This window comes from Ambystoma mexicanum, chromosome 5p, assembly GCF_040938575.1.
Source record: "Ambystoma mexicanum isolate Mex_15411 chromosome 5p, UKY_AmexF1_1, whole genome shotgun sequence".
Taxonomy (NCBI): Eukaryota; Metazoa; Chordata; class Amphibia; order Caudata; family Ambystomatidae; genus Ambystoma; species Ambystoma mexicanum.
Genome location: NC_090930.1, coordinates 779,449,578 through 779,593,756, shown reverse-complemented (window position 1 = coordinate 779,593,756; position 144,179 = coordinate 779,449,578). Strand labels below are relative to the sequence as shown.

The 144,179-nt window shown below is 44.5% G+C and overlaps 1 protein-coding gene across 1 annotated transcript in view; it reads right to left on the bottom strand.

The window, feature by feature from the left end:
* STAC (SH3 and cysteine rich domain) overlaps positions 1 to 588 on the bottom strand; it is a 1,207,284-nt gene extending 1,206,696 nt beyond the window's left edge. Inside the window, exon 1 of the mRNA XM_069613195.1 lies at positions 35 to 588. Coding sequence (XP_069469296.1) covers positions 35 to 145 — 111 coding nt within the window. The 5' untranslated portion in view covers positions 146 to 588. The remainder of the gene's footprint in view (positions 1 to 34) is intronic.
* Between the last annotated feature and the right edge of the window lie 143,591 nt (positions 589 to 144,179).

The following is a 144,179-nucleotide window of genomic DNA, read 5'->3' as shown; positions in this document are numbered from 1 at the left end:
CTGCACAAAAGAGCCCCGAGGAAAAGTGACCTACCTTTGACTCCTGGCTCACGCTGGAGGAGGCTGGGGAAGGCGGCTGCTCCGTGCATCCCGTCTCGCTGTCCTGCTCCACGCTGTCTTCCATCACGCTGCTCGGAGGAATCATTGTTGATCAGTTAGTCAATATTCGTGCAGATGCTCAGAAAAAAAAGCAGCAAAAGATCCCACTTGTCTCCGACTGCTACCCTGTATCTGTATTTATCCACACAGCATGCACGAACATTCTCAGCCTAGCTATACAGAGAGGGACCCCGCCTTTACACTGCCTCCCAACACTCCACCACAGTCGCGTATGTGCACGGGTCCGCAGGTGCGTGGCTGGCGGAGGCTGTGGAGGTAAGGTCTGTCAGTGCGTCTGTGCGCCTCTCGCCCCTCCCTGGGTGGAAGCACGGGGCTGCACAGAGCGCTGGCTGGCTGGCTGTCATCCGCCGTGATGGAAAGGAGAGGGAGCTGAAGCAGAAAGCCAGACCCGCTTCCACCACACGAGACCCAGAGGAGGAGCCGTGCTGTAAATGCCTGGGATGGCTCGCGTGAGCGTGCCGTGCTGTCATCGGCCGGCAGTCAAGTGAAGTGCGCACTACCAATGAATGGGATGCCAACGACGCTTGCACCTTTAAATGAAGTTTCCAGGACCCGCAATGGCAGCATGGCTCCCTTCACACCGTTTATTCTACATACGCTCTTTTAGGTCAGTTATTGAGTTTGAGAGTTAAAAAAACAACAAACAGTCTGCTACCAGTTTATGCTCTAGTGTGCTGCACTGAAAAGAACGGTTTCAACCTGACAGCGACATGTAAACAGACCTGTGCTTGGAAATGTCCAACATAAACTGAACGGCAGCAGGTCTCTGCCTCCTGCTCATACCTTGCAAGGCACTGCTGTGTCTGTAACACGGAGGCTACCCAGTGCCCACCGAGTGCCAATGGATACCATCTTTGGTCAGATTAAAAGTGACTGGCAGTGGGCACGAACTCAGCATGGCAGCAGCCGCCGTTCGTGTGTAAAGGGACCGTGCCCTCTGGGCAAGCAGTATGGCGCCCTGTGAGGGGGAAATACAGAGTGAATGCAGGTGCAAGGGATTGCTGGCACAGTGGGCTTTTTCTCCGTGTCTCGTCTTGTCTAGTGAAAGCTTTCTGCGTCCCTAGTGAGGAAAGCAGTGGATGCGCGTGTTCACACGGTGTGACAAGTGCTCTGTTGGAGCGTATATCACAGACGCGGATTAAAATACCCGCTCCGCTACGCACGCCCTCACATTGACACATATTAATAATGGACAGTAGGTTAACAGTTTTGTTTCTGAGAGGTAAAGCTCCCACCTAATGGGTTATAGCTACTAATCCCCCGGCCCATGCCTAGTGATTGGCGAATAGCAACACAAACGAGATTAGGAGTGCGCATGCAGCATAGAAACCAAACGCAATGAAAGGGCGAGGAATGGACGAGCAACAGAAAGCACTGGAAGGATGAGGGGAGAGATCGGTGCAGTGAGAGGGTTTTGTCTGCGTCAAGCAGGGGGCAGAGTGGAGGCAGCTGGTGGGCAAGTGTGAAGACGTGAAGAGGAGGCAGAGAAAGCCTGCATGGTGTTGGATATGGCCTGGAGGAGTTGGCTCTCATAAAGTAGCAAGGTTTACTATTAGGACAAGCTTACCAATTAGGGGACTAAAAACATGGAACCAGGACACTATTTAAGCAGTATACATCCTGGGCTTGTTCAGGCTGGTCGCTGCTCAGGGCCCAACCACAAAGGCCTTAACACGACCTGACGTTACTGGCCAGTATGTGCGGGAGAGTGCTAGGAGTACCAGGAGGGAAGTCCTAGGGAGTGGCAGCAGGCAGCTGTTAAGTGCCTGGCAGAGATCACTTGGTAAGAGTGGTCAGCTGACAAAAAAACAATAAATGCAAGCCTGTGAGATAGCTCAGGCCAGTTGGAGCCCAACTGCAAGTGCTGGGAATGGGAGTAGGCTGAAGGCCATTGGGTGGGCGGGTGGGGCAGGGGAGACGGGTAGGAACCGGAAGGACACATAAGGGCCCTGGTCACCAATTTCAGCGACTATGGGATTTAGCAAGGCGGGAGAGGGGGAAGGAGGAGGTGAAAACCAAAGCCTTGAGGAGCCTCCAGAATTCGAGGAGAACCGGCTCAAGATGGAGAGGAAGGGGGAGGCTGTACAAGAGGAGGATGCCAGCCGAGGAAATAGATCGGCCACCAGCCGCTGTTTAGAGAAGCGCTTGACATGCAGAGAGTTGGTGCCAGAGGAGCGTAAATACCTTGAGGGAGAGTATTTGGTGAGAGCCATTTGTAGAACGCGTGGTTCCTAGCCCCAGATAGCCTTATGGATGATCCAGAGGGTTTGGAATTTGATCCTTGCAGCAACCAGGTGCCAGTGGAGAAATTTGAGGGCTAGAGAGATGCGGTCCCTGGGCTTGAGGCCAAGGATAAGTCTTGCAGCCCTGTTCTGGATAAACTGGAGGAGACGTAGAGAGGAAGAGGGTAGAGTAAGGAAGAGGCTGTTGCCGTAGTCCAGCTTAGAGAGTAACAGAGCTCTAGAGAAGTTGAGCTTCTGAGGAAAAGTAAGCAAAGGAAGGATTCTTTTGAGCCAGTGGAGTAGAAAGTGGGCCTTCTTGGCAAGGTCATGGATGTGAGGGAGGAAGGAAAGAGTGGAGTCGAAGATGACTCCAAGGTTTCTGGCTTCAGATGTAGGAGAAGGGCGAGGGCCCATAGAGGATGGCCAGAGTGAGGGGAAGAAAAAGGGAGCAGGAGTCCCAATGATATGATATTTTTTACGATATGATATTTCATTTGTATCTCGCTCATACTGGGCAAGATCTCAGTCTTGCTGGAGTTGAGGCAGAGATCGTTGGAGGCACACCAGGACTGGATGGCAGATAGGCAATCAAGAATGATGGAGCAAGTAAGGAGAGGATCAGTGGGTAGTTTGAAGAAGAGTTGTGTGTCATCTGTATAACACTGGAAGTAAGGGTAGAAAGTGGAATTTAGGTGTGCAAGTGGAGCAAGATAGATGTTAAAGATCCAGGGAGAAATGTTGGAGACCTGCGGGACACTGCAGGTGGGAGAGGAGAAAGAGCCCAGAATAATCTGAGGAAGGTCAGACAGCCCACTGCCTGCTCCGAGATACCGAGGGTATCATAGAGCCATTTTATGAGGATGGAGTGTTTGACCATATAAAATGCAGAGGAGACATCAAGTAGAATGAGAACAGCTGGAGAGTTAGAATCAAGAGATGCAAGCAGTTTATCATGGGTGTTCAGGAGAGCAGTTTCCGTGCCTCTCGATGCTCAGAATCCAGATGGATGGTCATGTAGGCAACCGACAAGCTCAGTGTGCTGGGTCAGTTTGGGGAAGACCAGCTTCTGCAAGAGTTTCCCAAGGAAGGGGGTGATAGAGTTGGAGCGGTATTTAGTTGGACATGATAGGTCAGCGGAAGGCTGTTTCGGGAGGGGGCGCACGAGAGAGTGCTTGAGGGAAGACGTGAAAGACGCAGTAGCAAAGGAGGGATTGCAGGAATCTGCAAGTGCATGGGCAACAGAGCCGATATTGTCCTTAAAACTTCTGGAAGAACAGGGGGTGACCAGTTTGGAGGAGACCTTCATTAAGTGGACAAGGCTAGTGACTTCATTGGATGTGATAGGAGAGAAGTAGGAGAAAAAGACAAGACAGAGGGGGGATGGGATGCCATGGTTGGCAGGGGGAAGGGAGGTGAGGGGGGAAAGAAAGAGAGGGTGCTTGCTCAGGATGTCCTGAGTTATTGCAGTGAAATGTGTGGTCAATGAATTGCAGAGGGCGTGAGAGGGAAGAGGTGAGGAGGAGACTGCTGAAGGGATGGCTAGTTCCTTGCAGATTTTAAAGAGTTAAGTCATGTTGTAAGGTGCACCAGAGACCTGAGCCTGGATGTGGGCCCTTTTCTTGGAACGAATGGAGAGTTGGTATTGTATTTGGAGAAGGCGACAGGCCAATTTGTGAGAGGGTGAGCCTGATATCCACCACGTTCATTCCGCAGCTCTGCATTTGCGGTTCACGGCTGCAAGTTCAGAATCCTACCAGATGTTACACTTGGAGGCATGTTTCAGGCAGATCTTCATGACTGAGGCAAGAATGTTGAGTGTTAGTGATGGCATGTGGAAGGTTACTGAGAGCAGAGTAAGAGGTTGAATCTGCAGTGGTGGTTGAGGGGGGTGAAGGTGGATATGAAGGTGGCAGCTGAGACACTTGTTTCATAGAAGGAGAGGAGGGAGTGGTATGACCAGGAGAATTGGGTGGTGAGTGGAGGGGGGGAGCAAAAGATCAGTGTGTATCAAGGCATCAAGAGTGTGTCCAGCCAAGTGGGAGAATAGAGAGGGAGAACGAGGTGTAGAGATCACAGAAGAGAGTGGATCCCATGATTGCAGAGCCAAGGTGGATGTTGAAGTCACACAGAAGAAGGAGTTTAGAGGAAGATGTGAGGAAATAGGAGGAAAATCAGCCCATTTGGAAAGGAGCAGCGTGATGGAGCAAAGTGGCCTGTAGATAGTGGCAATGGTCAGAGAGGAAGTGGGAGAGATGACTTGCTTGCAGACCAGGCTCTTGAAGGAGGATTATGGCTGCCTGGGTATGAAGGAAGTAGGGACCCACTCAGGGAAGATCAGGGCAACCCCACCACCATCAGGAAGAAGGGAGTCAAATACAGTGACTGAGCTGGCATTGAAAGACATCTCAGTAAAAGCAAGGACATCGAGGTCAATGTCTTTAAGAAGGAGGCAGATGTCAGCAGAGTGTTTGATAGCAGAGTGAACATTAAGTGTGGCTAAATGCAAGATGTCATTGCATTTGAAAGTTTTCTGAGGAGGGGTACAAGGGCGTGGTACACCGTTAAGAGGAGGAGGGGACAGAGAGAGAGAGAGGAAGAAGGTGTAGCAGGTGTGGGAAGGAAGCTGGTGAGGGGTGGCAAGTAACGGTTCAAGAGGAGGAGGCCGGGCTGAGGACCCTGGGCCATGATAGTGTCATTGCAATAGAAATTAATGATACACCTTGGTGATGAGAAGCTCACCAAGAGTACTTCCCATCTAGTGCCACCATTAATGGTTGAAGATGTGAGAGGAAAGAGAGTGTAGATAAGATGAGGAGTCCAGCGATCTAGAGAGGGGGCAGAAAAGAGGACATCAGTGACAATCTGTCTGGAAGTTGCACTGACATAAATGTCTGCAATGTATTGGCTGGCGTCAGTGGTCAGGATGTCTTTTTTAAACGTTTTCCTTCCAGACTTTGTGAGAGAGGGAGGATAGCTCATAGTATAGCAGTTAGAATAGATAGGGGCAATGGTGAGTGCCATAGGGGTGGCAGAGAGATAGGGATGGAAGACAGAGGAGAGACTGTACATCACAAACACAAACTCCCCAGGCAGCCTAATAGGCACGAAAGCGAGAAAACGGATGCAATAGAAATACTTGAGTACCAGAAATGGGGGTGCAGAGTTGCTAAAGACACACAAGGATTCAAATTACCAAAAAGCACAGGAATGCAATGCGTGGGGTTGCAGAGTTGTTAAAAAGACACCAGGATTTGAATGACCAAAAAGTACAGAAATGCAATGCAAAATGGGGGTGCAGAGTTCTTTAAAAACATACCAAGATTGGAATTACCAAAAAGCACAGACATGCAGTGCTGAGTTGGGGTGCAGAGTTGCTATTTGTACCCCAGGAAAAAGAGACGGAGGATAATGGCTTTGTTTTAAAGGTAATTCTTCTTTCATTGGCTAACATGCAGAGAATGACCTTAACAAAAACTTCAACGGTAGCAGCCACTGACATAGAAAAAAGTGTCTCTTTTATATGTCAATTTTTAGCATTGGCGAAGCGGGGACCATTGATGGATGAAATGCCCAGGTAAGTGGTGACCAAAGGTTTGACCGTGCCAGATAGATGGTTGTCAAGTGGGAAGCAGAGAATAAAAGGGAAATGGGGGGCGGCGTGGACAGAGCTGGTGGCAGTGTCGGAAACAATTATGACCGGGGACGAGATGCTGGTGGCCAGGCTGTTGTACAGGGTTTACTATACAGTAAAGCTTGTGTTTCTGGCCACCTGGTGGTTGTCACCTCAACCTGGGCTGCTAATATCCAATATCTACTGAACTGCAGTCCATATTTAAATGAAAAAAATATACTGGGCTCACAGTGACAGCTGGTCCGTTGGGTGACTCATTCAGCATTAATTGAAAGTGAAATATGGTTGTAACCAAGTATTGGGTGGGGACAGGAATAACCCCTCTGTTTCTTGTAGGTATCGATATGTCGCTAGTCACTGGACCGACGATAAGCCACATGAAAACCCGTCAGAAATAGTAAAACTAGTATGCCGAGGCATGCAAAAAGATCCAGGACAAAAGCACCTTGTTCGTGGTGATTGCAACATGAATTTTAATTTCAACTGTAGTGAGATAAATGCCCTCTAATTCCACGTATTTCGGCCCCTGACAGCCTTTTTCAAATTAGAGCTGGTGTAATCAAAACTGGTGCAAAATTAAATAAACAGCACAAATGTATTGCATCATACACATTCAAGGCAGAGATATAAAAGCAAAACAGTAAACACATTTTTCAATAACATGGTATAAGTACAACAATATGATTGTGTAATTGCCAGATCACAAAAGTTCATATTTAGTTTATAAAACCCAATAGTTTTTATATTACCAAGTGTACGTACAGCATCAGACAATGAATGGCAATCAGGACACAGTGAAAGCACAGTTTGGCACAAAATGTCCTCCATGCCATCTTATTTTGGGTAGATGTTACACGACCTCTTTCAAACAATTAAACAATAATGTTGACATGCTTTAAACTTACACCTTTCTGTGTCTTCATTACTGCTTCCAAAAAGGCAGGCACTATCTTTGTAAAGCATCTTCCATTTTGGTGTCAAAAGAAATTAAGAAATAAGAATCCTTGATCTGGAAATGTAATCCTACATTTCATGTTAGCCAGACTACCCACCCCAGCCAGCCACTTCACCCCACAACTTTAATACTCCAAAAAGTCTTCATCCAAAGTGGCACCGTGACTGTGCTGTTTAACATCTCATATCCTTGCTGAATCTGCCATTAATTATAGCGGACCGAAAAGAGCCTTTGTACGAGCACAGTGGTAAATTGCTTTTATAAACACTCCAAATATACACATTAGGTGTAATTTGAAATATGCGATCTTGACTATAGAAACATAATATCAGTCAATACTGTAATTATTGACCAGCTCTCAACCAGCCAGTGACGTGCCAGGAAAAATCATTTGGCTACCATGGATTATTTAGCAACTTTTTCATGAGTTACTTTTTTTTTTTTTTTTTTTTTTGTTTTATTGTTTGGTTGAAACAAATCAACCTTTCAAAAGAAGATGAAGAAGATACAGAAGATAAAAGATAAGAGCATCATAACACAATGATAGAAAATATTTAAATTTTTTTTTTTTTTTTTTTTTTTAAACAATCAGATAATGTAAAACAGGACAAAATATCTATTCAACATTAAAACAGAACTCTCGAATGGGTTACGCACACAGAACAATACTGAAACATGATGTCTGGCTGCCTCTAACAATCCAGTTGTTACTTTAAATCATAGATTGATTGATAAGGCATATTCAAACTCAAAGGCCAGCAGCTAGGCCTCAATGTAACTGGACAAGAGCTGCTTCATCCGTATTTTGTGAACTTAAATTTCTGGGTTTACCAACAAAAGACTTTCCAGGAATTTGATAACAGCAATTTGGATTGGCAAATACACAGAGTTCAGAATGGTTTGCCAACATTCCTCGTATTCAAGAAACCCTAGATACCGACAATGGCGTCCCAAAAGCCTGGATCTACAAGAGATTAGAGCAGGGCACTCAATGATAAGATGCTCCAATGTCTCTGGTTGAAGGCCGTTCTTACAGAAGCGGCAGACATTTTCATTCTCCGATATTATTTTGCGTCTATGAAGTATGGCTTTGGTGGGCCAGATGTTAAAACGTAAGCGCATGATTGCACCTCGAATGTTGGCCGCTGGTGATTTAACTAGATATAGAGGCAGTGTGCGCATCTTTTTTGGAGGAAACCGGAAAACATTGCCATCACAGTAGGTTCGGCAGGTTTCACCTGTCTTAATCCAATCAAACTCATACAGCTGTGTCTTTGCCTTATCAGGGTTATTAATTAAAGTGTCCAAGGAAACACTTGCATTGCTTAAAGCATAATATGCAGTAGTAGACCATGAGACAAAGAATTTTTGTTTTGTGTTAAACATGTGTTGTGAAAGTTCCGATAGTAAAGTATGATTTTTAGAAGCTATGATGCATTTTCTAAAAAGCGCACACAGACGCCAAATATGTAAAGCCTCTAATGAGATTAAACCCAACTCATATCTGATCCATGAAATTGGGACGCAAGCTGGTAAATTAAGAATCTTTTTCCAATACTGGCTTTCCCATTTGTAAAAGGCAATCTTAGACTGACAAGTGAGGGTTTCAAGGCCATACAATATTGATGGAACTGCTCTTTGATTCCAGTAGACGAGAGCTGGAACAATGGAGAATTTGCCATATCTGGACATGATCAGCCTAGCTTGAGATGTGGCCGTTGTCACCTTTTTTTGAACCCCATCTAAATGTGCAACGAAGGTTCCACGCAGCTCAAATATCATGCCCAAATAGGTATATTTGGGGACAATCAGTAGGTTTGTCTGACTAATGTTCCACACAAACGATTTGTTCTTCTTGGCTGGATGATACAACATTATCTGGGACTTGTTGGTATTAATCCTTAAATCATTCTGGATAATGTAGGCATCGAAGGCTGTCAACAATTTTTGTAAACCAATTTGGGTTTTTGATAACAAAACCATGTCATCAGCGTACATTAAACTTTGGACAAGGTGATTGTTAATCTTCGGAGAGTCAGAGTTGAGGTTTTGAAATGCAAAGGCTAAGTCATGAATGAAATAGTTGAAAATGGATGACGCAAGCAGACAGCCTTGTTTCAGCCCACGAGCCGTGGGGATGGGAGAAGACAAGGTTCCATCAAGGGTGAGTCGTACACTAATGCATGTGTTAGAGTGGAGAGCCAAGATGATTTCAAACAATGTGTGCGGACAACAGTCACGTTTTAATTTGGTGAAAAGGAGAGTACGAGAAATGGAATCAAATGCTGAATGGAGGTCAATAAAAGCCAGGAATAATGACTGTTTCGACTCTTGACAACATGCCTTAATAGAATTTAGTGTAAGAAGGTTGACCTGAGTACCCATCCCTGCAATGAAACCAGTCTGAAACGGATCTCTAAGGGAGTTCTGGAGTGTCCACTTGTTAAATTCTATTAATACAAGTTTAGTAAAAATTTTGCTCGGTGAGTCTAAAAGTGCAATTGGGCGATAGTTCTGGGGTATACACCTATCGCCTTTTTTAAAAATTGGAATAATAATAGAAGATTTCCAAGAGAGTGGTATGGTGCCTGAATACAGTATTTCTTGAAAAATACGATACAGTATGCGAGCCCAAGTGTCAGGGTTTGATTTTAGGATGGCATTGGAGATGCCATCTGGCCCAACGGCTCGAGAAGAACTAGCATTTTTAATGATTGAGACAATGTCATTGATTGTAAATGCAAGATTCCAGACGACCGCTCTAGCAGAGCCAAAGGTGGCGGGATCAAAATTGGCATCAGCATACAGATCTGTGAAATATTGAATCCATTGTAATTCATTTACTGCATTTAATTGTGCATCAGCATCTCTATTGCATGCATGATTTTGTAACAAATGCCACATTTGGGCCGAGTTTTTGTTGGCAAGTGACTGTAACATTGTTTCACTATCATGTTGGAACATCAGCGCTTTATGGCTCTTTAGCCAATTTTTGTGTTGTGTTTTTAAATTTGTAAGCGCTTTCCAGCGAGTGGGAGAAGGATAGTTTTGTATCTCGCGCTTTAGACGCCTAAACTCAGTCTTTCGCTCTTTAACTAACTGATCAAAGGTATGGGGGTGTTTAATCTGGTGTTGCCTAGGAATGGACATGGTATGCATAAACGGTGCAAGTATCTCAGTATATTGAACCCCTGCACTAGACAAATTCTTTTGAATTAGTTTTTCAAATGTGCAGAGTCGCTGATCTGTCCATTTCAGACTAGATCTGGCTGTATTAATGCCAAGTCCAAAACTGTTAGAAGACAATTTTGAATTGAAAATTTGCAATGAAAAGGTCAGGGATAATACCTTGTGATCGCTGCCAGGATATGCAGTGATCGATAGGTCCTGACAGAGTTTAAACAATGGTAAGTCCACAAAAATATAATCAATTGTGCTTGCACTGTTATTGCGAAACCAGGTCGATTGAGGAGGCAAATCACCTTTAAAAGCCCCATTAGTCATAACAAAATTGCGTTCATTCATCAGCTGAATCCAACGTGAGCTATCTTTTGAATGCGGATTGTCAGCAATGCAATTCATGTTGAGATCTCCCAGTATAATAGTGAAATTAGTAATGTTCGCCATGTTTATGATGTCCAACAGAGAAATGAGACCACGATAAAAATCATCGTCAGAACATGCAGCAGGATTTCTGTACACATTTAGCAAAGCAAACGAGGCAGAATCCAGATCAATTTTGACTAGTTGTAAGTGAACCCCAAAGGAGGCCCATGCAGTTACATGGAGTCCAACCTTTTGGAGAACAGCAACCAGCAAGCCTGAGGTGGGTCGGCCTTTGGTTCGGGTAGCAGGGAGGAGTGTAATTTCATATCCATCCCACACCGGGGGGACTAAGAGCCAGGTCTCCTGAAAAGTGAAAATATGATAGACAACTGGCATGGCTTTAATAGAGTCATGTAGATGATTATGCCCCCTAGTGTTCCAACACGCAAGATTCAGACAATTGCCATTCTGGCACAATGATGGTTAATTCTGAATGAAGGGTCGAGATTCTTGCGCTAAATTAGTGTCACATCTGGCAAGTTGTTGTTTTTTATAGATGCATGGTTTAGGGTTAGGGACCCTGGTTTGGGGCATATTGACATGCGGATCATGTGCCAATAAAAAGCCCATGTCAAATAAAGCCATTCTAGCTCGCCAGATAGTGTTAGCCACAATGGTCGACGGGATCCATAATCTGATGACAGAGTTGGAAGTAGCAGAGATGAATTCAATTTGTGCTATATCCAAGGTCGTCACATCCCTTAATTCCTCAATGTCACTAAAGATGTTCAAAACGCTCCTTCTATTCAAGTTATAGACAGGATAAGATCCCTCTCGACATTTTAAAATAAAAGTGCATGGCGAGAGAGTGGAGGACACCTGGGGAAGAGGAGAGCGGGATCTGCTTGATTCAAAGTGATGGGATTGGGGCAATCTAGATTGATGCGTTTGCTGAGAATGCAAGTCTTTAAACCCAGGCGCTTGAGACTCAAGGTTATACTGCTCAAGATTGGAGTAGTTGCACATATCAGAGGGTGTGCAAATTAACTGAGATGGTACTGTAGTGACAGGAGTGAGTTGTGGTTTGGGTAAAGCGGAAAACCTATCCTCAAGATATTTGTCAACAGCTTGTTTCAGCTCCATCATTGAACTCTGAATAGGTGCTGATGGTAAGGCCGAAAGCCGTCCAGCCGTTGGGGCAAAAGAAACGCTTTTTTTGGGTAGTAAGTCTATTGTAACTCGATCTGTACCCTGCTCAACCGTCTCAAGTGACTCAACCAATTCGTCCAAAGGGAGATGAGAGGGTATCAGAGCCGGGGTGTTAACAGACACGGCAGCTGAAGTCTCCTTTGTTTGGACGGATGATGAAACACCGGAGTGCAGTCGTGTAGGGGATGAGACTGCTGAAGGTTTTGTGGGGGAGGGAGGTAAAGGGGTTTGTTTTGTCCCTATTGCCAAAGACCCACCAATAGCTTTGAAAAAGGCATTCAGGGTGTTTTTGTTGCCTCTACGGGGCATCTGTTTCTTGTTTTTTTTTTTTACCAGGGCTTGCAGGTTTTTTGGGATTTGTGGGGTCCCGGGTCTGCCACTAACGACTGCAAGGGCTGCTGCAGCAGTCGTCATTTCCAAAGAAGGTCCCTCAGAGAAGGGCAAAGGGACGGGAGGAACAGTGACAGCAGGTTGAAGTAGCACCTCAGAGGCAGGTATTAGGGCCATATTCTGTAAAGCAGGCTGAGTAGAGGGCAGAATAGTGGGAGTCTTAGAACTAAGTGGGGGGTCAATGGCACAAATTATATTTTGAATATGAGGTAGGGGAGGCGGAGCGGTCACACTTTTCACTTGCAAAGCAGTGATCGCGGGCGGAGCTCCTAAGCTTGTGTACCTGTCAATGTTGGTGAAGCTACCGCAAGTAATGATTGAGGCCTCACAACTCGCCAAAGGCTCTTCTAAAGGGGCAGAAGGAGGAGTACTTAAATGTTCGTGACGGCGACTCCAGTGTAAGAGTTCCTCCAGTTGTGTTCCTTGAGTTTCGATTTTGGTATTCCAAATGTCAAACATTTTGTGCATTCCCAAAATAGAGGTATTGATAGCCTGAAGGGCTAATTCAACACCAATGTTTGCGCCTGCTGCTGACATTTTGCAAGCAGGCACAACTGCGCGAGGCGTGGGGAAAGCAAAAGAGGCAATTGCTGACTCTATTGGAGTAGAATAGGAGCAATGAGAGGAATGGTTAGGTAATATCACGTCACGGTGAGTTTTCGTAGAATGCAAAGATTCACGCTGGCTAGCATATAATGAAATGCTAGTACTATCTAAGATAATGGGGGATACTGGTGAGATGGGTGAAAAGGTTTGATTGGAGTGAGTGCTGAATTTTCTCCTCACATTTCGTGCTTTCAGTGAGGCAAGGATCGTTTTGTCGGAGATGCAGCGGGTACGAAGTGGACTCGTTGGAGCAACCGACAAACATGAGGGCACCCTACATGAGACCAGTTGGTGACTGATGGAAGGAGGGTTAGACCCCTCAGGCCCTTGTAATAAAGAAGGGGTAGCCCGGGAGGGAGGAAAGACAGGAGCTGCCGCAGAGCCCGTGTTGGAGTTAGCAGAAGCGGAAATGGGCACGACTACTGTTCTAGGAGATAAAATGAACGCCGGGATTTTTGTCTGAAACATCCCGGGGGGTGGGCAGCCAGGCTTAAGATGTAAGGCAGAGTCTGGCATGCTTGATTTGAGTGAATAGGGCACGAAGGACATTAGCTGTGAGGCAACTCACGCACTAACCTGAAAGCGTAGATATGGGGCCAAATGAAGGGAAACCACCGCTAAGAAACCAGGTCACAGTCACGGTGACGCAGTGAAGCGGTAAAGCGGAACTTAGCCGTGAACTTGCGCGCGCTGTGCGCGTGGGAACGTCTTTAATAGGAAATGGGGAGTTGAAGACACGCCTTTTCCTGGGCATGGCTAGCAGGAGATGTCAATCACCGTGGCTGGAGTAACCAGTAATGCGGTCCGCTTGAGCGCGAGGTGAAGCACTGTGACCAAAGCAAACAAAGAAACAAACATGTATCAAAGAGCTGCTAAAAGACTACAATAGACAAACATGTATCGGGTAGTTGCTGAAGTTGGAGAACTCCGTCTAGGGTTGAAGTCCAAGTGCAAGTGCAAACACCCAAGATCAAATCACCTGACTAGGCGAAGTCCAAATCAGTCCAAATCGATCCAAATGCAAATGCACAAAGTCCACACGAGCGGTAAAGCGGAACTTAGCCATGAACTTGCTCGTGCGCGCGCGCTGTGCGCGTGGGAACGTCTTTAATAGGAAATGGGGAGTTGAAGACACGCCTTTTCCTGGGCAGGGCTAGCAGGAGATGTCAATCACCGTGGCTGGAGTAACCAGTAATGCGGTCCGCTTGAGCGCGAGGTGAAGCACTGACTAGGCGAAGTCCAAATCAGTCCAAATCGATCCAAATGCAAATGCACAAAGTCCACACAAAGTCCACACGAGCGGTAAAGCGGAACTTAGCCGTGAACTTGCTCGTGCGCCATGAGTTACTGTATCCAATTGGCCACTGGAATTTCATATGTGATATGGGTTCCAGACAATTAGATTACGTTCCCTGTTAATATTATTATCGTCCCACTAGTGATGAGCAACGCCGCAGGGCCACACCAGGCGAGGCCATGTAACTGCTGCCCCATGGCAGCATGCCCAGGAGAGGGGGCAGCAGCCCTCCCCAGGGCCCATCTCCCCTCTCCTCCAGCACGCAGCAGACACGCAATCTCTGCACTAGAAAAGCACGGAAGGGTGAGGTGTGAAAGAACACCTCACCCTTTCACAATAACAAATGGGTGCTATGCACCCAGAGGAAGCAAGGACAGCCAGGCAGGGGAACTACAAAGATATGCCCCCACAGGGGCTCAGACAGTTGGCTGCAAGGCTGGCCTCACAGCCCCGACAGATGTACAACAAAGACCCAGGGGCTACCCTGGGTCCTATATAACGGGCTGCTTCCAGCCCAGAAGAGCACAAACAGTTTGTGGACCCTGCATGTGGACCCAAACACCTTAAGGAAGTTCTCTGTGTACTCAACGTCTTCCTGCTCTCTTTTTCTTTCCCACAAACCCCCCGACCCTAGAAAAAGGGGAGAACAACAACGGAAGGAACGACAAGTCACTGTACGGTGGCCACAACAAGTCTTGGGACAAGGAAGGCGGCACGAGCCTGCGGGGTAACCTCAGGACCCGGTGCCCAAAAATACTATATGATTATGATATGTGATTATTGTTTATGTTCCCTAACCATATCTGTAACAATAACGGCCTGTTATTGTATTGTAACAATAACTGTAACAGCCTTTTATTGCCAACACTTGACCAAAATGTTGTGGTGTAATAATTCATGACCAGGGTAATGGTCTGCAAGACATGACACACTCATCCCAACACAACAAATGTAAGTTTGCCTGCATATGGGCCCAGCCGTACTGTACAATTCTTAGAAGGTTACCTCGGGAATGCAGCAGCATTTCAGTGCACAGGATCATCGCAGTTTGGTTTCTCTTCTGAGCATTAGACCTATATTGCCATGAGACCTAACGATTGACCTGCAATTTTCACTTTTTAGGAAGAAAACGTGTCCTACGCATGCTACTCGGAGCACCTTGGCTGACACGTGAAATCACGTCTATTTCTGATGTTCCATTAATCATTTTCACTTGCTTTGTAGATGTTTCTAGAATATTGGTTTGCAACACATGGTTTAATTGCAGGATCACAGCTTCACATCTACATGGGCGCAGTTCAGTCTACCAATCTTTGCAAGTACTCTTGGTGACAGCACCATGTCCAGTGGTCAAAGTGTATGAAAAGAAGTATGGAACTATTTTCCTTGCTGGCTTGCCTCCGCTCCTCACAAACCCCATCGCCAGCCGATCCTCCCCATGCAATTCAAACCCCCAACAAACACACCTGCTGTTTAAGGGAATTTTCAGTGCAGTGCACTGAAGTGCAAGATTCAACTTCTTCCTACACTTTTATTTTAACACAAAAGCATTCCAGAACAGTATCTTTTTGAAATAAAGTGTCAGAACAGTACAGGAGCACCTCTCCCAAACACTCCTGCCCACTTCGACCACTGACCATGTCAAGACAAAATGCACCCTAAGAAACATATATAAAAAATTCTCACTCTCATCCCTGCACTCGCTCCCCCTCTTCTGCCTAGCACCACCTATCCTTTTCACCCTTCACTTTCACATAATCTCTGCCAACATACTACTCACCACCCACCTGTTCTCCTACGAACAACCCATGATCTCAAACTCTACTCCCCCTATCCTCTGGGGTCATATGAACCAGCGGGCCTGTAAGGGGCTAATTCCCCCATTTTCCTGAGCTTGAGGGCTGAATGGCAATTTACCCCTTTCCTAAGCATGGAATAAGAGTAAGGCATTGGTTGTGATGCAGGGAGGTGCATGACGGGTGTGACAAATCAACTTCCAGTGTAGCAGGTGGCCAGGGGTGAATATCGTTTTCTAAACCATCAATCAGCCCCACACCTCTAATACACCAGAAGGGATCTGAACAGATAAGAATAACAAGCAAATTATAAATCTACTTGTCCAATTTTGGTAACGTGGACCCAACAGCAGGCTTACATTCGAAAGGTTGTGGATCAGTGGTTAGTTGTAACACAGCGAAAATACATTATTACCCAATGATAAAAGGGACTGTCCAGTCAAGGTTGTATCAAAAATATCTACTTTATTTATGTCACAACAGACATTCTAGCATCACTACTAAATACAACCCACCCTGTAAAGGAATGCAGAGGACAGACAGTTATGAAGAAGGACAATGGATGCACTCTGGATACTGACAGGAGGGTAGTTGGTATGGTTAATAACCACAACAGTTTAAGGTTTATTGGCTTCAGCACAAAGGGAGCAATGGGTCTGAGTGTGTCACTAGAAGGACCAGGGAGACAGAACCATGATGTATCTTTGGCTGGAGATGTTCTCAGTGCTCGACAGGGTCGAGTCAACTTCAGGGTGCTTTGTGGGAATCCGCTAAGGGTATCAGGTGGCAAGATGGTTCAGTGAGATAAGCTAGATGAACGTTTGCAGGCTGGGTTACACGGTGACTCAGGGTCAGAAATTATTGTCTCAGGGCTGATCGGTGGTTCTGAAGCACTGGTCGAGACATCTAGGATGACTTTAAGCGACTGCGGCTTAAAAAGGGTCAGTGTTGCAGTCGCTTGCAGATCGAGGAACTCGACTGGCTATAAAATGTCCTTTAAGGCAGACAGCAGATGGCTGCAGATGCTAATTGAGGCACTTCTCCCAGCTTCTTCAATGGGCTCGTGTTGTCCTTTTAGGTCGACGGCCCACAGCTGTGGAGTGTGTTGCAGGCAGATGCCTTGTCTGATACCTTCTATCGAGGAAGCTTGCTGTGGAGCCTGTTAGGCAGAATCATATGCAGTACCCTTTGGGAACACCACACACAATTAAGACTACAAGTGCAAGTACAAATCCACCTTTTGTACAAGCCTGTACTACACAGTAAAGTGGTAGCGATGGCTGAGCAGCCAGATGTATCTCAAGAGTAAAGTGAGCAGTATCAAAAGTTATACAAAGGACAGCAATGGCTATGGTTCAGGCAAACACTGATTCAAGGTTTCCGAGTAAAAGAATATACATTCATTTACAGTTATTAAACAGTTCACTAATATAAAGCAGCAGAAAATCACAATCTTAATACACTACAGCACACCCAATCAATTCTGGACAAGTTAAGCTCAAAATGAAGAGTGAGAAAAATGGCACTGCAGCAATTTAAAGCAAGCAGCACCAACAAGTAAAAGGCAGGGCAATCTAGAAAAGGCTTACTACAACTAGGATTCAAATCAATAGGCCTGGGCCAATGTTAATGGTTCAGTGTCTTTGCAGAGGATCACACAGTTCAGAGTAGTTTGCGGTTAAGTCTTTGCCAAGAGTTCGAAACGAAGTTGGTCAGAAGAAACGTTATTTAAAAGAGTAGAGAAAGACAAGCCCTCGGATTAGCGAAAGATTTAAAACAATTTCACCACGGTCGGACGGAACGAACGACCGGATTTGAACAGTACCTTAGTAGAAGAAGAATGCTGTAGCTGAGGCAGAAGTTCCTGGCAGTTCCTGCAGGCTCACGGTTCCTGAACGGACTGTCTTACTGACAAGAAGGAGGAAGACTGGAGGGTCCTGCACTGCCCAGGGAAGAAACCAGCAGCAGAGCAAAGCGACAAATAAAAGGTGCGCTCCTTAAAACCCAAACAGGATCCGGTCCTCCTGGCTATCCAGTTCACTGCAGCGATGCACAGCAAATTCGACCAGGAGAGGGAGGCCTTGCTTGGTGTTTGGCAAACTGGTTGGTCCCACCAGCTCAAGGGGAGAAGATTCCTTGTAGATCTTCCCTGTCGTCGAAGTTTCAGGTGATTCGGACCCACAGCAGGGCTTCACCGGTAGGTTCAGTAGTTGCAGTAGTCCTCTTCCTTCAGCTTCTCTTCGGTTCTCTCAATCCAGTGGCGACTCTGCCTTCCAAGTCCCAGAGACCTGCTTTTAAGCAGTTTTCCCCCATTCACACAGCCTGGCTGTCAATCACGCAGCAGGGTGGCAGTCCTGGCAGGACAGCCACCTAGCCAATCAAACTGGATTGCGACTTAAGTCTTCAAGGAGACCCTGTGCAGCGGGCCTAAAACCCCTCCGTCACATCCTGTCCACCCAAACACTCAGGCGCCTGTGCAGAAGCCCAGCAAATGACGGTGAACAAAGGAACTTAGAGTACAACATGAGAAAGACCTTTACGAAAAGAAATGGCGAATAAACCCAACCAGATCCAAATAAAAATTAGAAGGGGTCCAGTGGATTAAAGTTCGAGGCTACCATCATAGACTCTAACAGTACCAAGGCTATTTTCATAGTCCGCGGTAGGAAAAAAATGGTAGATACCTCTGCCACCAGCCAAATCTTAGAGAAAGGGGAATGAAACAATGTTCCATGAGAAACAGACAAAAAGGAATAATTATAAACCCATTAATACTATATGGAAGATAGTCTGTAAATTTAAAAAGACTAGTAAAGTCAACGGCAACTTTACATGTTCTGGGAGACAGTAGTCAGTCCCAGAAAATGGAGTTTAAAGTGGGAAGTCTAAAAGACAACCTTGTGTCACTGCACTAAAGGTGCTTTGTGACACACAGTAAAAAGATGATGCCTATGGAGTAGGTGAGACTCCACAGTCTATGAACACAAAAATGTACAACACATAGCCAGAAACACATGTAAAAGTGGGAAAAAAGGCTCACACTCTTACCAGGTGAAAAAATAAATCCCATACATCCAGCAAAGCTGCTGAGGGACCCAGTAGGTAAGGGAAATTAGCCATTCTGGAGAATTCTCCCTAACAGAGCCTAACAGGGCACTCTGTGTGGTGGCTGGGTACCAGCTCTGTAGTGGCTGGCGCGTCCTCTGAGTTCTTCTACCTCAGAAACCTCCCTGGCTCCAAGATAGATGTGTTTTATCCTCCTACTCACTGTAACGCTCACCTGGTATCCACGGGGACGTCACTCAGCCTGTTCTGACCTCTTACGACCTTGAACCCTTCCCTGGAGTCTACTCGACTGGAGACTGGGCCTTGTTTTCTTGGAAAGTGTGCTCTCCGTCCTGCTTTCAGCGCAGGGGCGTGTTGATTGATGCAGTCTCGTTGCTGCTTAGTTACTTCACTGGCAAGAGTCCGACAGGTAAGTATAATGAGTCTTTTGAACAGTTCTCTAACTTTGTTCCTTTCCTTCCTTAGATGATGGCCGGCGTCCGGGGATGGCAACGTGCTGCTGAGATGAGTAGCGCTGATGGAGAGTGAGAGCACGATGTGCGATGCAACCCTTTCGTATTTGTATTGAACTGAGTTCTGTTTCTGTGTCTTTTAGGTGCCGTGACGTTTTCAGCGTGGATGCCGGTTATGAAGAAGAAATGCGGTGAGTAAGCGCGATATGCGGCGCCTCTGGATGATTCCACGCTAACCTGGAGTGTCTTTTCCCTCTTGCAGATGGATGAGAAATTCCGGAGACAGAGTTCCCCAGAGCGGCTGGGATTCAGGTAAGCGTTTGAAGCTCGTACAGTCTTTAAAAATAAGCAAAGATTTGCTGAATGCTTACTAATGCCTTTTTTCTGTTCTTTTCCCTTTTCCTTAGGAAGCGGCGTGCCGGGATGGGAATGACACCGCCGAAGATGCCCGCAGAACAGAAGAAGCAATGAATGATGGGCAGAAGCACCACAAGGTAAGGCTGTTCCTAACGGTGTTCTTGTTCTTGCAGGAGCTGAGCGCAGAAGAAAGATGCAGGCCTGCTGGAGACCGACCCGAACACGGTGAGTGTCACGCTGCAGGTGCAGAAAACACAAAGCATGTTTCTCAGCCTGGGCATGGCTTAAATAGTCTCTGGGTATCCCAGGTGTCTCTGGGCTGAACCACACCCAAAAGACTAGACTGCACATGCAGTTCTGGGAACCGTAATATGTGGAGGCATCCATCTTGTCCCCATCAATGCACTACAAGTCCAATCCCCAATATTATCCTATGGGAGTGAGTGAGTCTGGTGCCACAAGCGCCAAGTCTGACTCCAAGTGGGTCTTTGGAGGGATGGAGAGGCCCTTGAGGGCCATGTAGGTGATCGTGGCCTGGCTCCACCCTGACATCTTGGAGGGCTGGGGACATGAGGGGCAGGAATCTTGACACTCACTTACCTTTTAAAGATATTGTAATTGAACTTGAACATTGCTGCTGAAATTATTGCATGGCTACCCCTGTCTTCAGACCCAGAAGTCCCCATTTTATTTGCAAGTCTGCAGTTCTGTGTATTTTCTAACAAGGGAGGGATACTGGTGTTTTTATTAGTTGTATGTATTTTTAGTTTAATGAACGACTCACATTTGTTTAGAACCTTGGCAGAACAATCTTAGAATTACTGTACTGCTGTTGTTTGGATGCTTCTCTGCTGGTCACATTGCCATTTGAAGAGTATTGCCTCTTTAGGGTAAGGCCCAAAATCAATATTATAGAAGTAACTCACTAGAGCATAAATGTGCACAGGTTTATTACATATGACCGCAGTAGAAACTATCCACAGGTCGTTCAGCATTACATCATCGCACAGTGGTTTATATAGTAAGTAGTGAAGTGACATTTCAAAACATTGTTTCATAGTACATGTAAATATATATTCGCTGATTGGTCAACGTTGGTTGCTGTATTGGTGATTCTATACAATGCCTAACCCTATTGGCCTAGCTTTCCTATACCTCGCGAATCTTCTCACTACCTGATGCTAATGATCTCATGGTAGGATTATCTAGTTTCTCATGAATTTTTATGGTCAAATCAGCTGCAGAAACTGGCCATGAGTTTTATGGTGTGATAAATATCACAGATGACAGAGGTAATCTCCTGATGCATGGAAGAATGACAGAAGTAGTCTCACATTTTGATTTGGCTAGCAGGAAAACACAGGGTGAGTTTATGCCCAAGGCTAACATAATGGGGAACTGGGAGTTTCAATTGTATTTTCAGATATACTATGTGCGATAAAGAGGCGATTATTTAGATTAGAATGTTCGTATGGAACCAGTGACCTGGGGAATGCTTACTCAAAGAGACATTTTTACCCAGCCTTCTTTATATCACTTGAAATATAATGTGAACCATGTGCAATTAAAAGTGAGGGCTAGAAGGGCTTAGCCAGTTATTGTTAGTAATGAACTATGTTTGCATAATAATTATTAACTGAAAAATGATGTCATGACCGTCCTTGAAAGAAACCCAAGAAGAGATGTATTCTACATATGAGCTGAAGATGGCAGTTAAGATAAGGGCTGCCAATGAAAACATAGGAATTGGAGAAAGATGGGATTCCTTTAAAGAGGGTTTTGTTCTATCACATGTGGGGGTGGATTGTAATAAAGTATCTGGGAGTATTTTAACTGTTGTAAAATTGTATATAAGATGTTAACTGATGTGTTTTGTTAAGACTTGTGTTAGTTTGGTCCTACAGTACCATTTAACTGCTTCCTGTTAGACAGTTTTGATGTAGAGAAGGCCATGCTAGTGATAAAGAGAGTGAACACAGTGGTGCTGTAGTGAAAGCATTGTGCCCCTCTTATGCTCGAGTGGTTGGGATTTCTCCGAAATATTGGCCAGTGAGTGTTTTTGATAAGATGTTGTCTTTTGTTTAAGAGTGAGAAGTAGAATTGAAGTGGTAGCTGAGTAAGGTAATTGTGGTATAAACAAGTGCAGTGAGTGATTGTCAGAAACAACTAAGAAACTGCATAGGGGTAAAAAGGATATTCTTTGGGTGAAAATGTTTTGCCACAGGTTCAGCTTGACATTATTTCTGTGAAATTATTTTTGATAATATGAGGTAGAGTATGGAAACTCCATTGAATTATTTGTGCCAATTGTGGACCAGCTGTAAGGCACACATTCTAAAAAAACACAGAGAGTGGTTGTGGGAAAGCAGGGGGAAATGATCAATTCTTGGTCAGTCAAGGGAGCCTATGATATGAGGATATTGGAGAACTAGCATACATTTTTGATTACAAAGATCAATGGCTCGAAGTTAGAGAAGCGGTTCAACATCTTGAAATTATGGAGGATGCATGAAAAAGAAGGGAAGGGTCATAATGGTGAAATTTTGAAGGAAGGGACAGAAAAGGAGGGTGCAGGAATTCATTCTGCACCGCCTCATATGGGCGCTATCCTTTCTCACCCACAGAGGGGTATACAGACCCTGAGCTTGTGCCACCATTTACCCCAGCGGCTACTCCAGTGGTTGCGAGACAGACACAGGTAACGCCTCCATTAGTTACAATGAATAAGAATTGTGATTTTGAAGAAAGTGGAAGGGTCATTCATTCAATGGCTAGAGCTGCAGAGAGGTGGAAACTAGTTTAGTAGACAGATTAATGATGGAGGAGCGAGAAAGAGTGAGGCTGGCAGTCAGAGGAGCAGATGAAGTACTGAAAACAAGAGAGAAAGTAGAGGTTAGGCCCTTTCCTGATAGGATAGAGGATAGGCTACAAAGTGTGGTACAGACACAAGAACGGTAAAAAATGAAGGAAGTTAAAGGCAAGCAGAGGAAGAGGTAGTGCTGCTGTGGCAGCAAAAAGATGAAGAGCAGGAGGAAGTGAGAAAACAGTTAAGGGATGCACAAAAAGGAAGGTGGAGACATGGGCAGGTCCTTGTTAGATTGGATAACTCGGTTATCAAAGTGGTTTATGTGGATATGGAGACCAGGGATGTTGTCCAGGTACAAGGAGTGAGCAGGGAGTACTGGCGACGGCACCTTATGGTAGTTCGGATTATGCTTCTGTGCCTGTAGAATGGTCAGGGGATGTAGTAGCCGGAGTAGAATATGAAGAGGGATGGGAATCAGATGTCGAGCAGAGAGAGCAGGGTGCAGTCACCCTACTTACCAGTCCAGTAGCAGCGATAGAAAGCACGCCAAGGAGCCAAAGAACGTGCCAGGGTAATTGCATGACTGTAGCAAGTAGTCGGGGAGAGATGGAGGAAGCCCCACTAAAATGGGTGTAACTCAGTTTCTGTTGCTCCCAAAGGGTCTGTGAAAGGCATATTAGGTCCCATGGCCACCCATGGACAATAACAACTTGATAAAGATACTCCCTTTGCTCAATACTGGACTGGGGAAGTGTATTGATGCATTAGAAAAACACACTGACTGTGTCATGTTGGTTATAGGGGACATGAAGAGCTTATTCATGGCCCTCATGGGGGAGCGGTCAGATTAGCTTTAGAGGAGATTGGTGTATCTGAAAATTCAGTTGGATGCAAATGCCCATGATGGCGAGGCTTTTAATAATTGCAGGGTGCAGGTATGGGGCACCTTGCAGATTAAGAATCCCGATATGCCTGATATAAATTCGATTTTAGCTCAAACTTTAAAATGGGATTTTGATTGTGCCAAACACATCCAGTTAATTTGGGAAATGTGGAGGTCAGAAACAAAAGAGAAGCATGGGACAAGAATGTGGTAATTGTTTACCACATGCTAAAGAAGGGACTTTACAAAGAAGTCCAGCTCAATTCAGATAAAGTAGTAGGGATGGAGGCCAAGAGTTGGCCGGAAATTCAACCACATATTGTGCATTATTTTGCAAATGAATGCAAAGAAAAAGAGTGGGAGAGTGAAGAGCTGGCACAACAAGTATAGGCTAAGCTTGTTCAGAAGAAATTGGCAAAGATTTGTCTAGAAGGAGCAGTCATTTTGAATTCTATGTAGGGACATCAGGGGCAATCGGGACAACAGGGACCACAGTGAACCGGGTATTACACAGGGGTAGATGGATGGGTATGTTCCCGGTCCCAGGGCGATGAGAGGGTTTCCGAGGGGCAAGGGAGGATTTCCATAGGGAAGTGGGTCATTTGGTGGGTTTGGAGGAATGAGTCCCCAGTTTAATGGGCCAATGGGAAATAATTATGGAGGATTTTATGGGATTCAGTGTTTGTCATGTGCAAGGTTGGGACATGTGTCAGGAGATTGTCGTGGTGCGCCACAGTATTTCAACATTGGTGCACAGCAGATGCAATCCCTGACCCCCCATATGCGCCAGGCTCTGTGTAATCGAAGCAGGCATGGGATGAACAGAACCCAGTGACTGGGACTGCACAGACCTTTGGAATCCCACTGACCATGCCAGCACAAGCATCAGTACAGACATGGGACAAGAATCCCTTACTCTAAGGAATGGTTACTCACTATACAGGAGAAAGTGTTTTTGGAGAGAATCATTTTTCTCTCCCCAGTCCTAATATGTACCAGGAGTAGGATAGCCCACAAGGGTCTCTTATGTGTCCAGTCCTGTCCATTAAAAAACAACAACTAACAAGAGTAGCAGGGGTTATAACAGGCTTATCTCAGTTCTATGCTCTAACCTGTACAACACCAATATGTACTTTAACATAGAAGATCATAGACCTAGTGAATCTGTGTTGGAGAGCTCCAGTGTGCATACATCAATAAAGCTTTAATTTTATACCTATACATCATGAGGGATCTGGTGTCCTGATATAATATGTGTGTGAGGTGAAAGGATTCAATTCAACTCACTGGACACAAGGGCGAAACATGTTTGGGGATGCTTATGGTCTCGTGCAGAAGGGATGTGACCTAGCAGTTCGGGCTGGACTGTCTCTTTTGGGGTGGGGCCAAGCCTGATTTGCATATGGTCTTTCCCCTTCTGTAATGGCTTGGCAGGTAAAGAACGGTGGTCTGGAGTGTTGCCCAGAGCAACGCCAGTGGTTAAGATTAATTCTAAACCTTCCAGCCATCACCTCTTTGTTTTTGCTTTGTCACCCCGAGTGGGACGGGTATGCCCAGACGTGGGTCCCGTGCCTGCTGGGCCTAGAGACCCAAGCTACTCCTCACTGATGAGCCCCAACAAGGGCGAAACATGTTTGGGGATGCTTGCGGTCTCGTGCAGAAGGGATGTGACCTAGCAGTTCGGGCTGGACTGTCTCTTTTGGGGTGGGGCCAAGCCTGATTTGCATATGGTCTTTCCCCTTCTTTAATGGCTTGGCAGGTGAAGAACGGTGGTCTGGAGGGTTGCCCAGAGCAACGCCAGTGGTTAAGATTAATTCTAAACCTTCCAGCCATCACCTCTTTGTTTTTGCTTTTTTACAGTGAAATAATTAACATTTCTATTCATATATAGAAAAGATATAAAAATCATTTAATCTGTTCTAAAATTCATCAGCAGTGCCAATAACAATACATTTCCAGATTCAATCGGTGAACGAATAACCTATCTGGTTAGGCACCACATAGTCATCACATCCCAAAACAAATACACCAGACATACTTCATTCATACTCAATCAAACACTGTCACATCACAATTTGATACATTCAAATTTAACATTTATATCAAAATCATCAAACACATGGATAAAATACAATCACTCATCTTTGTCACTAAGAATAGCGAAATCTTAACAACTCAACAACCACCAGATGTATAATTCAATACTGTTGTTACGGTATACTCTAATCAACAATGGTGTTCAAAACAGCATTGGATTCACCAACCCGACATGTTTCTTTCTGTACTCGAATCACTGTGCAGAAATTCATCAGGGGCAAGTCAGTCCAGCATATTCAACGGGATATATATGACATTATAGACATGTAGACAACAACAGGAGCTCACCTGTAGATAAAACACAAAAACACACTCAATCAGTCTAAATGCAAAAGTGTACTGATTGATATATGCTACCACTGCTCTATTAATGGGCGGAGTGCAAAACAATTGGGTTAATCAAACCCCACTGTCGCCTTTATTACCAAAGGGGTTACTAATACCACATTGGTATAGTGACCAGGAGACCAACTAAATTGGTCCAATCCTCACATAACACCACCACCGTGAACACCACGTAATAAATCCGAACTTCCACAATCATAATAAATCTAACTTGCAAATGTGTCGTCACACACAAAAGTATCTGTGTTTCAAAAAGTGGAAAGGGAGGGAAAATACACTTCAACTAGGGTCGCCCGGATGTGACCATGCAGGAGCACCAATGAATATTGACCCCAAACTCTCAGTCGAATTGGGAGTGCACCCATACTGTACGGGTCTGTAGGTGTAGTGCTGTTATATTCACATAGCACAGTGAGTGACTAATAAACAAGCAATAGATGACACAGACAACTCAGTATACACCGTCCCCATCCAAGTGTACCCAAGTGAATGCACCAACAGTACAACCACTCACGGCTCATAAACGGTTCCAGTCCACCATCGCACGTCTCTCATCTAAATGGGACGATCGCCCACGGTCCACTTGTGAAAACAAAATCAAAATATCGAGGCTGAGTACCCCAAAAGGAAATACACCGAACACGGTTACAAAGGAACATACAAAGAACTTTGTTTTATACTGAACAGTTTTCCAAGAAAAGTAACAGATAGCTATCGGCCCTCAGTACAACACAATGAACTCCAGCGTGGTTCAGTGTGTTCAGTGAGAGACACTGTACATTAGAATTCGTCGCTCTTTTATACCATTTGTGAACATGATGTCCAACCCTACTTCGGGTTAATATTCCTCTAATACATTACTGATCTAGGGTTCATGCCGAGTTCGCATATCCACATGCAACTAGTTTATCTTTAATACATACGTCAACAAGCATACACGGCAACTGTGTATTCTGGGATTTCTCATACAGGTGTTCTCAAACATTAATACAATGTAGTTAAACAAGTGTTCTCAGTTCAGTGTTTGAATACATTGTTCTTAACATATGCTTGTGGATTAGTTTCATTGACGCAAGTAGTCCTTTACACACAGGTCAATGAAAGACAAGGTCTCAGTTCACGACCTCAACAAGTGGCCTGCAGGCAAGTTACATATTAATTATACACAGAGGTCAAGATGGCCATGTTGTATTTTGGAATGACATCGTCCACCATTTTAACTCAGAGGGTGACTTTACAGAGCGAACCTAAAATGGCGGATTGACCTAAAATGCAGGCTTATATTGATTTTAAGGTCAGGACCTTGCATCACGGATTTCTTCACAAGTGGCTTACAAGCAGCTTGGCGTAGGCCAATATACATATATTCATTGCAATAGGAGGTACAATATAATTTCCTGTTTGACAAACCCTCCTTTTGGCCTTTGTCAAGTGCTAAACTACTTCGGATCTCCTTGCAAATAACTCCATGCATCATCGTCCATGCACCCTGAATTGCTGTCAGAAATATCTATTATTCGTGGAAGTGGAGTTTGTGGATGATCATCGACTCCACAACCGTGAGCAACGTACTTGCCGACCCGGCCACAGAACGGCTATGCAGCCATCTGGCACCCATACATGGGTAGGACCAGCCCATTAAACCTTGAAGCTCACCAAATAACTCAATTGGCCTTGAAAAAGACTAAGGTTGAAACGCGCGTCGGCTGTGTAACATATCATCATGCTATGACTAGTATATTTACATACAAGGATGTCTTTCATTGCTGCTGATTACAACAAGGAATAAAAACCTTAAAATAACTCGTTTTTGACCAATCAACAACCTGGATCGTCTATATTTTGTGTGTAAACTGCCTACAAACAGGTACTGGACTATCAAATCCAACCAGCGCCTTTCCAGTCCATAAGTTTGTCACTCCCCACAAGAAATATCTATTACCATCAGATAATTCGCAAACATTTCCTTTAATACGTATCCCTAGGAGGTTTTATCCGGGGCATACACTTTATGTCCTATCGTACCTATCGCTAGTGCGCAACATTCCCATAGCATCAAACATATACTAGGTAGACACTGAATACAACAACAAAGGAACAACAGAATTCCCAAAAGTAAGACAGAAAGTACCTTCCAAACCCAAGATCGCAAGAAGTCCCAGACCCAAGCGCTAAAATCCCAGTTTCCCTCGGGAATATGCTCTTCTGAACTAAAGACGTGGATATTCTGTATTGCCTTAAAGATAGTTGGGGAGGAATCTGGCACGAAAACACAGCAAGCGGACCCCACTAATTTACACACTCCACCACGTTCGGCCAGAATGACATCTAATGCCATCTGGTTCTGAAGTGCTACTAGTCTTATCGCTTTCTGTTCTAATGTCATATTATAGAGTATGTCCGTGGTTTGGTTGATGGTTCTCTCCAGTACTCTCGCTAGTCTTCTGATATCTTCGGAATTCGCTATCTGCCCCCAAAATGGCACAACTGATTTTGCTATATCTCCCAAGACTTGTGCTGGAGTGTCACTGTTCTCGTCCCACCGTGGACGAGCCTTTAAAACCTCTATTGTACTAGCTATAAACACGCCAGGTAACAGGATCTCTAAATAACAGGTTCCCTGCCAACCCCTGGGCAACCATGGAAATGCTACATTACCGCAAACAAAGTAGACAGGTACGCCTACATACAAAGGTCTGTCTTCCCCCGTCAAATTTGCAACGTTGGCACAACCTCTAAAATCTCATTGACTGAGTATCATTCCTCTGTATGCAGAAAGAAACTGAATTGGGGCTATAGTTAACAGTATAAGAAGGAGGCATGGCATCCTTATTGCCTATCGGAGCCATCTTAAAGGAAATCAAAGATTGGAAAGGACGAGACAGTCTGTCGGAAGGCCTAATATAAGCAACATTGGGCTTACTCCTATTTGCGAAAAGCGAGCATCCCAGTGGAGTCAGAACACGTTTCTCAAAGCTATTCAAATTAGTGCCTCCAAAGTTCCCTGAGATGCTATCGTTCCAGCGGCCAAAGAACAGTGCTCTAAGAGAAGCATAACAAGCAGTTGTCAAAGGTAACAGATGAATATACCAACCTAGCCCCTTATCCCTGTGTTGCGGTAAATGTGAGCAGACCCAACAGTTGGATTTATTAAAAATGGCATGTGTGGCATTCATGATAAGTAGCAAAGTATTATTGTGGTACCTTTGTCTATGGTGGGAGTCCCTAGGATACAGAGTATGCAAATGTACGAAGGGAGTACGAACAGTAGGTACATTTTCAGTCGGTAAAAAGGATTCTAAAGGATGCGTTTCCTCGAGGTGCCATAAGCCTAAAACAGTGACTATTATAAAACCAAATATTATTATAAAAACACAGCAATACGTTTTCAGGGCCCAGGTGCATTGTCCATTATCCTGGTTGGTCACACAATCATTTACAAGTCCCATACGAGCGGTAGCAGTGGCAGGCATTGTAGTCTTCAAACGACAAACCCCCAATGTTCGTTGCTTGCGACCTACCGGCTGCGCGACTTCTTAGTCCTTCCACAACCGTAGCCAACAGAAACCCCTTTCTCAAATTTGGGGAAAAACAAGCCTCGATGATCCTTTCCTTCTCCGAATGCACAGCCGAACCGTGCCGTAAGTCTATCAGATGCACAGCAAAACCGTGCCGTAAGTCTATTTTCTTGGACGCAGATTGTACCTTGCTTTTCCCGGTACTGATTGATCCGGAAACAATGTGTCATCACTTCCCGTTGGAAGCAACGTATCAGAAACAAGTGAAGATGACGAATTTGAAACAGCAGTTTCCGGAAGCAAAACTTTTGGAGAGTGTGGAGACAAAATGGCAGGCTTCCCATGCCTCACGGGCTAAGAAAGATTCTCCAAAACACTCTCGGCGCTATTTGCTGCTTTGGGATTTTCGGTTGCAGCGTTAGCAAGGGGTTCTGTTTATTCTGTATTGTGTGGCACTGGGTGAGGAAGTTTCTTGACATGCGACGCGTGGATTCAATTCTTTCTTCCAGAAACCCGCACCGCCGTTTGTGTGACCAACAGGACCTGGAATGCACCCGCCAGCGAGGTGCAAGGCAGGAAGAGCGTTCAAATGCCTTGATGAGCACCCAGCTTGCAGGCCGTATGCTATGTCCCGGGCCCTCGTATCGCACAGGTAAAGCCTCTCGCAACTGGTGATAAATCAAATACAGGTTTTAGTCAACTGGCTGAAATAATCTGAAAGTAATACATTTTCAACATTTCTCAAAGATCTACATTTAGGAAGGTTCCAGATATTGGCAGGTCTCCCCATTACCACCTCAAATGAAGAGACCCCAGTCTTAGTTTGAGGGGTTGTACGCATGGCTAATAACACGATCGGTAAGGCATCCGGCCATTTTAATTTAGTGCCGGCACATGTCTTAGCGAGCTTGTTCTTGATGATACCATTGTGTCTTTCTACTAGTCCGGCACTTTGAGCGTGTCTGGCTGAATGGAACCGTTTGTCCATCTGTAATGCCGCACATATCTGCAGAATTACAGCAGCGACAAAATGTGGACCATTGTCCGACCAGATGACTCTTGGTAGCCCGAACCGCGGGAAGTATTATTTTAACATGGTTTTCGCAGTAGTCATGGCTGTAGCATCTTTGACAGGGAAAGCCTCAACCCATTTACTTAAAGCACAGATGACCACTAATACGTACTTCATATTATTACAGCGTTCCATTTCAATAAAATCAAAGTGGATGACTTCAAAGGGGACAGAGGGTGGCCCAAAACTTCCCCTTGGAGTTGCTGTCCCCTTTCCCACATTATGTTGTAGGCAAATCATGCAGTCCTGAACATAGCGCTGGGCAATTTTCGAAATGTTGTCATTTGCCCAAACTTTCTCTAACATTTTCGTGATCTTCTGGGCACATATATGCGTAGGACCATGGGCCATGATGACCATCATCATTACATAAGCGTCAGGGAATAGCCATTTCCCTTCAACTATGTCCACCCAACACCCTTCATCATTGAGTTTCCCCAAGCCTTCAGCCCACCTCTTGGATTTTTCTAACGTGGCATCAGCTTAGATATCCCATACAGACCCAACACCCTCGTCCATCGCATAAGCATTTACAGTCTCCCTTGAAACATACATCTCCGTAAAGACATCGGTAGCAGTTTGTCTAGCTATCTGATCAGAAAAAGCATTCCCTTTTCCTATGTCATATGTAATCTTTCGATGTGCTGCACATTTCATAATGGCTAACTGAATAGGGAGCGCATGTGAAGTTAAGAACCCCCTCTCTGACCAAAGTCTCCCAAAGTTGTGAACCACCCCAAAGGCATACTGACTATCAGTATATATGTTTACTGTAAGCCCTTTGGAAAGTTCACAATCTCAGGTCAATGCTATAATCTCTGCGGCCTGCGCAGAGTTATGCGTGATTCTCTTGGTTTCGACGACCGTGCTTAATATGGTGATTGCATAAGCCATCACAAAACAGCTATCCTTGCGGATTATTCTACCCCATTCTGATTTCTATTCTAGAAATCAATTCTACCCTTTGTCTCTTGTTCAGTAGTATACAGACAGTCATGTGACTCTTCATCGCCGCAAGTAGTACCTTGCGGGAAAGGTAGGAGTTCATCCAGATTAAGAACACAACACCTCTTAATTTGGATGTGAGGAGCAAACAAGATCAATTCATATCTCATCAACCGTGCGGAAGTGAGGTGTTGCGTTTGGGTTCAGTTCAGTAGAACATCTACAGAGTGAGGCACCATCAGGGTTAGATCATGGCCTAGGACCATTCCCTCACTCTGTTTTACAGACTCAGCAGCAGCAGTGACAGCTCGCAAACATCTTGGCAAAGCGCATGCTACAGGATCAAGGGCAGAAGAAAAGTAACCGCACGGCCTATTTTTCCCTCCATGTTCCTGCGTTAATACAGCCAAAGCACATCCATCACATTCATGCACAAACAACACAAAGGCCTTTTCATAGTTTGGTGTGCCCAAAACTGCTGCCGATCATAATGCAGTCTTGAGCAAATCAAACGATTGCTGGTGTTCCGCGTTCCATGGCAATGGCGAAGAAATGCCCTTCTTTGTTAAAGCCAATATCGGTTTGATCACTAATGAAAAATTTGGGATCCACAACCTACAGTAAGAAGCCATACCTATCAAGGCTCTAACTTCCTTCTGTATATTTGGGACAGACATGCCAGAAATGTGTTTTATTCTTTCAGGTGTCAATCTTCTTCCCTCCTTTGACAGGAGATAGCCTAAATAGGCGACTTCCAGGCAACAATATTGAACATTTTTAAGCGAAGCTTTGTGACCATGTTTAGCTAAATGTATAAGCAACAACACAGTGCCCTCCTTACAGGCGCTCTCAGAATCAGCAGCTAAAAGCAAGCTATCAACATACTGAAGCAATGTACCAGTAGAGGGCAATTCAAGGGTATCAAGCTGTTCTTTCAAAGCCCTACTGTAGATGCTAGGACTCTCTGTGTACCCTTGAGGTGCACGAGTAAATGTGAACGAGCGTCCCCCTAAGGTGAACGCGAACAAGTATCTACTATCCTTGTGTATAAGAATACTAAAGAAAGCATTCTTTAGATCCACCACACTGAAGTAAGTAGCTGTAGCTGTTATCATGGTCAATATTGTTGTCACATCAGGCACAATTGGAAATTGCGGAGCGACGACTTTATTAATGGCACATAAATCAATTATGAAACGGAATGGAATTGCATTATCGCCTTTCTTGTACACGGGTAAAATTGGACTATTGCACAAACTTCCTGAAATTTCTTCAATCACCCCGCGATGCACAAAATCAGAAACAATGCATTTCAAAGCTCTCTCGCCCTGAACTGAAATCTTATACTGGAGAATGCGTGGCAGCTCAATTCCATGTTTCAAAACTATTTTAACAGTCTCAATCTGTAAAACACCGACATGGTTGTCATCAACAGCCCATAAGCTCTGTGGTACATCAATGAATTCTGGCGGCAAAGGTCTAGTCAAGAATTGCGAGACAAAAAGTTGCTGTGGTGAAATCGTCAAGCGCACTCCATCAGAAGAACAATACATTACTGCATTTAATTCTTTTAACAGGTTCAACCCCCAGCAAATTCTCTCCACAGTTCGAAGTCAACAGAAATGGACAGTGGTCCATAAAGGGACCCAAAGAAATGGGTACCGGCGAAGAAACTGGACAAACAACTGGTGTGCCAGAAAACCCTACAGAAACATTGGTTGGCACTGACAGTGGAATGTTTGGAACCCGAGAATGATCAATGGAACACGTCTGTGCTCCAGCATCTATCAAAAACTGATGTTTCCTATTCCCCACCACATTTCAACGTAGGGACCTTTCTGATTGACGGGAATAGGTGTAGATTCCAAACCCTGCTTCGGGCAATCCTAACGAAACAGAATATCATCAAAAGGAAGCTCTTCAGATAGATATGCAGCAGAAGGATGATCAAATATGTTCCTAGAATCCACACTCGGAGTCTGATTATCCTGTGAAAAAGGTTGCTGAGGATCCTGTACAAACTGACCTCTACCAGGGCCCCCTACACCCGGGCGACCTCTGGATCGTCTATCCATATTCCCAAATGTGTTATTCGACCTCTGTCGAAGGACGGGCATTGTGCACGCCAATGACCCACTTGTCGACAATATTGCACACTGGTTAAAGTTCACAGGACCCAAGGGCACATTCCCTTGTGGAACATACTGACCTCTAATCCCCGATGGGGCCACTAACAATTTGCTGTAATAGTACTTTAGTCTTTAAATCACCTTTTCGCTTCTCGACTCATTACACGTTGTGCGGTAAAAATCGCAATTTACCGGCATTGCACAGGAACGGGAAGGAGCACCGCGGCCATCTTTAAAAACACAATCCATTGCCATCCTCTACCCCCTGGACCTGTTTTGAGTACTTTGCTATTGGAAAACCACAAGGACACCCTTGCCATGCCTAAGGCTATTAAAAAAACAACCAGCCGCCAGCGCAAGGAGAAGTTTACCACCGAGGAGCTAACAATGCTCACAGAGACCCTTGCAGCGAATGCCGACGTGGTATTTGCGAGCGACATGCGTCGGGAGACCCTTATCCGCAAGAAGGCAATCTGGGCAGAGGTTGCCCTGAAAGTGAGTGCAGTGGGCACCACCACCCGCACTGTCCGGGAGTGCAGAAAGCGGTGGGATGATCTCCGCCTCCGGGTCAGAAGCATCCTGTCTGCGAACCACAACATAGCCACAGCAGGTGGATCTGATTCACCGATAAAATTAAAGGAGTGGGAAGAGACCTGCGCCAACATGATTGGTGTAGAATCGATTGAGGGAGTCGGGACCATGGAGCATAGTGTGGCAACTACATCAGATGGTGGTGAGTGTACACATGAAAGTATGCACTGTGAATGTTCAGGTCCCCCCAAATGTGAGCCCAGAATCACCTCATGGATGCGCAAACATCCATACATGCATAAAACCCTGGCCATGTCAGTGTCAAACCCAAACACACACACATGCACACATCACCAGAGACAAGTGCCACACACAACCATGCATGGATGAGCCACTCAACTGACACATCACCTGCATCCCTACCAATGAAGTCCAAATGCTCACAACAGCATGATTGACGTATTCTGCATGAAGTACATAGAACCGTTACCAATGCCATCCCCCTCTTTGTCCCCGACAGGCTCACATACAGACAGTGAAGATCCTGGCACTGCAACTCAGGCACCCCCTGCCACGAACAAACCAAGGCTACAGGACACAGGGTACACACCCACGACATCAAGAGGCAAAGGGAGAAGAGTCCCCATGCAGAGTGCCAAATATCGGCGGAGCGCCACTGCTAACATACAATTGTCCACACCAGCAACAACTGCCCCACCTTCTGAAGTGAACCCGCCACCACAGATCCTAGCCACGGAAATCCCACCCTCTGCTGCAACAAGTTCCACAGGAGAGGCGGCAGCCACAGCACCGCTCTCAGATGTGGAGGACCCAATGGAGTTCCCCATGGAAATTCACACACCAACCCCCCCCAGGAAGCCCAGAGGCAACTCCACAGGAAACACTTGGGTCTAGTGTGCATGGCCAGTCTGGCGAGGACAACATGGGAGGGTTCAGTAGCCCACCGGTAGCTTCACCAGATGTCCTGGTAGCAGAGGAAGGCGCAGCAGCCACATTACCACAACGCCACAGTGCCCTTGACCTGGCCAGCATCAGGCAGCGCCAAAAGGACATAACTGTGCTGGTTGGGCAGCATGTGGACGAGGCTGCCCGTCTCAAGGGGAAGATAACGGAGACTGCCAGGCACTCAAGGGAGGCGATTGAGGCATGTACCAACAGCTTTGTGGGGAGATTGGCCAACTCAGGCAGGTCCTCACGCGGATAGCGGATGCGATGGACCTCCAGTTCCCACCACCACCACCCGGACAGACAGCCACATCATCATCCGCTACGTCGCGGCAGACAAGCCCCCTCCCCCACTCCACGCGCACCACCAGGCGCACGTCAAAACAGCCTCCTAATGCTAGTGGTGGCAATGGGGAATAGGGACTGCAGGGTGAACCTTCCACTCGTGCATCTGGACAACTACATTGTGCCAGACACATAAGGGACTGTTGTGGGGGGAGGGGGGAAGGGTTTTTCGGGACTGTTGTGGGGGGAGGAGGGGAGGGTGTTTCAGGACTGTTGTGGGGGTAGGGGGGACGGGTGTTTCGGGACTGTTGTGGGGGAAGGGGGAAGGGTGTTTTGGGACTGTTGTGGTGGGAGGGGGCAAGGGTGTTTCGGGGCTGTTGTGGGGGCGGGGGGGAAGGGTGGTGGGATGGTTGGGGACATGCACTTATACATCTTTAAATTCCTTAATACCTTAATACATTGGTGATTAATCAAAACACAGGCTTGGACTTGGTGACAGGGTCCATTGTGCGCTTCAACACAGACACCAGTGCATCTCTACCCATTTCCATCGTACAGAGTGAAACCATGTTACTCAGAAAATTTGGTTGATCAGATGCTGTCTCACATCACGTCCCTCTTGGTCATCCCCCTTGCATGACCTGCATCCCCGTTACCTCCGTCCTCATCACCATCATCATCCGCATCAGGTGGTTGCATTTGAACGTCAGGGGGCAGTGGCACATTCCGTCTGATACACATATTTTGCAGCATGACACATGCCATGGTGATCTTGGCCACCTTCTCATGGCCGTACAGGAGAGCGCCACCCGACCTGCTTATGCACCTAAACCGTGTCTTCAAAAGGCCAAATGTCTGCTCAATCATGACACGGGTATGTGCACAATTGTAGTCCTCTTCGTGCCGGTTCTGTGGGTTCCGTACAAGGGTAAGGAGCCACCTCTTCAGGGGATAGCCGGCATCGCCTGTATGGGGGGAAGAATTGGGACCTGTTACTGTTCAACTCTGGAGTGGCATGTACATGTCACACAAATCAACTATGCATACTGATTGTGATCCACGACTACCAGCATGCATGCAGACGATCTGTGTGACTGCAATGTGCAAAAGTGTACTTGGCCCTGCAAGTGGACATGCCCGAATCATGCCTCCAACAGCAATTGACATGTCCTGGGTGAGGCCAGGTCTTAGGTGTCCCTGAGTCCAGGCATATTTGGTACCGCACTGCTAGTGTACTGCCATTCCAAAATTGATGTTGCCATGCTGTGTAGCATCACTTCACTGGTGCTATGTGTGCTATGGGTGTGTGGTTCAAAATACACCACCAGAAACCATTGTCTGATGCATTATATTAACGCATATAAATAAAAACAGCGTTAATAAAACAATGACCTATCTTGTCACCCCTGTGCAAATGGATTCACAAGGGTGCACCAAGTTCAGTACGCTAGCTATTCCAATTAATCAATTAATTCATGCCACACACATGACTACCACTCAAATAAATGAGTTTCAACTCCTCCCTAGAGAGTGTCTGTTTGTCAGCAGAACTGTTGTTGGTAACAGGAATTTTGTTAAGCACGGTCCATTTTAGGTCGTTACAGCCATGGTCACGCATGATGAAATGGCCAACCATGGGTGCCGTGAGATTTCTGGTCCTAATGCAACTTCTGTGCTCATTGATACGGATCTTGATCTTCCGTTCCGTTTTGACAATATATATTTTGAGACAAGGGCACCATATTGCATATTTTACATTGCTCGAGTTGCAATTGGAAAACATCTTCTGTTCCCATGGCCTAGGTAACCCAATATCGACCTCAGTGGTCCGGCTGGTAAACTGGCAACACACGCAGGCACCGCAAGGTACATGTCCTCTGAGTTTCGGATTGCCCCACTGTTGAGTGATGATGATTTGAGCATCGTCTCTGTTATTAATATCGTTTCTGCTAACCAGTTCTTTAACATTGCAGTTCCTCATTGGCACAATGAGGAACTGCAACAGGTATTTTTGCTTGTGCTAACAGATGCCAATGTTTCTTCACTATCTTAACCACATGGTTAGATAGATGATTGAAAGTGCTGACAGAGACTAATGAATCAGTCCTGTCAGGAACGGGTTTCAGTCGATACTCCAACAGAGCTTCACGATGGTTGTTGGATGCCCTCTTTAAAGATCTCCTCACAATTGTATCCGGGTAACCCTGGTGAATCAGATTCTGGATCAATCTCGACGCTTCGTAGATAAACACACCTTTAGTGCTGCTATTACGTTTGAGCCTTAAAAATTGGCCAAATGGTAAATTATCTCTCAAAGCTTTCGGATGAAAGCTATCGTACTTCAGTAACGAGTTACGATCATTGGCCTTATGGAACGGTTTTAACGTCAATCGTCGCGTAGACTGATCAGAGATGATAGTAAGATCTAAAAAGTCTATCTGGTCCCTGTGATGATTCATTGTGAATTTAAGAAAAGGGTTAGCCCCGTTCAACCAATGGAAAAAGGCCAATAGGGTCACTTCATCTCCGTGCCATATTAATAACACATCATTGATGTATCTCCACCACACCGTGATATGTTGTTTGTAGATGTTATTGTCACTGTAGATACTCATCTGCTCGACAACATCTACATATAATTTAGCCAAGGATGGTGCCACAGCCGACCACATTGCAGTCCCATGGACCTGTTGGTAAAAATGTCCATCAAACTGGAAGTAATTATCATTAAGTGAGAGCATTGTGCACCACAAAATAAAAGAATTTGGTGTCATGCTGGAAACCCATTTGGTAAAAAGCAATTCCTCTATAACATCAAGCGTGGCAGTTTGGGGAATCTTTGTGTATAATGAAACGATATCCATGGTGACTAAGATATCTTCACACGGATTAAAAGGAAAATTCTCAATCAATTTGATTACTGCCATCGTATCTTGGATGTACAAGGGCATTTTACTTATAAAACCTTTAAGAAAGGAGTCTGCAAATGTTGCTAAGGGTTCCAATACAGAGTTAGTTCCAGACACTATCGGTCTCCCGGGGGGGGGGGGGTTGTCAGTGTTTTATGGACTTCTATGTTAAAGTAAATATCAGTCCTGTCCATTACCACCAATCCAGAAGAGGAACCCCGGATAGGTATGCAGGTAGGTGATCGAATATTCTCATTAATGGTCGACACAGGGGCTACAAAATCTTGCATTAAGGAGGTGAGTTCCCCTCGTCTGGACACCCAGGGATTTTCTGGGGCCATCTTGTCTGTTCCTTATACTGAAGATCTTCATGTTAAGGTAGGTTCTATGCTCCGTTGTTGTAGTTTACGACACCCCAGCACATCTTTTGGGAAGGGACATCCTGAGTATGCTACAGAAGTTGATTGCTTTTACAGATGAAGGTATTGTCTGCTCAACTTCAAGATTTTATCTGGTAAAGAAGCAGTGCATTTTCAGGCCTATTGTAGCGATAGCACGATTAGAGAGTTTCCTGTACATTCAGCGTTGTTTCTTTATGGGGTGATGGTTTTGTTGAGTTGGGTGCTGCGGATCAGAAATCAGACTTGGCGGCCACCGATTGAGTTTTTATTTTGGACTGATGTGCCGCAGAAGGTAACACCAAGCACCATTGTTACAATTCTTTCAGAGGCTGTTGTGATCAAGAAGAACAGGGTGGTTCTCTCAGGTACAGATGAGGAAGGCAGAGAGTGTATATCGATCTGACCTTATCACTAAGGAACGTGTCCGGTGAGCAATTGTTCAAAGACACAGGAGAGATGGTCTTTGAAATTGGGTTACCTTGCCAGATGGCGATATAGCAAAGGGGAAATACCACATACCATGCTTATCATAAAAAATATGTCGTTATTTTGGAAGGAGGATTTGGGAAAAGTGACAGACCATTTGTGGACCAGGAATCCTCATGATGTGGGGCAGCTAAAGAGTAAAACTGAAACCCGGTGCAATATTACAATTGGTTAAGCAGTACCCCATGTCTAGGGAGGCAGATACTGTGATTTACTAGACCATCATGAAATTGTTAAGTCAAGGCATAATACAACCTTCTGTGCCCCCATGCAATACGGCTATCTACCCTGTGAAGAAAGAAAAGGGGTCCAGTTGGAGGATGGTACACGATTTGCACCCACTCAATAATATTGTTGAGGTGGAATTTCTGGTTAAACCGAATCCTGCCATTATTCTCTGTATTATCCCTACTGAGTCGACCTACTTCATGGTAATCGATAAAAAAAATTAAAATTTCTCTGTTCCCTTCAGCCCCGATTCTCAGTACCTCACTGCATTTATGTATCGTTGTCAGAGATTCAAGCAGATGAGGTTTCCCCAATGGTAGTGTGAATCTCAAAGTATCTTTAACAGGGTAGTCAGATGGATTTGGGGAACTTAAATGTGTCCAGTACCGTAATTCAGTACACAGACAATCTATTAATCTGTAGCACTTCAGAGGAGCACTGTCGAGGAGACTCAATAATGCTCCTCACCCTGCTCACGGAGAAGGGATACACAGTGGACAAAGAAAAATTGCAGTAGAACCAGACAAAGGTAGGATATCTGGTGCAAGTAATATTGCCTGCAGGGAGAAAGGTAATGCCAAGGAGAGCCACTGCAGTTCAGAACATGCGTCAGCCAGTCACAGTGAAATAAATGTAACAGTTTTTGGAGCTCCGTAACTATTGTAGATCATGGATCTTTGATTATTCTAGTTATGTGAGGCCCTTACTCAAGGAAGCACAGAAGGTGAACTGTCCGATAGAGTGGTCTGAGGAAGGCGGGACTTGCTTTTTGGAACTCAAGGTTGTCATCAGCAATGCCATGGTCTCGATGATCCCCAATTACAAGAAGCCATTTTATCTGTTTTCCCATTCGAATCGGCAGGTGATGACAGCAGTCCTGACTAGCAAACATCACCAGGCCACAAACCTTTAGCATAGTATCCCAGAGTCATAGACTCAGTGATGCAGGGACTGTTCCCCTGTGAGCAAGCTTTAGCAGCAGCAGATTTGCAGTTCAAAATTCTTCCACCATTACTATAGGTTGCCCAGTGACACTGTACATAGAGCATGCAGTTTTTGCAATTTTGGAAAAGTCCAAATCGACTTTGACGACCCAAAGGATTTTGAGGCATGAGGTAATTTTATGAAATGTATAAGATGCCCTGGAGTGGCGTGAGGTACTTTTTGTTGAAGTGTCTTCAAGTATAAATCAGGACACTGGTGAAAGGCATACGGGTGCAACTGCCGTGGACCTTGTGAATGGGAATACCGGCTCAGACTGAGGAGATGGTTGCCTTCTCATTACTCTGCACAAGTGGCGGGACTAGTAGCACTTATAGAGGCACTAGAAATTAGTAAGGGGAAGACAGTCACTACTTATTCTGACTCCAAATATGTCACCTCCGCTACACTCTGGGTTATCAAGGTGGCAAAGCAAAGGGTTTTGGACGGTCTGATGGGTCCCCTGTTCAGCATGCTGTGCTGCTATGCTCACTAATTGAAGCATTACCTTTACCAGCTGTGATAGGTCTAGTTAAATCCCTACCCATACTAACCACACTAATCCAATAGCAGGAATGATGCCCCTGATAAAGTGGTGAAGGAAGCGCCATATTTACCTTTTACAGATTCCCAGAAAATGGAAACCGGGTCCCAACAGGTACAGTTACCGGCCCCATAGACTGCAGCCCCGGTGCTTCAGATTATAGAAATGCAAGATAAAGCCCCTAGGAAAGAACAAGGGCTCTGGAAGAAGAGAGAAGGTTTTCTCTCACCCACAGATTTGCTGTGGAGATAGGAGGTGATGGGGAAGGTAGTAATGCCTGTAGAGCTGCTTCTTTTGGCTCTAGAGCAATTACGCTACCTATTGCATACCCGTACAACCTGATGCTAAATCAGTAGCAAGATTTCTGGTGAGAGAGGTGTTTCTGTGTTTAGGAATTTGTGAGGTCCTAAAATCTGACAATGGAACCCACTTCTTTAATGCCTTGTTCACAGAGATTACTTCACTGTTTAAAAAAAGTGAGCTAGAACTTCACGATCTGAACAAGGAGTCTTCTGAGACTTGTATCAATGTGGTGTTTTTTAAATCCAACCAGTATTTCTGACTCATTTTTGCAGAGATTATCCCCCCAAGCTGTTCACAGGGTTTCTTTGGGGACTTTTTTTGTTTAAAAAAAAAATATTTTCTCCCCTATCCTTTTCACGTTGTTCGTTTTAAATCTTTGCATGTGGTGTTTGCCATTTTAAATCGTTTGAAGCGTTTTTCATTTTTGAAAACTTGAAATGGTTTTTAAAAACTAACGTGATATAAGTAGGGGTTTGCAATATTTTCACAGATTCAGGCTCTTTCTTTAGATGGATCGTTGGTACTAAGGCAAAAGATCTTTTTCGTTGTACCAATGGGTAGGGGGGTGAATAGATTTAGAAAGATGGCTCCATGACCGCAAAGAGCGGTCTTTCTAATCAAAATATCATGCTTGTCAAATCCCTGCCACACATGAGTGTGAACAGGGGCTGACAGGTGCTGTGAGCCCCAGCGGAGTCGTCGCAGGAGGCACAGGTGAGTTTTGAACTGTATGTGTGTGAGTGTATGTGGGTAGGATGCGTGTGTTGATGGGGTGGTGGGTGGGGAAATTGGGGTTTCGGGGTGGTTAACCACCCGATTAATGAGTTGATAAGCAGGTGGGGAAGGAGAGGGACAGTGTGTGATATTTCCACATTTTAAAGCCAATACAAAAAATCAGTCTTTTTTGTGTTCAAGCTTTGAAGTCCAGAAATAACACACAGAACTGGATTGTTTCCTAGTGCCCAAAGATGGTAGGAATCTCAAACGAAAAGCAGAAGGAGAGGTGGAAACAGACAAAAGAAATGCAAAAACATGGAAATATGATGTCTCTTATTTGGACTTTGGGTTCACATGGATCACAGTTGCTGGACAAGTTAAACTGCAGTGTGTGGTTTGTGGTGCTACATTAGCAAGCCTGAAGCCAACACAATTAAGGCAGCATTTGGAAACAAAACATGCCGATTTAGCAAAAAAGACCAGGGATTTGTTTGTACGGCAGCTGCAAGACACAGAAAAGCAAAAAGACACTATTAAAAATGTGGCGTCAGTACTAGCAAATGCTTTGGAAGCTTCTTACCACATTATCTGGGCAAAAACAAAAAGCCCTTTACAGATGCTGAGAAAGTCAATCTGCCAAAATTCTCACTGTTAACTGGGTAATGCTTATTGACGGTGCAGCAGAGAAATAAACAAGTATCCCTATGTATGACACCACAATTTTCCACCGTATCACTCACCTGTCCTCTGATATCAATACAGAATTGATATCACGCTTGAAACAGTCGATTTGCCCTACATCTTCTGACCTGTCCTCTGATATCAGTACAGAATTGATATTGTGCTTGAAACAGTCAGTTTGCCCCACGTCTTCCCATCTTGCAGAGGTGAGTTGTGTGCTGGCCCTGAGGCCTTTTAGTGAAGCGTGTGTTTGCTGAACTTCTTGTTAGCACCAGAGCTCCTTAGTGCTCCGTGCTTCTCTGCCCGGTCCTCTTCAGACTTCCTGATTCTACCTCCCACCTCCCAGCCCTCACACCTCCCATGATTGGCTGCATCCGATCCTGCAGCTGAGGCCTAGCCTCTGTCCCCCTGGCTGCTGTGCCACTTCCCATGTTGCACAGTTGAGTTGTGTTCTGGCCCGGAGGTCTTGTGGTGAAGCATGTGTTTTTCCCGAACTTCTTGTTAGCACCGGAGCTCCTCGGTGCTCCGTGCTTCTCTGCCCAGTCCTCTTCAGACTTGATTCTCCATGCCCGCCTCCCAGCCCTCCCACCTCCACTGGATTTGCTGCATCTGATCCTGCAGCTGAGGCTTAGCCTCTGTCCCCCTTGCTGCTGTGCCATTTCCCATCTTGAACAGGTGAGTTGTGAGATGGCCCGGAGGCCTTGTGGTGTAGCGTGTGTTTGCTGAACTCCTTGTGAGCACCGGAGGTCCTCGGTACTCTGTGATTCTCTGCCCGGTCCTCTTCAGACTTCCTGATTCTCCATCACGTCACCCTGCCCTCCCACCTCCCCTGATTGGCTGCATTTGATCCTGCAACTGAGGCCGAGCCTATGCCTCCCTCACTTCTGCGCCACTTCCCATCTTGCACAGGTGAGTTATGTGCTGGCCCATCTCCCCGTTTTGGCCACTACTATAGCACCTCCTAGGCTACCCTGCTTGGTGGAGGAGAACCCATTTAAGGCATTCACCCGGGACAGCCCCTTGCCTGTGCAGCCCTGCACGAAGCACCCCCCAAGCAAAGGACAGCAGCTTCCGAACAAGCAGCTCCAGATCATGTTTGCCCATGTTAGCCTGTGGTGCCGCAGCAGTCCACCTGCAGCCTCAGAGCAGGTAAGAGACATACACCTGATCTCCCGCGAAATGTAGATACCCAATGCAACCCATTATAAGAGCTCGCACTGAGTCCTCCTGCTGTCCAAACTCTAAACACATACCGCCTAAGTGATTGGCCCAGCAGCTGTATCCAGCATCTAATTGCCCAATACCCCTAGCATTGTTGCATACTGCTTACTAGAGCATCTACTGTTGTCCCGTGTTAGGCCTTCACCATCTATCTAGGTGTCCCAAATCAAAGCACTGGTATTGCATCTAAGGTTACATCATTTACTGTTGTCCCATGTTAGGCCTTTCTCACTCTATCTATGTGTCCCATAGCTAAGTGAAGCTAATACATATGGGGTTGTTGCAAACTCTATTACTACATCTACTGCATTTACAGTTGTCACGTGTTATGCCTTTCTCCCTATATCCAGGTGTCTCATATCTAAGTGCAGCTGATACATCTTGGGTTATTGAAAACTCTATTACTACATCTACTGTGTTTACTGTCATCCTGTGTTAGGCCTTTTGCCATCTATCCAGGTGTCCCAAATCATAGAGCTGATATTGCATCTAAGGTTCCTGCATTTACTGTTGTCCCCTGTTAGGCCTTCTCCCTCTATCCAGGTGTCCCAAATCATAGCGCTAATATTTACATCTAAGGTTACTGCATTTACTGTTTTCCCGTGTTAGGCCTTTCTCCCTTTATCCAGGTGTCTCATATCTAAGTGCAGCTAATACATCTTGGATTATTGCAAACTCTATTACTACATCTACTGCATTTACAGTTGTCCTGTGTTAGGCCTTTATCCCTCTATCCAGGGGTCCCATATCTAAGTGCAGCTAATACATCTTGGGTTGTTGCAAACTCTATTACTACATCTACTGCGTTTACTTTTTTCCTGTGTTAGGCCTTTCGTCCTCTAATCAGGTGTCCCAAATCATATTGCTGATATTGCATCTAAGGTTACTTCATTTACTGTTGTCCCATGTTAGGCCTTTCTCCCTCTATCCAGGTGTTGCATATCTAATTGCAGCTAATACATCTTAGGTTATTGCAAACTCTATTACTGCATATACTGTTGTCCCCTGTTGGACCTTTCTCCCTCAATCCAAGTGTCCCAAAACTAGGTGCTGCTATTACATCAAAGGTTACTACATTTACAATTGCCACCTATTAAATCCAGGACTTACCCTCTATCCAGGACTATCAAATCTGAGGTTCTGCCCTGTCCTCTGCTTCGTGATGGAGATACCTCTTCTACAAAGGCCTCTTCCTCACTCCTGTCCACTCTACACCACACACACCCACACACACCGTCCCCCATAATTCACCCCGCCCAGTGCAGAACCTCCGCTCTAGCACCTACCTTCATGAACGCCCCCTGTATCCCATATCAGGTCACCACCTACAATTACTGCCCCGTACAACTCTACACAGAAACCCCTGTCCGCCCCCACAACCATCAATCCACCTCTAACTCTAAGATCAGAGGAGCACTCTGGCATGCCAAATACCACTCTCCTCAAACCCTCACCCCGTACACTCCAACCCACCGGAACACATCTGTATCCTTCCTCCCCCCAAGCATGTATTGAGAGCAACAGCACACTCCCTGCAGTTATGCATCGCCCAATCTCAAAATCACAAGCCAGAGGAGCTCTCTGGCGTGCCAAACACCACTCGCCTCAAACCCTCACCCCGCACACCTCAAATCACCCGAACACATCCACTTCCTTCTTCCCTCTAGCATCTGTTGAGAACAACCCCTCACTCCTCGCCCTTATACCCTGCCCAATCTCAAACTCAGAAGCCAGAGGAGCTCTCAGGCATGCCAAACAACACAAGTCCCCCCCCACCACCACACCATCTTTGAGCCCACCATTGAGGAACTCCTCACCCTCTCAACTCTTCTCCCATACCACCCTCTGCCGCCCCTACTCGACCGCTGCCCACAGACCACCCCTTTATATTCCTTCCCTTCTCTGAAAGTACGTCTTCTCACCCTAGCAGTAGCTTCATCCTCCTCCCCCTCTGACCCTCCTACCCTCTCAAACACTCCAATGGCACCAGAACCCACCAAACGCAGAAAGAGAGACTGGTCCTCTACCTCGACACTTCATGTCTCACTACTTCTCCACTACTTCTCCATCAGTCCAACCTCCCAGCCTACCCCACCCCTACCTTCAGACCATCATCTCCCCCTCTCCCAGTATCCACCCCGATGCTCTTGACTTCTCACCCAGTACACCTAAACCCCCAGAGCCCTCCAGACTCAAACCAGAAACCCACCTAACCCTCCACATCTCAAGTGCTCAACTCACCACCCTCCCAATCGCCCCAAACCTCCCCAACTCCTCTCTCTCATGCCTACCACTGCCAGCCTACTGTCCCCACTCCCCATCGACGTAACCCATGTCACACATGACCCTCAAAGGGCACAGGCATCCAGTCCCCCCTACAACCCCTTCAGCCAATATCAACCACCCTGAATCATCCTACCACATCACCCACCTCTTTGGACACCCATGTCTACGAGCACTCCCTGCGACTAATGTCACGAAAACTACCTCCCCTCACAAAGCCACATGCATCCTCTTTAATGCCCACTACGTAGCAAGAAACAGACACAGCATCTTTGACCTCCAATCCTCTGACAAACCCGACCTCATTTTTATCAACGAAACCTGGTTCTACGATTTTGTGCCAGTCGTGCACAAGGCCTTCCCCCCTGGCTACTCGCTTATCGCCCACAATAGACTCTCCAGAGGTGGTGGAATCACAATCCTCTACAAACCCCATTTCTCTGTATCACTCGTTGAATCCCAGACATGTAACGCTTCCTGTGAATCCCTGCTACTAAAGCTTTCGCTACCATCGATTTTCACCCACAGCTTCCTACTCATCTGCAGACCCCCTGGATATGACAGACACTTTGCCAACAATCGCTGTGACTCAATAGCTACCATTCAGGTAAATCACCCAAATCTCACACTCCTGGGAGATTTCAATATCTGGTTTGATATCTGGTTTCATATGCCCAACAACCCCATTACCCATCCTCTGGTCGACAGTTTGTTTCACTCAACTTCTCCCAACATACCACTGGTCCAACTCACTCAGCTGGGCACACCCTTGATGTGATTTTCAGCTCCAATGACCTGGTCTCTAAATCCAGTCCCAAACCGCTTATCTGGACAGACCACTTTGCCATCCCTTTCTCCATCCACGCACCTGCCCTTCCTCCTACCGAACCCCCTGCCCCGACTTTTATCACAAATGCTGGAACAAAGTCAAGGTACACCCCGACCTAGCTGAAGCCCTGCTACTCCGTCCGCCTGCAACGCTGCCCTATGGTGGTCCCTTAACCATCAAAACCTTTGATTCCTGGCTTAAAGAAACACTAATTCCTCTCACACCTCCCAACCTCACGCAAAGGACCATCCCCCAAATGGTTCAGGCCTCACCTGACGACATTCAAAAAATAAAATAACTCTCTTGAACGCAAATGTTGAGCATCTAAAACCGATCTCAGCAGATCCATGTTCGCCGTCAATTGCAGTAATTACTAATTTGAGATTTGAAAGGACAAAAAAGCCTATTACAATAAACAAATTCTGAACTGTGTCAGCAGCAGCAGAGAACTCCACAAGATCATCTCTGAATTCATGAACCCTACCTGCACCTCTGCCCACACCACTCCCACACAATCACTCTGCGACTCCCTCGCGCTACACTTCGACAACACCGCACTTGACAGGATGGCAACCCTCAACACCAAATTGTCCTTGCTCACCCCGTACCCTACACAGACCCCTCCTGATCGCATTGCCCTGAAGCCCACTCTACCAACCTTTGACTCTTTCAAACCCATCTCCAGAGTCGAATTCCTAGACCTACTGTCACCCCTTGACCTCTGCCCGCCTCTGTTCTGAAAAGAATACTCTCTTCCAACTGTGCAGGAGAACATGCAAGAGCCATTTTAAATGACTCCCTCACCTCTGGCATCTTCCCTGAAGCCTTTAAAATTGCGCATGTCAAGCCACTTCTAAAAAAGGCATCCCTCGACCCCCTTGACCCTAAGAATTACAGACCGATCTCCAACACCAGGTTTCTCCCGAAACTCATTGACCGGACTGCATACTCCCCGCTCAACTGCTTTGTAGAATCCAACAAACTCCTCGACCCTGCCCAATCAGGCTTCAGACCTCAACATTGTATAGAAACCACTCTGTTCTCGATCTAGGATTATCTCAAGGTCACGGTAGACTCTGAGGGCTGTGCAGCACTGATTCTCGTCCATCTCTCTGCAGCCTTTGACACCGTTAACCATTTAATCCTCCTTGACCGCCTCCACTCCCTAGGAATCCGTGGCTCATCACTCAAATGGATTGCCTACTTCCTCAGTAACAGGAAACAAATTGCCTTCCTCTCCCCTTTTGTCTCAACTGCTCCCACTATGAACACTGGAGTACCCCAAGGCGCATGCCTCTCTGCTCTCCTTTTCAACCTCTATCTGGCCAGTCTACCAGGAATCATCCGTGCGCAACCTCTCCTGTTACAACTACACCGATAATACCCATATTATCCTAAAAATCACCAAGTCAAGCACCAACCCACTTCCCGACCTTGAAGCTTGTCTCCATGATATTGACAGATGGATGACAAGTAACCACCTCCTTTTGAACCCTGATAAAAACCGAAATCATGGTGTGCGACAATACTGCCCTTTTACCACAACCGCTCCCATGGCCCCCCTCCCTCAGCGCATCCCCCGACCCTCCAATATAGTTAAAAAACTAGGATGCACCATGGACACAGGCCTAACCCTCTCCTGTCAGATCAATAATGTTTCAAAATTCTGTCACTACCACCTCAAGCTTCTTAGATGCATTGTTCCCTACCTTTCCTACCCCAACTAACTTGCTGCCGTTATGTCTATTGTAATGTCGAGACTGGACTATGCCAACTCATTATACCTGGGAGCACCGGCATACCAACCCAAAGCCCAATACGCTGCCGCCAAACTCCTCTTCGCCCTGGGACAAAGTGACCACATCTCACCTGCTCTCTGCACACTCCACTGGCTCCCAGTCAAAACCCTATGCATCACCCACCGAGCAGTACACAAGACCGGCCCAGCGTACCTACAAGGGAAGATAAAACCCTACCTCCCATCTCACACCCTAAGGTCAAGCACTGCCCTCTTTCTAGTGATTCCAACCTCTAACTCTGTCAGGATCGGAGGATTGACCTTCTCAACGTTGGCCCCAACTCTGTGGAACTCAATCCCCCCACATATTCGACACACTGAAGACTTCATGGAACTTCCAAAAAGCTCTAAAAACCGGGCTCTTTCCATAAATGCTGATTAAGACCATCTAAGGCAGCTGAAACCTTGCAACATGCTGACAAATGTTCAACAGTCCTCGAGCAATGAAACCTCTAAATGCGAGTCAGTCACTAATAATTTTACTCTGAAGGCAGCAATTGCAAATGTGCACCCACAATCCAGAACAGTGAGGTCTTTCGATCAAATCCTGCACCCAGACACTCACCTCCCCTATCACCATGCTCACGCTCTACTATAGACCAACACACAATTAGAGCTCAGCTATACTGACGAAAATCAGCCTAGCTGCACACATAAGCGTCATGCACAGGCCTAACACAGCCAGAACCAAGTCTTGGTGGACAAGCTCCAGCCAGCACACATTCAACTGATATCAAATACCACTGCACCTAATGCTAGGATGCAGCTACCACCAGGCAATCGCATCAGCTGCGCACTTAATCTGTTCACTCAAGCACCCTATGACACCTTACTCTCTGTCCTGGACTTCTGTCCCCGAGGGTGTTCAACCTACCAGCGCTTTGAGGTCATAACAATGAAATATAGAGTGCTATATAAATGCCAAATAACATAACACACCCAAAGAGATCCTGGCAACTCTCCACTGGCACAGGAGCAGGCATAAAGGTTAAGTATGCACTAAGGATTCACCGTTCATTTCAGTGCAAAGGGGGTGCGAACGAAGATCTGGAATCTATATCATTTTGTTTAGGAACAGGAATTACAACACTTGTAGATGGTGTAAAGATTAAAGTCTGTATGGTTCTTATGTTCTTTGTGTCATCATTTCTGAGGATTACAACCAGTGTTCATACAGACAGTTTAAATTTGTCTGATTTTGTGGAAATTAAGGAGATAAAAGCAAGAGAAAAATGTAATGTTGATAAGGATCTTTTTGATAATGGGGTTGATGAACTAGATCCTCCAACAAATGCACATTGTTTCGCTGCAGATACCATATGGGATAGCTATATGAAGAAAGTGGGGAGAGAGATCTGTAGGATATTCCTACATCTGCTCTCTCATCTCCCGTGCTTCTGGCATCACTGGGATGTTTAACCCGAGTGAGGTAGAGGTGGCAGATATGCTATGCATAGTGCACATAGCCCTTTGCAGGGTCCGAGGACAGTTAAAAGGGCAGCAAATTACTGCATCTGTTGCACCAATCAATGAAGACTGTTCAGTTACCGAGCATAAAAAACAGAAAAAGATACAGTGTATTCAAAGAGCTAAATTGACTCTGGAAGAGGCATTTTTTTCTAAAAATCGATAGGAGCAAGTGGTGAAGAGTTGCAGAGCTGGAGGAATGAGGGCATTCTCTGACAAAGGGGCGGCACAAATAAATCAAGAGTATAGGGCGGTATGGATAAACTACCTGAAACATCTGACGTGGCTCAAGGAGCCAGAAAAACATGTTAAAGATAGAGAAACATACCCAATTTTCTCTGCATTTTAATGGCGACTTACTCTTCATGCTCAATGGGTGAATGAATCGGTAGGTTTCAATAGAGGCTGTTTAGCCTCTCAAGGATCTTACAGTAATTGCTCAATGCCAATAAGTGAGTAATCTTGGGCTGGCTTGAAGATTTGACTTCTGCATGAGTCACACAAGACAAATCACTTCCTGGTCCCATATGGGCATTTTAACATGCAGATATCAGCTTCGGTTAGTGAGACCTTCTAGTAGGCATTCTTTTCTCAGAGATAAAATAATATCAAAATGACAATACTGCCTGATACATTGAATCAAAATGCAAATGGTAATACGGGAGATTGGAGAGGAGAAAAAGGCCACTCACACATCATGCTCAGCTATTGCAAGATTGTGACATTGGCTAAACTGAGAGGATCATAGCAAGTACGGCATGCCCCCTGTTTTAACCTGTGAATACCTTGACTCAGTGATGAGACAATGTGTCTCTTCCTCTAACCTTCATGCTTCCCAGGTGAGCCACCAAGCGAGACACCAGCACCATGGAGAGGAGACAACAGCGGTACACCAACCACAGAAAATTGGGCTGGAGATGCCCATTGCAGCAGGAAAATGGGCACATGGACCCTTTGAGGAGGAGGACACTAATGGCCAGAAAGGTAAGGACAGGCCAGGCTGGCAAGCCGCACCATGGATGTGCGCAGCTGCTACATGCGTGCTCGCTGAACGGCAGCCTTTGCCTGCATCAGCTCATCAGAAGAGAACATTGAGGAGCCTTTTGGAAGTGCTCCTCAACGTTGGAATTCCTGTCCAGAGGAGAGAGGAGTCATGCTCTTCATCAATGGCAGCCAAGAATTTGAGATTAGAAAAAGTGTGAGGTTATGATAGAAAGCAGAGGTCGGAAATGTAGGGAGAAGGGTCCAGATGGCAAAGAATCTTGGAGGTAGTAAGTGTCCAGTTGAGAGTCATTCAAGGATTTCAGTGATGAAGGAGGGACACCGTTTATGGCTTATCCCTAAATGGTAACACAATAGCTACCTTGAAGTAAGCCAGGAAGATCCCAAGATAATGAGAGAATTTTAGGACAGAGAAAAGACCAGAGAAGGTGAGAGGTGCAAGATCCTTGATGGTTTACATGGCAAACCATCAATGGTGGTCCAGGATTGTTTTACTGACCTCTGGATGGGTTCCAGTTCAAAAGCAGAAATTGGGCAGAAGAAGCACACAGTTGGAGATAGCAGGGATAGCTGTGAGTGTCATGGATTGTAGCGATAATGAATAAAAAGTCCTGTTTTTCGTCATTAGTGAGTAGTGATGAGGAGAAGACACAAGGGCGCATAGTAGCTAGCATGTGGTGCTGTGTGTTGGAGAGTTTTGAAGTGTAGTAACAAGATTAAAAAATGAGGGCGATTTGACAAATTCGTGAGCCATTGTGAAAAAAACGAAGGCATCCTTGGAGGATCTGAAAAGAGAGAATCAGCCTTTGAACTGTATGCAAATGTGGCAGTTAATGTCATTCTGAAGAAGGCATATCTGAGGGGTGATCCATGATTCAGCACCGAGATAGCAAGAGTGAGAGTACAAGAAGTAACATGGTGTTCCAAAGTGTAAAAGTGGGCCAGTTTAAAATCAGAGGAGTCCTACTCAATAGAGGAGGTCTGAGGAGGTGCAAAAGAGAGAAGGGAGGACCTGAATGTGGGTGCCAGGGAGTCATGTTTGGGGATTGCAGATTAGCTCAATAAAATAGTTATTTTTGTTCCCTACAATGGCATAGCATTATCTTGATCACCAAAACCATATCCGATTGAGAAGGATTATTCACATACAGATTTGTGAAAGCCTTACACTCTCTACAAGTTTTCATCCCCAAACAGGCAAGCGAGAAAGAGTTACTCAAACCCTTAAGCAATTCCTACCATACTTACTCACTAATGTGTACTCTATTTGGGCAGAATGCATTGGTATTGTAGAATTCAACTATAATACGTCAGAACACATCTCACTAAAAATGTACATCATTTTGTGCCGCAGAGGTTTCCCTTCAAGTTATATCTCAATATCAGTAAACATGTATGCAAATAAGAAGTAAAATGATGTATTGGCCCATTGCGCAGGAAGAAAGATATTGAATTAAAACATGTTTTTGGTCTTTGAGACCAACAAATGTTGTAATTCTCATTTTATTGAATCATTCACAATCCAGAAAAATATATCTTCATTGTCAATTGAACTGATGCTTATATAATGAAGGTACAACCAGTATTTTGTGTGTCTGTAAGTAACCCAATGTGATTTAGGAGTGAACAAAAAACACCCTAAAGTCATAAAACAAGCAGCACCTAAATATTCCAAATATTTAGGTGCTGCTTCAAAATCTGGTAGAGCTCTAAATATGAGCTCTACCAGATTTTGATCTCAAAATCAATAAATGGACTGCTGATGAAATTGGTGGACTAGATGTGATATGGCCCAGAGGACAGGTGATAGGAGCCACCGGACCACATCAATTCTGCAAACTTTTCTTTAGATAATATGCTATATAATGCTTGAGAGTGGAAGTACTATCCAGCTGGGACCTTCACAAGTTCCCTGGCAAAAAACTGACTCTTTGACCTGACCTGTGGCACTATATGGTATGTCTTCTAAATTTGTAATTGGAATGATTGGGTAAATACATTTATATTCATACCAATGAATTGTTTCTGATCTATTCGAAATATGTAATTATATGTACATAATGTGCAACACCAATGTCATGTTGATCATTTGATATTGTTTTACCTTGTATGATGAGATCAACATGCAAAATCAATCTTTTGATGATTACTTGTTATGAATAGATTGTGTATAATGTGATTTATTACAGCCTTGATAACGACCAGGGTGTCGAAACACGTGTCAGCTGTCTACTAATTGAAGAATAAAACATTAATGTGCTAAATATTTTGACTATTGCAGTGATACTATCTTTATATCAGTGGACTCTTACAAAACACATTTTTTGGGGTGTACTGAGCATAAGTTGCCTTCCCATAACCTAATAATTTGTATACTTATTCCAAACTTTGTGGGAAGTTTGAGGGAACTAGATCACTCGCCGCCACCCACAATATGTTCTCCTTTTTTGGTAAACTAAACTGAACTGAATATATATAACACATGAGTGGTAATTAACGCACATCTAACAGATCGATCCCACAAATAACATAATTTATTCTGTGGTAGGTCATGACATCGTCCCATAGTTACACATTCACACAACAAACATAATTCATTACAAGTTCCAGCTCGCCTGGGATCTCTAACACAGGACGTGAGGCACATCGTTTGCAAGGACACATCACAATGTGAGGAGGAGGAGTAATATCTTAACCGTCCAGACTGGCAGGCATCCCTGTTTCACATGAATCTATACGACTACCAATTCAACACTCATGGTCTCTTGGCACATCCGGAAAAACGAATTGAAACCCATAAATCAACTGTTCACTCTGCCCTTAAGCCTCCCCTGCTCATGGTTTATTACTTGGTCACAATCAGATACTGGGACATCCCTGGACTATGAATAACAGGCTCCCAAGTACTTAAAAAAATTGCATCTCCTTTCCACAATAGTACCAAGTTGTAAACACCTAAGCCTGGCTGCAACTGACCATCTAATATTATTGCAGATGCCTACAGAGATTCCCCGTCCTTCAACCTTGCAACACCAGTTTTCCAGTCACACAGAGTTCATCTCACAAACCCACACTTTTAGCCTTGCAAATCCCTAGCTATGAGAGGATTTGCAGCCTACAGTTTTGTATGTCTACCATGTCCCCCCAACTGTTCCAAACACATTTTCCTAAGACCCCCATGCATGTATGTCTGTGCCTGTATGTTCAGGACTACCACGTCCTCTTCACTGTGATTTCCCCATTGCACATCTTCTTTCTCACATGCGCATACGAAGCTTCTTGCTGTCCAACTTTTAGGCGCTACATGGCATACCACATCTACATTGCGTTTATATTGCACCAGCGGTTTTGACATTTATCTTGTTGCGTGCATGCAAAACTTACATGTATCAACTGAAACACAAAGTAACACTAAAAGTAACACATATCCCTTTCCCATTAACTACACTAGATACATGTTAAACTACAACATCGCATCACCATCACAATTTTCCCATTCACCAATATGGTATGCCCAACATGAACCCCTCTTTCTGATTGGGACCTTTATATTCAATATTCAAACATTAACTACTAACACAAACTCTTGTTCTTTTAAACCACTTTCTCAGGGAAATAAAACCCTACAACCATTTCTCACATCAGTCCCAATATGGGCATACTCCTCCACTGAACAACCCCAACTCGTCCCCCACCATTTCCGCCATTCTACCCGCTGCTCCATACAGTGATCCCAGTTTGGTGGAGGACACAAGACAGCTTCAATCTGAGCACCCATGTGATATGAAATGGTGATGGGTCTAGCTTTGGACAGAGTCACAGTCATCATGGGAGCTGCTTTCGGGTACCTTGGCAGAACAGCATTGTAATAGCATTTAACAAGACGAAAAGATAAGAACAAAAACAGAAATCTCATGCAAGATGGTACCCATCAACAAAGAGGGTCAAACCAAGGGTCATTTGTGATTTCTGCTTCATTCTCATGACCACCCTAAGCTTAGAGTCCCACTTTCCTAATCATTAGGAGGCACAAATGTACAGCATGTGCTACTGATTTTCTAGCAGAGTCCACCCGCCATAGTTGTTAGGAGGTTGAGAATATACTGTCATGGCATCGCGAAGAAGGAAACAGACAACAGACTTAAAATTCAAACAAAAGATGTTTATTAACTCAAATGTCAGGATTGTTGAAAGCCTAACTTGCCCCATGTTATGGTGGGATCTCCCTACCTGAACCAAACTAAAGAAAGTCTGTGTCAAAGAGTTCAACTTAATAGGCTGTCTGTGTCCAAAGCCTATCCTTGCCCTCACAACTAAAACCAGTAAATGTGTAGGGATATCAAAGTTCAAAGAAACATTGTTCAACATAAAGTTCTGAGCTTCTTCCATTTCACAGTTTTTTCAGCTCCCCTTCCCCAAGTATATAAAAGTTTTCCACAAGCATATGACAATTCCTTCAACAAAATGTCTCAAAGTGTTACCTTCTCCAGTTTAAGGTAATATAGTTCCAAATCAATCCTTGGGCTTCCTTTCCCCAAGCTTTAAGTTGCACAACCCAAACAAAAATAATCTCGGGACTTTGGTCCCAAGAAAACAAGTGTAATACCTCAACTCTCAGGATTCCCTTCCCCAAGACTTCACTTGCTTCACTCCTTTAAAGTGTTGCAGTGACTTTGTTGGGCTTACTTTGTGGTGTCCTTTACTTTTCACCATTCAGGGTTCTCTGGTCTAGACGCAGTTGTCAGACCGCACAGTCCACCACATGTTACGCAACCAAGGTCCCTAGATTCCTTAGACCACATGCAGATTTCATGGTGCTGGCTCGTTTGAGTCATTTTTACTTGACTCTTTTAATTAGCTTTCGGGGCACTCTTTTATTCCTCTGCCACCATGTATCACACACCTCTTGTCAAGTTGAAGATTTGCTGGACTGGAAGGGATACGGCCCTCAGGACAGGACATGGGAGCCTAGCGAGCAAGTCCATGTGCCACACCTGGTAAGACGATTTCATCAGAAACATCAGACCAAACCAGTGCCAGACGGAGGAAAATCTTGAGAGGGGCCTTAGGGGGGAGTGCTGTCGCAATCCATGCCCCTGACCCCCTCAGGTATAACAGCCCCCTGGCAGCAGTGGGGCTAAAGCCCTTCACACTGGCCCAAAGGGCCTTAAAACTCCATCAGAAACATGAATGGAGTCAGTCCTGGTGCCTTTGGCGCCAGTCTCATTATCAGGAATAAAGCAATACCAGTTTTGGACATTAATCCAACATGGAGGCCTATTACACAGCTCAGTTCTTTAGAACCAAGCCATCTGGTCTAGTGTTTTGGGTGTGGCTGGGCCTGGAACTACTTGGCATGGAACTACTTTACCTGGGCTATTTAAACCACACCCAAAGAGCAGAACACGCTTCGCGTTATTCTGCACTCCTGCAGCGTAACGCTCACTGTGTCCAGCTCCTGCTCATCTGCCTATCCGGTGGCCCGATTCTGATGCCCTAGATCCAGATTCCATTAATAACCTTGGAGAACAAGAACAACATTAGCAAGCAAGAACACTTACCTGTAAAGTAACCGGTCTTGAATCCATCCTGCGCTTCGCTTATCTCGCCCATCTCCAGAGTTTGCCACAACTTGCAAATGTAAGGACAGCATTAATAACAATTCTTACCTGGGCAAGCAGTGAGTCCTGGCAGCACCCTGCGCTTCTCTTACCTCGCCCATCTCCAGGTTTCGCCGCAACCTGCAAGTGAGAAGGAACAAGGTCAGCATTAACAAAGCACTTACCTGGGCAAGCAGCGCTTGGATCGCTCATCACTCCGGAACATCACCGCAACCTGTACAAAGAAGAGAAGAGAACACAGGTTAGCAATTAACACCAATAAACAGTGCAGCGCTCCGCGCATCAATAACTCACCGTGGTCTTCGCCATCAGCGCGGCAACTTCGAGATCGCAACCATCCCTGTGAAAACAAAAAGAGACATTTGTTTTGTTTTGTTTTATTCATATTTATATAGCGCACAACAGCCCGAGGACATCGTGGCACTTGTTACAGTACAAAGCTTAGTTACTTAGTTACATGGTCATTAGCAAAATATATACAGGTTGCAATATAGTTACATAGTCATTAGCAATATATATAGAGGTTACAATATAGTTATATTACATTTGTGTTATATTACAATATACATGGCAGAAGTGGAGGAGGCAGTCCTCCACTTGCTAGTTGAGGAGAGTGGCCTTGAGGTTCTTGCGGAAAACAGAGATGAAAGTTTCAGCTCTAAGGGTGGCAGGGAGTGAGTTCTAAAGTTTTGGTGCAATATAGGAGAAGCCTAGACCTCCAGCTGTGGCTCTCTTTATGCGTGGTATGTGTAGCTGGTTGGTGTACTGAGCTCTGGTGAGGCGAGAGGATATGCTCCTTGATATTGCTTCAGATAGGTATGCTGGAGCGGTTTTGTTGATGCATCTGTGAGTGATGGTGACGATTTTCAGTGTAATACGGTCTTTCACCTGGAGCCACCATGCTTCACGTCTGGCGTGGGATATATGGTCTCTTCTAGGGATGCTCATAGAGGCTCTGAGGGCATTGTTTTGTGTGGTTTGCAGTTTGTGAATGTTCTTGGTGGAGGTGCCAGCTAGGAGAGCGTTGCAATAATCGAGTTTGGCTCCTCTAGTTGCTCTGGCTATGGCCAAGCGGTTGGGGGTGGGAAGGTAGGGTTTAATGGCATTGATGAGTTTGGTGCTGAACGCTGATGCAGAGGCTATGGCGCTGACTTGTTTGTTCATCGATAGATTTGCATCAATGTGAACAGCTAGAGTCTTGACAGAGGATGATACAGAGATGGTTGAGTTATTTATGTTGAAGTTGTTGTATTGGGGGCTTAGTTTCGATAGTGTGTTTGTCTGGCCCAGGATGAGAATTTCAGTCTTCTCCCCATTAAGACAGAGGCCATTGATTGCCATCCAAGCTTGGATAGTGGCATAGATGTTGTGAAGGGCCCTGGCGTCTTGGTGATAGAGTCCAGATAGGGGGATAAGTACTTGAGTATCATCTGCATAGTTTGTATATGCAACACCCATGGAGTCAAGTAAGTCGAAGAGGGGTTTTTTATGAAGAGGTTATAGAGGGTGGGGGTTGTACAAGATCTTTGGGGGACACGGCAGTTTATAGTGGTAGGATCTGCATTTGCTGTGTCGGAGTAGACCTTCATGGTTCTTCCTTCAAGGAAGGAAGTTATCCAGGATGCTGCTTGATTAGAGAAATGGGTGAGGTGGGTGGTGAGTGTTTGGTGATCTACCAGGTCGAAAGCAGCTAATAGATCAAGAAGGAGGAGCAGGGCAGGATTGCCATTGTCCATGATCTGTGGATTTGATTTTTTAGGTCTAATTAGGCGGATTCTGTTTCATGCCCGACACGGAAGCCAGGTTGTCTTTTGCCTAGTATAGAGTTAGCTTCTATGTATGATTGGATCTGGATGTGAGCTGCTTTGTCCAGGATTTTTAGGAGGAACAGGACTGTTGTTATCGGTCTGTAGTTGTTGGGTTGTGCTGGGTCAAGTGTGGCCTTTTTTAGAAGTGGCTGCACCCAGACTTCCTTGAGATTGTTTGGGACATTTCCTGTTTGGAAACATGGTTAATGAAGGCAGTAATCAGGGGTGCTAGGTCATTAGCGCATTCCTTGATGATTTTGGGAGGGCAAATGTCTGCTTTGCAGAGGGATGGTTTGAGGTTTTTGATGAGATTAAGGACCTCAGGTTCAGTGACGTCTCTGAAAGAGAATTGAGCGTGATTGAAATTACTAAACTTGTCTTGTGTGGGGCGGTTAGTTTCTTGGTTTGGGAAGGCTTTGCAGTGGTTTTGGATTTTATTCTGGAGGAATTTTATTTTGTTGAGCATGGCGGACTGAATGCTAGCACACCAGGCTTTGTCTTTGGTTATCTCGTTGGCGGTAGCCGGAGGAGTGACTAATTCATTAAAGATTGCGAATAGTTGTTTAGCTTGGGAATTGACCTTTGAAATCCTATCATTGAAGGAGTTGTATTTTGCTGCTAAAATGGCCTTTTTATATTGGAGGGCTATTTGTTTTAAGAGGCTCTTATTTAGGTCACTCGGATCCGTTTGCCAGTTTTTAAGCGACTGACGCTTTTGAGCTAGGAGAGTTTGGAGTTCTTCCAAGAACCAAGAGTTGCAGTGAAATAATTTTTTTTCCTTCTTGCTTTCAAGTGGGGCTATAGAGTTTATGGCATTGGTGAGAGTTTCATTGAAGATAGCTGATAGTATATTTGGGTCCTGAGAGAAACATGGTGCTAGGCAAGGGCTTTTAAGGTGGGGACGCAAGTTGTCTGCGTTGAGTTTTTTAGAACTTCTTATTGTGGCAGGTGGTGCGTGGGTGAGAGTCTTAGGTTTGGGTTGTTAGGGAACAGCATATTGGAGCAAGACGCTGATAAGACAGAGAAAACAGAGGGAACGAAAGAGACAGAATAAAGACGGAAAAGACATTATAACTCACCTGAAAGACAGTAAGCAGAGTCAGAGTCACAGCTGGTCTGGACCTGACATATGGGCACACGGACCAGTGAAGCAACTAGGTCCATGGAACGCCCGCACCAACCATGCGCCCCTGCACAGATACGCAGGACGGAGAGTTCAAAGCACAAAAACCTAAGGTGAGCAATAACCCCAAGGGAGGGGATTTGGATCAGAGGGAGGTGGGAGTCCACCCATCACAGAACAGTATCTTACCCTTCCTTTTTCCTGTTATAGGCGCTACCCAATGTCTGGCACATAACCAAGCAGAGAGGGGTCAGGGATAGCGCTTAGTTCTCCATCCAGTATCGTGTGGCTTCTCCGTGGATACCAGGCGAGCATAACACCAATACACTTCAATACAAAACTCTGCGTTTTTGAGACAGTTTGAGCTCCCCTGAAGTAGGAGCAAAATGGCAGTTCAGTTGCTTAGCAGTGAGCAAAAAGGACAAAAGTAAGTAGAATATATTACATATACTTTCTAGGCAATGCAAATAGTTTCAGTTAACCAGAAGAGTTCAATTCAAGTCAATAGGCCAGGCCAAAGTCAATGGGCTAGTGTTCTGGACAGGAAAGACCAGTTCTGGTATCAAACGGTAAAGTCTTTGCAAAAGTTCTCAGAAGTAGTTTAGGCGAAAAAGGATAATTTTTGGGGTCACAAGCTGATTAAGCCTGCAAGTTGAGAAAGTTTCACAAATGTTCACTGTGAGAGTGGCGTTCTCTCAATCGGCTTGGCAAAGTACCTTTATATGAAGAAACAAATGACGCTGAAGTTGTGGTTTCTGGCAGTTCCTGCAGATCTCGCTGTTCCTGAGCCTCAGTCATGTGGACAAGAGGGAGGAGGTCGGGGGACGCCTGCACTGCATGGGATCGTTGAAGAAAGCAAACAAAATTGAGTCACTACAGTTCCAGTAGCTGTAGATTCAAGAACACGAGCTGGTGTCCCTCTCCCTGGTTAATCCTTACCAGCCTTAAGAATGGTATCTAGGTGTCTTACGAGTTGATTGATCCCACCAACTCAAAGGAAGAAGCCGTCTTTGAAGTAGCTTCTCTGTCGAATGGAGTTTGGCAATTCGGACCTGCAGCAGGGCTTCACCGGGCAAACCAACGGTCCAGGAGTTGCAGCAGCCGTCCTTTACCAGCTCGTCTTCGGATGTTTCATTCCAGTGCTCGACTCTGCCTTTCAGTCCACGCGACCTGCCTTTTAAACAGTTTTCTCCCTTTCATTCCAGCCTAGCTGTCACTCACTCAGCAGAGTGGCTGTCCTTGCCGGACAGTAAGCCAGCCAGTCATGCCAGAGTGCATTTGGGTCTCCTAGGAGACTAAGCACAGGGAGTTCCGGTCATCTCCCTCACTTCCTGCCCACCCCAGGCACTCAGACGCCAAGTGCGGACTTCAGTCCTAAAGCCTGCTAAAGGCACACGAACAAAGGGACCAAACCTGGTTTGGCGCGCAGAGACAAACACTAGAAGGACCTTTCCAAAAAGAAATGGCGAAAAAAGAAGATCTGGACGCGTTTAAACAAAGGGGCTTAAGGCGCCATCTTGAAAAACATGGCTCCCATGATTTTTAGCTATCGGTGTTCGCAGTTGGGAAAAATCATGTTAGCTCGTTGTAAAACCAATGCTACCAGCCTTTTCAAAAGGAAAGGGTAGCATTTGACTGTTACATGAGTTTTTAGATACATAGGATACTATGTAACCCCTCCAGCACTCCATTGTAAGATGGTGTGCCTGTGCTGGCATGGCCGGTTGAAGCGCATAGGTCTGTGCAGCCTCAGGTACTGGGCTCTGTTCAACCCATAGGGGGTGGCAGGGAGTGAGTTCTAAAGTTTTGGTGCAATATAGGAGAAGCCTAGACCTCCAGCTGTGGCTCTCTTTATGCGTGGTATGTGTAGCTGGTTGGTGTACTGAGCTCTGGTGAGGCGAGAGGATATGCTCCTTGATATTGCTTCAGATAGGTATGCTGGAGCGGTTTTGTTGATGCATCTGTGAGTGATGGTGACGATTTTCAGTGTAATACGGTCTTTCACCTGGAGCCACCATGCTTCACGTCTGGCGTGGGATATATGGTCTCTTCTAGGGATGCTCATAGAGGCTCTGAGGGCATTGTTTTGTGTGGTTTGCAGTTTGTGAATGTTCTTGGTGGAGGTGCCAGCTAGGAGAGCGTTGCAATAATCGAGTTTGGCTCCTATAGTTGCTCTGGCTATGGCCAAGCGGTTGGGGGTGGGAAGGTAGGGTTTAATGGCATTGATGAGTTTGGTGCTGAACGCTGATGCAGAGGCTATGGCGCTGACTTGTTTGTTCATCGATAGATTTGCATCAATGTGAACAGCTAGAGTCTTGACAGAGGATGATACAGAGATGGTTGAGTTATTTATGTTGAAGTTGTTGTATTGGGGGCTTAGTTTCGATAGTGTGTTTGTCTGGCCCAGGATGAGAATTTCAGTCTTCTCCCCATTAAGACAGAGGCCATTGATTGCCATCCAAGCTTGGATAGTGGCATAGATGTTGTGAAGGGCCTGGCGTCTTGGTGATAGAGTCCAGATAGGGGGATAAGTACTTGAGTATCATCTGCATAGTTTGTATATGCAACACCCATGGAGTCAAGTAAGTCGAAGAGGGGTTTTTTATGAAGAGGTTATAGAGGGTGGGGGTTGTACAAGATCTTTAGGGGACACGGCAGTTTATAGTGGTAGGATCTGCATTTGCTGTGTCGTAGTAGACCTTCATGGTTCTTCCTTCAAGGAAGGAAGTGATCCAGGATGCTGCTTGATTAGAGAAATGGGCTGCATGGGTGAGGTGGGTGGTGAGTGTTTGGTGATCTACCAGGTCGAAAGCAGTTAATAGATCAAGAAGGAGGAGCAGGGCAGGTTTGCCATTGTCCATGATCTGTGGATTTGATTTTTTAGGTCTAATTAGGCGGATTCTGTTTCATGCCCGACACGGAAGCCAGGTTGTCTTTTGCCTAGTATAGAGTTAGCTTCTATGTATGATTGGATCTGGATGTGAGCTGCTTTGTCCAGGATTTTTAGGAGGAACAGGACTGTTGTTATCGGTCTGTAGTTGTTGGGTTGTGCTGGGTCAAGTGTGGCCTTTTTTAGAAGTGGCTGCACCCAGACTTCCTTGAGATTGTTTGGGACATTTCCTGTTTGGAAACATGGTTAATGAAGGCAGTAATCAGGGCTGCTAGGTCATTAGCGCATTCCTTGATGATTTTGGGAGGGCAAATGTCTGCTTTGCAGAGGGATGGTTTGAGGTTTTTGATGAGATTAAGGACCTCAGGTTCAGTGACGTCTCTGAAAGAGAATTGAGCGTGATTGAAATTACTAAGCTTGTCTTGTGTGGGGCGGTTAGTTTCTTGGTTTGGGAAGGCTTTGCAGTGGTTTTGGATTTTATTCTGGAGGAATTTTATTTTGTTGAGCATGGCGGACTGAATGCTAGCACACCAGGCTTTGTCTTTGGTTATCTCGTTGGCGGTAGCCGGAGGAGTGACTAATTCATTAAAGATTGCGAATAGTTGTTTAGCTTGGGAATTGACCTTTGAAATCCTATCATTGAAGGAGTTGTATTTTGCTGCTAAAATGGCCTTTTTATATTGGAGGGCTATTTGTTTTAAGAGGCTCTTATTCAGGTCACTCGGATCCGTTTGCCAGTTTTTAAGCGACTGACGCTTTTGAGCTAGGAGAGTTTGGAGTTCTTCCAAGAACCAAGAGTTGCAGTGAAATAATTTTTTTTCCTTCTTGCTTTCAAGTGGGGCTATAGAGTTTATGGCATTGGTGAGAGTTTCATTGAAGATAGCTGATAGTATATTTGGGTCCTGAGAGAAACATGGTGCTAGGCAAGGGCTTTTAAGGTGGGGACGCAAGTTGTCTGCGTTGAGTTTTTTAGAACTTCTTATTGTGGCAGGTGGTGCGTGGGTGAGAGTCTTAGGTTTGGGTTGTTAGGGAACAGCATATTGGAGCAAGACGCTGATAAGACAGAGAAAACAGAGGGAACGAAAGAGACAGAATAAAGACGGAAAAGACATTATAACTCACCTGAAAGACAGTAAGCAGAGTCAGAGTCACAGCTGGTCTGGACCCGACATATGGGCACACGGACCAGTGAAGCAACTAGGTCCATGGAACGCCCGCACCAACCATGCGCCCCTGCACAGATACGCAGGACGGAGAGTTCAAAGCACAAAAACCTAAGGTGAGCAATAACCCCAAGGGAGGGGATTTGGATCAGAGGGAGGTGGGAGTCCACCCATCACAGAACAGTATCTTAACCTTCCTTTTTCCTGTTATAGGCGCTACCCAATGTCTGGCACATAACCAAGCAGAGAGGGGTCAGGGATAGCGCTTAGTTCTCCATCCCGTATCGTGTGGCTTCTCCGTGGATACCAGGCGAGCATAACACCAATACACTTCAATACAAAACTCTGCGTTTTTGAGACAGTTTGAGCTCCCCTGAAGTAGGAGCAAAATGGCAGTTCAGTTGCTTAGCAGTGAGCAAAAAGGACAAAAGTAAGTAGAATATATTACATATACTTTCTAGGCAATGCAAATAGTTTCAGTTAACCAGAAGAGTTCAATTCAAGTCAATAGGCCAAGCCAAAGTCAATGGGCTAGTGTTCTGGACAGGAAAGACCAGTTCTGGTATCAAACGGTAAAGTCTTTGCAAAAGTTCTCAGAAGTAGTTTAGGCGAAAAAGGATAATTTTTGGGGTCACAAGCTGATTAAGCCTGCAAGTTGAGAAAGTTTCACAAATGTTCACTGTGAGAGTGGCGTTCTCTCAATCGGCTTGGCAAAGTACCTTTATATGAAGAAACAAATGACGCTGAAGTCGTGGTTTCTGGCAGTTCCTGCAGATCTCGCTGTTCCTGAGCCTCAGTCATGTGGACAAGAGGGAGGAGGTCGGGGGACGCCTGCACTGCATGGGATCGTTGAAGAAAGCAAACAAAATTGAGTCACTACAGTTCCAGTAGCTGTAGATTCAAGAACCCGAGCTGGTGTCCCTCTCCCTGGTTAATCCTTACCAGCCTTAAGAATGGTATCTAGGTGTCTTACGAGTTGATTGATCCCACCAACTCAAAGGAAGAAGCCGTCTTTGAAGTAGCTTCTCTGTCGAATGGAGTTTGGCAATTCGGACCTGCAGCAGGGCTTCACCGGGCAAACCAACGGTCCAGGAGTTGCAGCAGCCGTCCTTTACCAGCTCGTCTTCGGATGTTTCATTCCAGTGCTCGACTCTGCCTTTCAGTCCACTCGACCTGCCTTTTAAACAGTTTTCTCCCTTTCATTCCAGCCTAGCTGTCACTCACTCAGCAGAGTGGCTGTCCTTGCCGGACAGTAAGCCAGCCAGTCATGCCAGAGTGCATTTGGGTCTCCTAGGAGACTAAGCACAGGGAGTTCCGGTCATCTCCCTCACTTCCTGCCCACCCCAGGCACTCAGACGCCAAGTGCGGACTTCAGTCCTAAAGCCCGCTAAAGGCACACGAACAAAGGGACCAAACCTGGTTTGGCGCGCAGAGACAAACACTAGAAGGACCTTTCCAAAAAGAAATGGCGAAAAAAGAAGATCTGGACCCGTTTAAACAAAGGGGCTTAAGGCGCCATCTTGAAAAACATGGCTCCCATGATTTTTAGCTATCGGTGTTCGCAGTTGGGAAAAATCATGTTAGCTCGTTGTAAAACCAATGCTACCAGCCTTTTCAAAAGGAAAGGGTAGCATTTGACTGTTACATGAGTTTTTAGATACATAGGATACTATGTAACCCCTCCAGCACTCCATTGTAAGATGGTGTGTGCTGGGTCTATGAATTTGGAAAAGACTAGTAAAGTCAATTTCACTTTACATTCTCTGGGAAACAGTAGTTGATCACAGAGAAGGTATTTAAACCTTTGGGAAGTCTAAAAGACATCCGTGTGTCACTGCACTGAGGGTGCTGTGTAAAACACATGAAAAGATGATGCCTATGGAGTTATCTAAAACTCCACAATCAGAGAACACAAATGTAAAACACACATCAAAATACATGAAAGAGTGGGAAAAAAGGCTCACACGCTTTCCAGGTCAAAAAACCAAGTCCTTGAAATCCAGCAAAGTTGCTGGGGGTCTCTAAGGTCAAGGGAATTAGCCCATTTCTTGGAATTCTCCCTATCACTCATCCCCCCCCAGACTAAGGGACAGGAGGATTTAATCCACCCCTGGATGAATCTCCTTACTCCAGTCGGTCATACATTCTGGAGGGACCATCCGCATTTTGGTGATTACACCCTGACCTGTGTTCAATGGTAAAATCAAACCAGTGTAGGCTGACCGACCATCTTAACAATTTAGGATTCTCCCCCTTCATCTGCATTAACCATCTCAAGGGTTGGTGGTCTGTCTGAATCACAAAAGTAGATCCATACAAGTATGGTCTAAACTTCTTCAGTGACCACACAATAGCAAAACATTCTTTTTCAATGGTTGCCCACCTTGTTTCTGGTTCCGTCAGCTTTCGGCTGATGAAGCAGATGGGGTGCTCCCTACCTTTCTCATGAAGCTGACTCATAACTGCACCTATACCTGTATTGGAAGCATCTGTTTGCACAATGAAGGTTTGGCTGTAGTCAGGAGGTCTTTAGACTGGAGCTTGAAAAAGGGCTTTCTTAAGTCCTTCAAATGCCTTAATGCACGCCTCATTCCACCTGAACCTTTTAGGAAATGTGGGTGAGGAGACCATATTTAAGGGAGAAGCTATGGACCCATAGTGCTGGGGGTCTCCAAGGTGAAGGGAATTAGCACATTTCAGAGAATTCTCCCTAACATAGAACAGAGGATCCAAGGGTAGTATGAGTGGGAATATCCTCAGGTTTCTTAAAGTACCTATTCTGCCAAGCAAGGAGCCTCAGGGTCTTCTTCGATTACACTAAAAGCTGATTTGGAGGAATTTACAAACAACAAATAGCGGGTGACCTGGAGCCACTTCGCATTCCCGATGGCTTGAACACCCGGGGCTAAGAGAGAAGAGAAAAGCATCTCAGTCACTTGGTCTAGGAGTCTGCGTTAGTATGTTAAAGGTATATGTCTGCTGGGACAGGACTTCTGTCATCACTTGGCTGTTTGAATGCGAGAATAGATATCATGGGTTCTTGTAATTCGGTGTCACCAAGTCTAGAGCATTACTGATCACAGCCTTGAGTTACCGAAAGCAGGTCACCATCTCTTCAGACCATTCTATTGGACCATTCACCTTCTGCATTCCCTTAAGTCGCTGCAGTGAGGGAGGGCCTCATGTAACTAGAGTAGTCAAGGATCCATGCGCTACAATAGTTATAAAAACGGCTGCATTGGTTTCACAATCACTGGTTGAGGCATATTCTGAAATGTGTTGGCTCTCTCTGGAAGTACCTTCCTTCCTGCGGGTGATAGTACTTGCCCAAAATATACTGCCTCTGTCTTGCAGTATTGCACTTTTTCTTTGTCCACTTTGTACCCATTCTATGAAAGCGTGGTGAGGAGCTTTGTTGTATCTCCTTCGACACGCTCTTCTGAAATGCTACAGACTTGTAAGTCATCCACATAATGGATAACTGTACTGGACACATGTAAATTCCCCAAACCCATTTGAACCACCCTGTTAAAAACACTCAGAAATGCACAGTACCCCTGGAGCAACCTTGTGTGCTTAAATCTCTGATCATGCTACGTAAACGCTGTGAGGTACTGAGAAACAGGATGTAAGGGGACCAACAAAAATGCATTATTTAAATTGATCACTGTGAAGTGGATCGACCCAGTAGGGCTACTGCAGAGAATGGTAGCAGAATTTGGTACCACCGGAAACTCCACCTGAACAAGGTTATTTAGAGAGTGCAAATCCTGGACCATACTCCAACTGGACCCCTTTGCTTCCTTCACAGAGTAGATGGCCGTAATACATGGGGACACCGAATTCTGTATTATATGTTGCTTCATAAATGGCATAATGATCTCGTAAATCCTTTCATCAGCACCTCTAGACATTGGGTACTGCTTAACATGTGGTAGCATCGCACCAGGTTTAAATTTTATCCCTTCCAATGCAACACTCTTTAACAGTCCAACATTATGACGATTGCTGGTGCATACATGGTCTGGCACCTTTTCCAAATCCTCATTTTAATACAGTGATGCATTCTAATGATGAGCATGGTCTGTGGTATTGACCTTTGCTCTATCGCTATCTGGCAAAGCACCCCAATCTCAAAAACCATCTTCCCTGTTTCTTCAGTGTCTTCGAACAATTGCTTCTCGGAAATGCCCCTTATCGATAAGGCTGGATCGATGCACTGAACTGTGTGCAACTCTCTGCCTTCCTCAACAGTGCCTGAGAGTACCACTGTGTCCTTTTTGATAACTACTGCCCCTAAGAGAACCATGATAATGGTGCCTGGGGTTACCTCCTGTGACTCAGCAGGCAGAAACCAAACTTCAATTGGTATCCACCATGTCTGATCTCAGATTGCTGGTACCAAACTCAACAAAACCATTACTCCTTAAAGGAACAAAGCTCAATGCCCAGGTACCCCCCTTATCGTACTATCACTGCAGTATACATGCAAAAAATGCTGCTCCTCTTACCAGATACAAACCTGGAGTCGAGCATACTATACTTTTCTCAGTGAAAGCAATCAACATGTGGAGTCGACTAAGGAGATCTCTGCCCTAGAGAGTCTCTGGGGTATCTTTGCAATACAACAAGGGAGCAGATACATTGTGTGTGCCAACCTTAATATGTAGATCCTCAGTGTAAGGAATTCACAGGATAGCCCAGAGAACCCCTATGTGTCCATTGTTTAGCCTGACAAGGGAAATTCACCTTCCTTGATGCAAGATTTTGTAGCACCTGTAACGACCATAAATAATACAAAAATAATAATAATAAATGAAAATGTTGACACACCTACCTGTCCACCTATCAGGGGTAGCAGTAACATGGGCTGTCCTAATCCAGGTACATATTAGCACTGTGGAGAGGGAACAAATTCCCTCCAAAAAGACTTGCTCCAGTGTAGTGAGTGACTGTTCCATAGGGTAAAGGATTTTTCTCCCATGCCTGAACCAGTTCCTGTGCTGGCATGGCCGGTTGAAGCGCATAGGTCTGTGCAGCCTCAGGTACTGGGCTCTGTTCAACCCATACCTGCTGTGATTTCACAAAACCTGTGATTGCACTGGCTTCTTCCCACAAACCTTTAAGCCCTCTCTTGTGCACCCTCTCCTAAAAAAGTTGTTTGCTGATCATTCTTGCCTGGCTAACTATCACCCTATCTCTATCGTCCCTTTTTTGGGCAGACTCATGGAGAAGCTAGTCATCCCCCGACTGATCCTCCACACAGAAATGGCTGGCTGCCTCCATGACCACGTGTCCGGTTTCGGGGCATCCAGAAGCACAGAAACTTCTCTCCTAAACACCTGTGAAGACTTGCTCTCAAGCCTGAGATAAAACACTCCCTCTGTTCTGATCCTCCTCGATCTTTCTTCTGCCTTTGATACAGTGAACCACTCCATCCTCAGAAATCATCTCCATAATACCCTAAACATCATGGACAGGCCATTGGCGTGGCTGACCTCCTTTCTTTCAAACAGACCCTCACAAGCGCAAATGGGTCCTTTTCTCACCACCATCTCACTCTCTACCTGTGGCATCCCTCAGGGTTCAATCCTATCACCATGGCTCTTCAAAATCCACCTATCCCCTCATTCCCACTTGATCTCCACCTTCTCCACTCATTTCCAATGTTATACAAAAGACACGCAGCTCTCCTTTAAGCTACCATCCTCTACCTCCTCTCACTCCTCTCTCATACCTGACTGCCTAACTGCTATTCAGCCATGGTGCTCTGCCAATGATATCTGCCTTAATGCCAATAAGACAGAGATCCTTCTCATTGGGACGCCTGCTCCTTGTTTCGCCCCCAATCTCTGGCCACCCTCCTTGGGCTACCTCCCTTCACCCAGCTCTAAGGCAAACAACCTTGGCATCATCTTTGACTCCTCACTCTCTTTCTCTCCACACATCATGAACCTTGCAAAGAAGTCCAACATTCTTCCTGGGCATTCTACCTTTCCTCACCTTCCCCCCGAAGCTCAGAGTCTACAGAGCTCTGGTTCGCTCTAGGCTGTACTACTTCAACATCCTCTTCCTCAATCTGCCTCTTTGCTCCCTTCCCCCTTTCAACTAATCCAGAAGAATAGGGCTGCAAGCCCAGGGACCACATCTCTACAGCCCTATAATCTCTCCATTGGCTCCCGGTTTACCGCAAGGATCAAGTTCAAGACCTGTTGCATCATCCACAAGGCTGTCTGGGGCCTCAGACCTCTCTACAACCAGCTTTCCCTCCCTAAATATCTCCCTGATGGAGTTATTCTGTCCTCTGGCTGAAACTCTCTGCAAGTCAAATGTTTCTCCAAGCAGAAAGTGGGAGGCAGATCCCTTTCCTCGGGCTGGTTCCTCCCCCTGGAATGGCCTCCCTGCCCCCCTCAGACTTGAGCCGGATCTTCTTAAGTTCTGGAAACTTCTCAAGACTTTGGGGGTCATTCCGAGTAGGGCGGTAAGGGTTAGCGGTCGCCGGTAACGAGACCGGTGCCGTTAAACCCTTACCGCCCTATTCCGAGTTCCCTTTGCGGGTTGGTACTTAACGCCTGCTTTTTGCAGGCGTTAAAAAACCAACCCGCAAAGGGACCTAGGAGCTAATTACGACACCGTAATTTACTGTGCCGTAATTAGCGCCTTCCCCATTCCCATTGAGCCCTATGGGGCAAAAATGGGAATGGGGAAGGGCCCATGGTGAATGGGGAATTACCGACCCCGCCAACCTTGGAATGGGGCGGTAATTCCGCCATTCACCATGGCGGAGTCGGAAAAATAACGGCATCAACCAAGGCGCTAATAGCGCCTTGGTTAACGCCAGGGTCGGAATGAGGCCCTTTCCCTTTCTCCTCTTCCTTCCCTCTCCCCCTCCCATGATAACGTCCCTCTGCCACTGCGACTGAGGCCTGGTCCCTTCTGAGTCATACAGGGGCCAGACCAACTCCCTACCAGTCCCCCCAGTATCCCTTCCCAGCATGTGCCCTCGGGCACCATTCCCCAGGCTCGCCCAACCTGGTTCACACTGTCCATTGCACTCATCATCCTTTCCCTCTCTCTTTACCCTGGCACATGTCATATTGCCCTTCCCCCCAGTACTTGCTTACACCCTCCTTTTGGGCACCCCACTCCTGCACTTCTCTCTCTTCCCCCCACTGCTGCACTTATAAGCTTGTCTTGCACTTGCATGGTAGGATTGCTACAAGGCCAATATAACAGTTTGTGTTGTTCTGTTGTTTTCTTTTCCTATGTACACCCCCAACCCCCAATTTGCCTTGTGGTGCCTGGAAACACTTGTGTATAGTAGCCATACAAATGTCCAATAAATAGATAAATAAAAATAAGGGATGGTCAGGGGTTGCATTTGCTGGGATACTACGTTAAGATATCTATTCTGACAATCTCATGCCATATGTCCCATCCTTCCAAACTACCAACACTGGATGCCATACAACCCTCCATAGTTATTTCCCATTGGCCCATTAAACCGGGGCCAAATTCATCCATACTTGCCAAATGACCCACCTCCTCATGAAAAGCCTCTGCTCCCTCTAGCCCTCAGAAACCCTCTCATTTGCCTCTGCGTAGGAGCATACCTCTCCATCCAACCTTGAGTCATACCTAATTCAAAATATCCCTGGTGTCCCGAATGTTCCTGCTGCCCCTATGTGGAGCTATTAATCACTGCTCCTTCCAAATAAATATTTGCTAGGTTTTTGTGGACAAGCTTGGAATCTGCCTTTTGTGCCTTCTCTATGATCTCATTTTCCTTCTCTTGCCTCCATTTTACAAAAATATACAATATGTGCCTGAATTTCCGGTCTACCATTGGCTTCCGATCCTACTACTTTACTTTACCTAGGTCATGCTGGACTTCTTTCCCTTGTTCAGTATATGATTAAAAAAATTACCATATTCTTATCCCATGCCTCTCCCGTCTCCGCCCTCTACATCTCCCGAATTAACTGTTCATTGTCTTCATTGTCCTGGTCAAAATAGAATTGAAATCATGTGTATCGGTATACATGACCCTCAGGGCTCTCCATACCTGTGTTTGTATCCAATTGAACTACCTGGCTCACCCCCATAGCTCATGTCACAGTTCTCCCATAAGAGCCGTGATTATGCTTTTCATGTCTCCTATGGGCAACATTCTGCCTTTCTTCGCGAAGGACTGCACCCGTGCCAGTGAACGCGAATGCAACACAACGGCATGGCAGAGCAGTGATATACACATCATCAATATACGAAGTTCAAACCAGCTGGGCTGAACACTGTTAGATGGTGTACATCCGCCCGTAATCAAGAGTTTTTTCTGCATCCCTTGAAGTGTCAGGATTGGGTGCTACACTGCTGGATATTAATACCATCACAAGCTTTGGAGCCTGGAACATAAAGACAAGACAGACTTACCACTGGCCAAATAGACTCAACACCTGCTATTGTGATCAGAAATGACAACACTTGTATATGTCCTGATGAGAGCATGGGTAGTGAAAGCACATCTGACACCATGCTGGAAACTCAAATAGACATGATAACATCTCAAGTTCTATGTTTCTTTGGATCTCAATTGTTCTCTTTGGTTGAAAAAAATATTGTGTGGCAATTGGAAATATTAGAAACAAATTGCTAATATATGCCAAACAGATTGCAACTTTGATGCATTGATAGAAAACAAAAATTCATGTCGCATCAGAGGTCGAATTGACAACCTTTTGTTTTTTAGACTTTGTGAGGATTGCGTAGATGTTGCACAGGTATGAATGCTTATAGTGTGAGTATGTATGGAATGGATAGAAATGAGTGAGTATGTATGTTCGCAATATGGTACTAGATCAAATGCGATGAAATTATTTGAAATACAGAATGTTTGGTATGTTCTGTAATGGAGTTTTAATGACTGTTCTTTTTGTATATTGTCTCGATGTATGATGAAAGAAAGTATTAAGAATAAAACAGTACATAATTGCAAAAATCATTTTCTGAAATTCTCTTTTGAAAGAAGGTATTGCATTGAACACATTTTTTTTAAATAATTTGAACGCAACGAGTGTCTGTACATGTTTTTGTATAACTGTACTTTTTAGTGAACCCAATGGCCAACCTGACACTGGCAGCGTGTTTCTCTAATGCATATATCCACTTCCCCACCACAGCAGTGAGCAAAGGTAGTGTCTTTATAAAATTATTCCAGTCCATGAGTGACTATGTTACATAAAACACCTTCCCCTGACCCTTTTGAAGCAATGGAAAATGAGTCACACATGCCTTTACTGGGGCTTTCCGCATCTTTCCCCTACTGCTCACTATGGTCAAATTACTGCCACAGCATGTCCTAAGACCACATGGTGTGACCTTTGTCGCTGCTAATCTGCTCTCCCTGCTCAACATCTGATTCCCATTCACCCTCATCTCCTTCTCCTGTTACCACATCCCCTAGCGTTTCTATGGGCACAGAACATACTCACCACTACCATATGGTAGTTCCTGTTCTCCTTGCTCAAATCCTGTGCCAATAGTGACGCTGTCCTCCTCAAGGTCCACGTTGACCGCCTTGACAGATAACCTATCCAATCTAACAAGAACCTATCCATGCCTCCACCTTCCTTCTTTTATATCCTTTGCATGCCCATTCACTTCTTCCCTCTCTTCACTTTTCTGCTGTCATAATAGCACTACCTCTTCCTCCGCTAGCACCATCAACACTTCTTCCAATTTTTCCCACTCCTGCTTTTCCATCACCATTCACAGCCTATCCTTTATCCTAGCAGTAGAAGGAACAGTCTCCCATTTTAAGCTCATTCTCGGTCATTCATCTAGTCTTCTGGGTGTCGGTCTCACTCTCTCTCGCTCCTCCACCCTTAACCTCTGCTAACCTAGAACTTGTCCCTAACACTTGAAGGAGTCATTCTTCCACTTTCCTCAGTATCCCATCCTTTAGGAATCATATCTGATGGAGGCGTTACCTGTGTCTGTCTCACAACCAGTGGAGTGGCCACTGGAGAAAATGGGGGTTCGAACTCAGGGTCGTTATGCCCTTCTGAAGGCGATAAAGGATAGCACCCGTATTTGGGGCAGTGTGGAAGGAATTCTAGCACCCTCCTTTTTTTGGCCCTTCCTCTGAGATTTTAACATTATCTGCCTCATCACGAGTTGGGCGTTATTCCGGCATATTTTCTGTTAAGCGCTATTTGTGCTAAGGCCGCGATACTTGGCGGAAAGTATACCAGATCATGGCCCTCATTACAATACCGGCGCTAAACCATGGTGCTATTAGCACCATGGTTGGTGCCGGTGTTGTAACGGGTCCGCCATGGTTCAATGGGGAATTACCACCCCATTCCAAGGTTGGCGGGGCGGTAATTCCCCATTGAACCATGGCCCTTCCCCATTCCCATTTTCTTCCCATAGGGCTCAATGAGACTGGGCAAGGCGCTAAGTACGGTACAGCAAATTGCGGTACCGCACTTAGCACCAAGGTCCCTTTGCGGGTCCCTACTTTAACGGCTGGTGTAGACCAGCTGTTAAGGTCGGGTCCCGCAAAGGGACCTCATAATCAGGCGTTAAGGGTTTAATGGCAACAACACTTTTTACGGTGCCGTTAAACCCTTAACGCCAGGGTCGTAATGACCCCCCATGAGTCCATGTGCACGTGCACAGGGCCATGGGATTAACGCAAATAGCGCTTGCCAGAAAAAGTGTCCAGGAACCTGTAAATTCTGTGCGCATTGCGCTACCGCCGAGCCATGCCGCTATAAGCACGCGGTTATAGTGCGCACTATTAGCACGCGGGAAACGCGTCACTGCTAGAACAGGAAATAAAGCACCAGACATTTTGGAAATCGCAATCCGCTGAAAATCTCAGCCCCTGCAAGCCATCCACCCCTGTTAACCTTGGAAAATGTCTCAGGAATGCACCAAGGGCAAGTCAGCCCTAGATCGAGTGAGGAAACTGAAGTTTACAGACCAAGAGCTTGCCATACTGGTAGAGGAAGTACTGGGCCATCACAAAGAGCTGTATGGCCCACAGCAGTGCAAGACAAGTGCTCAGAGGCGAACACAGATCTGGAGGCAAGTCATCCAGAAGGTGTGTGTGGTGGGCCGTGTGCCCAGGGATGGGGAGGACTGCTGCAAGCGCGAGCATGAATTGCTGGTCCGTGTCCGTGGTCTACTCGCCCAGAACAGGAATTAGAGCATGGCGACTGGAGGAGGGCCAACACCACCACCACCAGAGCTCACCCCTTGGGAGGAGCAGATGACGACATTGATCGACATGGGCACCATTGAAGGAGTTGGAGGAGCGGAGGCTGGAATCAGTACCCAGGAGGCTGCAGGTTAGAACCCTCCCCCCCTGAAAATGCATGAATCTGTAAGGGCCACACCTCCAGACCCTGAGTGGATGAATGTCAATGTGTGTGAGGCACCGCAGCCACCCATTACTGGCCCCTCGTACCACCGTACCCTAGCGCCCCCTTGTACCATAAGTACATACAATGTATCAACCTAATGACCAGGGGAAAGACATCCATGGCCATGGCACAGCAATGTGATGTGTGAGTGTGCATGAAAGCCCCCCGTACAGCAATATGGGAGGTGTGCATCTCAACAGACAACTGAAGATGTCACACCAACATTTTCAAGCATAATGCAATGGCCAAGCATGATAGAAACTGTGTCCAAACCCACTGTAAGGCATGATATGCATGACACAAATCTAAGCTGCCCTCAACTCATACAATACCCATTGTACTCCACAGGCACACAGCGCTCATCACAGGCTGATGACGATGGGGAGGAAGTAACAACATCCAGCCAAACGTCCCGCCGCACTTCTACCAGCACCACCAACCTGCAAAGGAAACGGCAAGAAAAAAGAAGACGCAGGACCTGTCCAAGTTCACCCCAACATAGCCCAACTGGACAGGTGAACTGTCCACATGGCAGCAGGGCAACAGTGCCTCGAACACCGGAAGCCACCACGGGCACTCAGAATGTGGAGGGAGCCACCAGTGGGACTGACTCTTATGAGGTGCACACACACACAACAGCACGACACACTGCAGTGCTGTCATCAGACAGGCTCAGTGTCACACCCCAGGGAAGCCCACAGCCAGTGGATGCACACACTCCACATGTACGTGTGTGTCGTGCCCGCACACCTGAGCCAGATGTGGACACACCATTTTATGGCTCCCTTGAGGATAGGCATTCCAATTGCAGCAGCCCCATCAGAGGTGGCACCATGTCCCTCTACAGCCCCCCTGACACCCCATGCAGAGCTGTTACTCCGATCCACAACACACCTGAAAGACCCATTGTCACGGGAGCAGGAGTGATGGGGCGGCTGGATGTCATGGAGGCCCGAAAGCTGCAAATTGAGGCCATGACCACAGAGTACACCCGCCACATAAAGGCAATCATCCGTGCCATACGGTATGTAGCAAAGTCCATGGCACGTGACAATGCATGGACCCATAGAGTCGTGGAGGGCTGAACAGCGGCCATGACAGCTTTTGTTAAAAGCATACGGGAGCTATGCGAGGTCCAATCCGCACATGCTAAGCAGATGCGGGAGTCAAACAATCTGCTCCACCAGCAGTTGCAGGTCTCAGGAGCAATACCATCTGCCTCAACAACACCCACAGAGGGATCCCTGGAGGCTTCGCTGCTCCCTGCGAAAACTCCCCACCGTTCACCAGAGGGACCTGGCCGTGGGAAGCACACACGTCCATCATAAATCCACATGGCACAGTTGTGCCAAGCCCTGGGCACATGGACCCACTAGCACTATTTTGGGGTGTTCTGAGGGGATGGGGGCATTTTGTTATGGGGAGTTTACAGGGGGGTGGGGGGATTGGGTGATGTTAGGCAGAATCCCGTGCAGTTCCCTCAGGGAACACTACCCAGGATTAGGACTACAGGTGAGAGCAATACCCTTTGGTATCAGACTGCACCACAAAGATTTAGTTGGTAGCTGGGGCTAAGCAGTCAGACTTATCTCAAGAGGGAGATGAGCAGTATTCAGGGTTTACAAAATAGGTATCACAGTACTATGGAACAAAGAAACACTGACCAAAGCTTTGTATCAAAAAGAGAATATATATTTATTTTATACACATCTAGTTCAACACATGAATCACAGTTAATAAAGTAAGTTAAGTTTAGTCAAGGAAAAGTATATACAACTCCCTATTCAATTGTAGACAAGTTTGCGGTAGAGTGAAAACTGAGCAAAACGGCACAGTGAAAACCAACTACAAATGGCACTCTATCAATTTAACGAAAGGGAGGGAAATCACAAGTTAAACCGAAATCTCTTCAGACATCCCCCAGCAACACTTCCCTGAAGTTTTGTGAACAAGTAATGCACAGAAACACTTTAGCCGAAAGATAAGTGAATGAAAACCGAGCAAAATGGCACTCTACAAGTTAAAACAGTAGGAAGGAAGAGGGGTTTAGAAAATTCAGGTGCTTCAACACATTTCTCATTGAAAATCAATCTAGTGAGAGCAGAGCTATCAAATCAGCCCGAGTCAATAGGCCTGAGCCAGAGTCTGTGGTACAGGACCAAGAGCTTAGGAGCAAAAATTGTTCTTGTAGCTGCAGTCAAGTCTTTAGATGCGAGGCAAAAGACAATGTTAAGAGAGAGGGCGGCCAACCCAACAAGTAGATAAAGGATTTAAAACACTTTTAGGGCTACCACGGGGACAGGGAGGCCTGGCGGAACAATGTACCTTAAACATGAAGAAGTGGCTCCTGCGGTGGTTGTTGTTCCTGGTAGTTCCTACAAGTCGAGGGGTCCAGCAGAGGAAGAGAGGCTCTCGTCGTGGAGGAAGGTTCGAGACACTGCACTACCCAGGGATGAAACCAGCCGCGGTGCTGCAAAACAAAGTTTAAAAGGTACACTCCTTTTAATCACGGTCTGGGTCGATAGCTGCCTGGCTATCCAGTCTCCAAGTGCTGGGCACTGTCGATTCGACCAAGGCAGGCCCAGGGAAACGATGGGTGAACTGGTTGTTCCCACCAGCTCAAGGGAAGAAGGCTCTTTGATGAAGATCTCCTCTTGTCTTGTAGAAGAAAAGTGGTGAGACGATCCGGCAGGGCTTCACCAGTGGTGTAGATGCTGAAGATGTCTGTGGCTTCTCTCCCCTTTGGTTCCGTAGTTCCAGTGGGGACGTCTTGCTCTTCCAGTCCTCAGGACCCTGCTTTTAAGTAGAAAGAGACCCATTCATAAAGCCTAGCTATCACTCACACAGTGGAGTGGTCTTTTTGGCAGGAGACCCTCCAGCCTATCAGGTTAGAGTGCGACCTGAGTTGCTGCGGCAACTCTGTCCAGGAGTTCTACTCCCCTCCCAAACAACAGACCCACCCCAGACTCAAAGGCACCGAAAGGAGGGCTTCTTGGCAGAAGCACGCCAAAAGAGCGAACAAAGGATCCCAGACCTGGGTTAGGAGTTTAGAGTAAGACACAAGAAAGAATTTATATTAAAGTTCTGGCAAATAAAACCTACCGGAGTAAAGTTAATAATAAAATAAACAAGCGGTATGTTAGAGGCTGTCAGTAAAAGTGTTAGCCTCGAACAATTGGAAAATCCCATAGGAAAATATTTGCGGTTGAATATTTATGGTAGTAACCACTGCCACCAGCCAGAAACTTTAGAGAGCGGGACTTTAAGGTACCCCCTCGAAAAAATGAACCCAAGGGAAAAACTGTTAACCCTTTTCAGTACCTCCATAGTAAGATGGAGTTAAGTTCATAAGATTTTGACTAGTAAAGTCAATGGGGACTTTACATACTCTGGGAGACAGTAGTCAGTCCCAGGGTATGGAGTCTATGTTTGGGGGTCGCTACGACACCCCTGTGTCACTGCACTGAGGGCTCTTTGTAACGCATGTGAGTAAAGATGGTTCCCATGGGTGAGAGAAAATCCCATAGGCATTAAACACAAAAATAGCCTAGAACAAACCCTTCAAATCCAGCAAAGTTGCTGGGGGACTCTATAGGTAAGGGAAATTAGCCATAAAATGAGAATTCTCCCTAACACTTGCCCCCACCCCCCCAGACTAAGGGACAGGAGGATCTAATCCACTCCTTGATGAGTCTCATACCTCTAGTCGGTCATAAACATCCTAGAGAGACCATCAGCATTTTGGTGGTGACATTCTGACCTGTGCTCAATGGTAAAATCAAACCCTTGAAGGCAGTTTGACCATCTTAGTAGTTTTGGGTTTACCCCTTTAATTTGCATCAACCATCTCAAGTGTTGGTGGTCTGTCTGAATGGGCAAAGTAGATCCATACAAGTATGGTCTAAACTTCTTCAAAGCCCACACAATGGCAAAACATTCTCTCTCAATAGTTGCCCACCTTGTCTCAGGTTCCTTCAGTTTCCTACTGATGAAGCAAATGCGGTGCTCCCTACCTTTCTCATCCAGTTGAATGAGTACTGCGCCTATACCTAGATTGGAAGCATCTGTTTGTACAATGAAGGGTTTTTGGTAGTCAGGAGCTCTGAGAACTGGAGCTTGACAAAGGGCTTTCTTAAGGCTTTCAAAGGCCTGATTGCACTCCTCATTCCATTTGATCTTTTTAGGGATCTTAGGAGAGGAGATTACATTCAGTGGAGAAGCTATGGACCCATAGTTCTCAATGAAATTCCTGTAATACCCAGTGAGGCCTAGGAAGGCTCTCACCTGGGTTTGAGTAGAAGGGGTTGTCCAGCTTCAATCTTGCTGAGCAAAGGCCTTATTCCACCACCTCCTACCTCATGCCCAAGGTAGACCACTTTACTCTGACCAATTTGACATTTGCTTGCCTTTATGGTCAGATGGGCCTGCTCAAGAGCCTGCAAAACATATCCTAGGTGGTCAACATGTTCTTTCCAAGTAGGGCTGAACACTGCAATATCATCCAAGTATGCCATGCAGAAGTCCTCCATCCCATTCAGAACCTGATTAACCATCCTTTGGAATGAGGCAGGTGCATTCTTTAGTCCAAAAGGCATCACCTTAAATTGGTATAAGCCAACTGGGGTGGAGAATGCCGTTTTCTCCTTGGCATGGCCGGTCAGGGCTATTTGCCAATAGCCTGACGTGAGATCAAATGTGCTGAAGAACTTCGCTGAACCAAGTCTATCCACCAGCTCATCTGTCCTTGGCAAAGGATGGGCATCAGTCTTGGTGACTGCATTTAGAGCTCTATAGTCCACACAGAATCTCAACTCTTTGGATCCTGCCTTTGGTACTAACACAACTAGGCTAGACCATGGACTAGTAGAGGGCTCTATTACCCCGAGATCAAGCATCTTGTTGACCTCTCCTTTGATGTGGGTTCTTACATTTTATGACATCCTGTTGCCCCTGCTTTTGACAGGTAGACTATCACCAGTTTGGATATCATGTTGGCCCCAAGGGGTCAAACATGGTGTCAGAGAGAACAGAGGGGCAAATTGATTTAACAAAACTTAACACTCCTCCTGTTGCTCAGGTGCCAGATTAGAAGAGAGATTGACTCCTTCTATTTTCTCATCTAAAGGTTTGCCTCTGAGGAGGTCAGGTAGAGGTTCGCTCTCCTCCTTCTCTTGAGCTGAAGCTAGAAGCAAAGCTCCCAGTTCTGGTCTCGAGACATAAGCTTTTAGATGGTTGATGTGAAAGACTCTAGGAGCCTCCTTAGGATTGCCTAAATCCACCAGATAGTTCACCTCTCCAAGTTTTCCAACTACCTTGAAGGGTCCCATCCATTTGCCCTGCAAGGCCCTCTGCCTTGTGGGGACCATAACAAGAACTAGCTGGTCTTGTGCAAACTCAACCATGCCAATGCTTGACCAGAGCCTGACCTGCTTTCAAGTTATCACTTGCCTCAGCCATCCTGTGTGACATTCTCCTCCGGAGTCCTATCAAATAGTCAGAGACTCTGACTGGTGTGGGGGAAGGAGCACTCTCCAACCCCTCCTTGATGAGGGCCAATGGACCTCTAACCGGATGGCCATAGAGAAGTTCAAAGGGACTGTAACCCACTCCCTCCTGAGGGACTTCTCTATATGCAAAGAGAAGGCATGGCAGTAGAAGATCCCACTTTTTCTTAAGGGGGTCTTCTAAGGCACCTACCATGCTCTTCATGGTTCTGTTGAACCTTTCTACCAACCCATTTGACTGAGGGTGGTATGTTGTTGAGAACTTGTAGGTAACTCCACAGTTTTTCCACATGGCCTTCATGTAGTGGGACATAAAATTTGACCCCCTGTCGGATATTACCGCGTTAGGAAACCCAACCCTGGTAAAAATACCAATGAGGTCCTTAGCCACAGCCGGAGCTGTAACAATCCTCATAGGAATTGCTTCAGGGAACCTAGTAGCATGTCTACTACAACAAGTATAAACCTGTTGCCTGAAGAAGTTGGAGGATCAAGGGGACCAACAATGTTGATTCCTACCCTCTCAAATGGTACTCCCACCACAGGGAGAGGCACTAAGGGTGCCACGTTCTTGGAGCCACTTTTACCAGAAGTTTGGCAAGTGTGGCAACTCTTGCAATACTTTTCTACCTCAGCCCCCATTTTAGGCCAATAAAAGTAGAGAGAGAGCCTTTCCTTGGTCTTCTTGAAGCTCAAGTGACCAGCCAAAGGTATCTCATGGGCTAGTTGCAATAATTGGAGTCTGTTCGCTTGGGGCACTACAAGTGTCTTGTAGTCTCCAGGGGTTGACTCTGTCAGTTCACTATAGAAGAGGCCATCTTCCCAGTGTAACCTATACTTCCCAGGCTCTTGCCCTTTAAGCTGAGAAGCTGCCTGGTGGCGAAGACCTTCCAGAGTTGGACATTCTCTTTGTCCCTTACTGAAGTCTGCCCTTTGGGGTCCACCTTCTGCCAGTAAAGACTGCAGCTCAGGATGGTCCACAGGGCCAAGATCTCCAATGAGTTCCTGGCCTTCTACTAGATCTGAGTTCTCAGGCTTTAGTTCAACCATACAGGGTGGTACCTCACTCTCAGTCTCATCTGGAGGAGGAATCACAGGTGTGACTTTGGCTATTGTAAGAGATTTCCTGGTAGGCAGCACTGGAGTGTTTTCTGCTGTCTTCTTTCTTGAAGTCTTGGGTTTCCCCTTTGCTTCTGATTGCTTAGAAAGAGCAGTTAGTAACTCCAGTGGGGTAGGAGTGATTTCTTTTTCTATCATCTCCTCAGGAGATCCTCTTAAGGTCCTCTCTCTTGCAGGTCTGGTAAGCTCCGGTAATCTTTTACTAGGAGGTCTGGGAGTACTTGACACTTCTCCCAGGTCTTTCAGATCATTTTCCAACAGCACCCTTCCTGGTACTTCAGATTGTACACTTACAGGTATCCTGACAGTCATTTCATTGCATTGGATGAGAGCTGGTAATTGGGGAAGCATCTGCACAGGCCCTCCAGCTAACTTGGTGAGGCGTTTGGGCGCCTTAGCAACATCCTCCACCTTGAAAAAAGATTTGTCCACCACAGTTATGCTGGCCCTAGTGTCACTAATGGCAGGGGTCTCCTGACCATTGACTAGGACACTGTCTTTATAATACTCTTTAGTTTTAGGAGGGATAGAATTATATACATCTAAATTCTGTTGTTCCCACAACCCAAGAGATACTAAAGATACACTGGCTGAGACTCCAATGGGATCTTCAGCCAGTAGTTGAAAGTTTCCACTGACCATATGTACTTCCTCCTCTGGAGCGAAGGCTAAGGAGACAGTGTGGACCCCTGAAGGTTTACCCTTACATCTGGGATCCCCTTTCACATGATCAGTAGAGCCACACACATAACATTTCCCAAATGCCTTTATGAAAGGTGGCTTGTTCTGACCTCCTTCTTGTCTGGGACCAGAAGGTACAATAGCCTGATTTGGTTTCCCTTGTGGCTTACCCTTAGAATTTTGTTTGGGGCCCTCTTTGGAATTGGAATTATTTGAATTCTCTTTGTTGTCTTTCTTAGGCTGCTTTCCCTCACCCTTTTTCTGAGTTACCCCTGAATCCTTGTGAGTGGCCCTGTTAGCAACCCACAAGTCAGCAGCCTTAGCTAGTTTCTTAGAATCTAATTCTTTTGAATCAGCCACGTGTTGTCTGATATCAGGAGAGCAGGCATCATAAATAGACTCCATCATAACAAGATTTCTCATTCTTTCATAAGTGTTAACTCTGTAACCCTTAATCCATCCCTCTAAATTCTTCAAACATTCATTCACCCAAGTAGCCCAAGGAGTACTATCATGCTTTTTGAGTGTCCTAAACCTCTTAAGGTACTGGGAAGGATTCTTCCCAAATCTAGCTATTAAAGCTAGCTTTACACATTCATAGTCCATCCTATCCACCTCCCCCAACTCCATTACCACATCAGATGCAACAGGGGGGAGCCTAGAGAATAACGAGGGGATCAACTGATTCCCTGTGATATCCTGGAGCCCATGATTATGTTAAAACATAGCAAGCCAATCTAATACATCCAACTTAGGTTCATACATACCCACAATCTTTTTAGGCATCTGGGGTCTTTTTGGACGGGAAGATCTAGAAGATTCGGGGAGAGAAGCATTTTCCAAAGACAATTCCTTCATCTCAAGCTCATGGCTGAGCTCCATTTCTTTGAGCCTTAGTTCCCGATGCCTCTGTTCAGTTTGGGCACTAATTCGTTTGAATTCAAGTACAAGTCTCATTTTTTCTAGAGATATGAATTCAGGACTTAATGTGGGACCCGGTAAGTGTCCAGATGCTACAGGTTGAGGCCCTTGAGCAGGCAGAGGACCAGAGGGGCTGACATTGTTATCCTCCTCTTCCTCATCTGACTCAACAATAACATTTTCAACATTATCCTCATTACTGTTTGCCACATTTGATGGCGTAGTAGGACCTACAGCACCACTATCCAGACTTTGGTTCTCTAACAGTCTATCAATCATTTCTGTTTTCTTGCCTTTGACAGGAAGACCTTTCTGTCTGCACACATCTTTAAGATAATCAGCAGTTTTTGCAAGGAGGGTCTCCTGACTATAACTTTCCATGCTTGACTTTGTTAAAATAACTTTTTGTGATTGTTAACCTTGTGGTTAATTGAACCAAGGTACTAGTAGCACACTAAAATGTAAATTCAATACTTTTATCCTCACCGCTGTACACCAGTGTTAGGCAGAATCTCGTGCAGTTCCCTCAGGGAACACTACCCAGGATTAGGACTACAGGCGAGAGCAATAAATCCCCTTCGGTATCAGTCTGCACCACAACGATTTAGTTAGTAGTTGTGGCTTAGCAGTCAGACTTATCTCAAGGGGGATATGAGCAGTATTCAGGGTTTACACAATGGGTATCACAGTACTATGGAACAAAGAAACACTGACCAAAGCTTTGTATCAAAAAGAGAGTATATATTTATTTTATACACATCTAGTTCAACACATGAATCACAGTTAATAAAGTAAGTTAAGTTTAGTCAAGGAAAAGTATATACAACTCCCTATTCAATTGTAGAGAAGTTTTCGGTAGAGTGAAAACTGAGCAAAACGGCACAGTGAAAACCAACTACAAATGGAACTCTCTCAGTTTAACGAAAGGGAGGGAAAGCACAAGTTAAACCGAAATATCTTCAGACATCCCCCAGCAACACTTCCCTGAGGTTTTGTTAACAGGTAATGCACAGTAACACGTTAGCCGAAAGATAAGTGAATGAAAACCGAGCAAAATGGCACTCCACAAGTTAAAACAGTAGGAAGGAAGAGGGATTTACAAGATTCAGGTGCATCAACACATTTCTTATTGAAAATCAATCTAGTGAGAGCAGATCTAACAAATCAGCCAGAGTCAATAGGCCTGAGCCAGAGTCAGTGGTACAGGACCAAGAGTTTAGGAGCAAAAAATGTTCTTGTAGCTGCAGTCAAGTCTTTGCTAAACGAATATTGAAAAGGTAGATGCGAGGCAAAAGACAATGTTAAGAGAGAGGGCGGCCAACCCAACAAGTAGATAAAGGATTTAAAACACCTTTAGGGCTACCACGGGGACAGGGAGGCCTGGCGGAACAATGTACCTTAAACGTGAAGAAGTGGCTCCTGCGGTGGCGGTTGTTCCTGGTAGTTCCTACAGATCGAGAGGACCAGCAGAGGAAGAGATGCTCTCCACGTGGAGGAAGGTTCGAGACACTACACTACCCAGGCACGACTGCTTACTGTCTTCCGCATAACCTGTACATACGTTGCAAGCATGCCTATTTAGGGCAGACCACAATTTTGTATGTAAAAATTTCGGAGTTCTGTACTCTGTACGGCCTACAGTAATGCTACTTGCAATGTGATCGTATGAGAATAGTAAGCGCTTCCGATTGTAGTGCTGACATTTTTTTCTGAGGGTCTCCCGATTTTTCTACATTGTGCTTTTCATTAACAAGTACAAAATGTTTCCCCATCTAGTACTTTGCCCTATCGCTTACAAACCTCTCTCCTATGCATAGTACACTTTGTAAAGAACAAGGCATTTCCATACCCTTAAAAGATTTAGTTATTTAGAAGGATTTACAAGTAACATATTGCAAGTACTATGCCAAGACTTCAAAGAGTGAAGTTAAATGTGCATGTGCACTGGGTTGAAATATGAAAGTTTAATCCTCTGACAAAATAAGCACAAGTAATGTCTGCAGTATCATCACTCCTGCAAACACACAAAGTAATTGATTTTGTTTTTTTAATTCGCAGTGAAGACTACTCTCCTGAGAATCAACAGCATCTACACTGCAGACGATATATCCGAAGAAACCTGGTAATCTAATACAAAAAATTAAGTACACTACAACCTTTATATTGTAACTACTCGTTAGAGAGGCTGTGTGGGTTATTTGTTTATTTTGTGCTCCAATGCAATCATTGATTTGTAAACCATTCTACCTACAAATATCCATTTTTTAAACACAGAATAACAGGCAGAATGGCTGACAAATCCCTGTGTGTTTGGTACTGAAATAACATAGGTATCCTTAGAAGGTTAGATTGTGAAAAGAAGTTGCTGTAGCAAGTTTTTGGCATTTTGGTTATTAATAATGGGTCTCGTCACAAGTAGTCCACTTTGTACTCTCATCTGAAGCACATTGTAGTAGTATACAAACAGTAAAATAGCCTTACCAAATGATTGGTAGAGTTCACTGTACGTTGACACACCATGACAAAGAGCTTCCCCATCAGACGTATGCACACATGCACACTGCACACATACATTGGACAACAGAGCAAAGTATATATTTTTTTCTCAACAGACGCCAAAAAGCAACTCCGTAGATAGGAACGCAGAATTGGAGCAAAGAAAAATAAAGGTGCCCAATATAAGCATCCACCTGTTGTAGAGTGTGTAGAGAATCTTGGTACAAACCAGCTAATGCAGTTGGGTAACATAATAAAGGAAGTCTCAACTACCAAAACTGTACCTCCTCAAAAAGTGTCACAAAATACAGAAATGTTGTCAAAAAAACGGCTGCCAGTACAGTTTACAATGTTCCTAATAATCCTGATAGTGTAAGAAGAACCCATAGTAAAAAAAGTATTTTAGCAAAAATGTTTCCTCACTGAGTCCTTCAGAATTTACTAAGAAGAGGACCAAAATCATCCTGACCCCTAAAACATACCGTAGAAAGTTAATTCTACAAGCACTCGTGGGCAGTGCCATCCTTCTCAAAAGGAAGTTGTTCATATTAGTGTTAAGTAGGATGAAAGCACTAGCAAAATTAAGTGCCAAATTACAAAAGAAACTCAGCAATAAACGGAATGTGAACAAAAATAATTTCTTGCATGTTTGTGGTGGTGAATGGAGTCACACAACAACCACAGAGTCATATTTTAATGAAGAAGCATACAAGCAAAATCAAACAAACACAATTGCCATCCATAGCAGTGGACGAGGGTATGAGAAAATCAATACTACCATCATGGAACAAGAAACACTGCTCACAAAACTATCTCCTGAAACTCAGAATGACCTCTCGATTCAGCAGAACCACACAATCCAGTATACAAATGGCCATGCACATCAATGTGTGCCATTCCAAACAAAGCTTTCAAATCTTTACGTCAGTTCCTCAATCAATATGTAAAAAGTAAAATGAAAGTGCTGCAAAATATGGATATTTGTGCAGTGCGGAAAGACACAGGACTAAAAGGACATTCATTAGCCTGCATTTCTGGGGCTATTTGCGAAAGTACCTTCCATGATATCAAAAGAATATCAGTACATCATTCCAATGTAAGAAATTGAGTGTATAAAATATACTATGCAAAAAGTCCAGCTTCAGAATTAGGCAATTTAATTACCACTCTTCTACACGGTACACCCAAATACTTACAAGTAGAAATGGACCGTATTCAGAAAAAGTATTTTGGAAGTGAGGGCCACGTAGAAAATGCAACAGTTTTAGAACATAATAGCGACAATTCTGAACATAGCAACCTTCTACTACACACATACAGAAAAGAAATTGTAAAATTTAAAAGGTCATCGCCTGAAGTACCAAACCATGTGTGCGTGTGTTGCCGCTGAACATTTTACAAAAGGAACACACAAAATGTGGACATAGCACACAAAATAGAAAACAATGAAGACTCTAAATGGTTTGAATTCGCTTTGTACCTTTTAGCTGAAAACAAATATGAAATAACTGAACGCCTAATATGTTGCAGTTACTGTACTGCAAAATTAGACAACAACCACACTCCTTCATGTGCTATAACAAATAATTTGGAATTAATCCTGCAACAGCTTAATTTGTATGAAAGCATAATTGTTACGCTCACCTGGTTCCAAGGGGACGCTACCCAGCAGTTGGGACTCAGGTATCCTTCTCTGCGGTTCCCAGGTGTGGCCAGTGGGAGGGTTCTGCCTTGTTTTTAATGCAGGTGTGTTCTCCGTCCTGCCTTCTTGGCAGGGGCGCGTTGTGCTTGGTGAGCGATTGCGATCAAGTTACTTCACTGATGCCGGCCCGCTTTGAGTCTTTCAGGTGGGTCTTATTGCTGTGGTATATTGTTGTCCTTGCATGCTTTTTTGGTTTAACTAATGTCTTTTCTCTTCTTTAGGTGCGCGGAAGTCCAATATGTGGCATAGATCGAATTGGGTCTCGCCGGTTAGTAATGGCGTTTTTAGAGCGCCTTGATGCAGTGAGTAGGCGCTAAACGCAGCACTATGATGACTTGCTTTTGGCTAACCTGTTGCCTTGTCTTCCCCACAGGTCGCAGTGCTCACCCGGTGCATGGAATTCCTGAGGCGATGCTGGTCGAGGAGCGGCTTGCGAGGTAAGCTTTTTGGCACTGTTTGTTAAATTGTAAAAATGTCCAATGCCTTGTTTCTTCCTTTTTTTTGCAGATCCGTCAGTTCGGGAGGAGCGCTGGTTCCAGGATGCCTATCGCAAGAGCCGTGGACAGCTAACAATGAAATTACAGGTAAACTGCTGCTTCTAACGATGTTCTTTTCCTCCTTAACAGATGCTGTTCTTCCGAGGTTCGCGGGTGCAGCTGAATACGGTGAGCGTCACGTTGCAGAATTGCAAAGTAACACGAAGCGTGTTATCCCAGTCTGGTGTGGTTTAAATTGCTTCAAAAAAGTACTCCAGGTAAAATAGTTCCTATGGTACCACACCCAAAAATACTATACCGCATAGCTTGGTTCCAAGGAGCCAAGCTATGTGGATGCCTCCATGTTGATTGGCACAGAAATAAAGTAGTTCCCAATACAAGTCCTTTATGAAGTATGAGCCTGGCGCCAAAGGCGCCAGGAGTGGCCCCAAGAAGGGCTAGGCCAAGGACGCCTGGGTTTAGTGGAGACCCGAGTCAAGACCCTTCTTGGCCCATGGGCTTGCCAGGGGGTCTTCTGGATGGGGGTTGTGACAGCACCCCCCCCCCAAGGCCCCTCTCAAGGTGTTCCTCCTGTCGGGCCCGGGTTTAGTTGGGAAGTTTCGATGATAGTTTTTGATGAGACGTGGCACATGAACGTTGCCACAGGGTTCCCAGGATCTATCTTGGGGTCCAAATCCTTTCCAATCTATTAGATAGTATAGCTTCCCCCTTGAGTACTTATAATCCAGTATGCCTTTAACTTCGAATTCTGGTTCTCTGTCAACAAGAATGGGTTTCGGTGGTGTTCCAATCCGTGTACCAGGCTGCGTTGGTTTTAAAAGGGACACATGAAATACTGGGGGGATGTGTAGATTGGATGGTAAATCTAATTTGACGGCCGCTGGATTAATAATCCCCTTGATGGTGTAGGGTCTTAAGTACCTGGGTTGAAAGGTTCGGGTTCCTTTGATGGGTATAAACCTGGCGGCCAGCCAAACCTTGTCCCCTACTTGATAGTCTGGGGCCTTTTTCCTGTGTTGGCCGGCAAATTGTTTTTGCTTGTCTTTGGCGTGAATTAGATGTTCTTTGGCCTTTTTGAAAGCCTGAGTGATTTGGTGTGAAGGGTCTTTACTGCTGGCATTTCCAAGCTGGTTGGGAGATCCAGTTCTGAGGTACGTGGGTGTCTACCATATAGGGTGTAAAAGGGTGTTTGTCTGGTACTGCAATGCAAGGAGTTGTTATATGCGTACTCGGCTATCCATAGTAAGTTCTTCCAGTCTCTTAGTTCATGGTGCAACATGCATTGTAGGTATTGCTCAAGGGTCTGGTTGGTTCTCTCGGTCTGACTGTCCGTTTGGGGGTGATGGCCAGTGGATAGTCGGACATCAATTTGCGCCATTGCACAACACTTTCTCCAAAAGTTAGAGACGAACTGGCTACCTCGATCGGAGATCAGGACCGATGGGAAACCATGTAGTTTAACAATACCGTCCAGAAATACCTTGGCTAAAGTGGATGCGTCAGGGAGGCCTTTGAGCGGAATAAAGTGCGCCATCTTTGACAATAGGTCTACGACTACAAGAATGGTGTTAAACCCTTGACTGGAAGGTAGGTCAGTGATGAAGTCGAAGGGAAGAGTGTGTCATGGAGCAGGAAGAATGTCCAAAGGTTTCAGAAGGCCATATGGTTTTTGTTTTTGCGACTTGTTTTGTGCGCAGACTCCACAAGACTGAATGTATTGGATGACATTTCTACGCCAGGTAGGCCACCAGAAGTTCTGTTTTACTTTGGCTAAGGTCTTGGTAATTCCAGGGTGCCCTTCGATCAAAGAATTGTGATAACCTGAAATGATTTGTTTTTGTAAGTCCTTGGTGGGTATGTACAGACGACCCTTAAAAAAGGGTAAGTGATCTTTGATGGAATATTGTTTCCCCTGCGCTTGCCATGCAAGGAGGGTATCCGGATTCATGGTTTGTTGAATTTCTTTTCCCAGTTCCATTTGGGTTAAGGCCGTAGTGAGGCCTAAGAGTTTGTCTTCGGGTATGATGGGGACTGGGTCTGGAGCCGTATGAACTATGTCATCAGTGCCAGTACGAGAGAGTGCGTCAGCTTTTCCATTCTTGACCCCTGGTCGAAATGTAATGACATAATCATATTCGGCGAAGAAAAGAGCCCACCACAACTGGCGTGAAGACTGGATTTTAGCTGTTTTAAGATATTGCAGATTTCGGTGGTCCGTGATAACTGTAATGGTGTGTCAGGCCCCCAGAAGGTAGTGTCGCCAAGCTTTAAAGGCAGATTTGATTGCCAAGAGTTCTTTGTCCATGATGGCGTAATTTACTTCTGGAGGTGAGAACTTCTTCGACCAGAAGGCCACTGGATGTAGCTGTCCGGTTTCAGGATCTCTTTGTGAGAGGACAGCTCCCATTGCTATACTGGAAGCGTCCGTTTCCACGATATAAGGAGGATCTGGACATGGATGTCGCAGGATTGGTGCTGGGGTGAACCATTTCTTAAGTTCCTGAAAAGCTTTTTCTGCTTCTTCTGTCCAGGCAAATGTTTTGTTATTTTTTCATAGCAAAATGGTGATCGGGTGTACAACTTGCGAGAAGTCTGGTATGAACTGACGATAGAAGTTCGCAAAGCCCAACATACTTTGCACTCCTTTTACTGACGTTGGTGAAGGCCACTTCAGAATGGCGTAAATTTTGTGCAGGTCCATCCTGATGCCTCCGGGAGTAAGGATAAAGCCTAGAAACTCTACTTCGGTTACGTGAAAGAAACACTTTTCAAGCTTTGCATATAAGCGATGTTCACGGAGCTTGGCGAGGACTGAACGGACGTGCTTGATATGATCCTGTTTTGAGGTTGAGTACACTAGGATATCATCTATGTACACTAGGGCGCAGACATCAATTAACACTCTCAAGACGTCATTCATGAAATATTGGAATACTGCCGGAGCATTGCATAACCCAAAGGGCATGACTTGATATTCGAATAAACCATATTTGGTACGGAAAGCAGTTTTCCATTTGTCTCTTCTTCTGACCCGGACCAGGTGGTACGCTCCCCAAAGATCCAATTTGGTGTGAATCTGAGCATCTTTGACCTGGTCCAGCATTTCCGGGATAAGTGGCAAGGGATAACGGTTCTTTACAGTGATCTGGTTTAATGCGCGGTAGTCAATACAGGTCCTTGAGGCCCCTTCTTTTTTCGGCATTAAGAACAATGGACTGGCTGCAGGGGACTTCGATGGACGGATGAATCCGTTTGCAAGGTATTGGTCTAAGTAAGACTTCAGATGAAGATTTTCAGGTTCCGTAAGAGCATAGATTCTACCACAAGGGACTTGAGCACCAGGAACAAGATCGATTTGACAGTCATAAGGCCTGTGCGGCGGTAGGCTGTTTGCTTGGTCCTTCTGGAATACATCCTGGAAATCGCGGTATTCCTCTGGCAAGGTATTATTTACACCCAGGGTTTATGTTGTCGCTCCGGGAGTTGTAGAAATACTGAAAGCTGGTTTCTGTTCTTGATAATAACAGGCTGGAGAGCAGTCACTGGGGAAGGTTAATTTCCTGGCCCGCCAGTCGATCAAAGGGTTGTGAGCGACTAACCATGGCATCCCTAGTATAAGCCGGAACTGAGGTGCCTTGATGAGATTGAACGAAATGAGTTCCCGATGCCCGTCCTGGCACAGCAAGGTTATCTCGCATGTGCATTGGGTTACAGGTCCGGAAGCGATTTCTGTCCCATCAACCGTAGTCACCTTGTCTGTAGTCGGCTTAGAACATAAGGGAAGCCCCATCTCTGCAGCCAGGTCTTGATCTATATAATTCCCCGACTGCCCCACTGTCGATGTATGCCTCAACGGCATGCATTCTTGATGACCGTTGGTTATTGATTAAGATCACTGGTATTGCAAAGTGTGAGGTCGGTGGCTATTTCCTCTCACTCGACAAACTGACCTCTACGTTTGCCGAGCTGGGTAGTTGTCCGATTTAGATTCTTTCTCTTCATCTTTTTCCGTGGTCCCGACAATCTTCCTTGGAGGTTTCACCAGGCAGTCCTTCAGGAAATGCCCAGGTTTTCCGCAATACAGACATAACTGTTGTTGCCTTCTTGTATCTCGCTCTTGTTTTGTTAATGGAGGTCGCACCCCCCCAATTTGCATGGGCTCCAGAGTGCTTTCTTGTGCTCGAGTTACATTGTCTCTAGACCGAACATACACAGCCTGAGGATCCATTTTGGAATGATCTGCTTTTTGGTCTTGCAACCGGTGGTCTAGTTGTACGACCAGATTTATGAACTCGGAACAGTCTCGAAGAGGATCATCTACTTGAGCTAGAACGTCTTTTAATTCGCCTCGTAAACGCTGATGAAACAATGTGGTTCTTTTATTTTCAGGCCACCTAGCTTCAGCAACCAATCTGTTGAAAGTAGCAATGTACATTAACAAGTCCTGGTTCCTCTGTCGGAGGGAAAGGAGTTCATTGTCCACTGCTTGCTCTCGGGTATGGCGAGCAAAACGTTTCTCCATTTCCCTCTGAAATCCCCCAAAGTCATGTAATAAAGGATCATCATGGGTCACCAATGGTACAGACCAATCTGCTGCGCTACCACTCAGGTTTGATAAAACAAAGGCTACCCGAGCTTGGTTGTTTGGGAATGCTCCTGGCCTGCAAAGAAAGTGAAGGTGACACTGATTCAGGAAAGCTGTGTATTTCCGTGGATCACCTGTAAACCACTCCGGCAGTGCCAAAGGAACTGTTCCTGGCAGCATGATTTGTACCGGAGTAGAGGAAGTGGATGGCAGGGTAGGATTCTGCATCATTGGGTTGCTTCCAGGCACAGGTGTCTGTACTGCTTGTGATTGCAAGTATTGTCTGCTAATGTCTTCAGTGCACTCCTTAGTCACTATTAAATCTCTTCGGAGAGCGTTAGTCTCCTGTCAGGCAGAATGAACCTCGGCACGCAGTTCTCCTATTAATTGGGCCAATTGGTCTAGTTCCGAGGTCTCCATGGCGCCAAGATGGATTGGTTTGGCAGGCTTTGCGTTCTGTTGCGCTCACCTGGTTCCACGGGGATGCGACCCAGCAGTTGGGACATAGGTATCCTTCTCTGCGGTTCCCAGGTGTGGCCAGCGGGAGGGTTCTGCCTTGTTTTTAATGCAGGTGTGTTCTGCATCCTGCCTTCTTGGCAGGGGCGCGTTGTGCTTGGTGGGCGATTGCGATCAAGTTACTTCACTGATGCCGGCCGGCTTTGAGTCTTTCAGGTAGGTCTTATTGCTGTGGTATATTGTTGTCCTTGCATGCCTTTTTGGTTTAACTAATGTCTTTTCTCTTCCTTAGGTGCGTGGAAGTCCAATATGTGGCATGGACTGAATTGGGTCTCGCCGGTAAGTAATGCCTTTTTTAGAGCGCCTTGATGCGGTGAGTAGGCGCTAAGCGCAGCGCTATGATGCCTTGCCTTTTGTTAACCTGTTGTCTTGTCTTCCCCACAGGTCGCAGCGCTCACCTGGTGCATGGATTTCCTGAGGCGATGCTGGTCGAGGAGCGGCTTGCGAGGTAAGCTTTTCGGCACCGTTCGTTAAATTGTAAAAATGTCCAATGCCTTGTTTCTTCCTTTTTTTGCAGATCTGTCGGTTCGGGAGGAGCGCTGGTTCCAGGATGCTGATCGCAAGAGTCGTGGACAGCTATTGATGGAATTACAGGTAAGCTGCTGCTGCTAACGATGTCCTTTTCCTCCTTAACAGATGCTGTTCTTCCGAGGTTCGCGGGTGCAGCTGAACACGGTGAGCGTCACGTTGCAGAATTGCAAAGTAACACGAAGCGTGTTATCCCAGTCTGGTGTGGTTTAAATTGCTTCAAAAAAGTACTCCAGGTAAAATAGTTCCTATGGTACCACACCCAAAAATACTATACCGCATAGCTTGGTTCCAAGGAGCCAAGCTATGTGGATGCCTCCTTGTTGATTGGCACTGAAATAAAGTAGTTCCCAATACAAGTCCTTTATCAAGTATGAGCCTGGCGCCGAAGGCGCCAGGACTGGCCCCAAGAAGGCCTAGGCCAAGGATGCCTGGGTTTAGTGGAGACCCGAGTCAAGACCCTTCCTGGCCCATGGGCTTGCCAGGGGGTCTTCTGGATGGGGGTCGTGACAGCAATAATTCAAACAGATCACCCATTTCAAGCAATTATACACCTTCATCCAAAAACAGCAAAATTACCTTCCTCTGAATTGGTGAAAGGCGTTCGTGGCAAAGTAGACAAAAACATTTGGCAACAATTAGTGGATTTACACAAAGTTAGACAAGCATTGCAATATCTAAAAGATAAATAATGTGTACTACAAGGAAATAAATATTGATGCAAGCTTAAGGCAAACAACTGAAATATTTCAAGAGCCATCAGAAACTGGACAATTCGAACTTCTGGATCCAGCTACAGTATTCACTCTTTTGGACCATTACACAATTCATCCATTGCATGCCAATGAAAGCATAGATGATGCACTAGAAACTTACCAAATGCGACAAACCAAAGGGTCACCAATGAGTATTTGGGAAAAAAAGTATAGAAGCACGTGCTTTTCCACTGCTATTTCCTACTGGCAAAGGTGGGAGATACGATTTTAGACCCACTCAGATAGGGGCATCAGAATACCGCTCATTACGAATGTATTCGCAAGATCCCAGATTTAGACAAAATGTGGAATACATATTCCACCTACTCTATGAAAGTGAATTAGCAACACTATGTTATGGAGTGGCACACATTCTTAAATCTGGAACACACTTTCAAAATATGTCAGCTATGCAGTTAATACAAAGAGAACAAGAAAAAGATGAGGTTTTACAATCAAGTATAACAAATTTGTTTGCAAACATGTGTGGTACAAAGGAATACTGGTTCAGATGGCATGGAGACATGCGTTGCATGATCCGAAACCATGATCACCAACTTGGTTTGTTACGCTAAATTGTGCAGAATATGCATGGGAAGATTCACATGAGTTCCTACACATAGCAAACAGCAACAAAAACAACATAGATATATTAACACCTGGAGAACTTTGCTCTCCAGATCCAGTTAATGTCTCAAGATATTTCCAACATCGTTTCATTGCAATGCTACACTTTATTTGCAATAAAACTGTTCCTCACCTTGGAGAAGTGCAACACTTCTTTTGGAGAAAAGAATATCAAGCGAGAGGAGCACCACATATTCACATGCTGTTATGGATCAAAGGTGCACCAAAATTTGGTCACGACAGTGATAGCACTGTTTTGCAGTTTATCCAAAAATATGTCACATGTCAAATCCCTTCACAACAGACACATAGTGAGCTGCATGGGCAGATTTTACAATTTCAAAGACACAAATGTGGCAAATATTGTCGCCGTAAATACTACACCAAATGCCGCTTTGGTTTCCCTAGACCAGTTACAGAAACAGGTGAAGTAAACAACTTCATGTCTTCAGTTCGACATAGTGTTAAAGGTAAATCGCCTAAAAACACGTACTACATAAAAAGAAGGGAAGAGTCAAAATATATCAATGATTACAATGTAATCATTGCCCTATTATGGAATGCACACATAGATGTGCAGTACATTGCAGACAATTCAACTGCTGTTGCACGATATGTTACAGCCTACTTAACAAAAGCAGAAAAAACAGAGCTGCAAGACCTCTGGGATGACCTAGCATCAGACAAAACATTATTACAGAAATTGTACAGCCTAGGCATAAAAATGCTCTCTCATAGAGAATGTGGAGCCTTTGAAGCAGCAGATCGTTTAACCGGCACTGCTTTGTATTGAAAATCAGACAACATAGTATGGCTCAGTCGTAGTCCTGCAAAATCTAGAAAAAGAGTGCTAAAATCATATGAGGACATAGAAACAATTGCCAGAAATGATCCCAACAGCCAAGACATTCTAAAATATAATTTACTGGACACATACTATCCGAACAGAAGTACCACTCTGGAAAGCATGTGTCTATTCCACATAGCTCAAAACATTGCATACAAAACTAATGTAAAACCCGATGAAAGCAAACGTAGATATAGAGTGACCAATTGTGAAGGGAGCTTAGTGAAACTTAAAAAACAAAGCTTAATTAATCATGTGAAATTGTCATTAAAAACTCCTCAACAGAAAGAACAATATTACATGTCTCTGTTACAACTTTTCAAACCATGGAGAAAAGAGTAAGACATACTAGATAATTATGAGTGCTATGAAGATGCTTTCGAAGCAAATGAAAGCACTATCACTGATGTGAACTTTACGCAGTACAAAGAATTGTTACACAATGAGCAGCAACACGAAGAAGAAATTCAGGCCCAACTAGATAAAGACTCTTCTGACAGTAGTCAACCTTCTGTAACAGGAAGTCAAGAACCATTAGGACAACCACTAATAGCAAATGAGGCTGAAGTAGCTATGGCAGAAGTAGAAAACACCATATATCAGTATCAAGAAGATACAGAAGACTTAACTGTACAACAAGCAAAACTTAACAACGATCGGCGCACCATTTTTGAAGACGTAACAAAACAAATTGTGCATGGTGTACAACATGAAAATAAAGAATGTACCTGCCAAAATTACAAACCTATACTTCAGTGGTGAAGCTGGATCATGGAAAACATTCTTAATCAAAATTGTTGTAACAGCCCCCACAGGTTTAGCTGCCTACAACATAGGCGGTTTGACTTTACACCGATTACTCCTGCTTCCAGTAGAGCATCAAAATAAATTAGACTACTACAAACTTTCTGCAGAAGCTGCAATGGAATTATGTAGAGTATTGAAACAAATGAAAATGCTACTAATAGATGAAGTGAGCATGGTCTCCAACCTAATGTTGGCTTTGATTCATCTCAGATTGCAAGAAGTACTTAAAAGTAATAATGAAGAACTCTTTGCAGAGAAACACATTATCATTTTCAGAGATCTTCTACAATTGTCACCAGTGAAAGGTGAACCAATTTTTAAAACCTTAGGCCACAAACTCTGCCGGAAAACTGTTGGTAGCATAGGTAATGTTAACCTTTGACAACATTTCCAATACGGAGAATTAACTGAGAACATGCAGCAATCTGCAGATCTCACTTATGCCAACATCTTAAAAAGTATTAGAGTTGGTGTATTATCGCAAGAAGCACAATCTCTATTGAAAAACCGGCATATACATGCACTTTATGGCGATAATGCATGTGCAACTGATGTTATGGAACACATAGCGCACAAAAATGTCAATTGTATGGCCTTAATGCCAACTCTTGCAAGCTGTTTCAAATTCAATGAAACAATGTTAAAGAAAGAAATGCAAGCAATAATAGAAATTAGCGCCGCAGACAAACTAGACCTACATGGTATGCCAGTACCCATGTGTGGGCAAGCCACAACAAGACTAAATAGTTTAGAAAATGAAATCTCCAACCCAGCTGGGTTGGAAAAAATATTGAAATTATCATTAAATTGTAGAGTAATGCTGAAACGTAACCTTGACGTAGAGGAAGGGCTAGTTAATGGCACACTGGGCAAAATTGTTGGCTTTCAATCATACCCACGTGATAGCAACATTCAGTTTGTAAATATTCGCTTTGATAAAGTTTCAGAAGCGAAAAAGGGTAGGGTGCTCAATTGCTCGATTCCTTCTCTTCAAAGACATGTATGTACGTAGAGAGTAATTGTCTCTAAATCTTGCATATGCAGTTACCATTCATAAATCCCAAGGTCTTACCATAGAGAAAGCATTGATAGATATAGGAAAGACAGTGTTTAAGGAAGGCATGAGCTACGTAGCATTATCACGCTACGTACACATGACGGTCTATTGCTAATAAACCTTGATTGAAGTAAAGTGAAAGCTGATATTCCTGGCATTCTAGAATACAATAGATTGTGTTCACTGAACACCTCTCATCTGAAACAATACCCTGTTCCAGATAAAGTGAAACGTGGTAAAAGAAAAGTAAATGAAACAGAAATGCAACAGAATGCAACGGCAAATTCCGCAAAGAAAAGAAAAGAAGCTAAAGTTTCATTAATTGCCGCAAACATAGAAGAACCTATTAGGGAATGTAAACCAGGCACGTCTGAAAAGAAGCAACAGAAAAAACAAAAAATGCACTCAGATACAGAACTTGCTGGCCCATTAAAATTTACAAATGAAAGTGGGGTAGGTTGCTATGCAAATGTAGCAATGAATATTCTATTTCAATTGCCACCAATTGTTAACAATATTTACCTGCACAGCACAGACCACTTGTGTTTGCAAATGTTAGTGCTGCATAGAAATGAAACAAGCAATCCTGACAACACATACAGTGTTCATGGAATAAGGCAACAATTGGACGACTGTGCTGGAATGGTGGAATTCACTATGAACTCACAAGAAGATCCACAAGAATTTCTAATGTGCATACGATTAGTATTGGAAAACAAAAGCATACCTGTAAATTAAATCTTCCAAATTTCGTACAGGTGGAAACATACATGCACTCTCTGTAATAAAATGATGCAGGATGAAATCCCAAATGAGCGATTTGTGTATGTTTCCATACCAAATAGTGAGAGCATTCCATTTCAGCAACTTGTACAAAATGCAAACCGTGGCAGATTATGTAGTATTTGCAATTCAGACAATCGCTCTCCCTTACTGATACAATCACATAGTGCCTACATAATACTTATGCTTCTACGTTATAATGCAGATGGCACCAAAAACAACTGCCAACTGACTGGATTCACACACGGTCAAGTGTCACTCGGAATGAAAACCTTTACAACAGTAGGAATTATCTACCATGCAGGAGCTACAACCAATGTATGTCACTACACTGCATACATTAAAAAGAATTCAAAATTGTCAACAAAGTTTGTGAAAGACTACAGACAGTTAGAATACGCCCACAGGTATCTAACTACCCAACAGGATGGAAGAATGACACAAATAAATTATTATCACAGATCGTTGGAAACAAATGCACAGGTAGAATATGCCTATAGGTATCTAACTGTTGTTAAAAATCGGCAGGAAGGCAACAAAGAAAACATTAATGGGAAAGATAAAGGAAACAGGATATGGCAACGACAAAAATTAATGAGTATCACAGATCTGTAGGAATAAATGCGCTGTTAGAATCCGCCTACTGGTATCTAACTGTTGTTAAAAATGCGTTGGAAGGCAACAAACATAACATTGATCAGAAAGATGAAGAAAACACTGAAAGCAAAAAATGAAGTAGTTAGTACCATAGGAAATGAAGGTTTTTTTTTAATCCGACAAGGAATTTTTTTCCCATACCCAAGGATTAGAAAAGCAAACACAGAAACTGAGTGCAATGCACAGTACACTGGTTTGTAAACTAAATATGAGGGTAAAAAAAAAGTTAACTGTCTATTATGCAATGTAGTACATTTTTTAAAAATGCAAACACTAACACACCTTTTTCTTTCATCACAGAAATGGAAAAAGTGATACTTCCTCCAAGTACGATAGCCAATAAAAAAAAGTATGTGGAATCTGAACAAAGTAAGGAGTAAGTATATTGGCAGGCATTTTCTACACATGGGAATCTGTACGTCTAATCTATACTACTAATATGCTGCAGTGCCTGTAGGCTGCCCTTCCATCTTTGATGAATAACCTACCACCTACACCTTAAAACCAAGGTACAAGGAGTAGAGTTCCTATCCACAACCATCGCTGCATATGGAAACCATGGTCCTTGTCAATTAGCTGCTTATAAATTTACTTTTCGGACCATCGTCTACAGCCATGAAGGTAAGACAGTAGGGCATCAACACAACTGGCACATTTCACCACACCCATATTGAGTTGTAACTGCACGGCCTATGACTTCATTCTTGCATGCATGGGCTTTAGCCATGCACCCAAGAGTGCAGGGTCTCCCCACAACCGCCTTGGTGATGTGTGGTAATGGGGGTTATTCTTTAGGTGTGTTATCCTTCAGCACCTCTGCCAAGAGGCTTCCTTCCTAGCTGTATGTCTGTAGAATTTACATGGGATGGGTGTGCAGTGTCTTCCAAGTCTACTACTTACCACTTTGTTCTTGGATGCACGGCCTTCGGCCATAATTCGGGGGATTATTTCCTGGATTAAGTAAGGGGGAGGGGGACGGGGGATAGGGGGAGTTCTGCCCTGTTGACAGTTTCATTGTTGGTGTATGAAATGCCAATAAAAATCAAGTTGAAGAATAATAGCCATTGGAAAAAATAATGCATTCACAGCATGTTGTCAATTTCAATGTTCCCTAACACGACACGTGTCCTTACAAATGTAACAACTCCCCCGTGCACTGCCCGGGCTGAAATACTAGCCTTATTGGACCCCTCATTTTCTGTGCGTACAAGGAGGCCATAGAACATATGTCATTAAGTAGGTATAAGTGTACTGTGCATACAAGATGTCCATACAAATTACATCATGACGACCGACCCCCAGAACAAATTAATTGATCACCCATATCTTAAGACTCTAGCCCCTGGCCACAAGCACTGTAGTATGTGCCACCCATGGCGGCGTACTAATGAATATAATAATAGCCATTGGCAAAAATAATGCATTCACAGCATGTTGTCAATTTCAATGTTGCCTACCAATATGCGTGTGCTTTCACAGTTACAAATTTCAAGTCCAGTACATGGACTGAAGTGCGATCGTTGTTACACCCCACATTTACAGTGCGTACAAGGTGTCCATAGAAATTACATCATGACGACCGAAGAACAAATGCATTGATCACCCATGTCTCATGTCTGAACCTTTGCCAATGCTCTGTGACACAGCAAAATAGTTTAATTAAAAAATCATGTGTACGCTGGTTGTTGCTCCGCTTTCCGCAGATCCAAGATGTCGAGCGCATCCAAACCATCTGACGCAGAACACGTCTCGCAGCAGCCAATGAGCAGAGACGTCGCATGTCTGCGGTCATGACGCCAGCCCCTTAGCCAATCGGTATCTTATTTGTCGACCGAACAGGGAAGTGTGACCGCGGAGCAAACATAGATATCACTAATTATTTCAGACCTACTTTTTGATAATTATAAAGAAACATGCTGCACGGATTGTTACCAAATTTACAAAAGTACGCTTTCTGGACCAAGCCCCTGTACCTGCCGCAGATTTCGTCAAAATCCATCCAGAGGTTTCACCTGTAGCCGTGCGCAAAGTTTTTCCCCCATTCAGTCTATGGGAAAAAAAGACGTTTTGGGACCCCCCCTATAACTTTGCCCCCCCTGGCCAAAACATCTCCAAACTTTGCAAAAACATTCAGAGTGGCCCATATACTTGCGAAGTTTGGTGAGGAATCGTCCAGGGGGAGCAAAGTTATAAGCCGCCCAAAAAGTGCTCTTCCTATGGAAACAGCAACTTAACCATAACTACATGGCCACTACCTTGCCCATGTAATATATATAATATATATATATATATATATATATATATATATATATATATATATATATATTTTCATGGAAAAAACGTTAGTTGCAGGGATGCTAAGGTAAGAGTCTAGTGCAATAAAACTCTATAATCACAATGACCTCTTCCTCAATTTGAAGCTAAGCAGGGTTTGTCTCAGTTACTGCCGGGATGGGACACCTACTGTTGCTGTAAAAATATCTTTGTTACAAATGATTATTGACTGGGAAACTACAAATACCATAATGCAATTCAGCAAAAGGCAAAAAATGGTCTCTGAGTGCAAAACCTTCAAGGACTGACAGTAACACGGTTTTTAAAAATAACATTATTTGGATGCCCATTCGGTTGCCCATTCATGCAGTAACTGGGACTAACCCTGCTTAACTTCAAAGCGGGACTGACCCAGCTTAGCTTCCAGCAAGGAAAGGGCTGGCCCGTTTCTCTAAGTGGACTTGTAAGTGTGGCTCATTTATCAGGTAACATGGGCAGAGGAGACTATCCCGTTCCTCACTTTGAAGCTATAATGGTCTGTCCTGGTTATTGCATGGATGGGAGACCTGGCTGGCAATCATGTCACTGGCCATGGCCAGTAATTGTTCACCCCCAAAGTCACTATAGATGTAAAAATATATTTAAAAAAAAAACCTCAACAGTGGGCACTGATCTACACATACCTTCAGCTATCAGTAGACCTTTATAGCCCCAAATATAACATTATATCAGTAAAACACAGAGAGAATATGCTTTCCTGGCCCCATTGTTATTGATTTATGTAGCACACCGAACCCAGGGGTATCTGGGCACATTACAGAAAGGTTACAACTTAGCATAAACGAGATTACAGGCAAAGCACACAACATGTACAATACAAGAAGAGCATTGTAAAGAAGTTGACAGTGGATGGTCCACTGTCCTGGACTATCCTGGACTCATCATTGGTCCTTCTCAGACAACTAACTTAAAGTATTTCTCCTAAAGTTGGGGAAGGACTGGTTTGTTCCTAGAGAAGGTGGGAGTGTGTTCCAGAGGTGGGCCGGCATAATCAGGAAACTGCCCCCCCCTGCTTTTTTTAGTTTGTATCCGGGAACTACCAGGCACAGAGTTTGACGACCTGGTAAGGGGTGATGAGGTTTTTATGACCATTTTCTCAGTTAGGTATATTGGGCCAGCATGATTAAGACATTTGTGGGTTAGAGACACTGTTTTAAGCTGGATTTTGTCCTTGATGGAGAGCCATTTATTCTGTCTCCTTAACTCAGAGATATGTTCTCTCCTTGATATGCTCAGGGCAGTCCTAAGTGCATTATTATGCAGAATTTGGAGTTTATTGACAACGTACTTACTTGCACCTAAGTAGAGTGTGTTGCAATAATCCAATTTTGACAAAATAAGGGCTCTGGCTAGGATAAGGCAACTCTCTTTAGAGAGCAAGGGTCTACAGGCCCGTATCAGCTTGCAAGTATATGCTGTTGCCAAGGCCGTAGCATTTAGTTGTTTACGTAGGTTAAGTGCTGAATCTAGGTAGAAGCCTAGCGTTTTTACCTCTTTTGCCACTTTAATATTGTTCCCGTCAATGTTAAAGGAGGCATATTCGTTACTGAGTTTGTTCAGGTTAGCTTTGGAACCTAGAATCAGGAGCTCAGTTTTATCATCATTCAGGCAGAGGACATGGGTGGCCATCCATGCCTGAATGATTAGATACATTTTATTCACTAGGGCTACATCAGTGTCATAGTTTCATGCGAGAGGAATGAGGATCTGGGTGTAATCTGCATAATTAGTGTAGGTGACACCAAGATGATCAAGATCGTCAAACAGAGGATTTGTGAAAATGTTATACATTGTCGGTGACAGGCAAGAGCCTTGAGGTACTGTACATGTTATTGGGATAGGGTCGGCTTCCACTGAAGGGGAGAAGACTCTCATGGTCATATTGTTTAAAAATCACTGGATCGATACTATTGCGTCCTGGGAGAAATGTGCTGCTGAGGCAAGCTGATTACATAACACTTTGTGGTCCACCAAATCAAAAGCAGCCGACAGGTCCAATCGTAGTAGCAATGCAAATTTCCCCTTGTCTTTAAGTTCGCCAATCTAGGTTTTTACATCAATCAATGCCGTTTTGGTGCCATGTTGAGGCCTAAAGCCAGATTGTCGAGTCCCTAAGAGATGATTGGTCTCTAGGTATTCCTAGATTTGAAGGTATGCAACCTTATCTAGTATCTTTAGTAAGAATGGGACAGTTGTGATTGGCCTGTAATTAGTGGGGATAGTAGGGACAAGGGATTGTTTTTTGTGAAGAAGTAGGACCCATGACTCCTTTAGGTTGTTAGGGACTGTACCGGATAAAAAAGAGGTATTGATTAATTTTGAAGTAAAAGGCGCCATGTCTCAGGCAGCATCTTATATTATCTGAGCAGGGCAGCTATCTCCTTAACACCTTGTGTGTGGGTTTCAGAGAAGCAATGTTTTCTACCTCAAGGATAGAAACTTTGGAGAATTTGAAAGATTGAGGGGGTTTAGTGGAAAGTCCATGGGTTCTATAGGAGGTAACTATGTTGGGTAGGTTCGCTCTTTTGTCAGCTATTTTGTTTTGGAGAGTGGCAATCTTGCTGGTTAGAGCATTTTGGATGTTGGTACACAAAGTTTATCCTTGAAGCAGGTGTCTGTTTCGGGGATGGGGGCCTCCATTTCTCTGAGGATAACAAAGAGTTCCTTAGTGCTGGAGCTACCTTTGTTAATCCTATTGTTGTACATCTCACATTTGGTAAGTAATATCTCTTTTTTGTATTTCGTCAAAATATTCAGCAGGTTAGTTTTATTCTCTACAGTAGGGAGGTGTTTCCAGAGGACTTCCAATTTTCTTTTTTTGGCTTTCAGGGCTTTTAGTTGGGGTGTGAACCATGAGTTCAGGTGAGCTCTAGGTTTGCCTTTGCGCATTTTAACCAGATCAATAATGTCTAGAGCTTTAGTCATCCTTGAGTTGTAGACATATACTAATGTGTCTGGATCAGCGATGTCTGTCAACGAATTGAGGATAGGGATTACATGTGGTAAAATAGTGTGCACAGTAAAATTTCATTTGTTCCTAGTAAGGAGTGGAGGCACTGTTAGGTTAGCCTTAGTTATAGGGATATTGGCTGAGAGAGTGAAGGACAGTAGATGATGATCTCTCCAGGATTGTGGTACAATAAACGTGATTGCCGTTTCACAGTTAAGATCAGCAACCCAATCTAAAGTTCTGCCTTTATCATGAGTGGTCTGAGTAACCCTTTGAATTAGGCCATTTTCGGTAAGGGCATTGGATACTGCTAATTCTTGCTGGTCATTAGGGTCATTGAAGCCTAAGTTAAAATCTCCTAACAATAGTATTTGTGAGGAGGCTTTTGGTGTTATCAGATAATATTGTCATAACATCTTCCTCAAAGGTGCCAATGGGCCCTGGAGGTCTGTAGATTAAGTGAACAGTTAGGGTATGGGAATTAGATATATGAATTTTGTCCATGAGTAGTTCACAGGATGTGATAGTGGCAAGAAGCCAGCTCTCAGGTCTAAGTTGGACTTAGCAATGATGGCAATGCCGCCACCTCTAGAGTCTACTCTTTCTGCTCTTCTGATAGTATAGTTGTCTATGTAGTTTGTGCTGCAAACCCAGTCCCTAGACCCCTTCCCACTCCCAAATCTCACTTGGTGCCCTCTAGCAACCTCCCCCACTTCTAGCCTGATGGCATTTGCAAAATCACTTTTTTCCTGTGTTTTATTTTCCCATATCCTTGGCTATAACCTTGAATATCTCGTATGGGGAGAAAAACAAGATGCCTATTATTTAATTTCTAAAAAACCTGAGATATAGCTATCTATTTTTGAGAAGGGGCACCCCTTTCTTCATCAAATATTTAAATAACTACTGAATGGAATACCCCCAAACCACGCATGGATTGCGAGTCAATGCTTCGTACACAAGTTGTTTCAGACCTGGTCTAAATCTGTCGAGTGATTTGGACTCTGCACTTTGGCAAAAATGTACCTTGTTTGTCCATGGGAAAATGAATGGAAGTAGGCCACAATTTTGAAAAGAAAAATGTTTTTAGTCACCTTAATAACTTTTTATTCTTTAACAAATCATTATGAAACGTTGCAGTCTGGTGGGGTAAGGTGGGAGGGTCCATAATCACTTTCAAAATTGCAGTTGAATCCGTTACTCAAATCAAAAGTTATTAACAATAGAATTTTGAGGCGTTTCTATGGGAGTCCAACTCACCTTAACTATAGGGCGGCTACCGCCACCCTATAATATTTCCATGTCAATGTAAGAGGATGAAGCTCGCAAGCAGCTAAACCCCCAGTTCATAAGGTCAGAGGCAGGGCTGATGAAATCATGAGAAAGGAAGGAGAAGCATATAATGACGAGTTGCAAAGTTGAACTGGCGATGAACAGTTCACAATCGTGAGAGCAGTAAGATGGTGCCAACCGGTCAATGGGAAGGAAATGTCAAAGTTATAATGTTATTTTTACACTGTCACACCTCACACAGGAATTGGTTAAAATTTGCTCAGTCAGTCACTACAAACATAACCCTCGTGGAACAGCCAATGAAATGTTAAGTTCAGCTGATACAAGTTTAAAAGAGCACTACCCAATAAGTCCCATGGGAAAGGAGATGATCTCAATGCTAAAAATAAATAAACTGATATCCGGTCACAAGCTTAGTACAAACCAATAGTGTTAGGACATGTATGGCTGCACCTATGTAATTTCCAATCAGAGGCCTGGAAACTTTGAATAACCTGCAACATTTGTTATCCTTTTTCTTCTGTAATTTAATTTTCTATAAAACAAGCCATTTTGAGATGGGCAGAGATTCAGGCAATCATAGTGCATCATTATAGGCAATGGCAGGAGAAGGAAATGGATAGAAGGAAGTGGTGGATAACGGGAGAAGGCTGATAACGGCAGAAGGCTGAAGCGAAGTTAGTACAGGAGAAATTAGTGAAGTTGAGCATAGAAGGAGCAGTGATTATGGGCCCACCAGTAGGGCAGCTAGAACCGAGAATGGCCTCTGTAGGAACAAGAATGGAACTGCAGTGGACAGAAGGATACCAAGGCTATTCAGATAAACAAGTTTTCCAAGGAGGATATCAGGGAGATTAGCCATGAGAAAGAGGGGGATTTCAAGAAGGGTGAGGTAGAGGAGGAGAATTTGGAGGGATGGGGCCAAGCTTTGGTGGACCAAGCTGTCATGTGGGAAAAGGGCCATTTCGGAGTGTAGGAGCATGCAAGTGTATGCATATGATCCCTGGGCATATCGCAGCTGACCGGCGGTGCCAGTAACATATCAACAGCAGTAGGGAATTATGACTCCAATTGCATTGTATGGTGAGGTGCCCGCACAAGTGCCCCAGCAGGGACAACAGCCCCAATATCAGTATCAGTTGCCAGGACCACAACAGATGCAACCCTCAGCACCCAATAGCACACTAGTGTATGCTCAGCAACAGACACAACAGCCAGCGCCACAATTTCGGACAAAAATGCTTTGCCATACTACACAGTGATGTAGTATACATAGGTGAGAGTGGTGAGTGGTATCTGCTTCATATTCCCAGGGCCGAATACTTATCCAGACTAGGACAGCCCACAGAGAGCCCCTGAGGGTGCAGTCCTGTCTTTCACTGCTGACCCAGAAGAGGACTGGGCACATCAGGGATCTCTGTGGCATGTCCTAGTCTGGGTAACTGTTTGACCCACGGATGTGGGTTGCAATACCTACTGAGGCCACATATTTCACTGCCATTGATTTGAAAAATGTATTCTTTTCCATTCCATTGCACCCAGATTATCAATATCTCACCACGTTTATCTATCATGAGAAAAGTTTCCAACACACCAGACTTCCTCAGGGGTACTGTGATCCCCCTAGCATTTTTTACAGCATACTCCATATGGATCTGGGCAACATACATGTACAGAGTACAATCAATCAGTATGTAGATGACCTCCTAGTGTGCAGCTCAACAAAAGACCTGTGTAGACCAGATTCAATTACCCTGCTAATACTGCTTACAGACAAAGGATACTAACTAGATTAGGACCACAGGCAATACTGTCTGAAGGAGGTGGTGTATTTGGAACGGTTTATAGTCATAATGTAGAAACTAATAATGTCGAAAGTCATTTTTTCAAAAAAAAAAGTCGAAAAAAAAGTCACATTTTTTTTAATGCATTTTTTTTCGAAATGGGTTTTTTTTATCCCGAACCCCAAAATAAATATATAATTTAAAAAAAAAGGAATTCGACATTTTTTTTTTTGACATTTTTTTTAGAAAAAATTGTCATTCGACATTATTTTTTCGAAAAAATGACCGACCACCATTTGGAACACATAATATCATCTTCTAGGACAAGAGTAACTCCAGAAAGAGCAGCTTCAGTACAGAACACACGAAAGACCACTGTGGTTAAGAGATGCAATAATTTTTTGTGTTTGTGTTACTACTGTGGAACATGTATTTTCGACTATTCTAGCTACACAAAATATCTGCTTGCAGGAACTTACAAAAGTATAGGAAAGAAAATGAACACTCACATGGACAGGAGAAATGAATATTTGTTTCCAGGAACTCAAAAATGCACTCGTACTAGCAGCCTCTGATTACACAAAATGATTTGTTATTTCTTTTACCACTGTAATGGTCATGTAATGACTGTTGTATTGGCTCAGCAAACATCCATGGGACACAAACATGGGTGTCGGGAGGATAGCTCATCGGCAACATGCTCGCCTTGGAAGCAAGACAACATGGAGAAACACAGGTTTGATCCCCCATGTCTGCGCTTAGAAATTTCTGGGTATTAAGTGTGTTATAAATAACCTATCATATCAACCCCCAGCATATTATAGTGGCATATTAGATTCAGTGATGCAGGGTCAATTTCCTTGTGAACAGGCAGTGGCCTATACCATTGAAAAATCCTCAACAATCACTATGGGTTGCTCAGTAACATTATTCACAATTCTTGAGTGATCTAAATCCACTCTAAAAACACAAAGGGCCTCTGTATATGAAGTAATTTTGTCAAGTTAGTCCATTCACATTGTGAGGTGCTGCACAGTGAATCCCACCACTTGTATTGCAATACCTGTCTAAGAAGGTGAGGAAATACAGCAAAGCAATGGAGGACACACTTGAAGAAGGCAATGCCCTCTTGATTGATGTGTCATCGATGATTGATCAGATGACTGGTCAGAGACACACAGGTGCAGCAGTGGTGCACCTTACAGGTGGGGAATTTGAGGTTGTAGTTCAAATGAGTTTAGCAACACACTATTCAGCCCAGGCAGCAGAACTGATTGCATTAATTGAAGCTGTGACCATATGATTCCGCATACATGACCATCACTGTGCATTCAGGGTTTTCCTGATTAAAAAGGAGGGAATTTTGGACGTCAGATAGAACACCTGTGCAGCATGCAGCCTTGTTAGACATATTGATTTATTATTTGTCTCACCCACACTAGTAGTAGTAGTTAAATGCACCACCCAAACCCAAAATACAGACCCCAATTCACTTGGCAATGATGAAGCTGATAAAACAGCCAAAGAAGTGGCGTATCACAGGGAACCAGTTTTCAACACATATCCTGAGTTTGCAAATCCACAGTTACAGCTAGTAATCACCTACACTGCAATATCACTCATGCAAATAAATGAGTTACAGGGCCAGGTGCCCCAGGAAGAAAATGACCTAAAGGGGGTACTCACAATCATTGCCTGATTTGATATTGAAATTAAAACATTACAGTTAAAGTAGTAATGCCACAGGAATTGATTATGGGCAACAGCATTACCCAGCAAGTGTTCGGAAACAGCAAATTGTAGAAGATGTTCTGGAGGACTGGTTTGTCCCCAATCTGCAGGAATATGTCAACAAATGTGTGGTAAATTGTATTACATGTCATCTTTACATCACAGCACATTGCCCCGTACTACTGGACCCTTCCAGGAATTCCACATTGACTATGTGGATATGTTAAACAGGTGCAATAATTATTGTTATCCTTATTGTTGTAGTATGTCTATTCTTTCATTGGATTGAGTCTGGTCCTTGCGCACAACCCGATGCAAAATCAGCAGCAAAATTCCTGGTACACTAGGTTTTTCCTAGCTGGGGGGTACGTAAGTTCCTAAAATCTGATAAAGGAACTCACTTTTTTAATGATTTGTTTAAAGAGATTACACCCCGATCAGGGATAAGGCACACACTATGCCCATTCTATCATCATCAGGCCAATAGGATTGTAGAGACAGACTGGTGAAAAGTAAACTGTTGAAACTATGAATTCTCTGCATTGTCTCGCTCTGGCTTTTTTAAGCCTGAAAATGCAGCCAAGCCGACCACTTGTCCCTGTACGAGATAGTGACAGGGAGAAGACTGTACACACCTCTCACAAGCATGGCATCAGATGTTTCAGGGGTATTTTTTTTTTTTGTTGGGTAGATGGATCAATTTTTTTATTGTTGATTTGTAGTTGATTACAACTTTTCCAACACACTTAACATATTCTAGATTTTTTTAAGAGTATCTTAAATTCCTCGTACAAAGGATTACGTGGAGGGACCAACATTTTACAATAATTTGCAAGCATACGCCACTGAAACCTGGCTGCGAGAGAGACAAGACCCAACTTGTGGCGTAATATAGAATTGGGAATAGCCATAGCGAGTCCTAAGGTTTCTTTCCATATTCTCCCTTGGATTTTATTCAACAGAGAATGGACGTCTAACAAACAGGTGTCCAATGTAAATAATAAAGTTGGCTCAACTTTTAAGATATAAAATCAATTAAAGTTAGCAGTGAAAATGTACAATATTTTTGGGAAATGATCTTCATTTGCAAAATAAGTGGTCTCGCTTTGATGTTTAGCTGATTAGTCCAAAACAATATTAAAGAGATGCCAATTAAGGTATAGCCCAAGTATCGTAATGAGTATACACGTTGAAGAGAGTTTCCTAAAAGTTTCCAAGTACATATTCTCTGTTTTTTCCTATTTGTAAAGATAAGCACTTGGAACTTTATTGAATTAGGATGCAGATTATGCTGGTGGCATAAGTAGAAAAACAATCCAGTTTGTACTGTAGACCATACGGCGTCCTGTCAAATAATATGACATCATCATCGAATGCCATCCAGTGTAATTTAACAGTGCCCAATCTGGCGGGGTATGTAGTTTGCAAGTTACACAATACGTCCATATCGCACAAGTAAAGGTTAAATAGGGTGGCAGCAAGATTGCAACCCTGATCATAGTTGGTATGGGGGGTGTTAATGCACCTTCTTGGTGAGTGGTGGACATGCCTTGTTTTCGGGGGTATTTTAGGGAGCCAAAAAAAAGTATAAAGGTGTTGTCTTGCTAGATTGCTCCTGGAAGAGAAGACAAAGGTGAGGCGTCGCCGACAGATCAACTGAACTTAATGTCACTACAACTACATCCGTGGCAGCTAGTGTTCATCAGGAATTTCAACCAGCACAGGAACAACCAATGTTTCCAGGGTCCTTTAATGGGGTGTTTCCAAAAACCTTCACAGTTTCTTCCAAGGAGTTGAACACTAGGTCCATTTATATGATGTTCAGAAAGCACCCACCACGGCTCCACCTTCTCACGACAACGTAGAAGTAAGTTACTAAGTAATATTAAAGTATACTTTGCAGCACCTTTTTTTATAGTACAATTGATCAATCTCAATACTATGATGAAAAGTTTGGATTTTCAGCTTTTTCTCTCCCTCTGCAGGTTTAATGTCACAAGCATTGTGTAATATATATGTTATGTTGTGTGTGTTGTTTTCTCTTTGGCATTTCGATATTGTTTCTTTCCAGCTATTTTATATGGTGGGGGCATATAAAGGTGGGGTATGGAAATTAAAATGACACAGACACAGATGTACCTTTGGGGATGACATGAACCAGGATGGAAACTGAGGCCAAGATAGATTAAAATCAGTATAAAGCGGTAATACTGGACACCATGGCAAATATGCACCACCCTGAGTCAGGCAACATGTGGTATATTCACATGCGTGAAGTGCGGAGGGAGAGGTCAAACAAGAGCTGCTATGTATGCTCTTTGAAAACTCTTGCAACTGTCTCACCCAAGTAGTTTATACCCCAAGAAATGTGGCCTCTTATAGCACAATGTTCAATACACCTGGCTCCGTGCAGAGTGCAAAGTCCAAGGGCACACAGCCCAAGAAGTAATAATGGACAGACATGATAAAGAATGTGCCAAGAAGAAAGAATAAGCCCATTGTAAAAAAAATACCATTGCTGAAGATGGAAGTATCATTGTTTTCCGACAACAGATGGGTAGCAGGAGTAGTGAGCTGTGCAGCAGGAGCTTACTGGGGATCTCAGAAGATGTAGTAGGAACATGTCAATCAGAACTGTGACCGGACATGGGGAAACTATGTGCCAAAATTGATATGGATCGAGTTAAGTGAAATGCCAGAAAAAGTACAGAGGGCAGTGTAGTATTCCTTTTGCTTCCGAGGGAATGGAACTATACCTGGAGGAATGTGTAATAAAACGCTCTTCAACCTTGACCTGACTGACTGCACAGAGGCATTAATGGATTAGGTGTGTGGACAATGCACATATCTACACCTCCCGCTGTCATGAAGGGGCGTATATTCACTGACCATGTTACACACAGTGGTTATGGTAGTTCCTGACTCCTATCTAACTGTTATAAATGTGCCACCTCCCGAAACAACTAAGCCCCCACCCGACAAGCATGTCCACCACTCACCAAGGCTTTGTCACCAGAAAAGATCCAACTAATTGTCCAAAGATTAATCTGATAAATTGAAGGCAATCCTATATCAGTATAAATTATTTACCAGAACTGAAACCTTATTTGCTGCCTTCCCATTGCCATATATCCAGATTGCAGCCAATGCCAAGTGGCTGCAGGTCACCAGGTGGGAGAGGCTTCAAATGGCAAACCAGACAGAGCACAGTCTTAGCTCAACGAAGACTGAATTACGGGCAATAAAGCTCATGACCCTCCAGAACAGATACATTTTGGATTTGTTCACGGCAATGGAGGGGGGGGGGGCGTGTGCAAATAAATTGGTCTGTCTTGTTGCATGTACAACTCCCCCAAATGATGTGGACAGTTGGTCTTCAACACATTCAACAAGGGCCCTTCACATTGTAAGGATTGCCATGAAAAAAGAAGCAGCAGTAAATGCTGATGACTGGTTCGATTCAATGTTTGGTCGAGGTTAGAAATAGCCGTAAAGTTACTGGTTCCCATCGTGGTTTTAGTGCTCATAGCTTCATTTTTAATGTCAGATGATCCTGAGATGTTGTACAAAGGCCCTGCTGAAGAGTGCAACAATGATGGTGTCAATAACAATGGTTAGAGCACCTCCTGTCACAAAACACAAGCATACCCAGACTGATAGATGGGATGGGGTCGTAAAAGCAAGAATTATGAATATAGAGCAGGATTTCGGACACCTGGGTAGCTTGACCATACCCCCAGTCGACTCAGAAAATTAGGAAGAGCAGAGGGTTGACTTAGCAGGAGATGAGGGTGTTGCTTTATGATGGTTATTCCAGACAAATATTCCAGAGGGGGCATTTACATTATGTGCTGAAGGCATGGGCACCCAAAGATTATGACCATAGGAGGAAGTAGGCATCAAGGTTAGGTAATGCAGTATAACTATAAGGGGGCATGTTGGGATGCACGTACAGCTTCCTAACCAGGCAAAATGGTTCAGGCTGAGAAAAACCTTTTAGCTGGTTTCATCGAGTGAGATGGGTAGGTCTGGTGTGGCAGAAAGGCGCACATATCACTTGTAGTTAGTTTTGACACATATTAGACACCTACATGTAGCAACACAGAAGGAGCACCAAATGTATTAATGTTGCATTTGGAGAGCTTATAGATAGGGCAGTGTATAGTTGTTGTAATCAAAGTTATGTTTGTCAATGAGGTGCAAGGTAAGAGGCGAATCAGGTGGAAGATGATGTCAGAAAAGCACTGTGGTATAAGCAAGGTCAGCTTGTTAACCTGGCAGAAGTGTCGCCATATTGGATGTTGAGGCCTAGGACATAATGAATAGAATAAAACATAGGCCCTGATGTGGCGCTGCGGCTCTGTATAGCTCAGTCCCAAAACAAATTCCTTTTCCGTTTCCCAGGAGAGAAACTGAGCTCAGAGGCACCCGTGGTGCATGGATAAGAACTAATTGTATTCATCTGCAGGACCTGAACATGGTGAGAACGTAATGTTAGCTTGGGGAGAGCAGGAAGGGATGCACCCTTTCAAGGACTAATTCATGAGAAGATGGCATGAGATTTTGCGATGGCAAGAGGACATGCAAGATTTAGACCATTACTACCCTCACCCATGGATCTGTCACCGCATTTGAATTACAAGCACCCGCATAACCAAAAGCAAATGAATCCCCAAAATTCGGATTCAAGAGTGGTGACCCTGTCACGTCATAATTGGGCACTTGGGGTTGGATGGAGATAAAGGGGGAGTCCCATCTGGAATGTTCCATGATTTGGGATACGAGGAGCAGAGGTGATGACAATAAATTTAGTGCGTGGTCGGGGATGCACCTTGTGTGGACTGTAGTGTTTGGTAAAACGAGAAAGCTCGTTGTCTAATAAAAGCAGAGTTGGCCTCACCAGTTTACTTTGAGCGTGTCTGGATTAGAGGGGAGCACATCACATGACGGTCACAATTTACTAATGTGTTAATAAATATGTTCACTGACCAATCCTGTACTTGTAGTTAATAGTGACGATGTAGTGGGCCATGTGTAATGGTGAATGGGTTTAGATTAGGTGTGGCCAATTGGTCCATGGACTATAGGAGGGTATTAGCATGTTCTATAGATGGTAGCCAGTGAGGCTGGTGGGATAACATTGTAAACTATGTATGCAGATTCATGATTCTTCACTATTTAACCAGCAACTCCTTGATGTGTGACAATCTCCATGTCAGTTCATTTCAATGGGACCACCTGATAACTTATTACACATAATGAACCCTGTCTTCTCTTGCAAAGAGGTGCAGAGGTTGGGTTACTTTCCTTTTTAAAAGTCCCACAGCAGTCTTCTCGATCTCTTTGACTTGTTCCCCAAACTTCCTTTCTCCTTTCCAACAGCCTTTCTTTCTCTGAAATCCAAACCACCCAAGCCTCCTCAATGATCCTTTTGAGATTTGTCACTCAAAAGGTGATTTGGGCATATATTTGCAGCTAGAACATTTCCGATTCTTAGAGTTCAAATGTAAGGCATGAACTCAAAGTGTAGGCACTTTACACCGTAATTTGGCTTCTGCAAGGTTTTGGGGTGGAGTAGGCGCACAACATGCAATTAAATGTTCCACCGAGTACTCCTTCTCTACCTTCAAATTCCTCATGACTTTTATTCCAGCATGATATTTTCAGTCCCTTTGAATCAGAAGACCAGACCACAGAATACCCCCTATTCTTCAGACAAATACTAACACCTAGTTTTTTAACACAACTCAACCAACAAGCAAAAACCCCAGCAGAATGAACACAAAAAAACAAACATGCAAAAAGGAACAAACCTACAGAATACTGTGATTCTGGCCAGCATGCTGTGCAGGCAGAACCCTTTGAAAAGTACTGTAGGATGACCTGCCACTGCCCAACAAGCACATATCCACACAAAAAACAGTAAAAAAGGAATTAGCCAGCAGCAAACCTCAAATTATATTTTACTCAAAAATCTTTGGACTAGCAAGCTGTGGAGGTGCAGTCAATAAACCTCATCAAACAATATTCTCAAAATGACTCTGAAAAGTAGAATACAATTAAGAAACATTTACTCAACATCTTCTGCACAAGAAGGAACCCAACCCACTAACAACTTTCTTCTCAGCTCCCCACACTGACTACATGCTCACAATTCAGGCTAACATAGCTAGACTAAACCCTCCACCCCAACAAAAACATGGATACCTCTACATTCCTCAAACCTAACCACAGGCCAAAGTCAAAACCTAAGGTCTCCATCTGGAAACAAATGCCCCCAGTGTACAAATCAATATAAACCTAGAAAACACACCCACACAGGCGCCTGTTGGTCCTTGTTCTACGCATACCAACACTTAAGCACAACTCCTTGTCTTTTCAGTCTCCACCTCATTTACCCTTTCATATTTACATGAGCGCCTGTAGTCTATGCAAATGGCTGTGGTACGTGTTATGAATCCTAATAACATAACAGAAAATAATGAAAGCAGGCAGATTCCATTGGAATACAATCTTTATGCTATCTGCCATGCCGAAATAGCAGGTGGCATTTATACATTTTTAAAAATGATGGAAAACAAGTGTAAAACACTTTGGTTTTGCATTCCATTTAGCAAATGAAGAATATTGCACGGATGAGACACAAGAGTATGTTAAAATGTTTGCCCCCTCAATGCAATTAGCACTTCATCTAAAATGACCCCATTATGTGTTCTGCCAGATTTAGAGAGTAGAATAAATAGCTATAAATAAGTTGTTACATGTGTTAGTTGATTCAATTGAATTCCATTGAATCCTAAAAGACAACATATATACTTAAAATACATTAAAACGAAAATGCATACTCACATAAATTCAATTGAATTCAATTAGATTCAAAATACATAGCAAAATGCATAAACCAGAGATGCAATGATTTAAAAAATTTGTTAAACAACGGTACTTGTAACCATACGCTCCAAACATTTAACAGCAACTCATGGTGCAAAAAATCCATACAAGAGGTGTGTATATACATATTCAGTAGGGCAGGAGAACACCCTTTAAGGTCCTGATTTTTCAGAAAGGATGAAAGACAAGTTTGCCAGTCCAGAAACAACAGTGCCGGTACCGGCACTGTTGTTTAAACTACGGCACCCACCTGCAGACTTTCACAGAAGCACCGGCACCGTTATTAACAGTGCCGGTGCTTCTGTGGTTCCCACCCCCATTGAGTACTGTAGGACTCTACTCTATGGGAATGGGGATCAACATTTTACCGGCGCCTGATTTACCAGACCACCGGGGTTGTAATGCTGCAGTGTTTCTGACCAAGTTAGGCAGTGGTAAATCATTACAGTGCGGCGGCTACCTGCCTGTTTTACCGGCACGGTTACCGCTGGACCCGTAATGAGGGCCATGGACAGTAAAGTACAATATATATAATATGTATAAAAAGGTCAAGGCCCTACAATTGGTCCGTAGTATACTTACAATGGGTGCTTTGTGTCCTGATGTTCCAACATATCGAGCAGCAAGAAATTACAATAACTATCTGGTGTAATCGAAAGAGCCTAATTACGAATTTGCCAAAGCCCATTAATTCACATGTTATCAATTTATGCCATTTCACTCGAGCGCTTTTCCACCACATTCCATATCCTAAACAGGGACATGAGAAGACCTAAATTGTTAGTGTTAATACATTGCTTCCAGAATGCGTGATCTTTAATTTTTTCAAGCTGGTGTACGAATCTACATAGATGGATTATGTAGGTTTCCCCCATACAAGGGCACTCCGTCAGGACATGCTTTGCCGTCTCAATCTGATTTTTATTAGAGCATATCTGGTAGAAATGTATATGTATCACAATTGAACGCGCCACACTCTCTAAAGACGAAACTGACAGATGATTAATTCTCAACAGGAGGATACATCTTCTGAGACTGGGAGAAGGACATACATTCAAATTACATTGGGATTTCTTGAATGTATACAGAACATCAGTTAGAAATGTGTAACTTTTTGAATCGGACCTAATGTACTGGATTTTCTTTCCAGTCCCAAAGATCAATACGTTTCCCCAAGGAAAACTTCAAGCTGGTATAATCGGCACCCTGATTGGGGGTCCACCCTATATCATAAAAAGGGGTATTTATGCTCTTCATGAGAAACGATTTCTCCTGCTGTCTAAGTTCCTCTTTGCCCATGCTAATCAGAAGCGGGTTAGAGGGTGCATTGAGCCTCTTCTCATACAATTGAGCTCTTTTTTTAGCGCCAATGATTTCAAATACAAAATGCCCAATTCCAGCATAATTATTGCCATGGGCAGACAAGTAGGAAGCCCTAATAGCTTCCTACAAAACCTTCCCTCAATTAATTGTAGCCATTTCAACTCAATCGTAATCAAAGATTCAAGCCCGTATATCACCATTGGTACAAGGCACTGCATATAGAGCTGTCGGGCACCCCACAGCGAAAACCCACTTCTTCTTTTAGTGAATTGGCATATTAAAGCAGTCAGCTGCGCCACCCTTCTCATGCACGTCTGAATACTTGTGGTATAGCCTCCACAAGTGTCAAATTCCACCCCAAGATATTTATAATGGGGGTGTATGCAATCTCAGTGGCCCAAATAAGAAGACGCGATCTGGCAACATTTTTGCCAGTAAATAGCAACAGTAGGGTTTTATCCTGATTGATAATCAGGCTGTTGGTATCTGCATAAGCCCACAGTGCTTCTGCCGATCTTTGTATACCACTAAACGTGTGATCTAAGATGACTAGATCGTCGGCATAAGCCAGCACTGTGCAATGTGTTGTGCCAATTTTTCGGGGACAATTCTGGACTGATGCAAAGAAAACAGGGAGATCTGATACAAATAGGTTGTATAATAAAGGTGCTGTTATACATCCCTGTTTTACCCTACAAGTCTGACTGATAGGTTAAGTCATTGTTTCCTGTGCGTCAAGTCTAAGGCGCACTGCAGTATTCTTCTGTAACAATTTTAAGTAATACAGTATTCCAGGGGGACAGCCCATAGAGTATAATTTATTCCGGAGACGCTTCCTACATACCGTATCAAAAGCGGCTTTAAAATCAATTAATAAATCATACAGTGGAGGACTATCGGGACGAAGCGCTCTGGTAGCCAAAGTATCCAGTACTAATAAATTATGAGCTGTAAAATAATCTGCCCTAAATCCACTCTGGAATCTGTCAAGTATTCCATCCTTGTCAACCTAAACCTGTAATTCCTGCAGCAAAAGTGAGGCAAAGAGTTTTCCAGTGCAGTCCAGCATAGAGATGAGCCGATAATTCCCTGCTCGGTCGTATTACCCTATTTTAACACCGGTACTAGAATTGCTGTTTGCCACGAACTGGGAATCTTCCCCTCTGTAAGCACTTTGTCAAAAACTATTTTAAGTAAGCTAGACCAGAAATGGGGATTGTTCTTAAAAAACACATTTTCCAACCCCTTCGGACCCGTAGCCCTAGAGGATTTGAGATTCTTGATTTTAAATACTAGACCTTCAACCTTTACTATGAAGGGAGAGCAGGTAGACTTAGGATCAATCACTACTAGCCCTTGGGAACACTCACAGGTGTTACTTTTAATCGGAAAAGTCCATGTATGTGCACTTATAGGGTTAATAGGGGACTGCTGCCTACTTCCCTTTCCCTCACCCAATAGTGACCAGATACTCCCACTACAAAGTGTCATTGCCGCCTGCTGCCATAGAATATCTTTACAAGAGCGTCTCCACTTTTTAAGCCATGAATGATACTTATTTTTTAGCTTTCTTGATTCCTGGGAAAAAGACACATAAAATCGAGTTGATAACTTAGCTTTCCGGATGTCCACCTTTAATTTGTGTTTAGCATCCCTAATTGTTTTATCATAGGCATTCCTTGTCTGATATTCTCTTAGTGCCATTCTAACCTTTGATGTAGCATGGAATCTAGAAAAAGAAGTTATCCACCTCTCAATTTCCTCCAAAGACATTTCCTCAAACATTTTAAAATTTGAGGCCATCAGATGGTATATGGGTCTTATAGCATTAAGGATATTCCTCTCAGACCAAATTATTCGGTTTGCTGAGTCTTTAATCATCATGTCACCTAATGGTTTAATAGAGGGACTTAAAGCAGGACCACTAAGACTAAGAATAAGGGCTTCATGGTCACTGCAAAGGTTTTGGCTAATAACCATGCCCACCTCTATAGATGCTACTTCACAGCTGACAAAAATTTAATCTAAAGTGCTTTGGGTGTTACTCCAGGTACAATTTACCATGGAGTCACTTTTTATTCATCCATTTAACATCTCGAATTCCCAGCTGTTAAAAAAATGCAGCCAATTGGATCCCTCAGAATCCACCATTCTTTGTTTCATGGCACTTTTAGGTAGCAAAACACGATTCCTCCTACCATATGACAATTAAAGTCCCCAACAATCACAAGATGTTGATTAATCTGACCATTGACGATTTGTAATCCTCAAATATTACAATATAATTTCGAGCCATAATATCTAAATGTATTTAACAATGCCAGATCACTTATAGAATATTAAAAGTGCTCAACACATTTCTATGTTGTAACCCTCTGGAGGAAGCACTCCTTGGCTATTCTTTATCTATATAACAGAATCATACACAATTGGATCTCCTTAAATCCTGACAATACATGTAAATCACACAAAAACCTTACTGTGCATCAGCGTTGGCTCCAAGAAAGCAGAGTGATGGTTGACTGCTGCAGTAAACTCGGCAAGTATCTTCATGAAGCTGCATCTTCATTGTTACATGCTTATAAATGAGTGTTTTTTCATTCCATGGGTGGGCCACAGATGCTGTAGAACTTGCTACAATTGTCACGTTTCCCATGGGTTCTCTCGCACAGACAATATGCTGCACCTAGAACGTTCTGAAGCCTATCGAAGCTATTAGCACAAGACCGAGTAGCGGCAACTTCCTAAGATCAGTCAGATGCTATCTACCTATATGTGACGTCTTTGCTCTTTTTGTGTGTTGCGCCCTAATGACTATGGGTCCATGTTCTGCCCATTACAAATGTTTAAAGTAAAGTAAAGTAACGCTAGCTTTTTGCGTTTTGCGTTGGCGGTACCCTGGAGTATTACTGCCAGGATACCGCCAAGGCTCTTATAGAGCCCAATTGTATCTAAGTGGGGAGCGGGGGGTATTTTTTTTAAAATATCAGCAGCTCCCAACTGCCCTTGATTGTCTTACAGGTTCTTTCCCTTCTAATTCTCTTCCTGAAACCCCGAGCTTCCCTGCGCGTGCAGTGTCACCTAGTCATTACCAAGTTACATTTAATTTACGGTTTACGTTTTCCTGAGAAAAATCACCTGGGGTGCAGCAGAGGCAGCCACACATGAAGCATGAACTAAGCATTTACCCCGAATGTATCAGCAGGGCTGGGAAAAAGTCAATCATATGTTAAACATGCATGAAAGCTAAATTGCTGTTTCACACATGCCTTACAAAGAGAGTAGACAGGTAGAGTCAAACACATGTCAAGCATGAATAACTCAGCAATTCACCCTTTTTCACATGAGTACTGTTTTGATGCTAATATTACAAATATGGAACGGTAAGGGTTAACGGTCACCGGTAACGAGACCGGTGCAGTTAAACCCTTATCGCCCTATTCCGAGTTCCCTTTGCGGGTTGGTACTTAACACCTGCTTTTTGCAGGCGTTAAAAAACCAACCCGCAAAGGGACCTAGGAGCTAATTACGGCACCGTAATTTACGGTGCCGTAATTAGCGCCTTCCCCATTCCCATTGAGCCCTATGGGCCATAAATGGGAATGGGGAAGGGCCCATGGTGAATGGGGAATTACCGCCCCCGCCAACCTTGGAATGGGGCGGTAATTCCGCCATTCACCATGGCGGAGTCAGAAAGATAACGGCGTCTGGTTAACGCCAGGGTCGGAATGAGGCCCAAGAACTAAGCATTTACCCCGAATGTATCAGCAGGGCTGGGAAAAAGTCAATCATATGTTAAACATGCATGAAAGCTAAATTGCTGTTTCACACATGCCTTACAAAGAGAGTAGACAGGTAGAGTCAAACACATTTCAAGCATGAATAACTCAGCAATTCACCCTTTTTCACATGAGTACTGTTTTGATGCTAATATTACAAATATTAGAGTTTTTTTGGCAGGCATTTCCTTCTAAAAGGGTCTGTAGAACTAGGGAGAAGTGAGCCAGATGTGAAACATAAATCATATAGGCAATCTTCTTTCTTAAGTCACTAATTGAATGAAGAGGCAGCTGGTGACTTTATGCATTCTGGGGCCAAAATGATTTCCTCAAATTAGACTGAGCTAATGCTACTGAACCAAACAAGGGGGGTTTAATGCTCACATCAGAAAAAGTACAACACACTAGGGAAAAAGGCCCAAGAAACTCTTGCAAGGATGACAAGTATTTATTTCTACAAAAATAGCTGCATCAGCAAAGAACTCTGCTGCTATGGAACGTCCTGCCGAAAAGTGGACAAGCAGAATCTTATAAGGGGACATAGCATCACAGATGACATCATCATATACAGAAGAAACCTACGTGGCTGGTTGGTGTTAAACCCCGAGACCTGGGGGTCCTTTAAAATGAGGTAGCAATACTTAAAGATGGATGGGGATGCAGAACTTACTCATACATCAATAATCAAAATGACTCACGAAAGTTGGCAAAACCTAGTGCTTTTTTATTTGCAATTATCTAAAACAGGGAGTACAACGGACATCAATGGACGCCACACAAGCAATCTCAACACATTTCATAAAAAAGCTTTCTTATATAGTAAAAATGCATGATCATTGATGTCACACTACGTGGCGCACTACAAAAACCTACTTGGGGATGTGATAGGCTTACAGGGAACATCTAGGCATACTTTCTATAAGGGGTCAGGTTGTGATTGGATCTCTACAGTCAGTTGGACAACTAAGCCCTCCTCTAGTGCAAGTCAACTTCATTGTCACAAAACACATGATGATTCATTGGTTACACAAACTATAGGGCTTTCTGAATTCTGGCCCTCTACAATTGGTTGGAACACTTGTACCCTTCTGGAATATTCCACTTGCTAGCAGCACGCAAGCTGGTTATCCCAGGTGCTGGGAGGGTCAGCCTGGTCATGCCTCCCCACCCAATTAGCCCAACATCTATCATCACTCCTGCGGTCTGCCATTCAATTAAGTCTTTGAACGTGGCCATGCATAAGCTCCCTGTGCCTGAGAATAAAGGGGAGTGTGCCATGGTCTTATCTTTTGGTTTTGGTGTAGCTCGACTCAAAGTCTATTTTCATCTGAGAGGTTTTCAAGCTCTTCATTGCATCTAATACTATTAAATGATGAGCTCTTGACTCCTTCAGTGTTTTCTCATCCCATCTCAAACAGAAGTTTGTTTCTTTCTCACGTTCATGTAGCTTCTTGACAGACAACCAGGCTCACTGTGGCCTAGACTCTTGGTTCTGGGCCAGCCAGCCTTTCTTGAATTCTCGTTTGCCATTACCTATTTTCCAACTGCGCCACACTCAAGCCCTTTTCACTCAAGTCTTGCCAAAGTGCATTGTGGAACAGCCAGATTCTACACATTCCAATGTAAATACATTGGCGCATCGCCACAATCTATTCACTACGTAGCCAGCCTCAGGATTGCTTCATCTACTTGCGTTACAGCATCTGCACAAGTGTAAAATGACTTTGCATTTTCTACAGCGTTACTTTGCACAAGCATCTTCATTTCAATCTCGAAATGTTGCTTAATATCGACACCTCCTCTTCAGTCTTCCGTCTATGTTCTTTTGTCGTTTGTCTTTTCTCTGTGCGTCAGTTATGCTTTTCCTGATCTCACCAGACCCCTTTCTCATCCATTTTCAACTTCTTCCTGGACTCTGTCCAGAAGACCATAATTTCTTCGTGAATGCATGTAGGGTTTTCTCAATGGATAACTTATTTAAAGAATTCTTTGTGGTACAGGCGTCCTGGCTGGTACTGCACCTGTCATTTCCGGTTCCCAACATATAGGCAGCATGGGGGCAGAGCTTGTGGTAGGGGTATTTGGTTCCTCCTCTACACTGCAAGCCTATACATGGTCGGCCTGCTTCATAGGGGATGCCAGGTCATTGGTCCCATCCCAGTCAGTCCCTCTTCCATCACGTGGGTTCTGCTGGGCTCATTGTCTCAAAGGAACCAAAGCCGAAGAAGAAATTAGCTACATTTGTGAACAATGCTATTCTGTTATTTTACAGTGCACATGGCAGGTATGGGGACTGACACAGGGGGAGTTTCAAGGTTAAACTGTGCCACACATACTTCACTCATTCCCGCTAGCATCTTCTCCCAAGGCTTTCACCCTCACTTTATTACTGTAATATATCCCTCCCTGTACCTCACACTAGAAACCATGTCTTTAAGAAATAAAGGTGGACAACCATACTGTCAGATATTTTATGGTTCACTGGTTTATGGTCGGTAGTCTGGGGTAAACTGGTATCTTGGAATTCAGGGGTCTCGGGACTAGGGCAGTTGTGGAGGCTTTAACTCGTAGTTAGCTGGGTGGGGGTTGCAGGCCTGGTTCAGCCTGTTTGTGATAACACATGCACCAAGGCACCCCGTTCTGTCTCGTGATCTTGCAGGGCACATTCCTTTTTAGAACAAACATAGTGGAAACAATCTTAAAACAAAGAATGGTTTCTGTGGAAGTCGACGGCGTGGGCCTCTCTAATGAGCACTTGGCCATAATAAGATTCCCCCTTCAGGCATGCAGCCTGTATCTAACAGACTAAATACTGCATAGCCATGCAGGCCCTGTGCTTTGATTATGGCTACTAATATCTACACAAATGGCATTTGCTTATACATGTGTACTATGTCTAAATTGCATACAATATTATGATAGTCTCTGCACTTTTAGGACACCCCGCCTGGTCTATTACAATTCTTTAAATAGGACACACCTCACCTTAAAGCACCTAGGGGGGGTTGAGCTTGCTCCCTTCACAATAATAGTCCCACCTGTAGAAATATCTAGTGATACGTTTATTTATAGGTTCTGCTAGAGCAAGATGAGTGAGTTAATGCCCCCGATATACAGTTCATCCCCACAATTATGGACAAGGAAACAGAGAGTGTTTTTAAATAAAACCTGAAGAGTTTTTGATATTATAATTAACTTCAACTAGCGAGGTCTTCAGCTTTACCAAGGAACTCACTATAACGTTGTAGGCTCAAATACAATTGGTCGATGAAATGCATTTTCCCATCCTACATGAATCTCACTGCTGATTCTCACTAAAACATTAATTTCTAACCTCAATTATTTATATACAGATTACATTATACTAGGCATGCTAAACATTTATATTGCTTCTATCTAGTTAACACACACTATTTCAATGATAACATTGCTGCTATTCAGCCAGTGTAGGCATTTAACTCAAAACATTTGATATTCTCCAGTATCAAAACAAGTATGGGTTAGTAGTAAAGTTACTTAAACAAATAACATATGAAATCAAATATTCAAATTAATTCCAATATGTAAGTGTGGGGTTCTGAATGTATTTGCTTTGTACAGATCATTTATATGTAGGCAACTAGAGATTACAACAGACTCCCACAGGATGGATTCAGAAAAATAATGTCCTTAGAATGGTGCACTGTTCTCTGAAAGCATGTGTGAATTAGTTTTCAGAATATGTTTGTGCATCTTTCTCTGAACAGATGTTAAGAACTTTCAATGTACACATGTGTGTGTGTGTGTGTCATGTGGCTCTTTAAGTACCACATGTGTGCACAGCTTAAATACACTGGTGTGTGTGCACTGCTTTCAATCAATTGCTATTGAATTTTCCTTCAGCTCAACAAGTTTGGTCTGGAGTTGTAACCTACTCCAGTAAAATGTACAGTGTTATGGCACCCTTGCCCTGTCACATTACACATATGGCTACTTTTAAACTTCAAGATAAGGGACAGTAGGAGTTTAACACTTTCCCACGTTGCTTGATTTTCTATGAATGTAATGATTTTTCTGTGTTAATTTCAGTTCCACAAATACTTTATTACTAGAATCACATCAGCTGACATCACATGAGATAAATGTGTGTTACGACTTCACTATGACTTGTGCAATTCTGTACCAGCATGAGCCAAGGATTGTATTTAATGGTGCTTAATCTTACACATCTTGGTCTGCATTTAAATTACACCAAAATGCTGTGTTTTTTAAATTGCATTCTACACAGAAATGCATTAGGTTTCAAGGAATTGACATCTCGTTTTATGTTCAATGTAAATGGGACCCACAGGGCACTATATTTCACTGCACTTGGATCTTTGTCACATTAACATTTCCTTTTCATTTCCAGCCCATTTCTTTCCAGGGATGTTACCCTGGACAGTCTAAAGGGCCACCTGAGAGTAACTTTGGCGTTTTGGTTTCCTTTTTAAATGTGGCTTCTCATTTGGTAGAAATCAGGTTGGACCCTCTGTATGGAGCTGCTCTACTCAGAAAGGTCCTTGGTCTGCTGGTTGATTGGAACCCAGGCCTGCTCATCTCTCCAATCTGCCTTTTAATCATTCTCCAAGTCTCAGTTCTTTCCAGCCACCTGTCACCAGTTGTATCCAGAAATTCTTCAATGTTCATTTGCACATATTAATCTTCTTATTTCTCCCCCTACTCTGTGTGCATGCCATTAAATATCTTTTGACTCCTCCATAGCCTTGTGACTAGATGTGTCTTTCACTAGTCCCATGACCTGCAAAGGGAGGAGTGAAACGACTTACAAATGTAAATATACAATTTTGTTTTCTAGGACCAAACATTAGATGTGAATGTGTGAGCTTAATAAAACCAGCATCACTGTAATCTTTATATCAGAGGGAACAATTCAAGATGTTAACTGTTCTTGTGTATGGGGTATTTTTAGAGATACATTTTTTCCTGCTTGTCTCCAAATATTCTATGAATTTTATGGGTTGTAAAGATATATTTTCTATCTACACTCTGCAACTAAACTCATGTTTTTTTTTATTTGTGTTTATTATGGTTACACAATTGTAACTCAATAGCAAACAGCAGTTCATAAAAATACATAATTAATAGCAAATATTATAAAACACATATATATATATAGCAGTTATATTTTATACATCATATTAGCTATAATAAAATCATACAAAATCTTACAAAAATATAACATCTGCCAAATCCTGAATTCACAAAGGTTCAATAGGGTTGGTAGCCACCAACTAAACCATCTGCATTAATTGATATGATCCAGTATTATCAACTATATATGGAACATAGTATGATTCAGCAGCAAATAATTCCCTGACTATAATAGGCTCCAAACTTGTCGTTTTGAAAGTTCCTCGGCTTATGCCACAGTCTGAAGTAGGCTTTTTGATAGATCTCCTTAAGTTCAGAACAATTTGTGAACAGATGTCGAGGGGTTTCAATCTCCCTTTGGCATAGTCTACACAGACGCAGTGGATACAGGATCTTTTCCAAATCAGGAATTCTGGAGAGAGTAGGTAAAGGCTCCAATCTTATTGACATTATAAATTTTACTATCTTCATATTTTGCTGATATATTATATAATCACATGGAATGTCAACTGGCATGGCTTGCTTAACATCATTTTCATATTTTGTGTATTTAATTAAGTAATTAATATTGGTATCTCTATCACAGATTGTAGCTTTCTTTTTCATTTGTTTTCTATTACTGCAACATTTGTTTCTTTTTCAATGTCAAAACCGATTTCCTCAAAGAATAAAAGCACATCCTTATTCCATTCTTTAAAAGCTCGATGTTCAAAGCCCAGTGTTAACATTTTTTAAAATTGGAAAATATACAGGATCATCAGTTTTACTTCTCATGAGAATATAGAATATTTCCATAGCTAGCATGTTTTGCATATTAAGGGAGAACAAATCCTAGCTCAATATCCAAAGCTTACACTGGGGTCTTAATAGGAACCCCAAAAGCTCGTCTCCAGATCTTTCCTTCAATTAATTTTAGCCAACTTGTTTCTCTAGCTGTAAATTGCTCTAACCCATAGCTCAAGCAAGAAACTAACCAACATGCATGTTATTTAAGAAGACCCTCCAATGACAAACCGCCTCTAGCTCTCACAAAATGTAAAACTGCAAGGAACCATTTTTCAATTTTGTGACGTATGAATTTCTCATGCAATGCCACATTCATAGCGTCAGAGATAAAAATAGCTAGGTATACATAAGAGTTGATGAACTCAATTCTGTTGATTTCCATTAACCATGTAAACTTACTCTTTGTTGTCTTCTTCGGTCCAATCATCATGATCCTTAGAATATTGTACTCATTTATCCATAGTTTGTTGCAGACCTATCTTGGTTTTATCCAGCGATATCGTTTTGTCTGCATAAGCGAGCCAGGATAGAAGATCTTGCCTATCTTAGGTAACACATTTCTACATTCATTTATGTTGCCTCCCATATCCGATATGTAAAGATTGTATAACGTGGGTTCAAGGGAACAGCCCTGTTTTAACCCAACATTATTCATAATCTTTTCACTAAGAGCTCCCTCCTAATTCAATCTTATTTGTGGAGAGATTACTCCTGTATATAACAGAGTAGCCATCCATTGCAAAGTCATTAAGTAATCACGTTTCTTGGAGTAAAAATATATCAGCATTTAAAAGAATTTCAATCCCCACATATTTAGATAAAAAGAATGATAACCTCTAGTATTCCATGATAGTATACTAACTTTAGCAATAATCTGCAGGTCCTGTCTGTCAATCTCCTCACAATTCCCAATCCCTCATAATTTGGAGTAGCCATGGTTAACCCTGCTACAATTTTCTTTACCAATCTGTCGATATCAACTACCAGCTCTTTTCCCTTGTTGTTTAATCTCGTTTCTTTCCTACTGCCTACCGATTTAAATTGTTTTTCCTCTACTTTTGTAAGTATATATCCCATTGCTCCAAATATATTAGTGTACAGAAGTATAAACTCCAATATAATCAGAGATAAAAGACTTATTATTGACCAGTTAGTTTCTCCTGCTGTCGATGGGATCTCAACCAGCTTTATCTGCTGTGTTGTTATTGCTTTTAAAATCAGGCACTTGATGTAATAGTTGCAATACATTATTCCTATTCATAATGGGCTATGTGTTGTCAACAATTTTAATTTTTATAAGCCTACTCATGGCAGCACTTAGTATATCATTTAATCCAGGAGTTTTAGAAATTACACTTTTACTAAATGGAACAATAAGTTCACCATTGCCTTCTTCATATGCCTCCTCCTCCTCTTCAAAGGATAGATCTTCAATATCAAACATTTCCTCCTCAATTAGGGCAAGGACACTTTTGTCTAATACCACCTTATCGTCACACTTGCCAGTTAACCACTTGTTGATTGCATCTTGATTAACCCTATCTGTGCCTTTCAATCTTCTAGTGCATGCTCTCCTTTTCTTTTCTGTATTTCTTCTACAATACAAAATTGATTGTCGGTCTCTACACAGGTAAATCTAGTTGGTGCAGCATCTGTCAATGACATTACACTTCTAGAGTTTCTCTTTTTCTTACTAAACTTCTTTTTCTGATTTGTTAACATAGTATTCATAACTCTCATTGTTGATGTAACTTCCATATTTGAGTAATTATCTTGTCGGTCTTGATCAACCTGTGCATCACTATTTTGGATGTCGTACACTGTTATTATAGTATTATCCCATTTTTGGTCCACTGCTTGAGATTCAACTATAGTTGTGGCCCCGGCCGGCAGTTCATCTCTACAACCCACCCCGGTTGTCATGTCACCTATTTGTGTAGACATATGTAGTACCACATCCACTCATTTTCCAACCCCCTCTTCAAGGGATTGCTGTTCTCTATGTAGGCAGTTGCAGAGGCTAAATAGTGTCTTTAATGGATTAACACGCTCCATCTCTGTGACATACTCCTCATCTGAAAAGTCAGTAGAAGAGTAGGAATTGTCATCAATTGGGTGATGACACATAAACTTTTATTGCAATATCTACCTAATTGGGAGATCTCTCTAGATTAGTTTGCAGGATTTTTGTTAATGACGTATTTATTATCAGACTATTTTCAGCATTCTCAGTGTTGGACGTTGCAGTGTTCACAAGCAGAACATTTTTGAGATTAAGGAACAATTTAAGAAAAGAATGACTATCAATAGGATCAAGTGCAGACAAATCAGCTGCTTCATTGACTTCAGTATGTATCATGTCGACACTCGTAATCTGATCATTTAGTTTCAGGGTTTGAGTTTTCACTGGCTTAAGATATGTAGTGATCTTATCCTGGGCCAGTTGGGGTTTCCTCTTTTCTCCCACACAGCCTCAAACACACTAATCACAGCCGTTATTGTTTGCAGATTATTATCCTTTATTTTCCCGTTTTTTGTTGTTGCAATTACCTTGATTCATGTAGCCGTATTAATAGTATGCTTGCAAGAGTTTTTTTATTGAGCTGCAAAGTTAATATTTGTTGCTAATAGCTGGCATAACAAAAACTATACAATCACCCGTGATATCAATACAAATATGTTCTAATAAGTTGTACAAGGCCAATGTTTGGAGGAAATGCTCAGATGTGAGCTGATACCATATATATATATAAATACCTATATGTAAAGACTGGTAGGGGGTGTCTTTATTTCCGCTCTCTATATGGTAGAGCAGAGGCACAGAGGACCCCAGCCAAGATTCTCTATTATTGGTACGTGGTCGAACAATCAAGGCCTAGCTTCTCTTAAGTACAGTGTAGACCCCGAACCCCCACAAAGGAATGTCCACACACTGTATTACTGAAAACACAGTCTTTATATAATTAATATTCAAGGGTATGTACACGATCACAATAATGCACTTTGTACTCAGAAGTCAATAATGATAAATATATACCATTCTAAAGTGGCACCACCAATGTTATCAAATCTCATTAAAGTGCATCAACTGTACGGTTAAAATGTCACACAGATTAATAACGAGGAAACCAGCAATAGAGATAGGCAGGAACGTAAGATGGTTGAAACAATAGGCAGAATGCTGACCCCTTTCCAATAGGCACAGTTCTGTGTGGAGATCCCCCCACCTGGGCAACCTGTAAATAAACCTGTAAATAAAATATATATAGCACAAGCCCAGTCCATGTAATGTTCAGTAGTCTTACTTCCTCCTATTAAGCTTTTACCCCCCCAATGTACCTGGTGGAGTAGAGTTCTCCGACGATGTGTCAACCAATCCTTCTTGAGTGACTCCCTTTCAGGCAGGAGCCATGGATCTTCGAGAGGTGTCAAGGACCTCGGCGTTCGGTGTCGGCCCTTCTTGAGTGCCCTCCCTTCAAGGCAGGAGTCACGGGTCATCGAACGTCCGACGGGGAACAGGGTGAACTACGGCAGGGAAGTGACAGCTTCGTTCCTAGCGGTGCTCGTCGACGACAGAGCGTTGGCGTCCTGCAAGGAAGAGGCGTGCGGGGCACCTCGGTGATGATAGTTCTGGACCGCAAAGAGATGATGAAGAACTGTGGCCCAGCAAGGGCGTCGAGTCGTCGGCGTCTCTGTGGTCTTTTGGTGGCAGGAAATCCACCGGTGGATGCTCCTCGGCGTGTCGATGGTCGGGCCTTCTCCAGCAGGAGAAAAGCGGGTGACGATGCAGACGAGAGCGTCCAATGATCAATGGAAGTTCTTAGGCAAACGGGAGCACGGCGGTGGCTCCGGTCAGCGACGGCGGTCGTCGACAGTGGCGGACAACAGTCCGAGTGCTTCTCTTTGAGATTCCGCAGCAGTCCCCGTCTCGGGTCGGCAGCCTGTCAAAGGTTTCGGCAGGGTTGTCTCAGTCATTGTGTCAACCACCAGATACTAGACACCCACAACACAGAATGCATATTCGTCACACACTCTATTCACCCAGGTCCCACCCACAGGAGATACCCACAACATACATCACCGGGAAGGCTCCAGCTAGTCTGGACGGGCCTTCACAACAACACCATATTTGGCATTTCCACCCAACAGCCAGTCAGGGGGAAGGGACAGAGTCAGGGCTTCCCAGGACTTTGGGAAAAACAAGGTAATGGGTAATAGAAAGCAAGAGGCCACAGGGGCCCTCTTGTTTTCCATCAGGAATCAACTGATCCCAGTGGCAGGGCCGGGGTATCCCAAAATGGAGGATACTCCGCGCACCTGTCAACATCAGCATGGAGCTGCCACCAGCCCATACCCTGCTCTGTGGGCCACCCACAGGTGCCCAAAAACATACACTAGGGGCACAGGGTTGTACCCCCACCCATGGGTGCCATAAGGCTATCGCACGGGTCCATTCACCAAACCAAAAGAGAGAGCTGCACCGCCAGGAGTCTCACCTGAACTCCTGTGCGGAAAACACGACAGAACACACGATAAAAAGCAGTAAAGGACAAGGATACGGAGGCCCTGTCCCTCCGATGCATTTCCAGCATCACAGTCACCCCCCCCCAGACTGGGTGGAGGGTGCCTAATCACCCACGGGATAGACACCCTCATCCAGACGGTGAACATACCTTCTGGAAAGGCCATCTGCAGTATCGTGACTCTTCCCTGGTCTGTGCTCTATGGCGAAGTCTAGCCCTTGCAGGCTAATGGACCACCTGAGCAGTTTTGGGTTTTCACCCTTCATCTGCATAAGCCACTTCAGGGGCTTATGATCTGTTTGGACCTTGAAGGTAGACCCCGTAAGGTAGAGCCTAAAATGCCTAAGGCTCCAAACTATACTAAAACATTCCTTTTCAACAGTAGCCCACCTAAATTCTCTACCCTTGAGTTGTCTACTGATGAATATGATAGGATGTTCTCTCCCTTTGCCATCTAACTGGGACAAAACAGCTCCAATTCCGGTGTCACAGGCATCCGTCTGGACGATAAAGGGTCGCTGTAGACAGGCGCACACAACACGGGTGCCCGACACAGACTTTCTTTCAAGCCATCAAAGGCCCTCTGACAGTCTTCAGTCCAATTAAACCTTCCTAGGCTGCTTGGGTGAAGTCAGAGCTGTCAGTGGTGCAGCTATGGTTCCATAGTCTGCCATGAAATTGCGATAATACCCGGTGAGGCCAAAAAAGGCTCTCACCTGGGTTTGAGTAGTGGGAGTCTCCCAGTCTTGTTCATCCAGTACCTTACTGAGGAGAGGTTGGATTTGACCCCCTCCTACCTCATGACCAAGTTACGTGGCTTTCCCCTGAGCTATCTGGCACTTGGTGGCCTTGATAGTGAGGGTAGCCCTTTGTAAGGCCTGCAACACTCTACCCAGATGTGTCAAGGGCTCTTCCAAAGTGGAACTGTAGACGGCAATGTCGTCTAAATAAGCCACACAAAAGGCTTCCAGCCCACTGAAAGCATGATTGACTAATCTCTGGAAGGTGGCAGGGGCATTCTTCAACCCAAAAGGCATGACCCTAAACTGGTAGAGTCCCTCTGGTGTTGAGAACGCTGTCTTTTCCTTGGAATGGGTTGTCAGAACTATTTGCCAATAGCCTGAGGTGAGGTCAAAGGTGCTCACAAATATGGCAGCACCTATGGTGTCCACGAGCTCATCAGCCCCGGGCAATGGGTGCGCGTCAGTTTTGGTGACGGTATTGACTCCTCGGTAGTCCACACAGAACCTCCAATCCTTGGTACCTGTCTGGGAACTTGCCTTGGGGACAAGGATCACTGGACTGGACCAGGGACTGGTTGAGGGTTCAATAACACCCAGATCCAACATCTTGGCGACCTCAGCCTGGATGTGGTTCTTAACCGTATCTGACATTCGGTAGCACCTGCTCTTGACAGGCACGCTGTCACCAGTGTCAATCTCGTGCTTACACCACTGTGTAAGGCCTGGCGTCAGCGAAAACAGAGAGGCATACTGCTGGAGCAAAGTCCTGCAGGCCCTCTGCTGCTCGGTTGTCAAATCTGGAGAGAGTTGCACACCCTCCACTGAGCCATCCTGAGGGTTGCTATGCAGCAAATCAGGAAGGGGCTCACTCTCATCCTCTTCTTGCTCAGAAGCTAGCAAGAGACATGAGACTTCTGCTCACCTGTGGAAAGGCTTGAGCCTATTGACATGGAATACCTGAGGGGCTACCCCTGGGACTCCCATGTCGACCAGATAGTTGACCTCGCCCATCTTGGAAATTATCTGGAAGGGTCCAGTCCATTTATCTGCCAATGCCCGAGGCTTGGTAGGCTCCATCGCGAGGACCTCCTGTCCCGGAGTCCAATCCACTTGAGATGCTTTAAGGTCATGCCAGTATTTGTTTAGTTCCTGGCTGGCCTTCAGATTCGCTGTTGCTCAACCCATCATCTGTGTCATCCTCCGTCTGAGGCCTAACACATAGTCCCCCACTTGCTTGGCGGGACCGGGAGGGGTGGCTTCCAAACCTTCTCTGATCAAGGCTCGGGGCCCCCTCACGGGATGTCCAAAAAGTAACTCAAAGGGGCTGAAACCAACACCCTCTTGAGGTACCTCTCTGAAAGCAAACAGCAGGCATGGGAGGAGGAGATCCCATTTCCTCCTTAGGGGCTCTTCCAAAGCACCTAGCATGCCCTTGAGAGTTTTATTAAATCTCTCAACCAGACCATTAGTCTGGGGGTGGTAAGAGGTGGAGAACTTGTAGGTTACCCCGCACTCTTTCCACATGGTTTTCATGGAACTAGACATGAAGTTGGATCCTCTGTCAGAGACAACCTCCTTGGGGAATCCAACACGGGTAAAAATGCCCAGGAGAGCCCGGGCAACCACCTTGGCAGTAACCGTCTGAAGGGCTATAGCCTCAGGGTACCTGGTGGCATGATCTAGCAAAACCAGGATGAACCGATGTCCACGTGACTTGGGAGGGTCAAGGGGACCAACCCTGCAGTGGGGCGATGACACTGCCTCCAGTTTTGCCAGACAACTGACAAGTTGGGCAGGTCCTGCAGTGGGACTCCACTTCTACTTCCATCCGAGGCCAGTAGAAAAGGACAGAGAGCCTCTGCTTAGTCTTCTTGGTACCATGATGACCAGCCAAGGGCACCTCATGCGCCAACTGCGGTAGGAAGGGCCTGTAAACCTGGGGTACCACCAACCTCTTGAGGGCACCAGGTTCAGGCTTAGTGGGCTAACTAACAAGGAGCTCACCCTCCCAATAAATCCGGAATGTCCTACGTACTTCTCCTCGTACCTGGGACAGGGCCTGGTTCCTCAGACCCTCGAGAGAGGGACACTCTCTCTGTCCTTTACAGAAGTCTGCCCGGGAGGGTCCCCCTTCAGCTAACAAGCATTGAAGATCGGGATGATCCTCCGGGTTGAGAACCTCTCCCACAGGAGAGTCTTCTGGCTCGTCTCCCACAGGAGTTGAGACAGGGTTTACCACTGGACCCAGCCCGTCCGGAGCATGGATCCCAATGGGTGCTGTAGGAACAGCAGGAAGAGAAGGAGCTCCCTCCACAGAGGTGGCCTTCTTGCTCTTCCTTCGTCTTGCCTTAGGCCGTGCCTTCGGCTCGGGTATCTGACTCACAGCCAGACCCGGTGTCACCTGTGACCTAGTGACTGCAGCAGCAGTCATGGGAAGATCATCCGTGATCAATCCCAACTCTACTAGATCGTTACCCAACAGAATGTTAGCAGGGACATTGTCCTGAACCAGGACAGGAAGCTTTGCTGTCTTGTCTCCAATTACGAGTGTGACTCGGGCTACAGGCGATAATTTGGGAGGCCCACCAGCTAACCTGGTGGTTCTCAGAGGAGCATCTACATAGTCCTCTGGCTTGAGCAGGGTCCTGTCCACCACTGTCATGCTTGCCCCAGTGTCTCTCAAACCAGTAGAAGGCTGGCCATTCAGGAGGACACTTCTCAAAGATCTACGGGTGTTCTGTGGGATAGTCGCCAGTACTTCTGCGTACTGGTCCCAGGCCCCAAGGGACACTAAGGAAATCTCTACGGGAGCACCAAATGTGATCCCTGTAGAGGAGGGGAGGACAGTGGCCTCCACCTCAGGCATGGGATAAGGGTAGGTCAGGCTGACAGCCTGTACTCCGAGTGCCTTACCTTTACACTTGGAGTCACCCCTTTTGTGATCCAGAGCCCCACAGTCCCAACAAGTGCCGGGAGTGCGGGGTACGGTACAGGAACCACCGGCAGCCTGCTTTGCCCAAAATGGAGGATACTCCGCGCACCTGTCAACTTCAGCATGGAGCTGCCACCATCCCATACCCTGCTCTTTGGGCCACCCACAGGTGCCCAAAAACATACACTAGGGGCACAGGGTTGTACCCCCACCCATGGGTGCCATAAGGGTATCCCACGGGTCCGTTCACCAAACCAAAAGAGAGAGAGCTGCACCGCCAGGAGTATCACGTGAACTCCTGTGCGGAAAACACGACAGAACACACGATAAAAAGCAGTAAAGGACAAGGATACGGAGGCCCTGTCCCTCCGATGCATTTCCAGCATCACACTATAGATTTTTAGAGACTATCACGACTGTGACACCGGAACGCCGAACAGCCTAATAGCACTCAACAGTGCACTCAGCAGGTGTGCACTTGCTGCTGCGTGTGCAAGGCTGTTTTTAACGGGATTTGGTGTTCAGTGGCATTTCCACAATCTTAGAGAAAACACAGTAAAATGACTGCAGCAAAATATCTTTAAAGTGAATAAAATAATACACATTGTGTGTCAAAGAGTCAGTTTGTTTGAATGTTTGAATCCCTGTTGCATCCAGTAATCACTCACTGGTTAGAATACAAGAGTCCACGTGTCTAGGTATTCAATGGCAGAGTCCCACAGCCTAACAGCACTTGACAGTGCACTCAGCAGGTGAGCGCGCGTTGGTGCGCGCGTGTTGGTGCACACACATGGCTGTTTCTAACAGGATTTGGTGTTCAGGGGACATGTCCACAATCTTAGAGCAGAAGCAGTAAAATTACTGCAGCAACGTATAATATGAAATTCCACATGTCCATGTATTCAATGGCAGAGTCCAACAGCCTAGCAACACTCGACTGTGGAGTGCACCGTCGAATGCTGTTAGACTGTTGGACTCTGCCAGTGTTTCCTTTTAAAATGTGGCTTCTCATTTGGGCAAAATCAGGTTGGAGCCTCTCTCCGGAGCTGCCCTACTCAGAAAAGTCGTTGGTCTGCTGGTTGCTTGGAGCCCAGGTCTGCTCATCAATCCAATCCACTTGTTAATCATTCTCCAAGTCTCAGTTCTTTCCAGCAATCTGTCTCCAGTTGTATCCAGACATTCTTCAATGTTCATCTGCACATGCTACTCTTCTTATTTCTCCCCCTAATCTGTGTGCATGTCATTATATATATTTTGACTCCTCCACAGCCTGTGACTAGGTGTGTCGTTCACCAGTCCCATGACCTGCATAGGAATGGGTGAAACAACCTCATAATGTAAAAATATCAGTTTTGTTTTTGGGACCAAATGTTAGATGTTAATGTGTGTGATTAATAAAACCAATAGCACTGTAATATTTTTATCAGAGGAAACAATTCAAGATGTTAACTGTTTTTGTGTATGGGGGATATTTAGAGATATATGATTTCCCGCTTATCTCCAATTCTTTCCATGTCACTGCATGCAGATTTTTTATGGGGTATAAAGATATATTTTCTAGCTACACTCTCCAACTAATCTCATGTTTCTGACAGCTTCCCTCACAGAAATGTGATTTTTCTAAGAAATCACCATCAATTAGTGTTCCTATTCAGTTCGGAAATGATCAAATCTGCCTTCGGCCTGCAGATGATCCCTTGTACATTTCTCTTCTTGATATGAAAATATGTCAAGGAAAGGTTTATTTTGCTTTTGCAAACAGTTTTAAGTTACCCCAAGCTACATCAGCTATAAGTGAGTGCACGGCAGAATATAAATCACAAGTGCATCTATTCATTAACTTTGCCATTTTCTTTGGGTTCAACATTGGAAGGAAAGTAAAACACCTTAAAACCACAGATACATTTTCTCTACACATGGCATTCGAATGATAGGAATCTGCTAAAAAATCATTTCTTTATAAGCTTCAAGGCTGCAAAAATAAGTGTTCTGGGTCCTAGGCTGAGATCTCCTGCTGATGACCACATGCTTGGACCTTATTATGTCTGTACATGTGGCAAAACCCAGACCTCTATGCATTTGTGTGCATGCACTAAGCATCATGCAACTAGTCTCTGTAGTCACATTAAAAAGCCCCAGAAATAGTTGGAATCAATAAGGTTAACTTTTACTCTGTTGAAAAACATTGGTAGGCTCACGTGAATGTATTCACTTTTCAAATTTCTCAGAGGCAATCTTTTCATCATGACTGAGAGCAAAATGTGCAATTCAACAGGACGCACCATTTGGCATTGGTTCCTCTCTAGCTCTTTCAGTAATGCTTTTCTCAGTTCACTTTATTTTAGGTCATTTTCTGAGTCTAATTTTCTCTGACACATCAATACATTTTTTTTTTAAAAGAATGGATTGAAAGTATGAATTTCATAGCACATAATTCTGAAAATGTTTTTAAAAAGCAACACCTTTTGTTATTTAGCAGAACCCATAAACCAGCGATAAATGCCAGGCTACTAACATTACAAAAGAGCATTTTGCAACATATTTTTCTATGACCACAATATTACAGTGCTGCACTGTTCATGCCTCCAAAAATATTTGCGGGCACTGCCCTGAAAATCATTATCAGTCTGCCTGCGCCAAAGGACAGCATAAGGCCTGCCAACAACAAATGACACCACTTTCCTACTTTCACGCAGGTTGTGCCCAAAGATAGTTGTGACAAAGCAAATCTCTAAAATATATGCTGAACTGCCCACCAACATGCCAACATGTCTTTATGCTGAAAAGGCCCAACAAAATATGTCTGCATTACTTTGTAAAACACATTTTATGCTGCTCTTTCACCACCTAGAGATATACCACTGAAAACATATTTTAGTATTGCTTGTTTCCCAAGTTCTTTTCAGTGTCACTTTCTCCTTATCAGGTCTCTCCCACACTACTGTCAGTGCCACCGTTCTTCCTGACAGAACAACATAATGGCACTACTCAGTCAGGACTTGCTATGCACAGACATGTAAATAGTGGCTTCTCTTGCTAGGACATATTTATTGCACTCTTTCTTTTTGCTGTAGTAACCCCAAGTAGGCCAGGTATTCACATACATGAGGGCATAGCCTGCTGGGCTTTGAGACCCACGCTGCACCTCACTGATGATGCCCAGTGAGGTTGGAACATGCCTGGGGTTGCCTATGGTTTTATGTAAAAGGGATGCCACTAAGTGGCCATTTCCCCTTTCGGTTGTGGATTGTCAAGGTGAAGAACAATGGTCTGGAGGGTTGCCCAGAGCTATGGTAGAGGTTAAGATTAATTGTACATCTTCCAGCCATCACAAAATTTGTTTTGCTGCACTCATTTCTACATCTGTAAAGAAGGCGTGGCCTGAACTGATGTAGTCATTTGCAGAAACATGCATAGCCACATGATTGTAGACCCTCTTGAGTGGAAGAGATTCCATAGAACAGGGTATTTGACCCATGTTTGTTCTCAGTAGAGGGGCTCCCACACTCCATTGTAACTTTGTAAAACTTGGGGTTTCACCCTAAGTAACTCAGGATAATTTAGACATGGACCTCTTAGTCACTGTGTCTTAGAGAGGCTCAGCTTGACCTCACTGATGAAGACCGACTAGGTTGAAAGACCTGTCTGGGGTTGCTGATGGTACTCTTGTTCAGAGGAGATTTGCCTAGCATTTCGGTGCTGGACTGCCTTTGTGGGGGGGACAAAGACTGATATACAAATGGATATATCTTCTTTGTGAAGGATGCAGTGGGCTAAAATGTGGTTGTATACCCTCCTGAGTGGAAGAGATTCCATAGAATACGGTTTTTGACCCATGTTCGTTCTCAGTAGAGGGGCACCCACACTCCTTTGTAACTATGCATAGCCACCATGTTTGAGATGTAGCTAAGAAGCTTAAGAATTATATATATATAAAAGAAGACTAAAGCTCCCTTTTATGTTTGATGTACCTTTCATAGTACCTTACAGCTATATAATGCTGTTACATGTGGTTGTAGTATGAGGTTTGAGGTCCTGGTATAAATGAGTGTATTGCGCTCTATGTAGTAAGGTATGTATCAACATATGAGTGTGTGCATACATGTGTTTATATGTGAAATACTGGTTGTCAAGTAGGCTTTGTGAAATATTTTTACCCATTCCACTGCACCCTTTGCCATGGGGGAAAAAGAAAACTGTCAAAAATGGAGGCATTGACCCCTGTGCACACCAAATCCGCAAAACTGTGCATGGTTCACTATCACAAGAGGCTGCACACCCTGCCAGACAAAGTCAAAATTGGTGTAAAACAGGAATCACTGAATGTCACCTGTCACCTGTCAACTGTTAACTGTCACCTGTCATGTCACTTAAAACAAGGCCACAGAAAGGCTAACATCCAAAAATGCCCTTGAATACACCTTTCTAATCAATGGCAACATTCAAAGTGCTGTTTTGGAGCTAAATTCAGTCATTTTCCAGTGAATTATTGAAAGGAAAAGTGTGCTGAAATCAAAGATTCTCCAGGCAGTCAGAGGAATCCAGGCCTCACTGCCTGACAGCTGCTTAAGGAAATTAGCTGTCAAACCCAGTTTAAAGGTGTTCCTTTTTCTGGAAGAGAATGCAAAATGCACCTATTTAAAGCATGTTTGTGAAGGGCTTCATTCTTTGAAATGTCCAAATCCCTTATAAACTGTGCTTATTTTTATATGTGTTAAAGAAAAGACTTTATTGTGAATCTTACAGTAACCCAGTGGAAGTAACTGCTTAATTCTGATTGAACAGTGCCTGGCCTGGGAAAGTTGACATCTCAGCTTGGCACTCCCTTGAAAAAAGAAAGCCTAATGGTTACCGCATAATGACAACAAGGGGCACAATGAGACCGCATTAGACATTTGTCTGGGGCTGAGCCAAGAACAATGGCAAGCTGCCCAACTGATCTCTACAGGGGAGCTTTCCTCTTCAGGAAGGGGACACACCTCTCTGATCAAAGGACTGTGACAGCTGTTTCTTGTGAAGGGGAGGTACAAAGCAAAAAAAAAAGTGCAGGGACTTTTTAAATCCTTATTTGTGATTAAAGTTGAAACTCTTTAACTGAGCAACCTAGAGAGGGATACATCTGAAAATTGGTAGACATTAACCTAATGTCAGGCTTTTGATTTGAAGATATTGATTAAACCTGTAGCATTTAAGGGACCAAAGTTATGAAAAAATGATCATTGTAGCAGAACGATTAATGTTGCAAACCTAAGATTGTATGTACATGATCCACTGATAAGCGCCCAGAGATGTACTGAATTAGAAATGATTAATCCAAACTATTATGGGTAAAATTGATAAAAATCCGTAGGATGACAAAGACAGCTCTCACAAAGATGGGGTGTGAATGTGAATATAGACAATCAAATATGATATGTATGAGTCCGATTTTATCATGGTACATAAGTTTCAAAATGTACATTTTTGCAAAAGTTAATGGTTTGGTCAAAATCAATGTGGGAGTTCCTAAATCCCATCGTAAAGATGACAGCTCTGTGCTGACTGCCAAACAAAACAAAGCAAGTGCCTGCGGCCACTCACAGCCGTGGGGGTGTGTTTTGAAATTCTGCCCCCATCGGAAAACTGGGTGATGTCATTTGATAGTATAAATATAGGAACTTCACTCCACATAGACACTCTGCTTCCAGAACACATCCAGATTTCCACACAGTACCTTGTTCCAGAACTCTTCATCTTGTAGCTGACTCCAGACTTTTTTGAAGAAACAGATTTCTTTGCAGACTCCAGACTTTAGCATTGCTGAAATCTTGTTAGCTAGACCCAATTTCAAACATCTAAAACTTAAAAGAATAATTCTGATTCAGCTTGGCTTGCTACCATTATGGCTTGCCCACTGAAACTTCATCCTGTAATCTACCGTGTCCAGTGACCAGAAGGGCCCATCCAAATCCAGTCTGAGGTGCAGTCCAAAATTGACTAGAACTGCGCCTCTGATCTAATCCCTCCAGAGGTGCCCTGCTGCCGGTAGACCTGACCCGATCCAATGACCAGAACCGTGACGATCCAATTTAATTACAAATGAGTGTAAGTATTAATAGGAAGAACAGTGTCCCATAGTATATTTGCATTGTTTTATCCCAATCTCAGCCCATCCCATCTTTAAATTCAGAACCCTAGTATTGTTAGAATCCTTTTTGCACTGATTTTTCTCTCATCTATGTTATAAAAAATAACCCCTTGGTGATTTGGATTAATTAAAGTAATTCCAAAACCGAACGGAAATTAGAGTTTCACACATGAAGAGTTATGAGCGGCACTGAGTAACTGTGGAGATTCATGTGTGGCATTCTCTTTTTCATAGTCTTAATATAGTGTAATAAAACTGATCTGTCATTTTTAAAATCGAATTCCGTTTCCATTTTCGCGCCTATTTTGCAAAAATGCCTCTCACTAAAACCTCTATAACATCTTCAATTTTAAAGATAGAAACGTAATTTCAACTCTCACTGATACCTAAGACCCTTAGCCACAACTAAAAGCCGCATTGCGGAACAGTGTATTTTTATCAAAAATCGCATAGTAAATGTTTTCTGCAAATTTGCAGTTATCAAAAGTTTACCATGTGTCTTTTCCCATCCAAAGGTTTCTTCAATCCCATCCTGATCGGAAGTGTGTTCTGTTGTTTATATTATATCTCATGTGTGTTAGGACCTATTTAGTGTTGCTTTCCTTAGAATGTTTCTCCATTTAAACATTTGTGCACCCATTTGCAGTATTTTACAAAGCCAGCCATTTTCATCTGTCAGTTTAAAGGTATCATTTTCCAAAAACGGTTTTCCCTCTTCTGTGCGGAGGGAAGATTGCATTTAAACTCTAGACCTTGTCTTTCATTCCTGCATACCTGTTGATTCCTCACATTTGTGTAGGATTGCTCATTTGTACATTCAGAACTTTTCAGGGGGAACCATTAACCTAAACACTATTGGGGTAATTCATAGATTTCAGTGCAGAGGCAGCGCACGCGAGCAGCACAGAGAGGGAGCATGCACCAGTGTGCGCCAGCCGTGTGCGCTAAACAGCCTTCTGGCGCACCGCGTATTCATGGATTTCCCGAGCCATTTTGAGCTCTGCTGCAGCGAACATCCCGCAGCACCAGTTACGCCCCCAAGAACGCCCCTTGCGCAAGGAAAAGCTATTGAAATCCCCAATACGGCACTAACCCTGGACCAGCTCACAGGGCCGCTACACTGTAATTGTGTGAAAATACTACGCGTACCATGCTCCCTGCAGCCAAAACGTATGAAAATGTACTCACGAACCCCTTCGGAATACGGGTATCCTGCTTGTGCATTGAAATCACATGTAAAACTCCCACGCACCCCCGGAATACACGTACCCCGTTCGCGCTAGATAAATCGCATGTAAAACTCCAGGCGCACCCCCGGAATCCACGTACCATGCTAGCGCTAGCGAAATCGCATGTAAAACTACAGGCGCACCCCCGGAATCCACGTACAGGCAGCCCATCCCCCCTGTGGTGTGGGCTGCCTGTGGGGCAAACCCAGGGTGGATGGGCTGCCTGTGGGGCATGGGGAGGGTGGATGGGCTGCCTGTGGGGCATGGCCGGGGTGGATGGGCTGGCTGTGTGTATTCCAGGGTTACGTGGGGAGTTTAACACATGATAGGGCTGGCGTGAGCGGGGTACGTGTATTTTGGGGGTAAGCAGGGTGTTTGACACGCGATAGGGCTGGTGCGAGCGGGGTACGTGTATTTCGGGGGTGCACGGTGAGTTTCACACTCGATAGGCCTGTCGTGAGTGGGGTACATGTATTTCGGGGGTACGCATGAAGTTTCACACGCAATAGGGCTGGCGCGAGCGGGGTACATGTATTTCAGGGGTAGGCGGGGAGTTTAACATGCGATAGGGCTGGTGCGAGTGTGGTACATGTATATCGGGGGTACGCTGGAGTTTTACACATGATAGGCCTGGTACGAGTGGGGTACGTGCATTTCGGGGGGGTGTGTGGAGTTTCACATGCGATAGGGCTGGCGCGAGTGAAGTACATGTATTTCGCGGTGCGCATGGAGATTTCACAGCCTGCAGGGCTAGCGCAAGCGGGGTACGTGTATTTCGGGGGTGCACGGGGAGTTTCACATGCGATCTGGCAGTGCGTGCCCTCCCGGGTGTGCCCCCTCCATGCCCCGCTGGCAGCCCACACCACAGGGGACCAGCCCACACCCCAGTCCATGCCCCGCAGGCAGCCCATCACCCCTGGGCATGCCCCGCAGGCAGCCCATCACCCCTGCCCATGCCCTGCAGGCAGGCCACATGGCACCATGCACATGGGAGCCCTAACTCATGTCCCCCACTCACCCCACCCACCCCCATTGATGGGCACCTGCCAGCAGGCCCCGACTCATGTCCCCCCACTCCCCGCACTGAGGGCCATCTGCCAGCAGGCCCTGACTCATGTCCCCCCATCCACCTCCATTGATGGGCACCTGCCAGCAGGCCCGACGTATGTCCCCCATCCCCATTGACGGGCACCTGCCAGCAGGCCCCGACTCATTTCTCCCCAACCACCCCCATTGATGGGCACCTGCCAGCAGGCACCGACTCATGTCCCCCCACCCACCCCCATTGACGGGCACCTGCCAGAAGGCCCTGACACATGGCCCACCAAACAACATGTCCTAACAAAACAGACCCATGGCCCTAATGCCAACCCAAATCCCCCTTGCCCCCCAGTACAAGCATGCAACCATCCACAGCACCCACTCCCAAAT